This window comes from Dasypus novemcinctus, chromosome 16 (assembly GCF_030445035.2).
Source record: "Dasypus novemcinctus isolate mDasNov1 chromosome 16, mDasNov1.1.hap2, whole genome shotgun sequence".
NCBI classification, from domain to species: Eukaryota; Metazoa; Chordata; class Mammalia; order Cingulata; family Dasypodidae; genus Dasypus; species Dasypus novemcinctus.
In genome coordinates this window covers 91193347-91337525 of record NC_080688.1, presented here as the reverse complement: position 1 = coordinate 91337525, position 144179 = coordinate 91193347, and the positions used below count along the sequence as shown (strand labels likewise).

The window sequence follows — 144179 nt, the reverse complement described above, 5'->3', positions numbered from 1 at the left end:
CTTCTTTCTCACCCATCCATTATTTCCCCTCTACCTCATAGGGTGCGTCCTGGAGCACAAAACGGCCATGTGCCTCTTTCTGTCCCCAGGGCTGTTGGTGCCAGGTGACAGGTAGAGCAGGACACCTGGCTTGCTGTAGACGCTTAGCACTTCTTGAATGATGGCGGCGAGAGTGAGCTCAATAACGCGAATCTTCTTCCTGTGGCGACGCTCCCCACCGCAGCCTCCAAAGGACAGGGAGAGCAAAGTGCCAAGGGTAGCTCCCCACATCCGGAGTTCCTTCAGCTCCTCTTGACCTGCACGTGGGAGGTAAAATCACCTCCTTTTTGGTTTCCTTCTGAATAGCGTGCAGGACAGGGACGGCCAACTTACATTGCCCTAAAGCTGCAAATAGTGCCGCGAATGGCCTTTCAGGCACAATGTATTTCTTGTAGGCTCTGCTCTGTGCTTTCACTGGCTTTATCCCAAACCTTTTGGGCAATTATTTTTGGCTCGTTCAGTGACTGGTTTTAAATCAATTTCTTCTGTTCTGAAAGCTTACTGCAGGGCTTGTCCGCTTGTAGTGTTCGTAGTCTTACTGGAAAGTGTTTCCTGTCAGTAAATCTTCCTGTCCCTGACCCAGCGCTCTCCTCACGGGCACTGCGCGCAGCCGCTTTGCCTAGCTCAGGGGAGAACATCCGTTGAGGAACTTGACTCTCAGACTCCATTTCCACCGTGGGGGAAGGACCTGAGAACACTGCACGAGAATTTCCACCATATTCAATCAATCCAGGCTATTGTACGGTGTTTGGCATCCCTAAAGATCTTCTCCTGTCATCGGTGGGGAACCTGGGCAAGGCTGCTCACCTGCACAGGGCAGCCAAGGCCAGTGCCCGGCTGGTAGGCAGAGCCGGCCAGCGAGCGGGGCCCTGAGCAGGGACCGCCTGTGCATGGGGCCTCAGGCTTGTTTCGCATTTTCTCTCTAGTTCCACCTCCCTCTGTCGTCTTTCGTCTTTCGCTGTGTAGCCAATTCTCACAAACCTAATGGCTTAAAGTAGCACAAACTTCCTAAATACAGGCCTGGAGGTTAGAAACCTGAAGTGGCTCTGAGGCTAGGTTCACGGTGTGGGCAGGGCTGCTGAAGGGGAGACGCCTCTCCTCTCAGCTTCTGGAGGCCACCTGCATTCCTTGGCACATGGCCCCTTCCTCTACCTTCAGACCCATCTTCGAATCCCTCTGTCCCTCTGACTCTGCTTCCGTGCCACAGCCTGCCTCCTCCTTCCTGAGAGAACCCATCTGACTTCTCCCAGGTGTCCAGGAAATGTTCTCAACTCAGAGCCTTTCCTGGATCAATCTGTGGAGTCCTTTTTGCCATATCAGGTGACATGCTCATGGGTTCTGGGGGTCGGGATGTGGAATCTCAGGGTCTTCATCCTGTTAGCCAGCCCCTCCTGTGCTCTGAGACCCCTGGGCAAGCCCTGGGCCAGCACTGCTGGTTTTCTGTCCCTTCCACCTTTTTTCTTAATCTTGATTTCTCTGTCAATCCCTTTCCACCTCATTTTTAATGTTCTTTGCATAAGAAACCTTGCAGAACTCACCAGTGGGAAGGAGGACAACCACCAACCGAGCAGAACGTCTCTTCTGGCTTTGTCCCCAAATCCAGCCATGGCACTGACAGTGAGGAGGTGGGGAGGGGCACATGGGGCACCAGGAACTGGTTTATTTTAAGCAGGGAAATGTTCTGGAACTTAAAATAATTTTTGCCTCTGTTGACCTTGTCCTCTTTTAGATTGGGCTCTTTAATATTCCTGTGCTCTTCCCTTGAAAAATAACATTTACGTGTACTCTATGGCTGGGAAGACAGGATAAGACTGTGGTTGTTTAGGAAACGTGAGATTAAGTTAGAAAATGGAACAAAATAACACATGCTCTTGGGTAGCAGATCTCCCCAGGGGAATGTGGGGCACTCTTCTGTTTTAAGGGTGATGGTTCCAGGACTGAAGAATTTTCTTTAAAAGCAAAACTGAACAGAGTTCACAGTCTCTCTTTTTCACCTTAAAAGCTTTTGCTTCCTTAAATGACTTTGCTTAGTCACTTTATTTTTATTTTTTTAAAGATTTATTTATTTATTTAATCCCCCCCTCCCCTCCCCTGGTTGTCTGTTCTCTGTGTCTATTTGCTGCGTCTTGTTTCTTTGTCCGCTTCTGTTGTGTCAGCGGCACGGGAAGTGTGGGCGGCGCCATTCCTGGGCAGGCTGCACTTTCTTTCGCGCTGGGCGGCTCTCCTTACGGGGCGCACTCCTTGCATGTGGGGCTCCCCTATGCGGGGGACACCCCTGCGTGGCACGGCACTCCTTGCGCACATGAGCACTGTGCATGGGCCAGCTCCACACAGGTCAAGAAGGCCCGGGGTTTGAACTATGGACCTCCCATGTGGTAGACGGATGCCCTAACCACTGGGCCAAGTCCGTTTCCCTGCTTAGTCACTTTAAACACTATAAGGGGTTAGGGTTAGGGTTAGGGTTAGGGTTAGGGTTAGGTTAGGGTTAGCTGGAATTGCAGCACGTGCCATAGCTGAAAGCTGGTGTTTGACCACGCAGGGAGCAACCCAAGAAGCCAGGGCTTGGTCCTTCGCTCTCAGAGAGCATCTGAGGCTGATGTTCTGCCCAGGAGGTCTCAAAGGGCGCCCCGGGGACTGGCGGGTCCCCATCACCCGGGGGCTCAGAAGAGATGAAATTCTCAGGCCTCGCCCTGGCTTTCCAGTGCGTCTGTGCTCACTGAAGCTAGAGGACCACATCCTGGAGGGCAGTGGAAGGTCTGTCCTGACCAGCTGGCACTGCGGGCATTGAGAGGACCAAGGAACAGGTTCTCTTTCCCGCCCTCCCCTCCTGCCAGTCCCTGTAATTCCACCATTAGCAATGCGTTCCTTTTATGTAGACCTCCCCTTTTTATAACAGGGACACTCAGGCACAGCTTATCTTACGTTTCCCTTTCTGGGGCCTGCCACACAAACCTCAAGCCATCAGCCGCTCCGATTGCCAGCTGCAGGGAGAGTGCATAAATTCCAACACAAGGTGGTACATTTGAAAGGAATATACTCTACATGGTATGATTTAAATTTTGTGGAATGAGATAAAAAGGTATGAGGAAGTTGGGATTTGCCATGTCACGCACAAAAATACAAGTCGGCGGTCTGTACTGCAGTCTGCAGGGCAAGGTGTGTCCTTGTGCTGCTGACGCTCTGGGGATCCAGGGGTTGGCCATGGGTCAGGCCTGCCTCCAGCTGCACCGAAGCACCCACTGCACTTCCACAGGAGCAGAGGAAACGGCCTTGAGCCCAGCCAGACAGCTGTGCACCCAGGGGACAGGCCTTGTGGACATGGACTAGCTACCCGGAGCGGCGCTGCCTCCTTGTGCTGTTTTGCAGCTAGAGGGGTACGAGGAGTATGAAGAGTAAATGCTTTCTAACCCCACGGCCCAGGCCCTCGTGGGAAGCGGACCTGAGCGGGTACTTTCAGAGTCGCCTTGCCAGTGTTGCGTGCTCCTGTGGCACTTCCAGCCGGGGACATGGAGCGTGATGTGGGAACCACATCCACCCGCTCTCCTTGGGCGCTTCTCATGGTTGTCCATGGCAGTCCTCACTGAGAACGTGCCAGAAGGCATAACTGGGCAGGCGCTCCCCAAGACCTAGTGTGTCAGAGAGCTTTTCTTTCCCCATTTCCTTGTGGTGTTGCGGTCTGCCCCTTGCTCTCTCCCAGTGTGAGTTCCACAAACCTGTGTGTGCCCTATGAGAGGGCCAAGGTGCACCTGGCCCTGGCCAGTGTGCCAGGAGCAGGGTGCCAGGCCACTCTCCTACAGTGTCACCCGAAGGGAAGGCTGCAGACCTACTCTGCTAGGGGACTTGATGCCCAGTGCCCTGGGCTCCTGCGGTCCACAACTCGGATCCCCGGTGGCTGCCAGGCACATGCCTCCTGACCTCTCCAAGGACATGGTAACCATGCACAGACTTGTGTCCTGCCAAGCGGGAGCTCCACTGGGCAGGCCGCATGGGACCTTGCCCATCTCTGTCCCCAGTGCCCTCCACAGAGCCTGGCAGACAAGGTGCTTGGCAAACATTTCCGGTGATGTCTTGATGTCTCGGGGCTGGTCATCCCCAGTGTTAAGTTGGGACGGCACCAACTCCCAGGCTAGGGAGCGCGCCCTTGGCAAGCTGGTGGCAGTAGCTGAGCCCATGTCTCGAGGTAGCTCTAAATCTGTGCCTGTGTTTTGAGGCAGCTCTAAATCTGTGAAAGGAACTCTGAGGGTAAGAGGAGATTGGCGGGGGAGGAGGGGGTCCAGCTTACTGCGTGGAGGGCTGGCGGGTGGGAGGCACCAGGCCTAGCCCAGGAGACAGCTCACGGTGTCCAACATGAAGGATGGAGCAGGGATGGAAGGGAGAGGGTGCACCGAGGAGCTTAGAAAAGCCGCCCGAGTGGGCCAGAGCACAGGCGCCAACAGAAATCGAAGCACAGCTTCTAGGGTTCTGGCTGCTTAGAGCCAAGGTCCAGGTGCATGGCCTCTGGGTGTACTTTTTGGGGTCTTTGATCTTTCAGGGATCCGTCATGAATAATGGTTTGAGACCATATGATGGTAAAATTTCAAAGTTGATTAAACGGAGTGCTGCACCTTTCACGAGCTCCATGAGATGGGGGCCCCTTCGGTTCATGCCAGCCTATTCGCTCCTCCTCATTGAGCTTAGAGTCTTCAGGATGGACACACACAAACTCAAGAGGAAATGACAAAAGGAAACAAAAGGCTGGTCTTTGGGGCATTTGGAAATGCTAGTGACGGGGGGCGGCAGGGAGGTCCTGACATTTCCGGGGCTTTGCTCGCTTCTCCCTGCTCTGGTGAGTTTCCTGGATGTGAGGTGCACATGGGACTCTGATTAAAACCCAGGCAATGGAAGCTTGGATGTCTGGACCGTGCAGCCTCTGATCTCACACTCCACATAAAGGGGAAAGTTCAAGGCCCTCCACTCAGACATGTGGAATTTCCTTGCATTTGGGATACAGGGGTGCCTGGTCTGGGTCAGGCTGTGGCAGGAGCAGTGGCAGTGTTAGAGGCAGCAGAAGGGTCAACTGTGACCCTGGACAGGTGCTGCACCTGTCGCTGGCTGCCCTGTAAATTGGGATGTGCTGACTTGTTCACGAGTCTCTTACAGGAGAGAGCAAAAGCAAACGTAAAAGCTATGTGGAAGAACTCCAAGCTCTTTTGCAGACAGATGCTTTAGAACAACTTCAGGATAGAGAAGCAGCACCAAGCATGGAAGGGCGCCCCAGCCCTGGACGGACAGCATGACCGCCCGCTGGCCTGCTGCTGGCCCTGCTGCACCTCTGTGGGGGGAGAGCTGATAGAGCCCTGCTGCTCTGAGACACTGCCCTCCTCCAGGCTCCTGGCCTACTGGCCATTGGCCATCTTGACTGGAGTTCATCTAGCTCACAGAAAGCTTTGTGAGATGGGGTAACAGCCTCACAAAGTATAGGATAACTATGCTATAGGGTAACTACAGTAACCCTATATAGGGTAATGATATGATAGGGTAAATACCTCACGAAGTATAGGGTAACTGTTCTATAGGGAACTACAGTAACCCTATCATATGATAACTGTACTATAGGATAACTACAGTAACCCTAGTAGAGGATAACTACACTACAGGGTAACTACAGTAAACATAGTATAGGCTAACTATATTATAGTGTAACTATAGGAACCCTACTAAAGGGTAATTATACTACAGGGTAACTACAGTAACCGTAGTATAGGGTAACTGCACTATAGGGTAACTACAATAACCCTAGTATAGGATGACTATGCTATTGCTGCCCCATTCCAGTGCCCTTACAGCATAAGGCCACCTGCACCACATGAGAAGGCACAGAGGGAAGAACTTTGGGAGGACCAGGCTGAACCAGTCTTCTCACCCGACCTCTGCCAGCTCTGCCCTCTGCCCTCGGACTGGCGTGGTCTCGGCGCCTCACTATGTCCAGAGCCTGCCCATAGGGGTTGGAGAAGACTCTTTATGACACAGCTGTGCCTGCGTCCCTCCCAACCTGAGCACCGACAAGTCACCAGGTTTGTTCTCAGAGGAAGTGAGGTCTTGGAACTCAACAAGGAAAAAGGTGAAAACATTCTGTATCCGAGGGGAGATTACCCATGCACGTAAATGAGCACCACTGCCTAGTCCTGGGGCAGCTTTCACTCCAAGTCTGTGAAGCTCCCCAAATCCCCCCAATTCACTGATGCCACCTAAACAGTAAGAAGCTGACGGAAGAGTGATACACCTGAAACTATTCACTGCGTGGAACACGGTAGGATTATATGCCATTTGGACATCAGCTGGGCTAATTCTTAACATGGTTTTCATTTGTTTTGTTTTGTTTTCTAGTTTATCAAAATTATATGCACATTTCGTTTGAAAAGTCAAGTAGTTCTACGAGATTGTTACAAAAAGCAGCAACCCAGCCTCCCCACGCCCCGCCTCGCCAACACCTCTCAATTCCCCTTGGCAGAGGCAACCACTTTCACCTCTGATTATTTGGGTATTTACTTCTATGCCTCCAAGAAACATCCTCGATTGCTACTAACATTCTTGACTTTTCAGTTTTAGGTATTATCTATGTACTTGCAGTAGACAGGAGGACTTACTGCCCTTTCCTCCCAGCTCCTGCACCTCCCACCCCTGCTACCTGCATGCACCTCTTAACATCGTTCATGATAGTTGTGTTGAGGTCAGTGTTCAATGTTTACATTATTACGACTAGAGATTACGCACAGATGAGCCATGAACAGTGTATCATACAGAGTTTTGTTTTTCCTGGGCTTAATAATCATCTTCTTTGTATACTTAGATTTTATGTTTCTGCTACTTAATCAACCTCAAGCCCTTCGCATTTGTTTATGTCACCTCTCAAGACATTCAGATGCATTGGTTTCATTTCCCTGAGACCATCTCTCTGAGGTCCTTCCACCCTGTTCCTGCTTGACTGGCTGCCCTCTGGGTCATGAGAACCCCTGCCATCCTGGGATCTCCTTTCACCATCCTAACGTGACCATCTTCACCTCTCCTTGTGTTGGAGTTCTCATTTTCTGATTCCCACATCCTCCACTTTCTTGACTTGACCCCTTGTGTTGCTGGAGCACATTTTCCAGAAGCTTTCTGAGAAAGGAAACATGGGAGTTATTTTATTATTTTTTAAATTAACAACTTTATTTCAGATTCACATAAAGGTGTTAACTTATTTTAGACCTCACATGTTTGAATGTCTTTGTTCTGCTCTGCTAGATGATTGATAGTTTGGCTAGACAAATGTTTTTTCACTTCAGAATAATGAAGAGTCCACTCCATTTCCATTTTATCTTGTGTTGTGGAGTTATGAAGTTATTTCAGTTCCTGCTCATTTATCTGTCATACTTTTTTTCTTTCTGGTCATTTCTAGGATGTTTTCTTTGTTCTGAAATTTTATGATGATATGTTGGGTACTCAGTGGGTCCTTCTAGTCAGAAACTCATGCCCTTTACTTCTGGAAAATATTTTGAATAGCTTCTTTGATGATTTCCTCTCTTCCAGATACTGCTTTCTTTTCCTTTTTTGATATTTTTCTTTCAGATATTAAACTTCCTGAACTTATTCTCTAATATTTTCCTCCTCTTTCCCACATTTTCCTTTTTTACTCTATTTTCTGAAGATTTCTTCAACTGTATCTTTTAGTTCTTCCATTGCTATCATATTTTAATATCTAAGAGTTTTTTTACTATTGTTCTCTGAATGCTCCCTTTTTCAAAAAAGTCTTTTTCCTGTTTATAAGGAAAACATTTCCCCTTAACTCTCTGAGAATATTGGAGATATTCTTTCTGCAGTGTCTTCTTAAAGAGTCTCTTTTCCTTCACATCGATTGAGCCCTGTTTCCATTCAGAGGCTTCCCTCACACACCTGGTGTTCCTCGTATCTAAGCAGAGAGCACTAGGGAGCTGGTTGGGAGCTCCGAGGATCTGGGCTGCTTTTTTGGGTGTAGGATTCACTGTGGGATAATCTGGCTGAGCTCCGTGATTGAAGAACCTCTAATGCCAGTGTCTGTATTTAGGCATTTCCTCTTGAGGTGATCAGGTTGTCCAAAACTATTTTTCTATCTTGTTGTACTTTGCTAAAGGCTGCCAAGGCAATATACCAGAAATGGGTTGGCTTTTACAATGGTGATTTATTGTTTAAAAACTTACAGTTTCAAGAGCAAGTGAAATGTCCAACTCAAGGCTTCATTGGGAAATGCTTTCTCCCAGAGCCGCAGCTGTGGGTGACCAGCACATGGCGGGGCACGATGGCGGTGTCTGCTGGTCTCTGCCTTCTCCTCCAGGCTCTTCCTTCTGTGACTTTCTCCTTCAGCTTCTAGGCATTTTTCTCTGTCTCTGCAGCTCTGCCAATTCTAGTTTATAAAGGACTCCAGGAAGAGGATTAAGACTTACCCTGGGCTACGCCTTTCTGGAGGAATTTAACCAAATGGACCTTAACTGAATCTAACTGAATCAAAAGTTCACAATAGGCTCACACCTGCAGGAACTGGCCAATTTAAGAACATCATTTTCTGAGGTCCACAAAAGACTCAAACTACCACATATCTGTTGCCTGCGGGACTTAGGCTGCTAAAGTTCTGGGAGTAGCTTGAGGAAGAGAACTGAGAGCCTCCCAGTTCAGTGCCAGGAGCAGACCTACTTAATTCAGCAGATAATGCCTGAGCACCTGCTCTGTGCCAGACCCTGCTCTTGGCCCCTCCCCTCACTCTGGCTCCATGCTCCTGCTCAGCTGCGCAAGCTGCCCCAGCTCCGAGAGCCAGCTTCACCCTCTCAGAGATCCCAGCCTCAGCAGACCAGAGGTGGAGTCCAGGGTCTGCTTCTTAGACAAGCCTCTTGATTTCACAGCCCCACTTCACTCCCAGACGGGCTAAGTCAACTACTACTTGTCCATGCACTTTCCAGATTTTAAAATCAAGTTGGTATTTGATTAAATCAACTGCTTTGTAAGCATTTTAGCAGCCTCCATTTGTTGTCAATTTAATCATAAACGATCCTCACGATTAAGTAGTATTTGCAAATCTTGAAGGATTTCTGTTTGGATAAACTAAACTATAAGCTTGCCGTTCTGTGTTATTAAAAATAATAAAACAGTCTTTAAATTAGATGTACTAATTTAGCCTTACCTTTTCCCCAGTTGATACGAATTAATGAAGTCTTGCTATATTACAGTATTAAACACTTTTTAAATTTACTATAATTTGAAATGTCTCTTTCTTTAATACATTATCTATGTATCATGATGAGTATCACAAAATACAAGTTTTCTTCAACTGCATCAAATTTTTAACACAAATTATTAACCAAGTATATGCAGTAAGATGTCCAGCACAGCATTATGTAAAACGGCTGCATCTGAAAGCAACACAAATGCCCAACGTTAGGGAAATAGGAGTTAATTATGGAACACCATCACAATGAAATTTGAGAAATATATGCCGTCACTAGATGATAATTGTGTAGATTCCATGGGTTACATGGGAAACCGATTGTAGTATAAAGTTACAGTGGAAAAAAACTGCAAAATAACAGAACACTATGATGAGAACTACACAAAATGCATATAAAAAGTAAGAGCGAATCCACAAGGCCAAAACAGTTACATCATGGTGGGGAATGAGGAGTAATTTTTTCCCGTTTATTTTTCAAACACTGTAATGTGTTATAAGGTTTGCATTGTATTTTACACAAAACACATTTTATTCAAAAATTATTCATTAAAAACTGCTAGATGCTTAACTTGTTCTAAGGCATTTCCCCCTTAGGTAATTCCCTGGTGGTTTTATTTAGCCAACCCAAAATGCTAATCTGTAGACCTCCTTGGAATACTGGCTTTTGCCTGAGCGTCTGTGCTCCGTGGGAATACCCGCCCAGAGGCGGGGTCTGCCAGCACTCTCCCTGCCCCTCCAGCAGTCGCCCCGAGTTCCCACGCTGACAGCTTTCAGGCCCTGGGTTGGAATCTGGATAATTTTATGCACAGTTCCTTGGATTTAGCCCAAAATCACTCCTCCTCCACAGCCTTGCTGCTGTGTTATCTTGGACTTTCTAACAGAATACGTTTCAGCCGCACTGGAATTCATTATCTCTCCCCAATGTCGAGAAAAGCATGTGAAAGTCATAGTTGAATTGCCAGAGATCAGAGTAGGAGGGTGGAAAACAAGGGGAAAGAATTTCTTGGTGGGTGTCAGCTGCTAAATGAAATGAACAGGAGCTAAGCTTCCTTACAAGAAGCTGAGCAAATACTTCTTGAAGAGAGCTTATTTTCCTGTAAGACCAGACTTTGATACCAAACAGATCCTAAGAAATTGTGAAAATCCTCGGGCTGTGATTTACTTCCAAGGCTCAGACTCTCACAGAAAAGGAGAGTCTTGGAAGGAAATGAGTGCGTATCCTGTGCCTTGCCCGTGGGCCTCTGCTTGCACCTGGAGAGCAGAGCCTGACGAGCCCTGGTCTTGGGGACAGGCGGCGGAGACCCCCTCGAAGTGTAAGCTCCCCACGCCCCAGGACTGCTCATTCGGCCAACCCGCGTGCCACTGAGGTTGCTTTCCTGGCAGAGAAATAGTCTGTCTTCCCAAATTGCACAAATGGCATCTGCTCCAAACTTGACTTAGACTGTGACAGACACAGAATCAGTAATTATATTCTGGGGAAGATTCCCAAACTACATTTGACAAGAGAAGAGTGGATGCACCGCAGCTTTAGGAGTCACTGTCATAAAGGTGCCTCTTGGCTTTGGTGACCATTTTCCAGGCTGATGTCCTTCATCGATAGCAAGATGAAGCCATTTCGAAGGCTGTATCCTGCATGTGGGCCAGAGTAGGTAACAGGCTGAGTCCCGTCAACCCAGTCGAGGCACTATCCAGCCTCGCTGCCGTGCGGGATGGAGGAGTACAGCATCAGTGTTTCTCAGTTCATGCAATAGATGTAGAAAGTTAGGTGTAAATCCATCTGCTTCTCTAAACAGAATGGATTTTCCAGTTTATGAATCTGCAATTCCATCCACAGTTCCAAGTATCAAAGTCCTCCACATTCTCCCAGGCACAGCCACGCCACCCGTTCTGCTGCACCTCCTGACTGAACGAGTAGCACCTCCCACCTGCTCGTGCGTGGTCCCATGCTGGCCCGAGTGGCTGATGAGAGTTAAGAGTTCTCTGAGCCAGGATTTGTAAAGCCTTCCATGCCTTGTTGAATCGCCGGCAGCTGGTCTTTGGGAAGAAAGCATCACCTTGACAAAGCCTTGATTTGGACATTTTTCTCAGCCTCAAAAACATCAGCTTGTAAGCTAATAAATTCCCATTGCTGAAGCCAGTGCATTTCATGGTATCTGTTTTCAGCAGCCTCACAAACGAAAACACTGGTGAACGTTTTACTAGCCCTGCCTTGCGCCCACTTCTCTGTAATGTCCTGCTTATAAACCTGATTAATGAAGATGCTGATCAGGAGAATGAAGGACACGTAGGAAACGGGCTGATTTCACAGGCAGCTTCTCCCATGGTATCCAGGCAGCATTCTCCTGCCATCTCTTATCACAAACTACTCCCATTTTCTAGTTCCTTCTCTTGTGTGTCATTCTTCAAATAAGCAATGTGACAGCTGCAAAACTAACAGTAAAAGGAAAATATCCAGTTAACTTATAAAGCAACACTGTTTATTTTGGCTGGTGAATGAACATAAATTTAAAATGACATATACAAAAACAATTAATTTCAGGACTTCTGAGGTACTTCCAATATTTCCCCAGGTCCTGGGCACACAAAAATCAAACAAAACTAGGATCTGCCCTCAAGGAAAGCAAACTCAAGATGACAGGATAACTTGTCACGCTCCACGGGTGCAAGTGGACACCTGGGAGGAAAAAGCAGAGTGTCCGAGTCGAGTTTTAGAAATGACGCCTTGACCAAGGAAAAGCATTTGCAAACGCTCAGGCGGGAAAAGGCAAGGACGTTCTGTGTAGCTGGGGCATAGGGAATGGCAACAGGTGGAGTTAGAAAGGAGCGAGGCCTGGGGGTTACGCCAAAGAATTTGAATCATGGCCTGCGAGGTCTGGAGGTGTCTTGATGGTTCAAATCTTGGAAATGGAAATAGTAACTTTTAGAAAGAACCCGCACATTGCAGCATAAGGATGGATCAGATGAGGGGGTGGTGACTGGACTAGAGATTCGTGAACCAGTCGGAAGGTTAGTGCAGCCATTCACTAACCGAAAAAAACAGTAAGAGTCAGGACTGAGGCAGCAGAAAACAGAGGAGGGTGTGTATGTGTGTGTGTGTCTGTGTATGTATGTGTGTGTCTGTGTGTGTGTCTGTGTGTCTGTGTGCATGTGTATGAGCATGTATGTGTATGCATGCCTGTGTGCCTGTGTATGTGTGATGTGTGTGCATGTGTGTATGTGGGTACATGTGGGTGTGTGTATAAACATGTATGTATGTGTGCCTGTGTATGTGTGATGTGTATGCATGTGTATTGTGTGGGGGCTATATGTATGTGTGTATATGTTTGTGTATAAGCATGTATGTGTGCCTGTATATGTATGTGCGATGTGTATGCATGTATATATATGTGGGGGTATATGTGTGTATGTGTATAAGCATGTATGTGTATATATGTGTGCCTGTATATGTATGTGTGATGTGTATGCACGTGTGTGTATGTATATGTATGTGGGTATATGTGCGTGAGCATGTATGTATGTGTGTGCATGCATATGTGTGCGTGCGTGTGTGTGTGTGTGTATACATACTAGTTGAACATACGGGACTTGGGAACCAATGAGACGTGGGTTGAGCGCAAACAGGAATCATCTAGGAAGAACTTCTGAGTCTCTGGCAGGCAGAAGTGGGCGATGTCCCACCACAGGGGGACATGCAGGTCAGAACGCTGTTGACGGATGGCTTTTGGCACCATTGTCCTTTGCGTAGAGTTGAAACTCAAGAGGACTCAGAGAGGACTGGCCTGGAAATATGCATTTGGATATCATTTGTACTTAAGAGGTGATCCAGGCCCGGGGTGCAAACAAGGTGCCTCGGGACCTCACAGGAGGAGCACAGAACCCCAGGGACCACCGGCCTTTCGAGGGCAGGAGGGCCAGGATATGGAGAAGATCCAAGACGGAAGGGCGCCTGAAGGAGTGGTGCTCCTGGAGCCTCGGAGGAGGCTGCCGGGGACGGAGCCTGAGCGAGTGTATGGGCCGCGTCAGAGTTCTCCAGAGCAAAGGGCCCAGCAGGACAAATAGAGAGATGCATCATACAGAAGGCGCTGGCTCACCATGGGCTGGTGAGCCACACTCCATGGAGTAGGCTCAGACGGGAAGCTCTGGGACTGGGAAGTCGAGCGAGTCCATGTTCCCGGGGGAAGCTGCTGGCTGAACTGAAGGCAGAAGTCCTTTCCACTGCAGGTGGCCAGCACTCTGAGGCCATCGCCGCTGTGGACCGTGGCCACCCCAGCCGGAGGTCAGCCGAGGATGCAATCAGCCGAGGACAGACGCAAAGCCAGCGGTGAACTCCCTCCACTAACCATCAGGCCAGAGTTGGCTGGACCAAAGAGCTGGACAGCACGGACAGCCAAGCTGGCACGTGGAATTAACCATCGCCCGGGCTGAGAACCACGTCTGGATGTGGCCTTGGTTGAGGGCATTTTCCAGGGAGAGGAAGTGGGACTGTGGTGGAGAGAGGAGGACGTGCAAGAGAGAAAACAGAGGCTAGTTCCACACTGTAGCAGTTTGATGTGGTTATGAATTCCAAAAATAGATACTGGATTATGTTTGTAATCTGGTCTGTACCTGGGTGTGATTGAGTTATGATTAGGGCGTTGAGCCCCTACCTCTTGGTGGGTGGGGACTCATAGATAAAAGGCATGGCAAAGGCAGAGTTGGGGTTCCTGATGTTGGAGTTTTGATGTTGCAGTTTGATGCTGAAGACTTAAGCCGGAGCCCTGGGAAGTGAGCACACAGAGGAAAGAGAAGCCAGCCCCGGGAAGAAGGAACCTTGAAGCCAGAGAGAAGCAAGTCCCAGGAACATAGGAACCCAGGAAGCCTGAACCTTTGCAGATGTCAGCAGCCATCTTGCTCCAAATAGACTTTGGGGGAAGTAACTTATGCTTATGACCTGGTATCTGTAAGCTCTTACCCCAAATAAATACCCTTTATAAAAACCAACCAGTTTCTGGTATTTTGCCTCAACACCCCTCTGGCTGACTGATACAGACACGCTGACTGAGAAGGCCAGGGCTGTGTCCCCCACTTCCTCCACAACAGCCGGGGGTCTGGAGAAGAGCACTCTCTGGGGTCCAGAGCCCTGGGCTCAGGTCACCTTCTCGGTCAATGTCCACCAATGGCTTTGTGGCTCCCAGCCTTGGTTGCACTTTGGGGTCCCCTGGGGAGCTTTAGCACACACTGCGGCCTGGCGCCCCTAGACATTCCAGTTTCCTTGGCCTGGGTGTGGCCTGGACACCCTGGGGTGCAAAGCCCGGGCCTGGGAGAGCCCAAAGCCCGGCAAGGCTGGGACCCACACGTGGCTTGGAGAAGGCACTGGGGCACTGCTGGGACTCGGCAGGAGCAGGGAACCCCGGGGGCAGGACCCGGGCTGCGAGGCCTCCGAGAGCCCTGGCTGCGGGGCCAGCCCTCGTCCCTGTCCCGCAGGGCTTGGCCGTGGGGCAGGGCCCCCTCCTGCCCCGGGGGAGCCTTAGCTCGGCATCGCTCCTGAGAGAGGCTTGCCCCCCTCTCCCTCCTCAGGGTGGGAGCAGACACCTGCCCCTCCCTGAAGCAAAGTGGGGGGGCCCGAGAGAATCGTTGGTGCAGGCTGGGAGTATCTGCTGGGAAGGGGCCTTGCTCCCTTCCCGGGTGGGCGTCAGCGTGGGGTGGGTGAGGAGGGACCGCGGGGGACAGGCTCCAGTGCCCGAAGGCGGGGCTTCCCGCGGGGGGGGGTCTGCTGCATGCCAGGCAGGGGCACCCACACATCAGCCTCCGAGGGCGCAGCCGTGGGCAAGGGCAGGCAGGACTCCCAACTCCTTCTCCCTCTTCATCCTCCCTGACATCATAGGGGAGAGTGAGCCGGGAACCTGGACGGCGGGGCAGGGACGACTTGCCCCCCCACACACACACACACTCGCAAAGCCCCCAGCGCCACAAGTGTAGCCTGCACAGGGGGCTGTGACGGGCTGTGAGTCAAGCACAGCATTTAAGTCTAAAGTGAATAGGACTGAATCTTACCCTAAAGGAAACTTTCTAAAAACGTATAAAGTGACTGAAGAGTGATGGCAACAAGGACGCGGGCTCACCAGGGGAAAGAGGGAAGCCGGCAGGGCACAGCTGGTAGCAGGGTTGAGGGACAAGCACATGCGGGCATCAGGTATAAAGGGACAAGCGAATGCTCACCATCCGGTTCCAGAAGGAAGCGAGGGGCCAGTCGCCACCTGCTCTTGGCCACAGGTGCCGAGATGACAGTCCCACTGCAAGTCGCCTGCCCCAAGCCAAAGGGAGGCTGCCTGACTGGCTCTCAGTAGCTCACACCGCATCAACAAGGAGGACTGAGAAATGGTTTCCCACCGCTTTATTCCTCAGGACCCAAATCCTTGGTTTTATGACACCGCAGAGCAGCATTTCGTCTTTCTTCTCTGGCTTAGTCCTCCCGATGAAAAGCACCCCGCGGTGCTTAGTGTAAGGGAGGCCTCATTGGAAGCTGCTCCTGACCAGGGTGGCCCCTGTGGCCTGATGGAAGGCAGGACTGGTCTAAAGCAGGCTTCCCCATCTAGAGACCTCAGGGAAAGGAAGCGCAAGCTTGCTATTTGCCGGCACCTGAGTTTTAATCTACGACGGGCCAGTGTAATGCGTTTTGAGTTTTCATGTACTGATGTGCCGTATAGTCAACACTAGTGGGAATGCAGATCGGCTGTGCTGAGGTCTTAGTTTATGGAATCACTTGTATCTGGTTTCTTAACAAATACTGACAGTGTCCTTGAGTGTTGGCGCTTCTGTGGTTTGAAAAATCCAAGGAAGACAATCACACTATGATAACGACAATCTTCCTTTTCCTAATAACTACCGATATTGGGGCATGACTCCCTATTGGCTCATGGCCTCTGCCAACTGCTTAGTGTTTCCAGCTACGGGCTGGAAACCTTTTCTTCTTAAGGCTTTGGTAGTTTATGCAAGTCCTAAGGTTTATTTGTCCCAAAGTTTATCGAGGGTCTTGTTTACCCTGGATTCCATTTCAGGATCATTTTCTCCTGAGATTTATGATTCCATGATGAGCTCAAAACACCCTGTACAGGGTAGGCACTCATAAATATCCACTGAATGAATGAGGACATGACAGTGGGGATATGACTCCCTGCTGCTGGCACCCCTCATTGAAGAACATTCTGCTTTGTTTTCTGCTTCACCTCCGCTGCCTTGCCGCACAGTAATGTCTGCTCTTGTGTGGCTGGAGGGAAAGAAGCCAACAAGTAAGATAAAACTATTAGAGGTCATTCAAAAGGGGGGGGGGGGGCAAAAAAATAAAAATCTATGTCTTTCTTCTTTTCTTTCACGACTTATTTAGAACATTTACTGAATGCCCACGAAGCAGCAGATATTCAGTATGAATAAAGTGCCAAAGTTCCTTAAGGCCCTCCATAATTTGACCCCAACCCACCATTACAACCTTAACTCCTACAGCTTCTCTTCACAAACTCTCCCTTCCAGTCGAGCTGGTCCATTCACTACCCTCAAACCTACCTAGAGCTTTGCAACATCATGTGTTCATAAATGGCTTCCTTTTGCCTCTCCTGCTGTTACCGGATTTTGTCTAGGTTCTTGACTGCGCTGCAGAGGTGAATTTCAAGGGCACATCGGGTGAGTTAGGCTGGTAATTATTAAGGCAGGGAGGGAAGAGAAATGGGAGAAAACGACAGATCATGGGTGCCAGGTAGAGAGGAAGGGGCTGACAGGTGATAAAGTGGTCTGACTCACAGAGTACAATTCCGCATTACAGATCATAAATCCCCAGGTTTCCTTGCGTGTTGATCCACGTGGGGGGAGAAGGCAGCCAGAAGCAGGGTCCAAAGGCAAGAGAGCGCGCTCAGGTCCGGCGCCTGCTTTTTGAACTGTCAATTATTCCACCCCTTTGCTGATGGCAGGGGAGGGGTCCCAGCTGGTTGCTGTTTTGATTGATCACCCCACCATCAACCTCCCAGGACGGCCCAATGGTAAAGTTCTTAGGGGACTATCAGGGGCTTCTCCAGGCTTCTGGAGGAAATCTTGTTCTGAACGACAGAATCCTGGAGATGGGGGGAACCTTCCAGCAGCCATCTTGGGGTTATTGATGTCCACATGGACTTCTTGTCAGGTTTCAGATCCATCTATTGATTCCCTATCTTACCAGCCATCTCAAGGCTCACCTCAAGTCTCAAATTCACAGAGAAGTCTCCTCTAACCATTCCAGACAGAAAGCAGCACCCAGGAATTCACCCTTGTTCTTTAAACACCCAGAGCACTTACTGCTGTACCACTTTTGATTCCCTTCCACGTAATCATCTTAGAATGAACTGCCCAGTTCCTACAACATCTTACCTTGAGCAGGTGAAAATATTCCATTGAATCCACCTGGAGAATAGATAAGAACTGCTCAACAGAAATCTAGAGGAAACTTTATGGTATAAATGCAGGCTAAAATTAGAAACTCTGAAACCAAACTATGAGCTTGGTTGACAGTGACATTTATAAACTATCTTATTTTAGAAAAGCTGGGTGAAAGTCTTGTGACTGGGACTCTCATGACATTTGGCTGCCTGTTACTGCTGGGTGAGCTTATATAAGCTGGGGCCGACAGTCTAAACAGAACTATAGATACTCATTTGGAGAGAAGATGAGCTCTTACTCTCAGTCAGCAGTCTCATGGGATGTAGAGGGTTCCAATATTCATTAGAAAAACTAAAGAAATGCATGACTTCTCTCATTAGTCTTTGCATCAGGACTTGTGGAATTCAGAACTAGAGCTTGATGGAGAAATAAAATGCGAGAGTGATTGTCAGACTAGAATTTCTCAAAATATCAACAGAGGCACAAATATGATCTTCTCAGATGTGGTACAGATGTGGCTAAAAATTTCCAGTTAAGAAGTATGGGTAGAGATCCTGGTTTTAAGTACTTAGAGAAGAAATAGCCTTCAAAAGGGAATAAAAAGCACCCTCAAGCTGTTTCCTATTAAAGTTGTAGGCTACCACATGACTTCTTAACCCATTTTATGGCCCTTTCTTTATCCCACTTCCTCTCTCAGAGTACAAAATTCTGAATGACAGGAAAAAATAGATCTTGGTTTCTTCCTTTTAAATACTATCAAATTCCCAAGGACGTATAGGAACTCAAAGTAGCAATTCCTTCATTTCTTCACTCTATTTTTTATTATTAGCTCCTTCGCTTGCTAGTTCAAAAGACAAGGACCTATCCAGTGTTTCCTGAGGATATCTATAATCTCTTATCTGCAAGTTTTGACCACAGTATCTCAAAACTTACTAGAATTCCAACACTTTAAGTAAGTTCAATTACCATTTTCCAGATACTACTGTAAATAGAAAAAGGGTAGAAGCAGAGAGGTTGCCCAATAGGCACCTACAGGTAATGTATATCTCAAACTCCTTACAGAAAGCAAATAGGATTCTGCATTCCAGCTCACATTCCCAGTACATTGCACAATTGTCTTCCTCACTGAATATTAGTAATAAAACACAGTGACCCTGTGCAAGACCAGATCCCAAGGTCATATATACTTTTTGCTTGTTTGTTTGTTTAAGCTTTGATAAGGACAGAGTAGAAAAAATTGTAATTTTAAAGTTCCTGCAATTTCCTGCCTCTTTTTCTTTTGATTTACTGAGATTTTTATTCTTTTATCATTTTATATATTTTTATAATTTACATCTTTATAATATTGAGTCTTCCAATCTATAAAAGTGGTTAATCTCTCAATATAATTATTTTTTTTAATGATAATGTGTAATTTAGTTTTAAAAGAATGCATGAGTATAACAAAGGTGGTATTAGGTATAAGAAACACAGATACATAAAATTCACTAGCATATATATAGACAACAACAAAATATTCAAACAACAGTAAACTAAATAAAGTCAATAATTATAGGAACATATATCAAGCATAAGTTAAACTTCTTTTGGAATTTATTTTCAGTAATTTTTCTATTCTAGTCTTTTATTTTCTTTATCTTTTTTTAAAAGATACATAAATCACACAAATTGTTACATTAAAAAATATAAGAGGTTCCCATATCCCCCACTCCCCACACCCCCTACTCCTCCCACACATCAACAACCTCTTTCATCAGTGTGGCACATTCATTGCATTTGATGAGTACATTTTGGAGCACTGCTACACAGCATGGATTATAGTTTATGTTGTAGTTTACACTCTCTCCCAGTTCATTCGGTGGGTCATGGCAATTTTCCTGCCCCTTAACAGACAGGAGCTTGAATTAATCTTGGAGGCAGACTGTCTTTTTTCTTCTCGGAAACTCCCCCAATGGGGAAAGACCCTCTTCTGGGAAGGAGATTTTGAAACAGTGTGGCTCAAAGAGCCAAACTCCTTTGCTTTATAATACAAAGGTTGTAATTATTGTAATCAGAGTTATATTTCTGCAGATTTCGATTCTTTAGAGAATTTTCTTTTCCAAATATGGATTTAGACTACATGCACCAGTGGAGTTGTGCATAGTTTCTCACAGTCAGTCCTGAGAATAGATCCTTAAAACTGCAAGAAATCCATGTGGGCCTGATCTTCTCTTCACTATTCTGCTCTGGAGAAACCAATAAAGATGAAAAAAGAAGGTAAAGTAAGGTGAGGTGAGGCAAGGTGAAGTAAGGAACAAAAAGGATAGAAAAGGAAACAACTGGGCTTGGTTGTACCAGATTGTTGTTTCTTCTCTTACATTATTTAAAATGGAATACAAACAAAACAAAACAAACAAACAAAGAACAACAACAACAGAAATGTAATAACCAGACTTCAGGAGATATACTGATGTAATTTGGGCCATGTGTTCTAATATTCTGGGGGGACTATTAGGCTAGGATATCCCAATTCATTTCCCTGATGGTGGTAAGATTTCTTCCAAAGGGAGTGAATCTATCTACTGCCAGTTCCCCTGGGAAGGGGTTCCCAGCACATGACAGCTGTATCCTGCAGAAGTAGCAGGAGTGGAATGAAGACACTGAAGTGGAAGAACATGAGGTGGATGTGCTATCTAGCTGCTTACTAACATCTTTACTTAAATGACTGGCAAGTAAATCAGATCTGGTATGTACAAAAATAAACTCATCGCACACTGTCATGCCCATGTCACAACTATTCTCTGGGTTTGCTCTCTTTGTGGTAGGCACTACCATTCACCTGACTGCCCATGCCAGGCACTTGAAAGTCATCCACAACTCCCTGTTTGCCTCATAGACTCTGTATCCAATTCATTAGGATACAGTTTCTGGCCATGAGGAGGCAAGATGGTTTGTCATTTGCTCCTGCTGTAAGCCAACTGTGAAAAAGGATAAAATATACAAAACAACTACTTGGACATGAGGCCAAACAGGACTATGATTCCTGAAAAAAGGAAAATAAACAAGGTCAGCCTTACTATCATCTGATCTTGCTGTCTGGAGATAATTCCTGGACTGCAGGTAGAGAGGAGAATTTTCTGGTAATTTCACTGAGTTGAGGAGACAAAGATGAGAGACTGGGGAGGCCAAGTGGCTTCAATCTGTGAGGCAGAGTACTTGAGAGAAAGGGGCTACACAGGCGAAGAACTCCAGAAACCTGTTCAGAGGTCCACAAAGTCTTTTCCAAACAGAACTATGTGCAAACATCAAGTTAAACTCCACAAGGCTGGACAAGAAAAACTGATGAAAGAGTAATTACGGGAGCTCTAAATTGAACCATACCCAGAACTCACACAGAGCTGAAAATATTTAAGCTCCTCCCAACCATTGTGGCCATTACTTAAAAGGGGGATAAATCAGCCTTGAAATAAAGGCTACTTGACCTAAAAGAGTTTATAAATAAACCCCCAGAGAATCAAAGTCCACAAGTAGATTAACTGTCTATTAGAAAAAGTTCAGCACTCCTCAAAGGAATACAATAAAACCCAGCACTCAATAAGTATCAACTTAGAATTCTATATCCACAAAATGTCCCTTTCAAAAATGAATGCAAAACAAAGTTTTTTTTGAATTACAATAAATGTTAAAATTCTTTAGGCAGAAGGAAAATGAGAGCAGAAGGAAATTTGGATGTAAAGAAAGGAAGAAAGAGCAACAGAAATGGTAAACATGTGGGTAAATATAAGTAATTTTTTCTCAATTTAAAGCTCTTTAAAATATATAATCCAAGACAAAAATAATAACAATGTATTGTGACATTTATAACATATGTAGAAGTAAACTATATGACAATGATAGCCCAAAGGATGGGAAATGTAAATAAAACATCTACTGTTGTGAGGATGTTAATCTATTGGTGAAGGTAGACTCTAAGTTAAAAATGTGCATTGCAAACTCTGGAGCAACCACTAAAACAATAAAACAAAATAATGAGGTATGATTAATACCTCAATAGTGGAGGTAAACTGGAATCATAAAAATTAATCCAAAAGAAGGCAAGAAATGAGAAAGAAAGGAAGTAGGGATAATTCGGAAAAATATAAAACAAATAGCAAGATAGTAGATTAGGATCAAATCATACTCATAATATTAAATGTAAATGGTCTAAAGACTCCAATTAAAAGGCATAGCTTCTTAAATTGGATAAAAAAGGAAGACTCAACTGTGTGCTGCCTACAAGAAAACCAATGAAATAAAGATATAAATAGGTCAAGATAAAAAGATGGAAAAAGAAGGTATAAAGAAAACATTAATCAAAAGAAAGTTAGAGTGGCTATATTAATATTAAAATATACTTCAGAACAATGAATATTACAGGAATACAGAAGAAAATTTCATAATGTAAAGGAGTCAGTTCTTTAAGAAGACATAATAATCTTAAATGTATATTCACCTAACAACAGAGCTTCAAAATACATGAAATAAAAACAGATAGAACTGAAAGGAGAAATTTAAAAAACAACACAATTATAAAGATTTCAGCTCTGCTCTCTGAGTAATTTATAGAACACATAGAAAATCAGAAAGGATATAGAAGACTCAAACACAGCATTAACCAAATTGATTTAAGTGACATTTACAGATGACTTCACTCAACAGAAGACTACATATTTTTCATAGGTACACATGAAATATTCAAGATAGACCATACACTGAGCTATAAAATGAATCTCAGTTAATTTAAAATGAATGACCTCAGTGGAATTAAACTAGAAAGCAGTAACAAAAAGATATCTGGAAAAGCCACAAAAATTTCATAATTAATTAAGATGTTTTTAAATAGAAATTGGAAAATCTTTTGAACTGAATGAAAGTGAAAATATATGTCTAAACCTGTGGAATACAGCTGAAGTAATGTTTTGAGGGAAATTCATAGCACAAAATGTTCACGTTAGAAAAGAAAGGACTAAAATCAATGCTGTAAGCTCCCACGATAGCCAATTAAAGACTAAGTCCTGTCAGTTCTACTTCTTTAATAAATATTTTTATTTGGGTCTGCTTAATCCATCACAGCATTTACATCACATCAGTCTGCTTAATCCATCATAGTTCCCAAATCTCCTGATCTCATTGTCTTGAGTCTTGCCTATCTTCAGTCCAAAATGTTTGATTTCTTCGGTCCCTGTCTATCCAGCTGTATCTCTCACCATTGCTTTCTTCCTTGTGCTCCAGTTCTACTGAGCTCCTTTAGTTCCTTTTTTTTTTTTTTCCTTTAGTTCCTTATAGCCATGCTCTTGTCTGGTCTTCTCACACACATTTTCCTCTGCCTAGCCCATGTTATTTGCTTCCAAAGCACATTGCTAATTCCTACCCATAAAAATATCTTAATTTAAGCTTTTCTTTCTAGGAGCCTGGCTCCAGCCATATACTTCCATAATAGCTATTGCAACTCCTTTGTCGTAGCACCCAGCATCATTTATTGCTATGACTTGTTTAATTGTCCATCTTCCTTCCTAGACTGGGGAACCAGTGACTGGGTCTGTCACTTTGATCATAGTATATCCAGCCCCTAGCACCATTTTCTGGCACATAAAAGGTGCTTAATAAATACTTAACAAATGAATGAAAGCATACTTTTGTAGAAACATGACCACTAAATTTGTGGTTATAAATTGAAAAGTTCGGGATTTCTGGATTACAGTTTGCAGCCAACATTGATGGTGTCCCAGAATCCGGTTGTTCTTTCCTCTTATAAAAGACCTGAATTCTGTGAAGCATATATAGCTCAGTGGTTGAGTGCCTGCTTCACATGTGTGAGGTAAAATAAATGGTCCATGGGGTTCCTTAGGTAAGCTTATTCTTACCCTTATCGGGCCCCAGCACTTACGTAAATAGTCACCATTGAGAAACTGATCTGTTTGTGGCTTCAGTTGCTTAAAACAGTGATTTCTCAATTAAATGAGCTATCAGAATCCCTATAAGGCTACAGGCCCTTCCCATCCAGCCAACTTCCTATCATGAAAGGAACAAGGTGAGTTACATGGCAGTGTTCCAGTTATGCTCTTCTGATAGGATTATCTTAACTTTTAGCTTCTGATGGGCAAAAGGATCTAGGAAATTACCTAGTGCCTAAAAAGAGCACAAACAATAACAAAGTAACATGTCTGAGTGAAATATGCCTAATGTCATGGAATAAAAAAAGAAAACAAAAGTGGAATTGATGTTCTAAATCTAAGCACTATTTCTCATGTGTTTTCTTTTTGCATGTATAAGAGAAAAGAGCAGAGCCATCTGGCCTAAAGAGAAACCTTGCTCCATCTATTTTAAAAATAATAACACAAGTTACCTTTTTCCTGATATACAAATAATTCATGGTTGTTATGTTCATGCATTTCCTTTCAACATTTTTTGTATGTGTCCACACTGATACATGCTTTCTTTTCCAAAATTTGAAAATAGGTTTTTGCATATTACCTTTTACTACATATAATATTAACAAAAAAGTGATTTTAATGACTTTCTATTTTTTGACTAAGCTGTAACTTTTTAAAAGATTATTTTATTATTACTGAACATTTAAGCAGCTCAATAAAAAAAGTCTGTGATAGCATTTTTGCAGATAAATCTTTATGAGCATCTCTGCTCTAATCCCAGGTCAACTTCCGTTGTTATGCTGTGGATCTTCCTTTGCCTTCTCAAGGACACTGCTCCTTTAATTATCTACTTTGTCTCCTGCTACATTAATGTTTTCCTTTTTACAGATTCCCATCATTCTCCAATATCTTCCATATTTCCACCTCACCTTTCTCTCCAGCCCCCATCCCAACTCCTCTGCTTCCCTTTATAGCTGAACGTACTGAAAGGCTCAATCACGTTACATCTCTACTTCTTCATCTCACACGCACTTGCATATCTCCAGTCAGGTTTCTTCCTTACCCTTCAATTAAAACTTCTTTTTCTAAGGTCACCGTCTGTGACCACTTCAACAGGGTGTAACCATCTTCCAGCAAGAGCTTCATCTTCTGGCTTCCATAACATCAGTCCCTTATGGCTCTCCTCATTCCTCATATCCTTTGTGGGCACTTCTCCCTTAGCTTGGCCAAACAAATTCTAGGAGTGCCTTAGAGGTTTCTTACTAGACGTCTTCTCTTCTACATATTCTCTGGGTTATCTCATTCTCCCCCAGACTTTAAACACCAATGATCTAGGGTTGATGACTCCACCTTCACTGCTCCAGTCCAGGACTTTCTCCAGACTCATATAGCTAACTGCCTAGCAGATATTTCCCCCTGGACCTCTATCAGGCATCTCAAACCTAACATTGCTAAATCAAAATTTTTTCCTCCTCTCTCAAAAGTACCTCCGTCTTTTGCTTAGCCTTCCTTACCTCAGAAACCACCACTACTAGCCATCTGCTGTTTTAAGGCAAAAATGTAGAACTCAACTGCTGTCTTTTTCTAACCCTTCACATCCAACTCAACCTCAAGTTCAGTTTCTCTATCTCCAGAATATTTCTCATTGTCATGTCTCTCCGTTTCCAATACCTTTCCCCCATCTAAGCCTTCATCGTATCTTGCCTGAACGACTTTAGCAGCCTCCTAACTGTACTCCCTGTGCTCTGCCTTGTTCCTGTCTAATCCATTCTCTCACATCACCCAAGGAGCCTGTTCCTCAGCTGCCACTGGCTGTCATCTTGACGCAGTGTGCAAGGCCTGAGTGATTGGCTTCTCTGTGCCTTTTGGATCTCATCTCTTATCACACCCTCGCGGGCTCGCTACACTCTAGCCCCTTGGGCCTTCTTGCTTTTCCTCAAACACTCCAACTTTTTCAGCCCTTGAGCCTCTGCATTTGTTGTTCCTTCACTGTGGAATACTCTGCCCCTATCACCACATGGCTGCTTCCTTCTTACCATTCAGGACTCAACTCGTGTCATTTCTTCAGTTCAAAGTTGGCTTTCTCTTCATAGATCAACCCTAGAGCCCAGAGAAAATTTCACATATGCAAATCACACGCAATACGAAACAAACCCACCAACCAAAAATGTGTACAGAAATCAGCCCAAAGTCCATCTACATTAGAATGGATAAATTATGGCATATTCAGGCAATTAGATAGTATACTGAAGAGAAAATGGATGAATTACAGTGCATCAACGTGGTTGAACCTCAAGAACATAATGTTGAATGAAAGAAAACCTCACAGAAGAATACATATGACATCAAGTCAATTTATATGACATTCAGATATATTGCTTAGGGATATGCTCATAGGTGATAAAACTATAAAGAAAAGCAAAAGAATGATTAACAAAAAAAATCAAGAGAGTGGTTGCTCTGTGAGATGAGAAGGCAATGGGAGTAGGAAAAGGCCCTGGGAAGCATCTCAGGGACTGCTGCTATTCTGTTTCTTAACCTGGATGGTAGTGAAGGATCTTTGTTTCATTAGTTTCATGATTATTCTTTAAATTGTACATCTATACTTTTAAAATCTCTTGAATCTATGTTTTGTTCACAATAGAGTTTTTTAAAAAGCGCAAGATAGACTACAAAGTGACATAATTATGCTTTTCTCATAACTTGTTGTACAGAGTGTGAATTTCATTTAGTCCATGCATTTCAGGTCCATCACTACGAGTAAAGGAATGGGACTATTTGACTAAGAGTTCTTTCTGTTCTAACATTCTATGATTCAGTAAATAGCAGACAGATTTGAAAGAAACTTGAGAGGACATCTGGTCTATCTCCATACTTTCCAGCAGAGTTACTGGTTAATTAAAACCAGTCCAGGCAAAAGTAAATCAATTTTATTTGAAAACCCACCCTTTTTCTTTCCTCAGGAAGAAATTACACAGCCTTGTTATATAACCAATTTTAAATGTCATAAAATTTATCCTTCAGACTTATGCTGGTCCTCCATGCTTTGGAGCCTCTTTTCAAACAGGATGCCACTATAGTCAAGGTTGGGAAGTTTCTGAGAACTAAGTCTAAACGGAGCTGCCTGTCAAAAAAAGTCATCATCCCCAAGATACAGAAAGCAGACTACATTCTCCCCTGGGTGCAAAGGGGCAGATATGCTGTAGGTAGTATGTGTGTGCAAATGTGTGTGCTGAGTGTTCTCCTTAGCCAAATGAAATCTCTGTCAAATGGATAATACAAATGTAATATTCAGTGATCTCTGAAGGTAGAACCTGCCTACTGTGGGTTAATATTCCTAGATGGCAGGGAAACTCAAAACCATACGCTTCAATAGAAACATTGTTTGATAATGGAGAACAAGCATTCAGCTTCTCATGGTCCCCAGGATTGAACTGCACTTGAAATCAGGTTAACTACAGCTAAATTTAATCATTGTGTGACCTGATTGAGCATATGCAAACTGGAGTATTGAATATCCTACCTTATGTTATTTTTATTCTCCAATTTCATCTAGCTATTTCCTTAGGGATCACACAGCAATAGTAGGCAGCAAAGTAATGAAATGTGGTAAATCTGGTCAAAGAGAAATATGACTAAAAACGGTTTATTTCGTCTCAAGCAGCCCTGTATAAAGTAAGGTTTATTTGGAGAAAAAGGAAAGCTGGGTTTATGCTCTGGGAGACAAAAACAAAGAGCTTATTCAATTTCATAGCATCTAAAAGTTCTTTGTTTTGTAGATGAGCCATACAAGTCTAGGTCCTAACCGTGAACTGCCATTCGCTCTGGGTGCCACAGCTAGCCGGCTGGATTTCTGAGACGGCAGACCACGTGGGCAGCACAGCTCTGCCCTCCCAGGGCTCTCCCCGACAGTCCCACTGCAGGCCTGGGGAGGCCGAGGGCGGCAGGGAGCACATGAACACCAGGCAGGCTCTAGAAGCTTGGGTCACAATCCCTGCATGGGAGGCCCTTCTGCTGACGACCGAGAGAAGTTTCTCAGGAAGTTCTCGGTGCTGTAAGCTGGGAAGATTCCTGGGGCAGGCCCACAGCATTTAAGAGTGATTCCTCACACCTTGTTTCTAGGGGGCTTTTTCGAACACCCAAGTTCTCCTCGGCACCTCCCAGCCTTCACTCCCCTCTCGGAGGTTCATGCAGTGCTATGAGAAGTGCTATAAAAGGGAGTGTGTTTACATGGGAATGGTGAAGGAGAGAGAAGAGAACTGCTAATTTGAAGAAGTTTTTGAAGGAGTGTGTATATATGTGGAGACTACTGTTACCAACGAACATTATCAAGTAAACATATCTGGCCTCAGGAAGGTCACTAGACATCTCCAGTCCTGCTTTTCTTCCAAGGCAGACACTGTGCTGCTCTGCTGAGACCACAGGGCTCTGCCTTCACAGAAGGGAGCAGGAGGCTGGGGGGAGGAGGGAGCCAAAGCGCACTTACACGTCTGTGAAATAGTCTATGAAAGGGAAAGTGCAGAGGGGCAGGGATGGGGCAAATAACCCTGCTTTAGGGGTCAGGCTTCCTGGAGGAACTAGTGCCTATCAGAAAGACTACTGGGAGTTAACTAGACAAAAAAGACTTGGTGTTTCGTTATTTTCCATTCTTAACTCCTCTGGTAACAGATCCATGATGCTCACAATGTGGTAGGTATGTTAAAAATAGTTTCCTGGACTTTCTGGGGAATCTTAAATACTTACTAAAGCTTCAGTTTCTTGTCACCTATTTTTATTCTCTTACACAGGAGAGTGCCACTGATCCCAAAATAATTTGCTCAAAAAAATTCCAACATTTTTCTCATATATTTCATATTAATGTTCTCAGATGTTTATCTGGAAATTTTGCTTGTAACTCTACTCCTGGACCTCATTTCTACATTGTAGCACTGTATTCATTATCTTGCTGTGTGACAAATTAATTACAAACTCAGTGGCTTTAAAGAGTCTATGTCTTTTGATGAGGGAGTTCAATTCATGACCATTCAGTGTTATTACGGTAAAGGCATTACTTACGTCCTCCATTTTGTCCTTCAGCTCTTGTTGTCATATCATTCTATTGTCTTTCTTATCCTTTAGTTGATGCTTCCTAATAATCTTCATGTCTAAACTCTTCTCCAAATCTCTTGCCCTTGTTTTTTTCCATTTAGGCTTTAGCAACTCCTTTAGCATCTCTTGCAAATCTGGTCTTTTGGTAACACATTCTATCAGTTTTTGTTTGTCTGTGAAGACTCTGAACTCATCCTCCTGCCATAGATGCAGACCATAAAGCCACACACAGCAGCTCTGCTGGATACAGAATTCTTGGCTGGCAGTTTTTCTCTTTCCTTAAATACATCATACCACTTCCTTCTTGCCTCCATGATTTCTGATGAGAGGTCGGCACTTAATCTTACAGAGTTTTCCTTGTATGTGGAGATTTGCTTTTCTCTTGCTGCTTTCAGAATCTCTTTATCTCTGATATTTGTCATTCTGAAAAGTAGGTGCCTCGGGTAGGTCTATTTGGACTTATTTGGTTAGAGTGCGTTGTCCTTCTTGGATACTGATATTTATATCCTTCATAGGCGTGGGGAAGTTTTCAGTCATTATTTCTTCAAATATTCTCTCTGCCTCTTTTTCCAGTCTCTACTCCTTCTGGGACACCAATAATGCAAATGTTTGTGCATTTTGCATTGTCATTCAATTTCCTGACACACTGTTCCATTTTTTCCATTCTCTTCTCTTTCTGTTCTCCTGTCTTTTCAAGTTCATATATTCTCTCTTCAAAATCACTAATTCTGTCTTCACGCAAATCATATCTGCTCTTATGTGCCTCTAATGTATTTTTAATTTCTTTCATCGTGTCTTTCATTCCCATAAGCTCTGTTGCTTTACTTTGCAGGCTTTCAAATTGTTCTTTATGTACTCCCAGTGTCTTCTTAATATCCTTTATTTCTTCAGTCATATTTTCTTTAAATTCTTTGGAGTGATTTAGGAGAGTTGTGTGATTATCAATGATTGTTTTAAACCTTGTATCTTTTCAGGATATTTGGATTACTCTTTTGGCTGGGCTGTCTCTTCCTATTTCCTAATATGGCTTGTAATTTATTGCTCATGTCTAGGCACCTGAATATGCTGGTGAACTTACTCTGATAGTTAATTTCTCTCACCTAGTTTTTTTTCACAGGTCTTCTGTGATATTTGATTCAACATATTGTGTGATTTCATTTACATAAAATGTAAATATAAATCAATTTATAAAGATGAAAGATGAAAGAAAATTAGTGCTTATGTACGTCTGTGGAAAGAATGCTAAGGAGTGTGGAGTCTTTCTTTTTGGAGTAATGAAATTGTTCTAAAATTTTTGAGATGATGAATGTAAAACATTGTGATTATACTAAAAACCATTGAATATACACTTTGGACAGAATAGCCAGAAACAGGAGCTATATACAGTGGGGGAAGTATACAGAGATTGAGAGGTAATTTTCTTTTTTTTTCCTTTGTTTTTTGCTTATTATTATTATTGAAATAATGAAAATGCTATTATAATGATTGAAGTGATGAATGCACAACTATGTAGCAAATACCATTGATTGCACACTTTGGATGCTTTACTATTATGTATCAATAAAAAAACAACAAAAAAACTCCCAACAAAGAAAAGCCTAGGACTTGGTGAATTCTACCAAACTGCCCAAGAAGAATTAATATACCAATAGTTGCTCAAAATCTTCCAAAAAATGTGAAGAGAGGGTAATACCAGCTAACTCATTCTATGAGGCCACCATCACTCTAATACCAAAGTCAGATAAGGATCCCACAAGAAAAAATTAGGAACCAATATCCCTTTTGATATCCCTTAACAAAATACTATCAAGCAGAACCCAACAGCACATTAAAAGAATTATACACCATGATAAAGTGGCATTTATGGAAGGTGCAAGCTTGAGTGGTTTAACTAAAAAAATCTATTAATGCAATGCACCTCATTAAGAGAATAAAGGGAAAAAGCAATTTGATAATCTCAATTGACACAGAAATTGCATTTGACAAAATCCAGCACTCCTTCTTGATTAAAAAAAACAACAACACTCAGAAAACTATAAGAATAGAAGGAAACTTCCTCAACATGGAAAAGGGCATACATCATGGTTAAAGACTGAAATCTCTTCCCCTAAGGTCAGGAACAAGACAAGGAAGACTACTGCCACACTTAATCAACGTTTCACTGGAAGTTCTGGCCAGAACAGTTAGGCAAAAAAAAAGAGAGAGGAAGAAAGAAAGAAGGAAAGAAGGAAGGGAGGGAGGAAAGAAGAAAATCCTGAAAAACCCACAACAAAGGTACAAAATGTTTTTTAAAGCTAAAAAATGAATTCAGTAAAGTGGCAGGATAGGATCATTGTGCAAATACCAACATTGCACACTATTAATGAACAATGTAAAGAAGAAATCAAGAAAAAAATCCTTTTACAATAGCAACTAAAGAATCAAATATTTAGAAATAAATTTAACCAAGGATGTGAAGGACTTACATATAGAAAACACTAAAACATTGGTGAAAGGAATAACATAAGACCTAATAAATGGAAGGGCATACCTTTCTGGTAGATTAGAAGACTAATTAATTTTATATAACATTTTATGTAGTCTAAGTATCTTTTAAAAATAAATTTAAAAATATATTTTAAAAAAGAAAACTAATTATTGCTAAGATGTCAATTCTACCCAAATCAATTCACAGACTCAAGGAAATCCCAATCAAAATTCCAAAGGCCTTCTTTGCAGAAGTGGAAAAGCCAATCAAATTTATATGGAAGGCTAGGGGCCCCCAAATAGCTAAAACCATCTTGAAAAAGAATGAAGTTAGAGTACTCACACTTAGTTTACTTTTTGTTAGTTTTTCAAAGCAGAAAGAATACCAATACATCTCAGTTGCTGAGTTCATTACTTTGACAGTTTAATGAAACACTGCTGACTAAATCAGTATCACTGTGTTTTTAAAAAATAAATAATTCATCAATCAAGTTTTTTAAATTATTCCTAGTTTTTCCTAGTGATAGCAGATGTAAAAGAAGGATCACTTGGAGAGTGTATATCCTGCGTTCCCATAGAACCCTGTGCTTATGTCTATCACAGATAGAACTTGTTATACTATGTGTCCCTTAACCAAATGATGCGTTCCTGGAAAGAATCAGGGTAAAAAACTTACAGTATACTCTCAATTTTTTAAACACAAATATATGTATGTGCATTTGCAATGAAAAACTGAAATGAAGGCCAAAATGTGAATAACTGTTCTTTCTGGTATTTGGGGAGAGTTTTTATTTTCTTCTTTACATTTTTCTATATATTCTCTTTTTCTAATGTTTTCTTTTTTTGTTTTTTGTGTATTTTTCTGTATATTCTAAACTTTTTAAAATCAGTTTTTTTTTTCTCTCGTATAATTGGAATGTCAGTTTTAGACACTGTTTCACTGGTACTCCTACGATGTCATCAGGACCAGTTCAGTCTCTCTTTTTTGTGTTGACTCCACAACGTAAGGTTGGAGTTCAGCGGGGAGAAGCCTGCCTGTTTGCTAACAAAGGGCTTGCTTCTCACTGGCTCTGGGCTGGGTTACATTCCCACCCGAATAGAGCACTGCGGTGCCCACCCCGCCTCTCCTCCCTCCCCAGGGAGACGGCTGAGAATAGGACTCACTGAGCACGGGGCCTTGGACCTTGAGTCAGTGAGGAAGGGCTTCCGAAAGGAAATCTGAGCGATGCTGGACGGCAAAGTCACCGAATATCTGTATTTATTACTTTTACAATTTAAAAAAAATTCACCAACTTGGTGTTAGGTAAGCAGCTTGCAACACAGCAGATTTGCATTTTAGGTGATAAAGTTTTGAAGCTGATGCATATCTCATTAGCCATGAAGCTCCCTGAGTGGCAGAATGCGTGTGATGAGCAGAGACACCAGATTAAACCTCAGCTCCACTCAGCGTCTACATAACGCTGAGCAGGCCAGCATAACACTGGTGACTCAGCTTCCACACTTGTAAAATGGAAACAGCAGCATCTATCTTAAAGGACTGTTGTGAAGAAAGTATGAATTAATAATGTAAAGGACTTAGAGTACTGCCTGGCACACAGAAAGTGTTCCGCTGTTACAACCATGGTCTATTACTGTATTAGTCAGCCAAAGGAGTGCTGATGCAAAGAATCAGAAATCTCTTGGCTTTTTAAAGGGTATTTATTTGGGGTAAAAGTTTACAGTCACAAGTCCCTAAAGAGTCCAACTCAAGGTACCATAAGAGGTACTTCTGGACCCAAAGTCATTTGCCACATGTTGAAGCAAAATGGTGGGTGATGTCTGCAAGGGTTCAGCCTTCCTCCTTCCTCTTAAGGCTCCATGGTCCCAGCTTCTGGTCTCAGCTGTATCCTGGCATAAGTCTTGTCTCTCTCCCTGGGACTCCTTTCTTTCTGGGCTCAGCTGCTCTGTTCTCTTCACAAGGTCAGCTGTAGACTCTCAGGTTCATCTCTTCCCAGGGCCCCTGCCTGTCAATGAGCTGTCTCTCTTCCTCTGTTGTGTATTTTTCTGCGTGAGTGTCTGCCCACCAAGGGGACAGGGACTCAATGACCTACTGAAGTGGCCAAACCAAAGCCCTAATCTTAATCAAGTAAATTAACCTTTGAATGTAATACAAAGGATATTATGCTCAGAGAAACAGACCAGTTGACAAACATAATCAATATCTCTTGGAATTCATAAATAATATCAAACTTTCACAGTCATCTCCCAAAATGACTATATCACACCAAAGAAAGACAACCTTCCTTCCTAGCACTTTCTAGAATATCTAACAGAACCTAGTTTCTTGAAACTCCATTTATAGATGTGGGTATCACTTACATTGCATCAAATGGCAACAAAAATATTCTTTCTATTCCAAAATATGAAATTTTTCTTTATAAAACATATTTAAAACTTCAAGCAATTAAAAAATACATAAAACAGAAAGGGATAATCACCTATATTTCACCCCTTCCCCAGAGATAAGTACTTGTAACTGTGTGGCACATGTTTTCAGGCTTTTTTCTATGTCTACACAAACATGTAACATTTACAAATCAGATTATATATTCTTTCATAACTTGTAATTTTTCATTAACCATTATAGCAGTTTGGCATTGTTTATGAATTCCAAAAATGGTAATTGGATTATGTCTGTGAACTGGCTTGTCAGAGGTATCACTTTTAATTGATTAAATTATGATTAGGACTTTGGTTGGACGACATCAGTAGAGTGTTGAGTCCCCGCCCCTTGGTGGGAAGGGAACACATAGGAGAAGAACACAGAGGAGTAGAGATTGCTCCTTAGACGTGGCAGGAGCCCCGGGGAGAGGGACAGAGCTGTTAGCCTGATAGTCTACAGCTGGCCTTGAGAAGACAGCACAGCAGCTGAGGCCAGGGAGAAATGGAGCCCGGGAAGAGAGGAGCCCAGGAAGCCTGAACCCTGGCAGACATCAGCAGCCATCTTGCCTCAACACGTGGCAAGAGACTTTGGTGAGGGAAGTAACTTATGCTTTATGGCCTAGTAACTGTAAGCTTCTACCCCAAATAAACACCCTTTATACAAGCCAACCAATTTCTAGTATTTTGCATCAGCACCCCTTTGGCTGTATATAATGATTAATAGTGTGTAGGTATCCATTATATAGACATAGTACAGTTTTGATGATTGTTTGTAGTGTTATTTGCTCATCACAATAAATAGTTTATTTACTGCACTGGACATAATTTTGTCCAATAATTTCAACAGGATAAGTCCCTAATTATGGAATTACTGGATCAAAAAGCATGAAGAAATATTCCAACCCCAATGATTCTGGGCAGAAAAAGATCAGCCTTACCATACTATACTTTATAAAGCCCATGGAGTTGTGTGTCATTACTTCTGCCCTCTGCCCACACCACACATTCCTGCACAGCTTAGCAAAACCTACGTCCATTCCATAAAGCCACTAATTCTGCTTTCAAGTCACAGTTACATTTTTTGAAGCTTGGGTGCCCACCACTCTTCAGAGAACTGTCAGAATACAATCATTGGTGAATGGTGTAGCTCAGTTGGTTGAGTGCCTGTTTCCCATGTACAAGGTCCTGGGTTCAATTTCCAGTGCTCCCCCCCCCCTCAAAAAAAAGAATACAATCATTATTCCCACAGCCTCAGTTTCCTTCCTTACCATTCAAAATACAAGCCCCTCCAGGCTTCCACTCTGTAAGGTTTCATCTTTCGTTTTATTTTTCTCACATTTAGAAAGCTGAACTATAATGCACACATTAGAAAATATATTAACATTAAGCACAGTTTAATGAATAATGAATAATTATACAGTTATAATTATTGCCTGAATAACAACCACTCAGGACAAGAAACAGAACAAACACCACCACTATTCCAGAAGGGCCTCCCTATCTTCCATCCTCCTCAATCATCTCTTCCTTCTCCCAAGACGTGGCACGGTACTGAATTTTTCACAATCATTTCCTTGTTTTCCTTTATAATTTTTACACCATGTGTGCATCCCTAAACAATATGGTTTAGGATGTTTTCCTGTTTTTGAACTGCGCATGAATGAAATCATGCATGTCTCGCTTCTTCACTTAATGTATTTGTGAGAGTCATTATGGGCATTTGGATTGCTTCTTGCCTTGAGCAATATAAACAATATGGTATGAACTTTTATGTACCTTGGTGCCCATGTGAATCAGCTTCTCTAAGAACATTCCTAGGAGTGGAATTGCCAGTTTGCAGGGCAAACATATCTTCAATATTTTTAAGTAATACAGAAGTGTTTTTCAAAGCCACTGTACCAGTTTTCACTCCCATCAGTAGTGAATCCTCGAGCCAGATGAAGGAGCAGCCCCTGTCCAGGACATGGCACTCGTGGCAGAGGAGCAGAGCTGTGCAAAGCCATGCCTTGTAGTGTGCCTCATGCTCACTCACATGATAAGATGGGAGGTACTGCAAGGCACATGGCAGCTGTGGGCATGTAGTCTTACAGAGAATGGTATGAGTAGTTGGGAACAAAACAATATTCTATAGCAATGATGTCGTGTTATGGTTTTATTTGTATTTTTCTGGTTATTAATAGAGTTGAGCATCTTTTCTTAGCTTTAAGGACCACTCTGTTTTCCTCTTCTGTGAAATGCCTGTTCATGCTTTTTGTCTATTTTTGGATGAAGGAAGTTGTCTGAATTTTTCCTAGTAATTTGAAGTTCTTTATATATTCTGGATACAAGTCATTCATTGGTTATATGTGTTGCAAATAGTTTCTCCAACCTTGTATTTTCACTCTCCTTATGGCTTTCTGATATATGCAAGACATTCATCTTACGTTAAATTTATCAGTTTTTCCTTTATGGCTACTGCTTTCTGTGTTTTATTTAAGAAACCCTTTGCTATTCTGAGGTGATAAAGATATTCTCATTTATTGTAATAGTTTTATATTTTTGCACTTCATATTTAGGCCTTTTATTCACCTAGAATTGAATGTACATGAATCCAATTTTCTTCCCATAGGGACACCCAGTCATCTAGGCACCAAATGATCTGCCATTCTACCATGACATATACCAAATGTCCATATATGTATGTGTCTTCTTCTGAACTCTTTATTCTGTACCAATGGTTTGTCCATTTGTATGCCAATACAATTTTTTCTTACTTATTATAGCTTTGTATAAATCTTGCTATTTGGAGAGAAACTTCCCCCCTCTTTTTCTTCAAGAATCTTTATTCTTAACTTTTGTATTTCCATATCAATTCTAGAAAAAGCTTATCAAATTCCAAAAACAAACCTGTTGAATTTCAGATCAAAACTGCATTGAAGGGAAACGGACTTTGGCCCAATGGTTAGGGCGTCCGTCTACCATATGGGAGGTCCGCGGTTCAAACCCCGGGCCTCCTTGACCCGTGTGGAGCTGGCCGTGCGCAGTGCTGATGCACTCAAGGAGTGCCGTGCCACGCAAGGGTGTCCCCCGCGTGGGGGAGCCCCACGCGCAAGGAGTGCGCCAGTGAGGAGAGCCGCCCAGCGTGAAAAGAAAGAGCAGCCTGCCCAGGAATGGCGCCGCCCACACTTCCCGTGCCGCTGACGACAACAGAAGCGGGTGCCGCTGACGACAACAGAAGCGGACAAAGAAACAAGACGCAGCAAACAGACACCAAGAACAGACAACCAGGGGAGGGGGGGAAATTAAATAAAATAAATAAATCTTTAAAAAAAAAAAAACAAAAACAAAAACAAAAAACTGCATTGAAGGAGCAGATGTGGCTCAAGTAGCTGAGCACCCACCTCCCACATGGGAGGTCCCAGGCTTGGTTCTTGGTGCCTCCTAAAGAAAATAAACAACGAGCAGACAATGAGCAAAAACAAAAGGGGCAAACAACAAGCAAACAAATGAGGGAGCCAGCTCAGGGGAGCTGCTGTGCCTCAGCGGTTGAGCGTCAGCCTCCTGGACATGAGGTCCTGTGTTCAATCCCTGATCCCGGTACCTCAAAAAAAATTGTATTAAGTCTTAACAATATTGAGTCTTGCAAGCCCTGAACATGGCATAGCTCTCCATTTACTTTGATATCCCTTAATGCTATTCAATAAATTTTAAAATTTTCTCCCTAAGGTTTTTCCATTTTGTTTTTTAATGTTTCTGCCACACACTTAACTGCACTACCGATTTAACATTTTAAACTAAATTCACGCTTTGAGGTTGCTTGGATCACGTTGGTGATATGAATTTGGGCTGAAAGTCACTGGGGTCCCTTTTCAGGTAGGTTTTTCCCTAGTCCACTCAGCACTTTTTCAGGGATGTTTTTCCTTTTACTCTACTCAGCACCAAGACAATACACCTCCACAGTCATCTGGTGGTGGCAGGGATGCATCTTGTTATTTAAAGTTTGCCTTTAACCTAAAGGTACAGTGTCTGGAATATCAAATATTCCAAGACTGACAATGATTTTGAATTCTGTTTACCTTTCTGGTTCCTCATTTTCTCTTAGGTTTTAGATTGGTAATTATATTATTTTGGTTCTTCAATGTTTCTATGAATTTTTAAAAATGTATACAGTCTTATTGTTTTTGGTGAGTGGGATTGTCTGGATTACCTAGCCTGCCATTATAAAAAACAGGAACTGTAACAGGTGTTTCAAATTCTGATTCGGAACAAAACAAGAATTTATGAAGTTCAGAACTGAAGAGGAAAATACAAGTAGTGAAGCTCTTTTACTTATTAAAAGCCCTATTTTTATGTCAGCATGACCATATTGGTAAGAAGCAGAACTAGGAATAGATTTGAAAAGGACAACTTACTTTAAAACTCTTATTCTCAAGAAATAAAACTTTATAATGGTTTCAACAGAATGTTTATAAAATTCCTATGTGTAGAACCAGGCTTTTATTTTAAGGTAGCATAACTCATGTTCTTTAGAAATTTAAAAGATTTTATTCTAAAATTATTTTAGTGGTGAGATAAGTAGATATACAACAAAGCAAGACCCAGTTATGTTTTGCCAGATTTCTCCTTGAATATGAATGCAGATTTATATATTTTATACAAGAATATAGACTATCAACTAGAAGTAGTTCCTATTGGCTCTCTGGAAAGAAGCTTAATGGAACAAAATAAAAAATATTGTGTGCATACTATATTTAGTTTCTTTCATCTCTGAATGTAAAGGCAAAAAATTCAGGAATTTCATAATATATTGAATAGCCAGGTGATCTTTGTAGATACAATAAAACATTAAATTTTTGTGGAAACTAAGAAGAATTTCACTGGAAGAAAACATGACTATAAAAGATACATGAACTATTCTAAAAATCAATCAAGCAATCATCTTCAAAAACAAGCTAATACAGTTAAGACTGTGACTGTGAGTTTTTGTTATTATTTGGTGGCAGTAGGTTCCATAAATTTTTTAAAAATCAGAAGAAAAGCTTTAAAAAAAATCTATCCATTTGATATATTCTCACCAGGTATTGACTACTTCCTGGTTAGTTCTAAGTGTTTCATCATTGTGTTTCACACATTTTCCTCTGATCTTGCCCTCATTTCAAACTACTATTTGTTCTTTCCCTCACAGCTGCCTCTTGCTGAGTAGTCTTACATTTGCTTTCTCCACTACCTGACATCCTTGTACTTCTTTACCTTTTGAATTGTAGCAGCCATTAAGAACTCTTAAGATTAAAGTCCATTTGTTTCTGGCCTTTATAGTGGTATGTGACATTTCTGACCTCCTTAAAACTCTCTTCTTCCTTGATTTCTGACACTGTAATCTCGTTTCTGATCCTATCCTTTGAGTGTCCTTTTTCTGTATCTTTTTCTTCTTTTCCCATTCCTTAAATGTAGATATTATACTCTTACAATTGTCATTTGTGTTCTATTTTTCTCTTCTCTCTCTGCACTCTCAAACACAACTATCACTTCTATGTGGACAGTCTCATTTCCCTAAGTGGACATGTCCCTGAATAGTCTCATTTTCTGAGCTTTAATTGAGTTATCTATGGGCTATCTTTACCTGGATCTTCTGGTGATGCCACCAACCCAGATTATGACAGGCTAAACTAGTTATCATCTTGTTCCTTTTTTTCCCCACCACTCTCCCATTTTCTCTATTTTTAAAAGGCAATATTTCCTCCTTCCAATGGTTCAAACTTAAAAATATAACTTTTTCTCTGATGCTACTTCTCCAGTGTTCATCACATACAGCCAGTTTTCACTTCCAGGTGTGTTGGTGTGGTCTTATTTTCCTTCTCTGCTCCCTGGATTATATTGCTTAAACAGTCCTCAGATAATTATACTATACCTGAGTAAAACTATCCTTCACCACCGTGCCCCAGGTCAAATGAAAAGCAGACTCCTAGGGAATATGTGAATGCTCATTTTGACAGAGTGGGTTATATCATCGGGTAGAGACCCATATAATGAGAGTGAAGGTAGACCCACATCCTGGGGAGGACTGATGCCATCAAATAGAGGGAACTGTATCTCTCAAGAGAAATGGTGGCTCCCAGGGCATTAGGGCAGTTGAGCCTGTTAAGCCCTCAACACTGTTGCAAGTATCTCTCAACACAGCTCTTCAGGAAATGAAGATTGACTGTCACTGTGGGCCCTAAGGGGAGGGGGAAATAGGTATTGAATAGATGGAACCAATGTAACTGTGTGGGCAATAGAAGCGTTTCACAAGAGTACGCAAGGATGGATATAAGACATGTAAAATTACACCAAAAATACATAGGGACTGATAGGCTAAAATGTAAATCATAATGTAAAACATAACCAAAAATTTAGAAAATTGTATAGTCTAAAATATAAACCACAATGTAAACACAAATGTTACCTTGTTTGAAAGCTATTGTCTTAATATCTGTACATCAGTTTCAGTAAATATGGTATGAATATGTAAAAAGATTATTGCTGTGGAAGAGAAAAGGTTTTATGTTGGATATGTGGGAGTACTGTATATTGTATATATGAATTACTGTGATCTAAAACTCTTGTGAAGATAAGCTTAATAATTAGAAAAAAGAAAAAGATAGGATGTAGACTTTTTCCAAATTAATATGTATTCTATATCTAACCTTTAAACTCATTGCTATATTCCATTTTACTATTAAGGGAACCTGACAATATATTGGGCTTCACTTTTCAGGAAGTTTTGGATCACAGAGAGATTCAACAATGTCAGTGGAGGAATACTGGTGTGGGATGTTATTGACAGGGGACACATGGTTGGCAGGGAGTTCTACAGGGCATATATCCAGGGTACATAAAAATGTTTGGATATTTTCATAGTGGATACAATTAAAAACAACAACTGAGGGAGTGCTGAATTCCTAGCCAGGTGAGCTCTATCACAGTCCCTAAAGGAATAGCAACAATCCCCCAAGTGCAACGGCAAAGACCAAAAAAGAATGAAGGCCCAACAATGAGCCCCTGATACTAATGACTATGCTTGTGAGCCTGTGCACCTGAAATAAGAACAAGGCCTATAGCAGCAGTGTGCCTAAGAGTTACCTCCTGAGAGCCTCCTTGTTGCTCAAATGTGGCTAATCTTGAAGTCAAACTCAGCATGTAAATTTGTTGCCTTCCCCCCAGCGTGGGACATGACTCCCAGGGATGAGCCTCCCTGGCGCCGAGGGATTACTATCAAGTACCAGCTGATGATGTAACTAGAAAATGACCTTGAATGAAAGGTTCAACTCGGACCAGCAGAATATTTCTGTCTACATATAATAACAGGAGTTAAAAATGCTTTTTGACCTAAATCAAGGGGGAAATGGAAAGGACAAATGAGTTTACATGGCTATGAGTCTCTAAAAAAGAGCGAGGAGGTTATCAGAGAGGTTGCCCTTATGCACACCTGAGCAGAGTCCCAGAGACAGATAAAGTAGATACAACCCCAGGTATTGGTTCTTCTGAGGGCTACAGAGACCCACAGGTTTTATGGTCATGGCAGATGGAGTTCAGTGCCATGTCAGCTGGCCCTTCTCTGGAGTTGGTGTTTCTGTGTGATGGAGCTGGACTCAGATATGATCTATTTTCACAAGCCTTTCCTGTTACTTTACCAGAATTGTATTGGTGCTGAGGTTTAATATACACCCAGGGGATCTGAATCTCTGGACTGACCATATGATAGCCAGGCCCTGAGCCTCAACAGACTTTAGCTCCTACACTCTGGTTTATTGGACTTACCCCACTCAGCTAACATGGAGTTGAAGAATGTCAACCACCACACCATGGAGCCAACAGTGCCTACAACTGAAAGCAGGAGGATTGCATCCAGCATCCATGTGAAATCTAAGCCTCCTCTTGACATAGATGTGGAATGGACACAACCAATCCAAGGTCCACAGTATGGAGGAATAGAATATGGATTAGAGTGGACTTACTGCTATTCTATTCATGAACTATTGTGATTAGTAATCGAAGAAAATGTGGCATTGGTGTGGAGAAAGTGGCCATGGTGGCTGCTGGGTGTGGGGAATGAGAGGAAGAGATGAGATGTGGAGGCGTTTTCGGGACTTGGAGTTGTCCTGGGTGGTGTTGCAGGGACAATTACTGGACTTTCTAGGTCCTCCCATGGCCCACTGGATGGAACGTAGGAGAGCATGGGCTATGATGTGGATCACTGACCATGAGGTGCAGCAATGCTCAGAGAGGTATTCACCAAATGCAATGAATGTCTCATGATGGTACAGGAGAATGTTGCTATGCAGGGAGTAGTGGGGTGAGGGGGGTGGGGGGTATATGGGGACCTCATATTTTTTGAATGTAATATTTTTAAAAAATGAAGACAAAAATAAAAAATTAAAAAAAAAAAAAGCTGTTATCTTCAATCATCCTGGTCTCCATGAAAAGCACAAACTAGCCATACTAGAATTAGTCTTCACTGTTCACTTCCCTAAACACATTTATATCTTCATGCCTTTGCTTAAAAAAAAAAAAATTCTTCTGTTTGGTATGTCCTTCTTCCCATTCCTACTGTGCCTAGAGATGTAAGATTATAGTGGCCATGGGAGAATAAAATTTCAAAAAGATAATTAAGGAACAATATTGTTAAGGAGTAAATGAAAGTAAGGATGCAGAAGAGTCTACTGATGAGTGTTTCTCAAAAGAGCTGTCTGTACTCATTTCCATTTTTCTCCCTTTCCTTTTCTCTAAAACTCACTTCAGTTAGGCTTGCACCTCTGCCACTCAATGGAAATTGCCTGTCAGTGTCAACGAGGACCTCCCTGTTGCTAAATCCAATGGTCAATTCCTGATCCTCCTCTAACTTGAACTCCTGCTCCTCTTCATTTCATTTGATAACTTCCTCTTTCCAGTTGCTCAAGCCCAAATTCTTGGAGTCATCCATGACACCTCTTTTTCTCTCAAATCCCAATTCCAGTGAACTCTACCCTTCAAAATAAGTCCAGAATCAACCACTTCTCATGTCCTTCACTGCTACTGCAGTGCTACTAGCCACTTTCATCTTCTATTGGATTACTGACATAGCCTCTTAACTGACCTGTTTCTTCTCCTGCATTCCCTCTACCCACGTTCTATCCTCAACACAGCAACCAGAAATGATCCTGTTTTTAAAATGTAATTAGTTCACTCCTTTGGTCCAGACCTGATTTCACTCAGTGTTACAAGTGAAATGTTCTCAATATTTCCTCATCAATTGTAACAAAAGTACCACACTAATGTAAGATATTATTAGTAGGAGAAAATGTAAGAGGGGGAGGGGATGCACTATATGGGAATCCTCTATACTTTCTATAATATGTAATTTTTTGGTAATGTAAAACTTCTTTAAAAATAAAGTTTATTATATGGGGGAAAAAAAAGTGAATGTTCTTACCGTGGCCTACAAGGCCAGTATGATCAGATATTATCTCCTAATATCTCTTCTTTGGCTGATTTTACTCTTCCCACTCTGGACTCCCTGCTGTGGCACAGTTCCTCATGAGAGCGTTTCCCTGGGGAACTTGTCCTTCAGATACTTATGTGGCTAGCTCCCTCATCCCCTGAAGTCTTTTTTCAATGATGCCTACCCCAACCATCTCCCTTGCCTTGCTCTATTTTTTCCTTTTTCCAATATACTTGTCACTTTTGAATACATTATATAATTTGATGATTTGTTCTGTTTATTTTAAGGTAGTTTATATGGAGCCAATAGTAAATAGAAGTGAATAAATGGAACCACAGGGGTAAAGGAATTTGTAATTCATCTAAGTCTTCTGAAATTTCACTAAATGAAATTTAGTGAGTCATTGTGACATTTGAAACATATACCAGCTTGAAATACCATTATTATTTTTATTTAAAATAAGACTAGGTAGAATACAACAACATGAAAATTCTTAAGTATCAGTAAATAATAACCATGACATCCTTAAATATATAAAAAATACTGACCATTCTTAACCATAAATAATTACTCAATATATTATCAATTCCAATATATTCTCAGTGGAATTTTTAAAAAGAGCAAAAACTGGCAATTCAAGTAAAACTAATTACTGAAAAGCTGATATTCTTAACCTATTTGCTATAGAGAAAAAATATAAGCAAATAATTATAATATATAAATTATATATTATATAATAAATATATATAAATTATAATATATATAAATAAAAAACAAACAATAAAGCAAGCAACAAATACTGTGAATATTAAATGAGTAGTACACAAAAAGCATGTTTGCATTCCTATAAGATTCTTATCATTAATTCTGACATATTGCCATAGGTTTTTAAATCCAATGGCTTCTGTATATAAACAAACATAAAATCATTAATTTATGGTTTTAAAATTGTAATGGTTCTAAAACCATCATACAACTAATAAATAAATCCATTTGGAATGCACAGAATTAATTTGGTGGTGGAGGGGTCCGTATTGCATGAATTACCAAAATGTTACACTAAGGGGTACAATTTAATTTTCCCCAATAAGATGTGGAATTATCCCGGCTTTCAAAATTATAGTCATTAAAATTAACCAAAATCTTCATTAATTTCTCCAGTGAATTATAGTACAGCAATTTGGTCTGAAATCCCTTAACATGGACTATTAAGTATCTATCTATCTATCTATCTATCTATCTATCTATCTATCTATCTATCTATCTATCTATCTATCTATCATGTATCTACCTACCTACCTATCTACAGTAAGTCATATACATACAAACACTTTTTAAAATTTTCATTGGATACTTATAGTAAGATAAAAAATAAGCCTGCTTTACACAATATAATAGATCCTTACATAACACTAGCTTTGGCATTCAAAATGGGCTTTAAACCAAATACATTTCCCTATGGAAATGGTAAAATAATTGGAACATAGATACAACTCCTGAAAATAGAAACATTTACAGTAAAGGCATATAATAAATTAATTAAGTAGGCACAATTTCAAGAGTAAGTTTCATTTACAATTTGAAGTATGGTTCATGTTCATTTTTGCTTTTAATTGCAATGGTTTAGTAAAGAGATAAAGACCATAAATCACATTAAAGAATCAAAATCAAAGTTCAACTTAAAATTGATTCTTTGCTGGCTAGTTTTTATTAATTAAGGATGGTTTCAGTGGAATAATCAATCAAGGTTTTTCATTTCTTTTAAATATAGTACCACAATAATTATATCATATTTTTCAAATTAAATGTCTAAAATTTTTGAAAGCCAGAATAATATGGTTAAGTGAGAAGCTCCCTTTCTATTTCTTTCTTTTTAAGAGTTCCTTTATTTGTAATATGGACCAAAAGGTCATTCCTGGCACTTACCTAATTCAAGTCATATATATACCTAAGTCTCTGCCAGGAACCCCAAATAGATTTGCTAGAGGAACACTATAAGCTCTCAGAGAATGCAGGCGATGTCAGTCTTGTCCATTTCACAACCTGGTGCCTAGTATGCCACCTGGCACATGGCAAATGCTTAATGAATACTGCTAAACAAATAAATTTTCACTCCGGTATTTGTGATTAATGGCTATAGTTCTGCTGTGAAATAGGTTTTATTTTTATTCAGCACTTTCTACTCATTTGCAAGTTAATCTAAAATAAATTTAGTGAATCAATAAAGACGATTTCTCAAAAATGTAATATATGTATACACACATACTTTTTCTCTTAAAAAATACAATTCTTATCTGTTAGCAATGCATACTGAAGTACTTATGAGTGATATTATTAATATATGATGCTTCTATTTATTTTAAAATGGTACAGCAAAAGAAGCATGTCTGTGAGAAACAGATGAAATGGTGGCAAAATATTAATTGTTGAAACTGGTGATACTGAGAAGTTCTTTTTATCGTTATCTGTACTTTATGAAGTTTGAAAATTTCAATAATGAAAATTAAAATGTGAGGGCAAAATACTCTTGGCTATCGAAACTACTACATAAGAGAATAATTGGATATTTTACACAAAGATCTGTATGAGACTATTCACCAGGACATTGTTATAATAGTTAAAAATTAGGAACAATTTAAGCATTAATCAATACAGAACTAGTTAAACTAGAACAGCCACAGACAGTGAAATACCATGCAACCATCAGAAAACAATTTGAATAAAAATCAATTGTGTATTTATAAAAAAAAAGGTAAGCTACAAAGCAGCATCTAGAGTATCATTCCATTTTCACAGGAGAGCGTCTGAGAGACATCTAGAGAGGTATTCATCAAATGTTGCAAGAGATTATCTCTGGAAAGAAGAATTACAGGAATTTTTTAACTTTTTTCTTTAAATGTATTAGTATTATGCACATTTTTACAGAGGGAAGTATTAATTTTATATTCGGGGTAAACTATTTTACAGAATGATATCCTATTAAATGTTCTTATTTTAAGGTGAGGGAGTGATTTTTGTTAATTTAAAAAACTGTTAGGTCTTAAGTAATTCAAAGTGGGAAGTGATACATCTCGTTTATTACAAACGCAAGTGAAAATTTTAAGGCTTGCTAACACATTTTTTTTGCAACAATCTACTGAATACATTAAAATGTAAAACATCAACAAAACTTCATAAAACACATTATAAAATACATTCAAATCAGACTGTAAATTCTATTAGTTATAGGAAGAAACAGCATTTAGCAAGGAAAAGAAAAAAAAGTTTTCTAGTTTGTTCATAAAGAATTTGAACTGAAAGAATTCCAATAGTTCCATGCAAAAGAAGTATTTCTGTTTTTGGATATTTTAGTAACATGCTTATTCTTAGACTAGAACAAATGGCAGAATGGAATAATTTCCAAATGCATGATTTTGTAATTTCAATGCCATGGAGTATGCATTAGCAGCTAAATTGCAAGTTTAAGTTTAGCCAGCACTATAGCATTTCTAGAGTCAACCGTAATATAATGATTAACTTTTGAAACATCATTTAAGGTTTATTATGTAAGGCAAGAGTCCCCCAAAAGCAGGTATATTAGTAGCTGTCAGAATCTTCATCTTTGACAAACTGCTGCTGCTGCATCCTCTTAGCTGCAAGAATTTCCAGAACTGGCTGTGAGGGAGCAAGTGGTAGAAAGCTCTTTGGGGTCTTTATTATATAAAACAGTTGGTGTGCACAATCCTCATGGAAGGACTGTACAGAAGGAATGTGCTGCTAGCACTATTTCCTTGCTCATTTTACAGTTTCAAGGAACTTAAAAGTAGTTTCTTCTTACCAAAGTGGTTAGGGAGCCCTAAAATTGGCAATCCCAACTTGGACAATATAAAGAAAAAACACATCAAAAGACATCACCTAAATTACCTGGTAGAGATTTTCTTCTTTCATAGGCATGTTTTAAGCTTTAGGGATGAAAAGAGATTTCTTAGGTTTTGCTTTATCCAACTCATGGATCTGTAACTAGATTGAAGAATAACATTTTGTTACAATTTAACTATATATATATACTTGCAGTTGTGATGGAATAAATATTCTGTTTCTTAATCATTGTGTTTCTAGATAATCTAGGACGGACCATTTCAATGATTATTTAGGGGTTTTGGAGATCTGGCACATGATGAATATCCCCTGTAAATCCCCGACTAAAGCTTATTTTGTCTTTTTACCTGGTTCTTAGTAGAACTGTGTTGCCCATAATGAAGAATAGTATTGGAATGATGCTTCTTTGAAGTTTTTGAAGATTCTTGACATAATTTTCTTTTAGACCTGTGGGCTGTTCTGTTTAAAACCAATCTGTGGATACTGTCATCAGTTTCTTCAGTTTGATTTACTGATTTTTGCTGTAGTTCTTGGGGATCTTCTGTTTCTATATCTGATTCAAAGATGTGTAGTTGTCTTTTCAATTTTAGTGACTCTTGAGCCTTCTGTAAAGTTTGTGTTATGTAGTTGCTTGGTAACTTTTCTTTCTCATTCACTTGGAAGTTGACAGCACTTTTTATTACACCTGAATTGTTATCTGACATCTGAAATACTGAATTATCATAGAGTTTACTTTCATTAACATTTATGAGAAATGAATTTCCATTAAAAGGGTGATATTTTGTCATATTTGCACAGGATTCAACATTTTTTTCTTGAAGAGGTCTGGAACGCTTCTGATTTAAATTTCTAGCATGTCTCTGAATGTTACAATTAGATTTTTTTTTAACAACTGGACCTAAATTCAATTTGTCATCTTGGATCAACCTATTTTTAGGTGAAGACAGCCTAGATTCAGTAACAACATGCTGTTTTCTTCTCAGGTTGTCACGTTCTGAGGTATTTTTATTCATTTGTAACAATCTATTTTTGAAAATTGGTATAAATTTAGGGGTGATTTTACTTTGGGGATGAAGATTTGAGTCTTGAACTTGAGTACTTTTATTGGGCTTTGATAATTTCAAATACACTTGTGGTACCTTGTTAGACAGGGATTTCTTTCTATCTTGAGCAGATTCTGGCTGGAGATGTGGAGCTGGGAAAACGCATAACTTTGACTGGCTGGCTGAAAACTCCAATTTGTGGTCAACTACTACAGAATGTGGTAGAAGACTCTGAGCCACAGCAGGTTTTATGGAAGCAGTTTCAGTCACAGAAGGCCTGACCACTTTTTTAGTGGTCAAATTGGGTGGCTTGACTTTGTTTTCCTGAAAGGATAGGTTAGGAAAAATTTTTTTTAATGTAATACTATCCTTAATGGAAAAGAAATAAGAGGATATTAAACAAGAATATAAAATAACACTATGATATATAATATAAAACAGGTAAAGAAAACTAAAAATAAATTAACCTTCTTGAACATATATGTTTCTTATGGTTCTTATCTTTCTTTAGATAACTTTATTTTAAGATATTTAAAGATGAAGGTATATCCTAAATTCTGTGTAAATCAAAAAAGAAGCTATTGCAGCCAGCTACTTATTGTCTTCCAAACATACTCATGCTGCTCTATTGCTCAGAATGCCTTTCCCTTATCACTTATCCAAGTTTTAGCCTTCTGAGTTCTTAACAGTCACCCTTTCTGTGAATCCTCTACCAATCATCCTCTCATAAAATGATGACTGTTCTTTCAACTCCCAAAGAATTTTCTATCACTTAATATTTATTTGTCATGAATAATAGTAGAAGGTAGTGCTCTTATCTTTTAGTATGAGTGGTCTGTCTTCTTAAGTAGATGTTAGGTCCTTTCAGAGTAGGAACCATGGCTTATTTATTTTTTTATGTTTTGACATAACCATTACATTAAGTCCTCAATAGTCATTCAGCAATATTTGCTGAAATTAGTAAAACCCACAGGGTTATTGCATTAGGCTTTTAAGAATGAGTAAGATTTTGATGATAGGGAAGGGGCTGTCAGGGGCTGTGCTTTCATCATTTTCTGTATCTCCAGTACCTGGAAGCTGGTAGCAATTCAGCAAGTATTTGTCAAACTGACTTGTCAGATATATCTAAGAAAGTCAAGTACTTATAGCCTTTTAAAATACATATTAGTTAATGTCTGTAAAAGAGTGATATGTGGCAATAATTTGAGATATTGAACAAGAGAATTCTCTCCCTGCAGACAAAGGGGGCTGCAGGGATCCACCTCCCCAGGAATCAGGAGAGAGAGGAAAACAGACTAAAGCTGACTCAGCCTTTGACCCACTGATCTGGTCTGCTGTGTCCTACAAGCCCTTCCAGGCTGGAGGAACCATGCATTGTTTGCCTTGGGAGCTGGCATGGGACTAAAGAGATCTGGCCCTCCCTCCCTATTGACCAGGACCGGTTGTTGAGGATGCAAAGGACAGTGCAGGAAAAGCAAGGGGGTTGCCAGCAAAGGTTGGAGAACAACCCCTGAGAGAATGTAGCCTTCAGGCATGAACTTCTGTCACACTGATTTGGCCCGTGTTGCAGTGAACACACTCCGACCAACCCTGAACTCAGAGAGCTACTGAAGTGCATCATCTGCTGGCCAAACAAGGACATTCATGTAAGGAAATTAAAAGTAAATACAAGGAACGGATATGACTCAAGCAGGTGAGCACCCGCTTCCCACATGGGCGATCCTGGGTTCAGTCTCTGGTGCATTCTAAAAATAAAAACACAAACAACAAGCAAACAAATGAAAAAACCAACTCAGGGGAGCTGATGTGCACACACGAGGTCCCAGGTTCAATTATTCTTGGCCAGGATACCTCAAAAAAAAAAAAAGGGAATACATAAGAAAGATTTTTTCCTTTCTGTAAAGCTTTCCTCCCCCAGGCCCTTGGATGCTGGTCTGCAACCCATTACTGGGTCCAGGGCCCAGATTTGAGCAATAAACAGGGCTAATCCTAAAAACCCAGAACAGGTTGAACCAAGAATCAAAGATCAGCAGTAAGGCACAGCATCACATCACTAAAACCCTACAAGAGAGAGAGAAATCAAGCATCAGAGTAAACTTACCATCACAATCAGACGCCTAAGATATCAGCAAAAAATTATAGTCTATACTAAGAAAATGGAAGAAATGGCTCAAGGAAAGGAATATATCAAGGGCCCACATAAGATTTGAGACAACTAATCCATGAGATTCACATGAATTTCCAAAATCAAATTAATGAGTTGAAAGACAGTATGGCTAAAGAGATAAAGGATATCAGGAAGACACTGAGCAAGCACAAAGAAGAATTTGAAAACCTGAAGAAAAAAATAACGGAGCTCATGGGAAAGAAAGACACAATAGGTGAGATCAAAAACACATTAGAGGCATACAACAGCAGACTTGAAATAACAGAACAAAGAGTAAGTGATACAGAAGACAGAGCAACTGAAATCGAAGAGAGAGAAAAGAATGGAAAAAATTGAGCAGGGGCTATGAGAGCTAAATAACAGGAAACAAAATAATATACGGGTTATGGGAATTCCAGAAGGAGAAGGAAAGGGAAAAGGGGAAGAAAGAGTATTTGAGAAATTATGGTTGAAAAGTTCCCAACTCTCATGTAAGAAATGAATTTACACATCCAAGAAGCACAGTGTACCCCAATCAGAATAAATCCAAATAGACCTACTCCAAGGCACATACTATTCAGAACATCAAATGTCAAAAGATAAAGAGAAAAATCTGAGAACAACAAGGGAGAAGTAAACCATTACATAAAGGGAGCCCAGTAAGATTCAGTGTGGATGTCTCATCATAAACCATGGAGGCAAGAAGACAGTAGTATGATAAAGAGAAAGAGAAAAATTGCCAGCCGAGAATTCTTTATCTGGCAAATTTGTCCTTTGTTATGAAGGTGAGTTTAAAATATTTGCAAATCAACAGAAACTAAGAGAGTTCATAAAAAAGAATCCCACTTTGCATGAAATATTAAAGGGACCGTCAAAGCCCAAAAGAAAACAACATGAGAAAGTATGGAAGAGAGCGTAGAAGGTAAGAAGAGCAGAAAGGATACCCAAAAGAGTAAAGAGACAGGTGAAAATAAGATAAGACACATGAAAACCAAAGAAAAAAATGGTGAAAGTAAATAATGTATTTACAGTCATATCACTGAATGTGAATGGAACAAGACTCCCCAATCAAAAGATATAGGCTGACAAAATGGATATAAAAAGCATGCACCACCCATATGCTGCCTACAAGAGATTCACCTTAGACCCAGGGACACAAATCGGCTAAAAATGAAAGGTTGGAAAAAGATACTCCATGCAAACAGTAACCAAAAATGGGGTAGCTATACTAATTTCAGACAAAACAGACTCTAAATGCAGAAAAAGTTATAAGAAATAAAGAAGGCTATTATATATTAATAAAAGGGACAATCCACCAGGAAGAAATAATGATCATAAATGCACCTAACCGGGAAACGGACTTGGCCCAGTGGTTAGGGCGTCCGTCTACCACATGGGAGGTCTGCAGTCCAAACCCCGGGCCTCCTTGACCCATGTGGAGCTGGCCCACGCGCAGTGCTGATGCGCGCAAGGAGTGCCCTGCCACGCAGGGGTGTCCCCACATAGGGGAGCCCCACGCGCAAGGAGTGTGCCCGTAAGGAGAGCCGCCCAGCGCGAAAGAAAGTGCAGCCTGCCCAGGAATGGCGCCACCCACACTTCCCGTGCCCCTGACAACAACAGAAGCGGACAAAAGAAACAAGACGCAGCGAATGGACACAGAGAACAGACAACCGGGGGGGGGGGGGGGGAATTAAAATAAAAATAAATAAATCTTAAAAAAAAAAAAAAAGAATAAATGCACCTAACCAGTGCGACCCAAAATACACGAGGCAAACTGGCAAAACTGAAGGGAAAAATAGACATCTCTACGATAATAGTTGGAGACTTCAATGCACTACTCACATCATTAAACAGAACAACCAGACAGAAGGTAAAGTAAACACAGAACTTGAACAATATGATAAATGAGCTAGACCTAACAGACATATACAGAAAGTTGCATCCCAAATCAGCGGGTTATACATTCTTCTCAAGTGCTCATGGATCTTTCTCCAGGATAGACCACATGTAAGGTCACAAGCCAGGTCTCAAGTAATATAAAATGACTGAAATTATTCAAAGGACCTAATGAAACTGGAAATAACTGATAGGACAGGGGAAAATTCACAAGTGTATAGAGGCTGACCATCATACTCCTAACTACTCAGTGGGTCAAAGAAGAAATTGTAAGTGAAATCAGTAAATACATTGGGACAAATGAAAATGATAACATAACTTATCAAAACTTATGGGACATCAGAAAGGCAGTGCTGAGAGGGAAATTTATTCCCCTAAACTCCTATACTAAAAAAGAAGAAAAAGCTAAAATCAAAGATCTAACTGAACAGAAGAAACCAGAAAAAGAACAGCAAACCACTTCCAAAGCAAGCAAAAGGAAAGAATAATAAATATTAGAGCAGAAAAAAATGAAATTGAGAACAAAAACATAACAGAGAAAATAAAAAACCAAAAGCTGGTTCTTTGAGAAGATCAAGAAATTCAAGGAGAAGAGGGAAGAGATAAAAGTTATTAATAAAACTGACAAACCCTTAGCTAGACTAACAAAGAATAAAAGATCCATCCATCATAAGATAAACGGATTATGAGAAATGGTGAGTCAACAAATTAGACGACCTAGACAAAATGGATAAATTCCTAGAAATGCACAAAGAACCTACACTGATGCTACAAGAAATACAAGAACTAACAAACCAATCACATTTAAAGTGATTGCTTCACGGACAATTACGGAACACTGTAGATCCCCCCAGGGCCCACTGGATGGAACGTGGGAGAGTGTGGGCTATGATATGGACCATTGACTATGGGGTGCAGTGATGCCCAGAGATGTACTTACCAGGTGCAATGGATGTGTCATGATGATGGGAGAGAGTGTTGCTGTGGGGGGAGCGGGGAGTGGGGGCGGTGGGGTTGAATGGGACTTCATATTTTTTGAATGTAATATTTTTTTTTAAATTGAATTTAAAAAAAAATAAAGTGATTGAAGCAGTCATCAAAACTCTCTCAATAAAGAAAGGTTTAGAACCAGGTGGTTTCACAGATAAATTCCAAGTATTTCAAGAATTAACACTAATCCTTTTTTAACTCTTCCAAAAACCTGAAGAAATAATTAATAGATAGGAAACCTACCCAACACATTTTATGAAGCCAACATCACCCTAATACCAAAAGCTAGATAAAGACACTACAAGAAAAGAAAGTTACAGACCAATCTCTCCAATGAACATAAATGCAAAAATTCTAAATGAATAATTTCAAATAGAATCCAATAGCATATCAAAAGAATTATACACCATGACCAAGTGGGATTTATTCCTGGTATGCAAGGGTTCTTCAACACAAGAAAATCAATTAATACAACATATCACATTAACAGATTGAAGGGAAGAAACTACATGAGCATCTCCATCAATGCACAAAAGGAATTTGACAAGATCCAGCATCCTTTCTTGATAAAAATACTTTGAAAGATAGAAATAGAAGGAAAATTCCTTGATATGATAAAAGGGATAATTGAAAAACCAACAGCCAACATTGTACTCAATGCGGAAAGGTTAAAAGCTATCCCTCTAAGACTGTGAACAAGACAAGGATATCTACTGTCACCATTGTTATGCAATATTGTGCTAGAAGTTCTACCCCAGAGCAATTAGACAAGAAAATAAAATTTAAAAATAAAAGGCATCTAAATAGGAAAAGAGGAAGTAAAATTCTCACTATTTGTGGATGACATGATCCTATATTTAGAAAATTCTGAAATGTCTATGACAAAGCTACTTGAGCTAATGAGTTCAGCAAAGTGACGACAGAACATCAACACACAAAAATCAGTTAATGTTTCTGTACACTAGTACTGAACAATCTGAGGAGGAAATAAAAAAAAAATTCCATTTACAAAAGCAACAAAAAGACTCAAATACCTAGGAATTAATTTAACCAAAGAAGTAAAGGATGTATATTCAGAAAACTACAAAACATTGCTAAAAGAAATCAATAAAGACCTAAACAAATGGAAAGATACTCTGTTCATGGATTGGAGACTAAAAATTGTGAAGCTGTGAATTCTACCCAAACTGATTTATAGATTCAATCCAATACCAATCAAAATTCCAACAGCCTACTGTACAGATAAGAAAGGCAATGCTCACATTTATTTAGTGGGGATAGTGCACCTGAATAGCCAAAAGCATTCTAAAAAAGAAGAGTGATATGGGAGGACTTTCACTGCCTGACCTTGATATGTTATAAAGCTACAGTGGTCAAAACAGCATGTTATAGGCATAAAGATAGACACATCAATCAGTGGAATTGAATTGAGAGTCCAGAAATAAACACTCACTTCTATGGCCAACTGGTTTTTGACAAAGCTACCAAGTCCATGTTAATGGGACAAAATGGTCTCTTCAATAAATGGTGCAGGGAGAACTGGATATCCATAACCAAAAGAATGAAAGCAGATCCCTATATCACTCCCTATACAAGAATCAACTCAAGACAGATCAAAGACCTAAATATAAATTCCATAAAACTACTAGAAGAAAATGTAAGGAAACATCTTCAAATCTTGTGGTAGGTGGTAATTTCTTGGATCTTACACCCAAAGTATGAGCAACAAAAGAAAAATAGATAAATGGGACCGCCTCAAACTTAAAAGATTTTTGCACTTCACAGGACTTTGTCAAAAGGGCAAAAAGAAGGAAGCAGATGTGGCTCAACTGATAGAGTATCTGCCTACCATACAGGAGGTCAGAGTTCGAACCCAGGGCCTCCTGGCTTGTGTGGTGTGCTGGCCCACGCGGAGTGCTGTTGTGCACAAGGAGTGCCATGCCATGCCATGCAGGGGTGTCCCCCATGTAGGGGAGCCCCACGCACAAGGAGTGCGGCCTGCAAGGAGAGTCGCCCCGCATGAAAAGTGCAGGCTGCCCAGGAGTGGCACCGCACACACAGAGAGCTGACGAAGCAAGATGACACAACAAAAAAGAGACACAGATTCCCGTGCTGCCTGACAAGAATGCAAGCAGGCACAGAAGAAAACACAGCAAAAGGACACAGAAAGCAGACAAAGGGGGGTAGGGAGGGGGCAGGAAGGGGAGAGAAATAAATAAAAATAAATCTTAAAAAGAAAAGGGTGAAAAGGCAGCCAACTCAATGGGAGAAAATACTGGGAAATCACATATCTGATAAAGGTGTAATATCCATGATATATAAAGAGATGCTACAACTCAACAATAAAAACATTAAAAAATGAACAAAAGACTTGAATAGACATTTGTCCAAAAAAGAAATACAAATGGCAAGAACACATGAAAAATGTTCAACATCACTAGCAATTAGGGAAATGCAAATCAAAGTTACAATGTGATATCATTTCATACCTCTTAGAATGGTCACTATTAAAAAGACAGAAAAATACAAGTGTTGAAGAGGATGTGGAAAAACAGGAACACTTATTCACTGTTGGTGGGAATGTAGGAATGTAGAATGGTACAGTCATAGTAGAGGACTGTTTGGCAGTTCCTAAGGAAGTTGAATACAGATTTTCCATGTGACCTGGAAATACCACTACTGGGAATATACCTAGAAGAACTAAGAGCAGTAACATGAACGGATATCTGTACACCAATGTTCATAAAGGTGTTATTCACAATTGCCAAAAGATGCAGACAACCCAGGTATCCATCAACTGATGAATGGAAACAAACTGTGGTGTATACACATGATGAAATATTATGTAGCTGTACATTGAAATGAAGTCATGAATCCATGGATGAACATGGAGGATATTACGTTGAGTGAAGCAAGCTAGATAGTAGTAAAGGATACATACTATATGATTATGCTGTTATGAACTAAATATATTGTGTAATCTCATGGAGTTAATAATTTGACTAAGGATCACTAGAAAACAGAATGAAATTAGAGAATGGAAATCTGAGGGTTAACTTCTGCAAATTTATAAAAAGGACGTGTGTTAATCTTTGGAAATGAATAGAAAAGGTGAAAGCACAACATAATGTTTATTACTAGCAAGCTATTATATGAGTATGACAGTGATTGATAGGGAAAGTCTAAGATTTTGTATATTACTAAAATGAAGGCTAAAAATGTAACATGGAACTGTATAGCATAGTAAAAGCTTATGTGAAATATGAATATGTATAATATTGCATATATAAGACTGTTTTTCTTCAGAACTAAACAAATGTATGTTAATGTTACAAGGTGTTAATATCAAATAAACATTAAACTGAGTGAAAGAAACCAGACACAAAATACTACATATTGTATGATTCATTTATATAAAAAGTAAATATAAATCAATTTATAAAGATGAAATTAGATTAGTGGTTATATAGGGCTGAGGAAGGATATAGGATTGAGAAGTGACTGCTAAGGGGTGTGTAGTTGTTCTTTTTGGAGTCATGAAATTGTTCTAAAATTTTTTGTGGTGATGAATGCACAACATTGTGATTATACTATAAGCCACTGATTACACACTTTGAATATATTGTATGGTGTGAGAATATATCACAATAGAATTGCTTTGAAAAAAGGAAATATACTAAGTGAAAGAAACTAAACAAAAGGTATTACATATTGATTCCATCTATACAAAATATACATAGATGAAGAAAAAGAAAAAAGAATAAAACAAAAAATATACATACAAATAAATTAGAGAGACAGAAATAGAATAGCAGCTCTATATGGAGAGGAAACAGAGAGAGACTGAGAGGTGATTATTAAGGGGTAGAGCTTATTTTGTTTTTCTATTATTGGAATGAAAATACTCTAATAATGATTGAAGTGATGAATGCACAACTATGTGATTATACCAAATACCACTGATTGTACATTTTAGATGGATTGTATGCTTTATTAATATATATCTATAAAAATGACTAAGGAAAAGAAATGAATGACTCCCTATAACCCTCCATCGCCCCACTCTGTGTAATGGATATGGTAGATTGGTGGTTATAGTGGGTTGAATTGTGTCCTCCAGAAAATTTGTTCAAGTCCTAAACTGTGGTATGTGTAAATACGACCTTATTTGGAAATAGGGTCTTTGCAGATATAATTAAGTTAAGGATCTGAAAATGAGATCACATTGGATTTAGGATGGGCCTAAATTCAATGACTGGTGCCCTTCATTATAAAAGAAAGGAGAGGGAGATGTGAAACAGAGGGGAGAAGGCCATGTGAAGATGGAGGTAGAGAATGGAGTTGTGCTGCCACAAGCCAAGGAACACTAGGAGCCATTGGAAGACAGACAAGGCAAGGAATGAGTCTCCCTTAGACAGTTCAGAAATGGCGTGACCCTATCAACATCTTGATGTTGAACTTAGGGCCTACAGAACTATGAAAGAACACATTGCTATGGTTTTAAGATACCAAGTGTGTGTTAGTTTTTTTGCAGCAGCCCTAGGGAACTAATACAGTGTTCAATATCCATTTCTCTCTCATCCCAGTGTTCTTCCTGTACTTGAGCCCAGAAGTCTAAAATAGACATTTTCCAGATACCTTTGCAGCTAGAGTTCAGGATGTAACTTAAGACCAGTCAAAAAGATGCACTCATATGACATTTGAAAGGAGGAAGTAAAGTAAACCCACATTTCTGTTGTTTTTGCAGAAAAGTTTAAATATTAATGTCCGGGGTTTTAGTAACAGGCCAATTGTCCACCTACTAGCCTCACAGGTGTCCAGAATCAGAGCTTAGGCCATCCATTCCCTCAATGTGGAGCATACTAAGCACAACATTCCCAATGTACTTCACTACCCAGCTCCTACACCCTCACCTTAGTGAGTTTTCCCCTCTATATGCTATCATGGGAAGAAAGACAATTCTTAAATTTGACTGAAATTCTACCTTAAAGAAACGTTCTGTCAAAAGTGACAAAGTCACCTTGAAGTGGCCAGGTTGAATTTTTCCATTTGATGAAAAAAAGGTTTCATAAACTGTAGTAACTTTTAAACAATATACCTACTACTTGAGATACCGAGAGAAAAACCATAGGCATATATTGACCTAAGAATAAATTACTTGTATGTTGACAAAACTTTTCTAGATTCTGTATTGAAATGTGTTTATAGTCACACCCTGCCTTTAGCCTCTGTCTCTCCAAAACGTACATACGATGAAAATAATTTCCAGGAGCTTGCTGTGCCCCGTAGTTGTTGATGTATTATTTATATATTCTTTCAATTTTTCAAATACAATAAATAGCCCAAAGGGGGGAAACCTCTGGTTTATATTCAAAATTTATAAAAAGATACAAAAAGGACCTATGTAAGCAGATGAGATCATAAATAATTCACAGGTATTACATATGCTTAAGTGGTTAACAAAACCAAAGCTTTGTGAAGTCATAACCTAACAAATAACATATGCTTCACAACATCATCATTATTGTAATGATAATGACATCTAAATAGATGTCACTGGCATATGTAGGTTGACTTACTTTCTAGACTTTTACATACAATTTATATACATGTCTACACTAACATAAAATTATAGAGGAAAACAAAAAGCTTTTATTTATGTTTAGATATGAATGGATAGCTAATGGTGGCCTGGAATTAATGATTAAATAAACCTCAAATGAAACCAAAATGATTGATCAAATGTGTTTTATCTATTAAAATTTGGTTCTGTGCATTATAACACCTGAGAGTTTTTCTTGCTTAAAAGTTGAACCAGAATTCAATTAAGCCTAGATATAGTCACAGGTTTACAGGAAATACAGGATATAGAATATGCTTACTTGAAATGATATGAGGGAAGCAGACTTGGCCCAGTGGATAGGGCATCCGTCTACCAAATGGGAGGTACATGTTTCAAACCCCAGGCCTCCTTGACCCATGTGGAGCTGGCCCACGCGCAGCGCTGATGCGCGCAAGGAGTGCCATGCCACGCAGGGGTGCCCCCACATAGGGGAGCCCCACGTGCAAGGAGTGTGCCCTGTAAGGAGAGCAGCTCAGCGCAACAAAAGTGCAGACTGCCCAGGAATGGCACCACACACACAGAGAGCTGACACAACAAGATGACACAACAAAAAGAAACACAGATTCCTGTGCTGCTGACAACAAACAGAAGCAGACAAAAGAAGCACACGCAGCAAATGGACACAGAGAACAGACAACTGGGGCGGGGGGGAAGGGGAGAGAAATTTTTTAAAAAATGAAATGATATGGTAACACAAAGGAACAATTGGTCAAATTAAGAATATGGAGGCGGTGGACTTGGCCCAGTGGTTAGGGCATCCGTCTACCACATGGGAGGTCCGTGGTTCAAACCCTGGGCCTCCTTGACCCGTGTAGAGCTGGCCCACGCACAGTGCTGATGCGCGCAAGGAGAGCCGTGCCACGTAGGGGTGTCCCCCGCGTAAGGGGAGCCCCACGCGCAAGGAGTGTGCCCAGTAAGGAGAGCCGCCCAGTGCAAAAAGAAAGTGCAGCCTGCCCAGGAATGGTGCCACACACACGGAGAGCTGACACAACAAGATGACGCAACAAAAAGAGACACAGATTCCCATGCCGCTGACAACAGAAGCGGACAAAGAAGATGCAGCAAATAGACACAGAAAACAGACAACCAGGGTGAGGGGGGGCGGAAGGGGAGAGAAATAAATAAAAAATAAAAGAATATGGAACATTCTCCAGGGCAAATGATCCAGTTTTATCAGCAAATAACTGGCATAAGTAAAAGGAGCGTATGGGGAAGGGGAGAAATGTTATAGGAGAGACCTAAGGCACCTAACAAAATGAAATTATGCGGACCTTGTTTTTATTCTGATTTAAACAAAACTCATAAAAATATATCTTTGAGATAAACAAGGAAATTGGAATATGAGCTGGTATTAGATAATATTACGGAAGTATTGTGAATTCTGTTAGGTGAACACTGAAATGTTTACAGATGAAATAACATTATATCTGGAATTTGTTTTAAAATATTGTTTATCCTCCACCCAAAAGTATGTGTCAATGGAGCTGGATGATAGGAACCTGAAAGTCCATTATACTAATCTCTCCATCAGGTAACTTTGGAAATTTCCATAAGTTAAAAACAACAACAACAACAACAAAAACACACCTAGGCAACACATTCCTGCTGCATATTTAATTCTAAAAAATCTTATCCAGTAGTATGCTCTATCTATTTTTTACTTTTTAAATTTATACTTTTTAATACTGCATTAATCTTCAAACAACATGTGGTCTAGTAATAATAGTAACTAACATTTATTTAGAGCTAAGTACAAGGAACCATTCTATAAAGATTCAATGCGGAACAGCAGAATATACCTGTCTACATATAATAACATGACTTCGGGAAGCTGTTTGACCTAATGTAAGGGGGAAATGGAAAGGAGAAATGAGATTATAAGGCTGTGAGTCTCTAAAAAAGAGTCTGGAGGTTGTCAGAAGGAATACCCCTATGTACAACTGAACAGAGTCTAAGAGACAGATAAGGTAGATACAACCCCAGGTATTGGTTCTTTTGAGGGATAAAGAGACCCACGGGTTCCATGGTCATGGCAGAAGGGGTTCACTGCCATGACAGATAGCCCTTCTTTGGAGCTGGTGTTTCTGCATGATGGAATTGGACTCAGAGGGGATCTCTTTTCACAAGACTTGCATGCTACTTTATTGGAATTGTAGTCGGTGCTGGGTTTAAGATATATGTAGGGGATTTGAATCTCTGGACTGATAATATGACACCCAGGCCCAGAGCCTCAACAGACTTCAGCTCCTACACTTTGATTTATAGGACTTACTCCACTCAGCTAACATGGAGTTGAAGAAGGTCAACCACCACAACATGGAGCCTAGAGTGTCTACAACTGGAAGCGGGAGGAGTGCATCCAGTACCCATATGGAATCTAAGCCCTCACTTGACATAGATGTGCAATGGACACAACCAATCCAATGTCCACAGAGAAAATGTGGAATGGGTGTGGGAACGGTAGCCATGGTGGCTGCTGGGTGTGGGGAACGGGAGGAAGAGATGAGATGTGGAGGCGTTTTCGGGGCGTGGAGTTGTCCTGGATAGTGCTTCACGGACAATTACGGGACATTATAGATCCCCCCAGGGCCCACTGGATGGAACGTGAGAGAGTCTGGGCTATGATGTGGACCATTGACTATGGGGTGCAGTGATGCTCAGAGATGAACTTACCAGGTGCAATGGATGTGTCATGATGATGGGAGAGAGTGTTGCTGTGGAGGGAGTGGGGGGCAGGGGCGGTGGGGTTGAATGGGACCTCATATTTTTCATAATGTAATTTAAAAAATAATAATAAATTAAAAAAAAAAAAAGGAACCATTCTAATTTAATTTTAATCCTAAAAAACCTTAAGAACTACATGCTGAGAAGGATGTGGAAGTGCGCCATCTAGACCTCCCTTCACAGAAGGATTTGCTGCCCTCGTTGCTGGAAGTGCTACCAGTAAATAGGCTTCAGGTGCCAGTCCCTTTAGGGATTGCCTCCATGACAGAGTGCCACCTTGCCCAAGGACTTGCCTTTCTCAGGGCTGCCCAAATCCAATAACTGATCAAAGACGGGTACGAAGGCCTGGCTATTTTGGCCAATGCAGAACAATTATGATGGGCCATTTTAGCCTGAGAGCTCCTCATAAGGTTGGCCAATATAATTGGTCGATGCTTCGCCACCTGACTTCTCTCCTTACCTAATCTTGCTTCTTTTTCCCCATTCTATAGGTTGATTCCAAGGGCAGTACCTAATAAAGCTCCCTTACCCTAGACTCCATTTCACAGTCAGTCTCATAGAGAACCCAATCTGTGACAAATAAAATTAATACTAACACCAAGCAAAAGCAGGTTCTTTTCTCCCAATGTCTTTAAAGCCAGTTCCTGAGATACTAGGGTTTCAAAGAAAGAGTTTTATTGGTTTCACAAGGGATGGAGCACAGTGGCCTTCTGGCCCAAAACTGTCTCCCTGATCTTCTGAAATTCTATTATTTTATAACATTGGGGTGCTAATGAACAACTGGTGTGGAGCTGAACATAGGTTCCTTCCTTCATAGACATTAAGAGGTTGAATAGGACTGATGGGGGTAGGGTAGCGAACCAGGGTCAGTCACAAGGATTTGGAATAGGGGTATAGAGAACAAAGGTCAATTTTAAGGTCTTTTATATGGATATTAAATACTGGTGGGTGGAATGTTTACCATCCCAATAGTAAACATATACAAGGGTGAGTTCAATCTAGAATTACTATCACAATAGTAAGCATACACAAAGGTAAGGTTACGTCTAGAGTAACCATAAATAGGGGTGGGACCACTCTAGCCAGCTTCATGTTATTTTGCTATTTTATAATATAAAAGCTTCTATATAATGACAGAGTCATCATAATTGTTAATTCTTAACCCTGGGTTACTACCATCACCTGCCACTTTACAAATGAGCAAACCGAGGAAGAGGGAGATCAAATAACTTGCTCAAGATTACATGTATTAAAAGTGGGCTCAAATCTAGGCAGCCTGTTTCCAGAGCCTGAGTTCTTAACCACAAATCTAATTGTTTCCAGTTATGGGTCTAAGAATCTAAATGTGTAGGTTTGAATTCTAATCCTGCAATGTATTTAACTGTATGGTTTTGTTTAAATTATTTGAACACTCTGAGCTTTAGGCTCCTCTTCTGCAAAATAGAGGAAACATTTTTTTTTTTATCCCAAGAGTCTGTTTTGATGATTAAATGAGATAGTACACATAAAAGCAACTGGAACACAAAAGGCACTCATTAACATACTCATTAGCAGGATAAATTCTTATTGTGAAGGTTCCAATAGTCAGGAACAATACAAAAGCCAGAATTTCCAATTAATTGTTATTTTATATTTACAACACAAATACAAGTATTTCTAATATAGCCATTGGCTGGGAAATATTAAATACTCAATAAATATATGCAATAAAAATGCACAATGTAATGCTACATCTTCTTCCAAATCCCTCAGAGTTAGACTCTGCCAACAACTAAACTTTAAAAAATGTTGTCTGGGCACCATGTTATGATTCATTATAATAATGATGTCCAGTAGTATTTGTCCACCCACACTCCATTCTTAAGGAAACGGCATTACCATAGCCCCTGATGTCTAGGTTGCCAAGTTTCTGTACAATCCTTTCCCTACCTCCCCCAACCACTTGTATAAGGCATTGGCCCTGACTCAAGGATACCAAATTCATGTGCTAGCTAGTGGCAAATGTGGCCTGGCCTGTAAAAATGAACTGGGCTTATAAGATGTTGGCTATGATTGATGATTATAAAGAGAATGAAACAATTAGCATGGCAGCAAAAGCTAAAAGACTGTCATGAAGTAGAGTTTGGGCTATAACAAGCTAATGTCATTGTGAAAGCTGAAAGCATTGGAGCAGGAGAAACTACAAGGAAAGAGGGCATGAGTAGGTCAAGAAAGGAGATTGAAAATATGGTACAGCAATGCAGGAAGAGAGAGACTAAACAGTCCATCTGAATGCCATCTACAGTTATCTTGGTTCCTGATGGTTTTCCAAATACAGGTCCAGTATAAGTGCATCTCTATAGAGCAAAACAAAACAAAACAAAACACTCTTTATTACTGCTGTAAAGTGAAAGGCTCCCTTTTCCAAGAAAGCAAACAAGTTTATCTGTTAGTCAATGCATAAAAGCTTATATATAGGAAAAAAAAATCTATAAATCTTAATGGGATATAGAAGCTTTTTCTAGAATGACTCATGGAGTATGATGATAAAGCAACTTTAGTCTCCCACTATTCCTTTAAAATTTATTTAGTCAAAGGAGTTCTTTTTCTGCCTCTGGCTGAAAACTGAGGTAGTCCCAGGATTCTTCTTATCAATTTTAGGTTAAAAAAAAAAATTCTACCTGCACTTTAAGTCACAAGTATAGTCTTAACTAGTTAATTGTCCAGTCATGCATAAAAATAAAAAAGTTCAATTTACCAGGATAATTAACAATTCTAATTCCAATTTACATTTATCTAATATTCTGGTCTTAGAATACATAAAGTAGAAACTGAAAGTAGGAGAAATAGATAACTTTACAATCACATTAGATTAGAACACACTTCTCTCAGCAACTGATAGATGACATGTACTTAAGCCAGAAATACATAAGAAAAAGGTGACTGAAAAATTCTCATATGTTTGGAAATTAAGAAACACATTTCTGAATAACTCATGGACCAAATGAGAAATCATAATGAATATTTGAAAATATTTTTAGCGAAATGATAAACAGAACATTTAAAAATATCATTCATAACATTCAAATATCTAGGAATAAATCAAATAGAAGAGGCCTAAGACTTCTCTAGATATAAAATTATAAAATATTATTGAGAAAAATTAAAGAGGATATATTAAATGAGGAGATAAAAATACCATATTCATGGATTGTAAGACTCAATTCCAGGCTCCATGTGTGTATGTGTGTGTGTATATAACTTGACAAGTTAAAACTAAATGTGTATGGAAATGCAAGCTTCAAGAGTAGCCAATATACTTTACCAGAGGTCAAAACACTTCTAAAATTTAATATTACAACACTATTTATAATAAATATAAAGTTTAAAATTATTTAGAAGAATTCAGAAACTGTGATATTAGTGCAAGGGTAAACAAAAAGACTGGAAGAAAACAATAGGGAGTCCAGGAACACTACCACACATATAAAGACACTTGATTTATGACAAAGGTGATAAGTATTGGGGAAAGCATGGTATTTTCAATAAATATTGCTTGGATAATTGGATATACATATTAAAAAAGAAATTTGACTCCCCATGCCACAACATACCAAAATAAATTCCAAGGGGATTATAGGCCTAAATATAAAGAGAAAAACAATAAATCTTTTATAAGATGGTAGTACCTTCTAGGGTACAGAAATATTTTTTAAACAGGATGCACAAAGTACCAACCATAAAGTAAAAGCCTGATAATTTTGATTAGCAGAGTAAGATTGGTGGATGGTATGTCTTGGAGAAGACAGAACAAGAACTTTCTTACCTGTAAATAAGGTTTAGTCAGTTCTTGAGTGTAGTAGCATGGTTTATTTGTCATCCTGATGGAAAACCCACATATATGAGGGAGTTTGGATTTCAAAACTGAAAGGAAACTTTTCAACACACCTTCCAAATCTACCCTTGGAAAGAACTGTATGGGCTGGCTTCTGATGCAACTGAGAGGGTATCTGAACAATGTTAAAGAACAATATAAAATATATTTCATATACCGGAGACAGCAAATTTTTCAAGTAAGTATTAAAATAGCAACTTTTAAAAAGGTACACAAAAGTAAATCCCAGCTCTTTTTAATACTGCTTATTCTATATTATCGAGAGCTAAAAAGCACGTTTTCTCACAGGGATCTTAATTCCTCCTATTTTAACACACTTACAATCAAGACAACTCATTGTATCCCTATGCCTTTCTAAATGAACTGGCAACTTAAGATGTTCCAAAAAAAACCAATTTATAAAGAAAGCACTAATAAGTTTATAGACTATCATAAAAATATAAGTTTATGGTAAACAAGTTACATTTCTAAAAGTAGAAAAAAATTTGGCACAGAGAAATAACATACATAGATTGCATTCAAGCTCCAAAAGAAATAATTTGAGAAAAGCTATTACTTTTCCAATGAAAAATATTCTGAAGACTTGAAATAAGGTCTTGTCAACTAATGAAAGGGAACAACTAGTAATATGTCAATCTCAACTTCACTATTATGATTTAGGATACGAAATGTAAATACAGAAAGAAAAAACCATGGCTCTTCCTTCTTCTATTTTAAATTCCAGTTTGTCAGAACATAAAAACTGAGAGAAAAGAATGATTAAATCATTACTAATACTTAAGAGTTTCACCTTAGCATTTGTGTGGCTTTTTTTTGAGTGGTTAGATTTTTAAAAATAAAGTATGAGTTTCTTAAATCACACAGTAAGTGAAACAAAATTTTCTAAATTTTGCCTGTAAAATTAAATAATCTTCCAAAAAGAAAAATATTTGCCAAGTCCTTTAATTCAGCACTCTAAATAATATGCAAAATGCCACTGGAGGGAGTGCTTGGCTAAGGAGAACCCTATGATTGTTTTCTCACTTTCTACTAGGAAACATGTAAACGTTCTATCTACTCTAAAGTTTCTTTTGCTGTCTAAATTGTTGAAATAATGTTTATGGGAAAAAAATAATCCCTACTAAGCTAATCCACAAATAAAAATGTGGAATACTCCTGAGCAAAATAAAAAACACTCATGCAGATATAAAAAAAGTAGAGGGAAAGTAGTTTTAGATTTAGAGACGGTTGAAAATGTTAAAATCAAGGATTGGAGACAAGACTAGACAGTAAGTGTGGGCAGGGGGGGGTCTGTTTTAACTGGTTGTGTAAAGGATACGTGAAGACCCTTTCTCCTATCATTCTGAAGTAGATGCTGCAGTATATTTTAGTAGTTCCACAATCCTCTGGAAGTTTATAGCCATACTGAAAATTAAGCACATAGTTTAAATCATCTTAAGAGAAACCTTAAATCTATATCAAACTACATGAAACAAATCAAATAACTTCTAATGTAATATGTATTTCTATTTCTTACCAGGTCATCCCAGTGCATCTGGAAATCTTCATATGAATGAAAAGGACAGTCAGAAGGTATGTTATGAAGAATATTTATAATCTGTCCCATTTTCATACTATGAAAATAAGAGTTAATAAAAATATGAGCCATGCTTGAATACAGTTTGGTAAGTTTATGTGATTGAGAAATGGTGCTCATAAAGATTTAGCAACTATCCCACTATCTATACATAAGTAATAAACTAATCATTGTGTCCAGTTTCAAACACAAATTTATTAAGTTGAATAATTGGAATTGTTAGGGAAAACTAAATTGAATTGGTGTAAACATGTGCCAATTATAAACACAAAATAATAACTAAAAAAATATTGTGACACAAAGTTATCCCTGGTAATTGTTAGATTTTAGGTAAGCCTGGTGAGAAATGAATGAACCAGTTAAATCTATGTTCCCTAACTACCTCTTTCCTGCTTCAATAATTAAATTATTACGTGAATGCTGCTAATTAGTTAGCTATTTTCCCTAAGCAGGTTAAAATTGCATCCCAAAAGTCATATTTATATTAATAACAAATCTTTTTTCCCCTGAAAATAGTACAAACTTAAAACATAGTTCATCTTAAATTATCATGATTCATTAATTATTAAACACAAGTTTATAAGGTTTTTTGTTACTTATATAGTTGCCATTTCATAATGAGAAATCTAGAAATTTTTACTTTTGTAAAACAAATAAATCTAATAAATCGAATCTACTATTTAAATGCGTAATAAATTAGTAATTTAATAAAGGAAATCAATGACTTCTGTAAGTATGACGATATTGTTTCGATATTTTTTTGGTCTTCTTTAAGTTATAATTTGATTCAGCAATTTGTCTAATTGCATATGTTCATCAATGTTAGGGAAGTAAAATAGGAGGAAGCTGCAGTATTTTGACCCCACCCTAGATACCTCAAATTGAAATCTTACCTTGGTAAAACATAGCACCAGTTGCTTAAAATGGAATGTGTCTCAATGACAGCATTCTTGTTAGTATCAAATTCCTTTATAATTCTCTCAGAAATATCAAATTCTCTTAGCTTTATGTGGAGAAGTAAGATTTTTAATGCATCAAAATAATTTAGCAAGGAAAAAGAAACAAAAAATACTTAGGTGTTGTACATACACACAGAGTCAGTTAAAGCAATTTCAAAGCTTAAGTAACACTGTATCACTAATAACCACATTACATGATGTGATCAATTTTCAGCTCATCCTATTTTTCCTCTATAAATTATTCAAGTACTTCAAGCTTTCTCTTATCCCCCAAACCAACACTCCTATTTTATACTTATTTCAACTGTTTTTCAGTTTCTTTGATTATGTTCATTTATAGGAAGTAGAGTCCCTTCCAAAGGGATTTTGTGAGAATATTTTGTAAGAATAGCGTCTTAATCCAAATCTATTTTTTTTTTTTTGAGTGAAGGATGAGTAAAGGGTTATATTTCTACCTCATCTTTTGGAGGGGAGGAGGAAAGAGCCAATGTTCCCATTCTTCTTTCATAGCCCTTTCCACCTCCTGGAACTCTTTCTTCTCTGTTCCTCATGTACCCTCCCTTTAGGGCGTTTAGGCTTAGGGGTGGCTGAGAACAGTTTGCCATTTACAGTTTGCTCACCCTGGGAAGTCTTGCTGGAAGGAATTTTCTAACAGTAAATCAAAGATACAAAAAGACTTCAAGCAAGGTAAAAAATTAAATAATAATGGGAAAGGACACCAGATTAAGATCAGGGAGGATGGTTCATTAACCCTCACCCCTTTTTTTAAACCTATCACCATAGCATCTTTTGGGACTCAATGCTCTAACCTCACAGCCTATTACTTTTCAAGGAATTCCAGCATCAGCTAAACTGACAACTTTTTATTGCCTGGAGAAGTCATAAGCATTTTAACTATTCATCTACTTAAAACATTGCCTCCCCACCCCTCTGATTTATATGTGCCCCACCAATAAGAGATTTGCAGGCCTAAATATGGACCTCTCTCAATGTCCAGTGACAGCTGCTTCTCTGAATCCCTAGAGCATTCACTACGACTAATGGTAATGGGAGGAGGGCTGTGCAGGGAAGAATAGAAAAATACAAATGCACTAAGAGGAAGGTAACATGTGTGGAAGATGTTGCAAGGACACTCAAAGTGAATGATATATACTGCCCTGAGCACAAGAGATAAATCTTGTGCTGTGACATACTGCCCTTAAGATGTAAACTGCCTAAGCTGTGATAATAAAGGGAGGTTAGAGTGATAACTACGAACATCAGAAAAGACTGTCAGGAAGTAGAAAGAATAGACAATTTCAGTAAAAATAGAACCAAAAGTTTAATTCAGAGGAGGTAGGCATCAGTTTCAAATGTTAGCAGCTTATGGGTTTTCACATAAACCTACTTAAATAGTTTGACTTTATATCCTTCTGGGTATTTTCTACACGGTTCAAAACTCAAGCCAACTACTACAAGTATCTCCATGGTTCTAACAGTTATTGTCTATATTGGTTTTTCTCAACACAGATTATTCTAAAAAATGGCAAGCTACCTAACTGCCTACCAGACACCCCAAGAGACTGTAAAGCCCTAGAACCAAGATGTATATATTTACTTAACAAACATTTATAAAGTATCCTTAGATAAACAAAGCCATTATGATAGGCTGGAATTCAAGAAATATTACTTCTACCTCATAATGTCAATCAAAATTATTTAGGCTTTATTTTCTCCAGGTAAGGTTGAGTTAGAGGAGATATTTAAATTGGGGTCTTTTATTTTAGAAAGAGAACTCTTGTTGACATTGCAGGGGAAGAATTAAAGAATAAGGTCAATAGGAAATTATTTCATTAGTCCAGCAAGAGAAGGGAGTTTTCATTAGAGCAATGGAAATGGGGAGGAGAGAGTAGATTTGAGACTGAGGCAGACTGTAAAGACTAACAGTATAGGAAGTGAGAAAAAGGAAGAGCCATAGATGACTACAAAACTTTGGTAACTCATTGGCTCTTGATGCCTGCAACCCAAAGGGTAGTCACAAAGCTAAACCCTTGATAAAAGGAAAATTCAATCCAATTATCTGAGTCCCTATGGAGATACAAAGATGAATATGGCAGGACTTAAGACTCTTAAAGAGATTACAATTTAGAGGAACACAGATATGAAACAGATTCTTACGGTAGCCAGATTGTGAAAAATGTCATTTCAAAAATGTTTAAGTAAAAGTAAGTCAGAGAAACTGATCATTGTAATTTATGAAATCAATTTAATTTAATGAGCATTTATTGAATATATAATGTTGAGTAGAGTTGAGGAGAGGAAATCACCTTCCTCATCTCTAATGTTTCCTTCCATGTCAGGCGAGTTCTAACACCTATTCCTGGTTTCTCTCTGCCCCCTCATTTGGGGGCAGACAGGATGATTTATCTGGCTAGAAAAATTGGATGAATTAACAGGCATGCTTGGCTCAACTACTTCCTCCTCCTCTTGGAAGCTGGCTTTCTGGCAAAGAGTAGTATTCTGCTGTTTCTCTAATTTCCCAAGGAAGGGCTGTGGTTTCCCACTACTGCCATTCATGGGGTGGGAGAGGTGTTAAATATTCCTAGGTCTAGGGTTCAGATAAGCCACAGTCTCCAGTAGCTGTCTCTCCTTTTTGTAATAAATATTGTGACCATATATCCCAATTCATGCATCCATATAACTAGCATCCCATCAGGTTAGTAATCCCTTTCAATCTCAAGTGTACCACTGTGGCCAATAAACTACATTCCCATCCTAGTAATAAAGGTGGTGTTTTCATCTCCATATGACTTACTACTCTTTACCAATCCTTAAACTGGCTCAAAACTCAAGTGTGGAAAATAAAAGTACTGTCTGCAGAAAACTCAAAGAGGATAAGACACAGTATCAGTCCTTAAGGAGCTTTTTCTAAAGCATATTGGTAGTATAAAAATGAATATATTTCTAAAAATACAAATAAGTAACTGAAAATGGTTCAAAATAGTATGAGGGTTTAAAACAGGGTAGGAGATTACACTGGGTTTGGGAACTTTAGGACGGTTCCTCATTAGCCCAGGATATTTATACCATGCTATCCATTACAGTTATTTATATACAGGTCAGCTTCCTTCCTAGCTTATATAATTCTTCAGGGCAGGAAAGATCTTATTCATCTTTTACCTGTTCATTGCCTCAACATGCCAGGTATCAAAAAAATTAGTTAGAGAGAAATAAATTAATGGAGGAGATAGTATTTGAGCTAATCTTTAAAGGATGAGTAGGATGACAGAGCAATACAGAGGGGGCATTCCAAGCTCAGGAAGTCATTGGTCCTTTGCCTAAGCCAGGGTTCTCAATCTCAGCACTCCTGACACTTCCGGCTGGATAATTCTTTGTTGGGGAGGCTGTCCTGTGCACTGCAGGAAGCAAATCCTTGGCCCCTCCCACTAGATGCCAGTAGCAAACTCCTTCAGTCCCAGTTATGACAACCAAAAATGTCTTCAGACATTGCTAAATACATCATGGGGAGCAAAATCACTCTTCCTCCTCCCCGTTGTACACCCCATTGAGAACCACTGGGCTAGGAGAAGGAAAATAACATTTACTGAGTGACCTTTAACGTTTAAGTCCCTATGCTAGGTGCTTCGGGAATTAGCAAAATAAAAGACATATCTTTCTATTACAAAGGCAGAAAGTGTTACGTGTAAAAAAGTAGATGCAAAAAGTGATATCAGAATGTTGATGAGGGGGAGGTTACATGTAGTATGAGCTGACACAGTTCATTTAATATTTGGAGGCAAAAGCAGCAGCAAGAGGTGGGTGCTGGAGCAGGGCAGGTTTGTGAAGAGTCTTGACTGCCACCTAAAAATATTTTTGAGCAAGGGAATAATAAGGTCTATGTAAAATCGAAATAATGATGTTTTCTTTGGGTAAACAAAATTTGAACAATATAAATATAGCAAGCATTTCATAATATAGGTTCTGATAATAAAACAACCTTCCCATCCCAACATTTTTGTTAAAAATTCAAACCTAATAGCATGCAAGAAATAATCATAAAAATATAGAAAATGTAGAAAAGCAAGGTGTAGAAATCAAATAGTACCTCAGGTGGTGGTAGTCTAATTGTGCAAGCCTCTACACTCAGACAAACTTGGGTTTCTGTTACATTGATATCTAATACTGGAAAGAAAATATTAAATGTGAATTATCTGGAATTATTATTCTATCCTATAAATTAAGTATTTTAGTAACAAAATTAATTTGAGTCAGAAACTAAGGAAAGAGAATATTTTTTCACACATGGCACAATTAAAATAATCACCATATAATATTTGACAGTGTGTAGCTGAGATACATAAAAGAAAAAAGCATGAACCCACACCAATATGTATTTATGGTGGTGGGGCCAAAATAAAAAAAGTGAGACATCACACAGGTAAGAAGAAAAAGCCAAGAAACAAGTCTGCCATGCAGTATATGTCAAATTCGGGGACTGTCCTCGTCACAAATCCAGAGAGTTATCCCAACATGCTTTTGACTAGAGTAGTCCTTTAAATAACAAACGCCCTCAAATATACTGACAGATATTTTCCAGATCTCCTTGAATCCTGGGCCTTCTCCTTTGCTTTTTCATAATTAAAAGTACTTCTAACAAGTTACAATAGTGGTTACCTTGTGGGGGATGGTGGCATCTGGAAGAAAGAATGAGTGGTATTCCAGGGTACTGGTAATATTATGTTTCTTGATCTAAGAACTGGTTATAATAATGTTTAGTTTGTGAAAATTCAATGAGCCATACACTAACAATTAGTGTGTTTTTTGGTAGTATATTACACTTCAATAAAAGTGAAAAAAAAAAATCTAAGACGGAAGTGACTATGAAGAATTTTGCTTTCCTAAACAGTATCTTTAAAATATGACACCTGTAGTCTCATGATAGCCACTGGAAATGAAACTAAATTTACTTTTTATTTTTTTATCTTTTTTAAAGATTTATTCATTTATTTATTTTTCTCCCCTTCCCCCCACCTCCCACCCCGGTTGTCTGTTCTCTGTGTCTATTTGCTGTGTCTTCTTCTTTGTCTATTTCTGTTGTCAGCGGCACTGGGAATCTGTTTTTCTTTTTGCTGCGTCATCTTGTGTCAGCTCTCCGTGTGTGCGGCACCATTCCTGGGCAGGCTGCACTTTCTTTTGCGCTCTCCTTACAGGGCACACTCCTTGTGTGTGGGGCTCCCCTATATGGGGAACACCCTGGTGTGGCACGCGCACTCCTTGCGCGCATCAGGACTGCACATGGGCCAGTTCCACATGGGTCAAGGAGGCCTGGGGTTTGAACTGCAAACCTCCCACGTGGTAGACGGATGCCCTAACCACTGGGCCAAGTCCGCCGCCTGAAACTAAATTTAATCCAGAGCTTTCATCCAGAGCTACAGCACAGTGATGGCCACTGTACATCTTAAATATAAAATTAATGCAAGGAAGGAAAATAGGTTTCATCCAGAAAACCAACTCACATCAAACAACTGTGGATTATAAGATCCTGACAATTCAGGATCTTAAGACTAGGCTTGAATGGTGGGGAAAACTACCATGATTAATTAATTATGTCTACTATGGGTTCAGGATTTCCACATACCTGCTATCTGGAACTACTATTTGGGAAAATGCCTTCAATGCATCCATACATATCATTTAAAAGTAAGACTAGACCCTATCATAAACTGTACACTGTTTTGGACCATCTGTATCCCTTTAGACAATTATTTTTCAAAGGGTAAAAGAATCGTGTTCTCATAAAAATGAAGCTTTATCAACAACGGTACTGAAGAATTGTTTAAATGATTCTGGAAACTATAAAAATGCCTACAGAATTTAACTCCTTTATAGTCTTAATTTTTAGGAAGAGAGAATCAAAGTATAGGTTCTTTTTCCCAATTAAGATGAGTGAAGTTTTGCTCAGAGAGGTGTAATATATATTTTGAACCACAAGTGATTTCCCAGATGGAAATTCTAATGATGATATATTTGATTAAATTCTGATATGACCTAACCATCAAGGATATAACAATCCAAACATCTATAACATTGTTTTATAACAACTGTTAATTATATTAATACTTTTTATTTATTTTCATATAAGTTTTTACTTACCAACAGCATTTTGCTTTCCCATCTGAGAAAGAAAGTCGCTTCCTTTAAAAATTCATAGGATATACCATGTTATTATAACTTATAAACCATGCTTGACAAATGTAACTATGTAATTATCAAAACTTAAGAAAAATGCTTTAAAATGAAGTAGTCATCAAAGGAATATCTGATGATAGCTCCAGGAAGAATATAATCAGCCAAAAATATCTATTCAGTTAGAAGGGCAGAAATAGTTCCACCCTCAAATATTTATCTCCTACTATAAAATACTTAGACAATGGTCAGATCTCAACTGAATGAGAATATGACTAAGATAGAACTTACAATGGCTTTTTCTCCTTTATGGATTTAAGAAGGTATAGATTAACATGATAGGCTTATATGCTAGTATGTGGGGAGGGGAGTTATTATTCATAATTAGTATTAATGTGAATACATCGATAAGGAAAAGAAAAACATTAATGATAGAACATAGGGAAATTATGGGTCAGAAATTAAAATCAGGTCAGAAAAAGAATATATTTTCTCATTCATTTTCAAAATTATGCTCATCAGATATAAGTTTAGTTAAGCTTCCAAAATGAATAAAGGGGACTACAGCAACTACCCTGTAGTTTCCTAACTGTACCACCTGAGGAGTTAACTTCAGTATTCCTCTGGTGACACTTAGTAGCCTCTGAAGGATATTTAAGTGTCTCCACCACCACAGAGCTCATGGTAGTTTGGGGACCAAGAAACCTAGACTAGCAGCTGCTTACACAGTAATCTTCTGGTCACAGAACCCTGGGAAACCATCAGGTTCTGGCAATGTGACAAACTAGAAATTCTGAGGACCACCCCACACACACTGGAAACACCTAGATCCTGATTAAGAACAACTACATGCTTTTTAATCCATTGCTGGCTTTGCCCTCCAAGGGCAAAAACCAAACCAAACCAAACAAAAAACAGTAAACAAATAAAAACCCAAAAACTCAGGCTAACTTTGGGGCACATGTCAATAAGGTGACAGAATCTGGAGACAGATGTGTCTACAGTAGTAAAGTAGGGAAACTATATCTGAAGATATTTGCAGCACATATAATCTACAAGAAATTATTTTCTGGTATATATAAAGAACCTCAATAAATCAAAAGCAAACAGAAAAAGACAATCCAATGGAAAAATGGAGAAACATATGGACAGGTAGGAAAACAAAATGAATAGAGAAAACACAAATTATTCATAAACAGCAGAAAAGATGAGTAATCAGGGAAATACAAATTAACAGTATAATTAAATGTTCTTGACAAAACTGGCAAAAATGAAGACTTTCGATATCAAGTGTTGGTAAGGCTATGGAGCTATAAAAACTTTCACACACTGCTAAAGAGTGGTATAACTTTCTAAAGTAATTCGATATTATCTTGTAAAGTTAAACACATGCATTACCTACAACTTGGCAAGTACAATGCCAAGAATAAATACTAAAACAGCATTTCTGAAATCAATTTAATGGGTCATGTCCATATTTTTTTAGTGAAATAGTTAAATAGGATAGGCTATAATAGAATGGAACAAAATGGTATAGAGAGTGAAACCTATCCCCCCACCCTACTCCCTTCACAGACCAGCACCACCCAACCCAACAGCGCTACTGACATGCTCATCCACCGCACAGCTACCTCCTTCCATAATCATAGATTTTGCCCATATGGGCACTGGCTCACAACCCTCTACTCCCTTTCTGTCTCCTGTAAACCTATTAAATTATGTGGGAAAGAGTTTAAACTATAATGTAAACTATAATCCACAGTTAAAGGCAATGCTCAACTAAGTGTTCATCAATTGTAACAAATGTACCACACTAATGAAGGATGTTGTTAACATGGGAAAGTGTGGGAGGGGGAGAAAGGGAATTCCCTACACTTTTTATGCAACATTTATGTAATCTAAGTATCTTTTTTTAAAAAAATTTTAAGTAGATTTTAAAAAATGGTAGAGAACAGAAGAGAACAACTCAGATAAATTGACAGATAAATTGGAATATCTTTTAAGTAGTGAAGGCAAATATTGTTCCTGGGAATTTTTATTTCATTTATATGTGTGCACACATATGTGCAGGAAGTGCTTATTCTAGGTTAGTGGTGAATTCTGTTTCACACTGAAAGCCACTGCTTAGGAACTCTTGCACATGTAAACCATACATATGGCCAAAAATGAACACAAAACTAATTACTTTGTATCACTAATAAATACACATGCACATAAACACACTCATGTACATGTATTGCCAATAACAGGAGAGTGCATAAATATATAACATTATATTTGCACAATGGAATATTACACAGCAGCAAGAATGAATTATCTATAGAAAACTCATCACAGATGAATTCTAGAAGTATAGTTGAAAGAAAAAACCAACTCACAGAAGATTACATATAGTTTGACATTCATTTAAAAAGATAAAAAAATGAGCAAAACTAAAATACTATATTTAAGGGTACATACACATAAGATTAAACTATTTGTTAAAAAATCAATGGATAAACATAAAATTCAGGATAGCCTTGAAGTTCAATAATATTGGCAAATTGTATTCTTTATATTATAATGCTTCAAAACTTATATTCAGAAGTATAAAAAATATTATATAATTAAAAGTATAAAATAGTATATAATTAAATTTTAATAAGAAACATCAGCAGGTCTCTGGACAAAATCCTAAAATAAGATGACGTTTATATTGTTGGGAACTTGTTTAAAAATGCTTGGTTGTAGTTATACTTAAAGAACTATACCATTAAAATGATACATCTTGAAATTAAAACAACAACAACAGATAAACATCATAGAATTAATTTAGTTCAGAAAGCCTCATGATTGAAAGAGATAAAGTTACCTTGCACCAAGAGATGGCCAGTTTTGTTCCAGGCTGGAGCAAGTCTAGCTGTGAGTGAATATGAAAGGCAGTTTTGAAGAATTACAGGAATTACTCTTTGTGGAGTCTCAGCCTAAATATATTTAAGAGAAAAATATGGGAAATTTAAAGCAAATAGTATGTCCTTATCAACTCATAAAATGTCTACATATTCAGATCACCACATTTGGAATGTTAATTATAGTCATAGTTATAGCTAATCTATCTGGTTCTACAGTTAAAGAAGTGTGAAAAGATATTCACTTTGAATCCATGGCTACTCCATGCTCTAATGGTCAAATTCTACCTGTCTGCCCTGGCCCAATAAGGCTAAACCTATGGAGTTCCTGTACCAAGAACCTTAAACTTTGCTTTGTATTCTGCTCCATATAGAGGGAACTAGACCAGAACTATCTTCTAATATTTTTCACGATTGTTCACTCTATTTCAACATCAGAAAATATTTAAATACTTACATGGGAACAGAGCACACATGCAACTAGTAGAATAGTTCTACTTACACAGAATTAATTTTTTAAAAATCAGGACTTTTGCTTCTGACCAATTAGAAGCAATAGGGGCCAGATTAACCCCTTTGCCTGAAATGACTAAAAAAATTTGGAAAGATTATATGAAACAATGGTTCATAAGACACTGGACATCAGGCAATGAAGAAGAGTGATCCCTGAAATACAGGAAACAAAAAACATGAGCCCATGCCTACCCCAGCCTGCTTAGGCTGCAGTGCAGCGAGGGGAGATTCAGGAAGAACCTGATGCTCTCCCTGAGTTGAAGAGAAGAGCTGCGAGTCAAGGGAGTCAAGGAAGCTAGAATTTTCAGGACAGAGTACTGGAAATGAGGGAGCTGCACAGAGAACAAGACTGAAGATGAGCAGAGAGTCCCCTTCGAGTATTCAGCTGAATACTGACTGGTATACACATGTGAAGAAATTACCTAAGGCTGGGAAAGAACCACCTGAAAGGACTGGAAGGAACACTCCTCAGAACTCACACAGGGCAGAGAATAGTCCCTGTTCCACCGGCCAGAGTGGAAAAAACAAAACACAAAACTCTTAATTCATTGGGTAGAATATTCAGAAGGGTTTTTGCCTTAGTATTTGGGCAAAAATGAACCCTAGACTAAATCCTATTCTGGTTCTGCCTAACAAAGTTTAAAAGCAGGATCCAAAGGGATCAAATTGTTTCCAAGTAACTTAGTCACATGTGGGAACAAAGTTTACAAAAGAATTTAGTACCCAACAAATAAAATTCACAATGTCTGGAAAAGGATACAAAATTACCAGGCATGCAATAAAGCAGAAAGATAGAATGTATAATGAGGAGAAAAATCAATCAAATCTCAGAAGGATACAGATGTTCAAATTAGCACACAAGGGCATTAAACACAGTTATTATAACTACATTCCATAAATTCTGTAAGTTGAGACAATGAAGATATAAAATGAAATTAAATTTCTAGAGATGAAAACTAGAATGTGAGAGATGAAAAATACACCAGATTAAGATTAGCAGCAGATCAGACATTGTAGAAGAAAAGATTAATGAACTTGGGGAAGATAGCCATAGAAACTATTCAAATAAAACACAGAAAAGAGAACTAAAAAAGAAGAAAACGTACTTGCTTTGGCAGCACATATACTAAAACTGGAACGATATAGAGAAGATTAGCATGGCCCCTGTGCAAGGATGACATGCAAATTCATGAAGCATTCCATAATTAAAAAGAAAAAATAAGAAAAGGGAGCAGATGCAGCTCAAGTAGTTGAGGGCCTGCTTCTCATTATAAGGTCCCAGGTTCAATCCCTAGTACCTCCTAAAAAACAAAACAAACTAAAAGAAGAAAGGAGGAGGAGGAGAAGGAGGAGGAAGAAGAGGTCAAGAACTGTGAAAGATCTGAGACTTTACTCGAAAGCCTGACAGTTTCACGGATTCTGGGACCCCTGAGTCACAAAGGCCTCAATTAGTCACAGAACATCAAACAGCCCGAGATTCATGTTGGAATCTGTTTCCTTTGACCCCTAGTTCCATGAGAGTGACATGGAGCAGATCCAGATGGATGCTGCCTGTGCAGTGGTTTGCCTTATAACCACAGAACCCCAAAATTAGGAAACCCAAATCATTTATAATGGGCTGCAAGTAAGTCTGACAAATCTTTTCCCCAGAGGGAGCCATTATCTTTTTTTATACTGGACAGAAAACAAACTTGCCCTCTTCTCTGGAGGGAGATAAAGGCTGTTCACTACAGGAAACATCCTTGAAAAAGTGGTCCAAAAGAAAAGGTGGTCACTGCTTCTGTTCAGAAGACAGACAGAAAATTGAGAGATCTATGGAGACTTGTCCCCCCAATATTATTCACTCCTCATTTCTACACTGTTTGGTTCTAGTGAATTTTTCCCAGGAAACATACAATTTGTCCTAAGTTCTCTAGAAACAATAGAATTAAATCAGAAATAAATAACAGAAAGATCCCTGAAAAATCCCCAAATATTTGGAAACTCTGTAACACCACTTCTAACTAACCCAAAGATAAAAAAAGAAACAAAATGGGAGTTAGAAAGTATTTTGAGTTGAATGAAAATCATAACACATATCAGAATTTGTAGGATGCCACTAAAGCAGTACTTAGGGAGAAATTTAAACCACTATATGTCTTTTTATTAGACAATTTCTCAAATCAAGGACCTCAGCTTTCATCTTAAGAAACTAGAAAAAGAGGAGCAAACTAAACTCAAAGTAAGCAGAAGAAAGGAAATAATAGACATCATAATGAAAATTAACAGCTCTATATCTAATAAAGAACTTGAAATTTTAGTTATAAGCCTTCCCACAAGGAAACCCCAGCCCCAGATGGCTTTATGGTGAATTCTACCAAACATTTAAGGAAGAAAAAATAAAAATTCTATGTTTTGTGAGTTCACAACTTCTGTAATAAAAATACATTTAAAAAAATTCAGTACATGCTCTTCCAAAAACTTGAAGACAGGAATCTTTCTACTACAATATAAGATTACTGAGGGCAGGAACTTTATCTGGTTCACAACTTTATCTCCAACACAAAGTAAAGCACTAAGTATATAACTGGTCTTCAATAAATAATCTGTTGGCTATGATTACTATTATATAAAAAGTATGCATATAAAGAATAATAGAGCATAATCATAAAGGATTAATGGGAAAGGAAGGTAAATGAAGCTGAAAGGTCATAAATAACAAAGTATTCAGGGACTGTAAGACTGGCGAGGGGTACAAAACAAATGTACTTAGTAGGAAAGAGGAACTGGGAAAAGTAGAAAAAGATTAAGACTATAAACAGAAAGATTTTAAATATTTTGGAGTCAGGACACCTTGCAGTGATGAAGCCAAAGGTGTAAATTAAAAGGCTGGAAGAAAATACAGCAAAAAGTAAGTGTATAATTTTATTAGTGTATAATATTTCTTTTTTTCTTATTGCCTTATTTTTGTATAATTTTAATGTACATATAAAATGATGGTATTTTTATAAATATTCTTTTATCAAATCAATCCTGAAATATTCTTATGCTCAGAAAATAACAATCTTGATCTTAGAATTCACCTTAAAAATCACATTGTATCTACTTACTCTTTAATTGTGCATATATACACAATTGTGCATGTATTGTGCATATATAGTTTAGAAAGAGGACAATACAATTTTGTACTATGCATAAATACATTAATAAGACTTAAAATTCTTTAGTAGCAGGCCAGTAAGATAGCTAAGGGTAGGATCATACTATCTGATTCTGCTGGGTAATTTAATGAAAGATGACAGAAAACTACAATTAGCTTTAGACTAGTAACTTGTTCTTCAGAACTTTTTCCACCACTGTTGCTGCATCCCTTCCCCCAGCCTTTGTTATCTCCTTCCTCCAGCCGCTGCTGTCCTTCCCGCCAGTCCCGCCCACGTTGCCAAGATATAATCTGCCTTCTTCCCTGGCTACTGCCTACCTCATAGCCGCCTGCACAACTCCGCCTATCCACTACCGCCCCGTAGTTAACCCGCCCCAGCTCCTGCCCCTCCCTCTACCCAACCCTATATAACCAAGTGTATTTCCGCAATAAAGCAGACTTGTTCCTGCGCTCAGGCTGTCTCCGTGGTTTTTACCGCACGTCCCCCACGCCTGGAGAACCTAGGCCTACGCGCTGGCCTAGGGGCTTCCCGCCGAGCCGTGGAAGGCTGCCCGGACCTCGTGGGCCGCTAATCACTGCCAGCGAGCCCACACTTGGGGGCTCGTCCGGGATCCTTTCCTTCCACCGCCTTACGGCCCCTGTTGTCTGCTGTTGCTGCTATCTACTGGCGACCATTTCAGCTCTCCAGGTAGGGACCCCGTCGCCGTCTTTTCTTCTCCCACTATGGGCACCTCCCTCTCTTCACACCATACCCCTCAGGTTCGGCTTTTAGCCGCCCTGCTTGATACCAATGGGGTTCGCGTTTCCCTGAAACAGCTCCAAAAATATTGGGACTTACTACTCCCCTTCAATCCGTGGCTCGCCACCTGCCAGCTCTGGAGCCCGGACACGTACTCACGGCTAATAGATCGAGTTACCTCTGCCATAGAGCATGAAAGGCGGTCTTTTCCGCCCGGCCTGCTGCCTACTCTTGTGGCCGTTCGTGCCTGCCTCCTTGGTGCACCATCCGAAGTCATCCGGGACAAATCGATCAAACAACCCAATGATTATGAGCCCGATGATCTTAGAGACACGAATTCTCTGTCTGACCAGCTCGCCGCAGCTCTCGAGTGCGAGCCTCCCCGCTCGCGCTCCCCGCCGCCTACAGAAACCGTTTCTGTGGCTCCTCAGAATAGCGGACCTCCTCCTCCTTCCTCCACCCCTGCCCAAGATGGCGTGCTTCCTGCTTCTTCCTCACCCGGATTAGAGCCCGCCGGCGGGAACAAAGGCGCTTCCTCTCGCCTTTACCCGCCCCTTCCTGTCTCGTCATCCCCCGGGCCGGCTCCCGGAAATGATGTAACTTCGCCGCCATCTTGGCCGGCCCCCGGAAATGATGTAGCTTCGCCGCCATCTTGGCCGGCCCCCGGAAATGATGTAGCTTCGCCGCCATCTTGGCCGGCCCCCGGAAATGATGTAGCTTCGCCGCCATCTTGGCCGGCCCCCGGAAATGATGTAACTCCGCCGCCATCTTGGCCGGCCCCCAGAAGTGACGTAACTTCGCCTCCATCTTGGCCGGCTCCCGGAAATGACGTGGCTTCACCGCCATCTTGTCCGACGCTCAAAAGGGTCCCGCCACCAGCTTGTTGCCGCCTTGACGCTGCTAAGCTGCCACTCCCTCACTTGTTTCCCGCTACCGCTCATCCCTCGCCACCACCATATAACGGCGACTCCGGAAGAGCGCACCCTTCCGCCCCTCAGCTTTACCCGCTCAACCCGCTGCCTACGCCACAGCGCCCTCAGACCTGGCTTCCCTTTACGGCCGAAGAGATCAAGACACTGCGAAAGGCTGTGAAAGAAGATGGTATAGGTAGCCCATATGTCCAACAATTGTTAGAAGAACTGGGAGTTCAACTTGCGCTCCCCTATGACTGGATTTCCTTAGCCCGCGCCATCCTTCCGCCCGGTCAGTTTCTTGAATGGCGTGCCTATTATCAGCATGCTGTTGAGCAGCAAGTAGCAGAGAATGCCCGCATCGGTGTCAGAGATCCACCGGACGCCTACACCGGAATCAACGGCTTTGCTAATCCTCAGTCTTATGTCAATATAGATCCAGGGTTTTGGCAACGAGCAAAGAACCTTGTCCAGCGGTCATTTTCGCTAGTCTCCTCCAAGCAATCTACCAAATTTGCGCAAATGCTTCAAGACCCACAAGAGACCTTTCCTGCGTTTGTCGCACGCGTTCTAGAAGCCTGTCAGCGGAAAATCACCAATGAAGACGCCCAATTTATGTTAGCAAAAGAGCTTATTCTCAACGGATGCCTCGCACCCTTCCGGACTGTCATCCTCCCTCTTCGCGACAAGCAGATACACGAGTGGGTCTTAGCCTGCCGAGATATTGACCCTCAAACTAAAGCGCTTACTACTGCCTTCGCCTCCGCCATGGCTGTGTCCTCTGCCTCTGCTTCTGCCTGCTTTCGATGCGGTCAACCTGGTCATTTCATCCGCGAGTGCCCTCAACAAGCGGCTCCCCGCCCTGCCGAGGCACTGCGCCGACCGAGAGGCCCCCCCACACCATGCCCGCGCTGTGGAAAAGGGTACCATTGGGCTCACGATTGCCGTTCCTCGCAACAGCCTTTAAACTTCCAACGGGGCAGGCCTCAGCCCCTCTCCCAAGAGGCCTTCAAGAGAGCTCCAAAGCCCTAATGTGGACAATGCCTATCACACGTCACCAGAAACCTTCCCTCGAGCTCAAAATCAACGGGCAGTGGCTTGAAGGGCTCTTAGACTCTGGTGCTGAAATCTCTTGTATTCCCTTTGAAATCACTGCCTTCAACCACTGGCCCCTCGAAACCGGCCCTCAAGTCATTGGCGCCACGGGAGCTGCTACCTCCTGGAAGACATCACAGCCTTTGCATTGGAACGATCGAGAAGGTCACGAAGGCCAAATTCGTCCACTCGTCCTTTCTTCAGTTCAAACCATCCTGTGGGGACGAGATGTCCTCAGCCAGCTAAAAGCTCGAATCACCACAGAAGCCTTCTCAGCCGCGCTGCCCCCCCCCTTCTAGGGGCCACTGCTCCTGTCTCAAGACCTGACCCTATCCCTCTGGAATGGGACACAGAGGAGCCCATCTGGGTCGAGCAGTGGCCCTTGCCCGTGCACAAGTTACAGGCTCTCTCTGCCCTCGTCGAGGAACAACTACAAGCGGGGCACATTGAGCCGTCCACCAGTCCCTACAACTCACCAATCTTTGTCATTAACAAAAAAAACACTAGCAAGTTCCGCCTTCTCCACGACCTTCGAGAAATCAACAAGCACATCAAGCCGATGGGGTCACCCCAGCCAGGCTGCCCCCATCCTACTGCAGTCCCCCAGCATTTTCATGCGGCGACCATCGACATCAAGGACTGTTTTTTCTCCATTCCTCTTCACCCGCGGGACTGCCCACGATTTGCATTTACAGTCCCACGCACTAACAACCAGGGCGCAGCACGCCGATTCCAGTGGAGAGTGCTACCACAAGGTATGCGGAATAGCCCCACCATGTGCCAGCTTTATGTCAACTGTGCCCTCGAGCCGCTGCGCTCTCATTTCCAGCGTGAAGAAACATACATCATCCATTATATGGACGATCTTCTCTTAGCAGCGAGTTCTAGCACCCTTCTCAATGACCTGCTTTCTGCAGTGATGACCAACCTCTCGAGTCTCGGGCTTACCGTACAGTCAGACAAAATAAACCTCAAACCTCCTTTTCAATTCTTGGGCTTTCATTTCCATCACTTCATACAACCGTCAAGCCCTCAGCTGCACATCTCTCCCACTATGACACTGACTGAACTTCAGCAACTTTGTGGGCAAATCAATTGGCTTCGATCAGCTCTTCCCATCACGACAGCACAAATGCAGCCTCTCTTCGAGCTTCTGCAAACCAAAGATAGCCCACCTGCTGCAGTCCGGCAAAAGATCACCATCACCCGCGCTGCACAAGAAGCCGTCCAACAAGTCAGTGATGCGCTTCAGCAATGCCGCCTCGAGCGATTCTCTCCAGATCTTCCAATCTTTGCCCTGGTTCTACTGACACCGGTCACCCCGACAGGTCTCTTGTGGCAAGATGGTCCTCTTCTTTTTCTGCACACGTCAAAGAGCAAACTCCCAAAAATCTGCCCTTTCCTAAGGGCCTGGATTGCGTTGGCCACTGACTTAGTCCTCCTTTCCATACAAACGTATGGTATCCCACCACACACTATTGTTTGGCCTCTTGATGCCAAAGAAGTTTCTTCCCTTATTATGAACAATACCCAGATGCAGAGCTTAGTAGAGCTATTTCGCGGCTCCTTTGATAATCACTACCCTCATCACCGTTTGCTGCAAGGGGTGTCTCAGTTAGCATTCTCTAACCCGTTCCGCCCGTTGCCTGCGCGGAACCCCATTCCATCAGCCATCACTGCCTTCACAGACGCCTCAAAAACAGCGTTTGCAGCCGTTATCTACACTCCTGGAAAACCTGAGCCCCAGCACTTAGTATTCGCCAATGACTTTTCTGTTCAAGTAGGCGAGCTCCTAGCGGTCGCAGCGGTCCTCAATCTCCACCCAAGCCAGCCTCTCAATATCTTTACAGACAGCCTATACACACTACAAGTTTGTCGCAGCCTGCCACTTGCCACCTTTTTGCCAGGCGATTCAAACATTGACCGAGCGCTTGCCTTCATGCAGCGCTTACTTGAAACGAGACAGCAGCCCTGGTTCATCACACATTTGCGAAGTCATTCCAACCTTCCGGGGCCCCTTGCCCACGGCAACAACCTTGCCGATGCGGCGGTGTCAAGCTTTAGAGTATTTCCTTTAGCCTGCAAAGATTATGTTGTGGATGAAAATCTGCTTGGAGACCCCATCAACCACGCTAAGTTGCTGCACTCGCAGTTTCATTACTCAGCGCGGACAATTCGCAAGCTCTATCCAGAATTACCCGCTGAAACCTGCAAGCACCTAGTGCGCTCGTGCCGCGTGTGCGCCCCTCTCCTCCCTCTGGGGCCCCTGCAACCCCGAGGTGTCAACCCTCGCGGCCTCCGACCTAACTCGCGGTGGCAACTAGATGTCACTCATGTCAGCGCCTTCGGCCGCTTCAAGTATCTTCACGTAGCCATTGACACCTTTTCCCATCTGTGCTACGCGGTGCCCCTCGCAGGGGAGAGTGCCAAACATTGCATCAAGGCTCTTCGCCAAGCCATTCTGTTCATGGGAGTCCCGTGGGACCTCAAAACAGATAACGGGCCAGCATACCGCAGTGCTTCCTTTGCCAACTTTGTGCAAATGTATCACATCACACATCACTTCGGCATTCCGTATAACCCACAAGGACAAGGAATTGTCGAACGCACTCATCAACAGCTCAAGCTACTCATTCAAAAAGAGAAAGCCTCTTCCCCCCACAAAGCTCCAGCAGATGTTGTAACAGCTTGTCTCATCCATCACAATCTCCTAACTTTTGATAGTCAAGGACTCTCTCCCACGCATAAGCATTGGGGACCTATGTGGCCGCCTTCTCAAACTCCTGTGGTCTACTGGAAAGACCCAGCTTCCAATCGCTGGCAAGAAGAACCTGCCCCTCTGCTAGCACAAGGAAGAGGGTTAGCCTGTATTTTCCCAGAAACAGAACGACAGCCTCTTTGGGTCCCAGGAAGGTACATCCGGCCTGCAACACAGCAGCTTGACCTAGATGATATCCCGCGCCCACTAGCGCCAGACCCCGAAGACATCCCACGTCCTTTGATACCAGAACACAATGCTAATGGCAATGATTGAGACATCGGCCAAGCCCCCTCCTAAAAATGTTTCTATTCCAATAAGTGCTCTCTCTAAGTTTCTTTCTGCTGATTGCCCCTCCTCTATGGGGGCTCTTTTTTCCTTTTTGTCATTCCAGATCTTTCCAAAGACCCAACTCTGCACAAGAGAAGCCTCTGCTACCTCCGCAACCCGCCGCTGACAAGTGCCTGACCTTCACCAAAACGTGCCTTATAACCTATCAATAAAGGGAACTCACCGTGCAAATGCTCCTCAAGCTCCCCTCCCACCCACTCTTACTTTGCTTTTTTCTTGCAATTTTCATTTTTCTAACAATCTTTTCAGCTGTCTGTCTCGCAGCCACAGCCCCAACAGACTGGAACCTTCGTCAACGTCTTCTCCTCGCTATTGCCTGGTTGCTTCTAATTGCTATCCTCATCTCTCTTGTAGTCCTTCTCCCATGACCACTATGCGCCCCCAAGTACATTCATCTGAGCCTACTACCCCAACACCGTCGCCCATGGGGACCACACCAGCTCTCTCTCGCCGCGAACGACGTCGACAACGCTTCTTTGCCCGCGGCCTAAGCCAACTTTCTCTTGAAGATGATGACCCCATCGAACGCCAAATTCTTCAACTCCTCAGACAAGCCCGCTCTATCCAGACCCCCGCCTCCTGCCCCTCCACCCTCCCCCGTCTCATTCATCTCCTTATCCTCATGCTGTCTCTAGCCTCCTCTGCTACCGCCAACCTGAATCACCAGCCCTTCAATTGGACCCTCAGCCTCTGGCAGTTTGAAAAACTTCTCACCTTCAACGTGACTGCTGGAGCCCCCTCCTTCACGTTGCACGTTTGCCGGCTAGCTGGATATGATCACACAGATACTAAAATCTCAAGCTCTGTTATAAATACATTTAACATGGGATACATCAGTAATAAGTTGCCACCCCGACCCAAGTGCTCAGGCACCCCTAGCAGTGGCCTTACTGGCCCCTACGGGAAAACTCTTTCCGGTTACTATATATGCCCCCCTTCAGTGAGAGGCGGTCATGATCCGACACATTACTACTGCCCATCCTGGGGCTGTGAAACCATAGCCTATGGCCTGTCTACAACCCCAAAAGATAAAGACCCATATCTCACCCTCAAGTATGGAAATCGATGGGACCGCGTCACACTTTCTGTCAAAGACCCTAATTCAGATCAGTGGTTCACAGGCCGCACTTGGGGGATCCGTCTGTATATGACCGAGTATGACCCTGGTGCCTTTTTTATTATAATGAAAAGACCTGTCTCCGCCCCACTCTCTGCTATTGGTCCCAACCACATCCTTAACCCTCCTCCCCCACCCACTGTTCACCTTCTTCCGTCCTCATCTACTCCCCTCAAAATCTCTTCCACCTCGACCGCCTTCGTTCCTTCTACTAGGCCCACTTCCCCCCCTGCTTCAGATTTACAATCACATCCTCTCATCTCCTCTAGTCCCTACTTCAAACTCCTAAACGCCTCCTATTTCTCTCTCAACGCCTCCCACCCCAACCTCACTCGCTCTTGCTGGTTGTGTCTTTCCCCCAGCCTCCCCCTCTATGATCCACTTGCTATTCCTTCACCACTCTTTACTTCCTCCACCGACGATTCCCCCTCTTCCTGCAATTGGAATCAATCTACTCATGTCCCACTCACTTTTACGCACATCTCTTCCAAAGGTTTATGCATTCACCCCCGTTCTTCTCGCACTCCCAGCCTTACAGCCTGTGCCAACTATACCTCCCCAAATATCTCTACCAAATACTTAATTCCTCTAAACACTACCCTATGGCTTTGCTCTTCCACCGGACTTACTCCATGCTTATCTGTTGCTACACTTAACAAGACCAAAGAAACATGTGCTCTTATCCTCCTCACACCTCGAGTCATTTATCACACTCCTCTACATTTCTTTGAAGCCTTTGATCACACGCAAGAAGCTATTTACCTCCACAAACGCGAACCTATTACTGCTGTACTCACTGTCACTTCCCTCCTAGCTGCAGCTGGAGCTGCCACTGGTGTTGCAGCTCTAGCCACACAAGCATCTGCCCTCCAAAACCTCAGACAAGCAGTAGACTCTGATATCATCTACCTCCGTGATGCAGTCAAATACCTTAAAGACTCTCTTAATTCTCTCTCTGAAGTTGTCCTGCAAAACCGCCGAGGCCTTGACCTCCTCCTCCTTAAAGAAGGTGGCCTATGTGCTGCTCTAGGAGAAGAATGCTGCGTTTATGCTAACTATACCGGCTTAGTAGACTCTAGCTTAAAAGAACTTGAAAAAGGTCTCAACCAACGCCGACTTGAACGAGCCCAAACTGCTGGTTCCTGGGGCTTCCTGCAGCCCCTCCTCCCCTATCTCCTCCCGTTACTAACCCCAGTTCTGCTCATTGTCCTGGGCCTCACCGTCGGTCCCTGGGCCATTCGACGAGTCATCCGCCTTGCCAAAGATCATGCTGACAGTGTATTCTCCTCATTTGTCCAAATTCATTACCAACGTCTCATTGCTTCTGATTCCATTCCTCAATCTCGACCATGTCCTCGCCCCCCTTCCCACCGTACTTCCTGCCTGTAAGCTGCTTACTGTAGAACTCCCTGACCGTAGCCGCCGGCACGGGTTTGTTTCCCTCGGCGTAAAGGGCTTGGGTGCACCCCCCGCCCCCCTTTATTGCTATACGTCAGAGAAATTTTGCAGTTAAGTTAGCCACAGTGCTATCCACCCCAAAAAAGCAACATCAGGTTAGATATTTCATTTAGCACTAGCACGTACCGACTCTAAGGGCTATACATGCATCCTGATCAAATGCTATGTCATTTGCCCTTAGCCAGTCAATTCTGCCCCCTCACCCCTCGTCCTCCCCAGAGATACTGTTTTCATCTACTCTCCCTTAAAAAACAGAAGGAGCAATTGTTGCTGCATCCCTTCCCCCAGCCTTTGTTATCTCCTTCCTCCAGCCGTTGCTGTCCTTCCCGCCAGTCCCGCCCACCTTGCCAATATATAATCTGCCTTCTTCCCTGGCTACTGCCTACCTCATAGCCGCCTGCACAACTCCGCCTATCCACTACCGCCCCGTAGTTAACCCGCCCCAGCTCCTGCCCCTCCCTCTACCCAACCCTATATAACCAAGTGTATTTCCGCAATAAAGCAGACTTGTTCCTGCGCTCAGGCTGTCTCCGTGGTTTTTACCGCGCGTCCCCCACGCCTGGAGAACCTAGGCCTACGCGCTGACCTAGGGGCTTCCCGCCGAGCCGTGGAAGGCTGCCCGGACCTCGTGGGCTGCTAATCACTGCCAGCGAGCCCACACACCACTAAACCATGAGATATATTCTACAATTAAAGTTAGAAATCTGGGGGAATTCCTGGAACCTAGGTTCTAGTTCCAGGTGAATCATACACTGAAAATTTGGTTCTCATAGTTCATAAATGGCCTATTCATGGTAATCAGATCCTGAAATGACTGAAGACTCCTCTCAGCAAAAAGACTGAACCTGACTACTTCCATTCCATTGCCATTAAAGAATACTATTTTCCCACATATTCTGAGTGATGGCTAAAACCATTTTCAGGTCATTCAAAGATTTCTCAGGGAACCGAAAAGAACCTCAAGGAATTATTAAGCCCTTATCATCATCCTGGAAACTAAAGAAGATATCTCATCTTGAAGATGACCAGAAACTTTACTAACCTGAACACCACTAGATTTAGGAACAGAGGGCAGCAGTGATGCCTGAAAGGCTGCTAAGGATGACCAGTGACAGAGTGTCTCAGAGTTCCATTCCCAGGAACAAAGTGAGCTCTGCCAAGGCTTCCTGACTTGCCTGAGACGTGGAGATGTGCTCAACTCCATGTATTCATTTTCTCTTTGTTAAGATCCAGAAGCTCATCACCACATAGAATACAATCTAATGTTTTATTCCTCCACTTATTGGCTATGGGGTTGTGATAATAATTTCACTCTCTGGGTTTCATTTACTATACCTGTAATATTGGGGAGAGTCACTTCTTTGAATATGTATATAATAAATGCAATTATGCCATACAAACTGCCTGTAAGAGAGCATGCAACAAGTCAGGCCTTTTCCCTTCTTTCTAAACTATATATGCACAAAATAACTGTTTGGAAAAAGTATTTTTAACTCTTTCACATGAAAAGCAATACCTTAAGAGAAAGATATACCAATTTTTAACTGATGACCCAAAAAAGCTGAACTCAAAATCAATGAAAAGAGCATCTGGAATTAATATCCTTCTTAAAACTTACCTTAGCACCATATTTTTCAATATAGGCATTAAGTTTTCCAGCTTTATAAAAGGGTATCTATAACAAAAATGCACATAAACAAAAAGGACTTAAATATATTCTGAAATAATGTAATACAGAAAGAATTTAAACATTAAACAACAGAGAACACAGAATCAGTCCATCATCCTAACAGATTGGAGACACAAGAGATGATAATTTTCTCCTTGAAATTGAATCCAAGGGAACATTTTCGAGGTGAGGAAAGCCTTTCTAAGACTGACATGAACTTAGAAGCCACATAAAGGAAAAGTAAAAAAAAAAAAATTCATATAATAAACATTTAACACTTTACTTAGTATACAAGTAATTCTTAAACATGAGTAAGAAAAATTGACATAAATGGGAGAGCAAGATATAAGAAAGAGACTATAGATAACAGTAATATTATGACAATGTTCTTTCATCATTTGCAACAAATGTGTCACAACAGTATTAAGGTGTTGATGGTAGGGCTATATATATGGGAATCCTGTATGTATGCATGATTGTTTTGTTAATGCACAACTTCTTAAATAAAAAAATTAAAAAGAGGAAGTTCAAAGGCCCAAGTGCCACCCCAACTCACTAATTAAAGAAATAAAAATACAAGAAGATTATTTTTAATCTAACAAATTGGCAATATTATGCAATATTCATAAGGGTATGGAAAAATAGGATCTCACATACACATTGTTAAAATGTAACCTAGTACAGTCTTTTCAGAAGGCAATATCCAGATAATTTAAAATGTGTCTTAATTGTCCTTCTCAGAATTTACTCCTTAGAAACCACAAGATGATTACAAAAAGACATAATTTCAATGATGCTTTCTAAAGCACTGTTTGTAACTGCAAAAATCTAGAAACTCAGAAATATATTAGAAAAATATTATTAAAATAAATTATTATAAACCCATATAATGAAATATTTTGCAGCCTTAAAAATGAAGTTTCTATGTACTGACATAGAAAGATATCTAGGAGCTAAAGGAGAAGATAGAAGGCAAGTTTCAAAATAGTATGCATATTTACCCCATTATCTCCTTTACATATTTTTGTAATTTTTACAAGCGAGTACTGCTTTTGGGAGAAAAAAAAGCAAAACATGTTTTTAAAAAATGTAGATGGTTACTTTGCTCTTCTTACTCTTCTTGCTAAAATTAGGATATGTGAATTGACTAGAACTCTAAAACAATGCCCTCATTATGCCATATAGATTTTTAGGTAGAAAAGGATACAATAAGAGAGGTATTAGTGTCCACTTTATTGACCAACAGTTTGCCTTTCTTAAATATTATATTAAGGGTAAGAATATAAAAGATACAAATAAACAAAAATTTTAAAAAAAGAATATAAAAGATGGACATATAACAAAGACCTAGAATAAAAATAAAACAACTGAAAGCTTTGAATGGCTTATCAGCATTGTTATTAAATGTTGATTTCACTGGGTTCTGAGGAATTAAAATCTCAGGATAACAGGATTTTCAGAAAGATTTCTGACAAAAACATCAAGAAAATATGATTTTTAGAAATATTTTTGGCACTTCTTAATTGTTACCAGTTATATACAGCATTGGAAAATGTTTCTTATTCTAATTATATTACGTGTAAAACTTTTTTAAAAAATAAACTCTCTAAATTAAAAAAAAAATTATCTCTTTAAAAAGTTAGAGATTTGTTAAAATGAGGAAGTTCTTCCTTTATATTAGGCATAATTCTGAATAAAATATGAGAAAAGGTATTAATCTGGTGCTATCTTAAAAATGATACTATAATATGTTTTATTCACTAATACTCTATCTCAGAACTTAGGACAAAAAATCTAAACATTAAATGAGAACCATGAAAATGGATTTTAAACATCAGGCATATCAATTAAAGTCTGTTAAAGGTTCAAACTACAGTACAATGTGATTCATCCTCATAAACCATCTTCAATTTGAGCTATAATCAATATCTGAATTATTGCTTATCAATATTGCTCTCAGTAATTAGTCATAGTATTCCATAAAGTATTAAAGATAATACTAACCGCCATTACCACCCAAATTTGGTTTAATAGTCCAGGCACAGGAGATATAAGAATATCTTGGTGCAGAAGCAGCAATTGCCTACAGAGATGAAATATAATAATTTTAAAGTGAATTTGCTTGCCGAGTGTTTTTATTTTTCTGGTCATTTAAAAAATTGCTTAGCTCAATCAAAACTGTAAATTTCTTCTAAGCAAGGATTATGTTAAAGATTTATGCATCTGTTCCCTACTTAGCATGGTACCTTGAGCATTGCAGGCATGCTACCAGCATTTGCATTAAAAGAATTATGAAGTTTCTGCATATTGATGACATTAATATGAGAACTCATTCCCATGCCTGAGTTTAACAACCTCTCTAATCTGTGAACCTAATTTCCTCTTTAAAACTCTATTTTCATCCTAAGTAACGACTTGAAGAAGTTTAAAAACTGAGAAATCCATTTCTTCTTTTCTTTCCTGTTTTTTCCATCCTCTCTAAGTGGTGAGCAGGGAGTACTGGAGACAAAGATCTAACAATTCACCTATCAGTAAAGTTATCAACTACTTCAAATTAGAACTACTGACTAGATTCTTTTTCTTCAAAAAAGAAATTCTTCACAAGCCAGAATGAAGTGGGTAGTAGTTTTATTTCAGTTTACAACAGCCAAATGAACTGACAACAAAAATCCTCGCTATTCAAGTTATCAATAATTTTGTTTCAAAGATCAAGAAAAAGGTAGGGAAAGCAAAATAGAATACAGATGGAAATACAAAAAATTTCTACTAATTATCATAGAATCATAAATCAAAACTACCTTAAGTGTGTGGAAGGGAATTATCTCAGAAAACAAGATGCATTCCCCTCATCTACTCCATTGTCTGGTCCTGGAGACCCTGAATTTGTTGGATCCCAAGTTCAGCAAGTACTGGCTTTTACAAGGCCTGCCTTTGTCTGACACAGCCAGCTCCACTATCTCTGTTCCAGCCTCTGTCAGTCACTGAGAGGGTTAGTCAAGGCAGCCCCAATCTCATCTTCTTGGTCCCAAGCTGCATTCTCCAATCTAGACTGTTATTAATAAAGCTTGTGTGTTTTTTTTTGTTTGTTTGTTTACTAGCATATCTTTATTTCAAATCAGTACAGAAGAGCAAAGTAAAAAAAAAAGATTAAAAGTAAAAAAAAAAGATTAAAAGCAAAAAACACAGTAGGGTACAGAGAAGATGGAAAGAAAGCAGGAAGAAAAGGAAGGAAGGATAGGAAGGAGGGTGGAAGGGAGGAAGAGAGAGAGGGAGAATAAAGCAAGATGAAGAAGACACCAGATGATGAAGACCAGACAGAAATGATGATTATGAACTAGCTGAATTCATTATTAAAAAGAAAAGGAGTTTTGTTTTTGTAGGAACACCACATTTCAGTGAAACAAAGAGAAAAAAGCTTGTGTTTTGATATCTCTCCCTACCTCACCTTCTCAAAAATTAATGTTGAGATAACATTTTTCAACTATCAAATCAGTCAAGGCTTTTTTCTCCCTTGTAATTGAGAATATCCAATGATCATTTGAAATGAGAATACCTGGAACTGTACTAGAGTACCAGTAGGAAACTAAAGATACAATCCTAGACAGCAATTTAGTAACAAGATTCATTTATTTGACCTAGTGATTCCACTTCCGGGAATATATTAAGAAAAAAATCTAAATACAGAAAAGACTATATACCTACATAGACATTTGTTCCATTATTATTTACAATAGTGAAAATTTAGAAATAAACCAGATATTCAACAAATTTGAAATGATTAGGGAAATTATGCTACATACAAATGAAATACAGTATAGACATTAAAAAGGGTATTTATAAATAATTTTTATTAACAGGTAAATGTGAAGTCTTAAAAATGAGGTATACAAAACTGTAAACATGGCAAGACCTCTATTTACATATATGTCTATTATTAAAATATGACAGGAAGAGGACTGTGGGATGATGGCAATGGATTAGACAGACATCTTTAGGAAAGGCTCAGCTCTCTCCCAAAAGCAACAGAGAAAAAGCCAAAAGCTACCTGCTTTGGGGGTCAGCAGACCAGGACAGTGCTTCACAACACCCAAGAGGGTAAGGGGCAGAGAGGTGAAGAACCCAAAACAACGAACCGTGAGTTACTAAACCTCCCCTCTCCAGGGAAGAGCTCCCCTCCACCACCTCCAAGATATTAACCTGGGGTAAAACCCCTAGTTCACTGTAGCTGAATGAGGGGGAACAGACATCTTCCACCCTGTCAGCTGTTACAAAGGAAAAGGAAGGTGGTTCGAGGGGCTTTTCTTCAGTAAATTCAGGCAGCAGAGCATGCTTTAAATCTTGGCTTAGTCCTGACCAAAACAAAGGAAAACCAAAAGAGAAACACCTGGTGGAAAGGGGCACCAACGAGTGCCATCTGCTGGTCAGCTGGGAAATCACAGACAAAAACTACACTTTGTCTTTCTGTTCTCTAACTTCTGGGAGATAATTTGCACCCTGTTAGTGAGTCCCAGGCATGATTCTGATAACTTAAACTGGGCAATTTTAAAGACTTAGGATAAGTTGAACCAAATATCAAAAGAGAGCTGTGAAAAATTAATAATAGGTAAGAGAGAGAAATTGGCTATCAGAGTACATTCACCAACATATTCAGATGCCTAGACATCAGCAAAAATTATAATCCATAAAAGGAAACAGGAAGAGACGGCCCAACCAAAGGAACAAATCAAATATCCTGAAGAGATACAGGATTCAAGGCAATTAATCAATGATAATCATACAAATCTCCTTAATCAATTTAAAGAATTAAAAGAAAATATCACTAAAGAAATAAAGGTTATTAAGGAGACATGGGGAAGTGGATGTGGCTCAAGTGATAGAGCTTCCGCCACCATATGGGAGGACCCAGATTCAATTCCTGAGGCCTTCTGGTGAAAAAGAAGAAGAGAAAGCATTCCTGCACAGCGAAGCAGTACCCCCACAAGTGCCTGTGTGGTGAGCCAGTGCCAATGCAAGTGAGTCATGCAGCAAGATCATGATGCATCAAAAGAGAGATAAGGGGAGAGTCAAGGTGAAGCACAGCAGAAACCAAGAACTGAGGTAGCCCAATTGACGGGGAACCTCTCTCCCCATCAGAGGTCTCCAGGATCAAATCCCACTGAATCCTAGAGGAGAGAAAATGAGAAGAGAAGGCAACACAGACAGCAAAAAAACAGCAGGGTGGGAGGAGGGGAAGGGGGGAAAATAAATAAATAAATCTTAAAAAAAAAAAAAAGACATAGGTGAGCAAAGGTAACAATTTGAAAGCCTTCACAGAAAAGTAACAAAGCTTATATTAATTAAAGACAAGATGGATGAGATGAAAAATCCATTAGAGGCACATAAGAGCAGATTTGAATTGCTTTAAGATAGAACATCTGAACGGGAAAAGACAAGAGAAGGGAATAGAAAAAGTCGAACAGGGTCTCATGGAATTACATGAGAACACAAAACACAAAAACAGACATATTTTTAGTGTCACAGAAGAAGAAGAAAATGGAAAAGGGACAGAAAAAATATTTGAGGAAATAATGACTGAAAACTTCCCTACCCTTATGAAAGACATAAATATCAATATCCAAGAAGGACAATGCACCCCAAACAGAATAAATCCAAATAGACCTACCCCTAGACACCTATCATTCAGAATGACAAATATCAGAGACAAAGAGAAGATGCTGAAAGCAGAAAGAGAAAAGCAAAGCTCCACATACAAGAGAAACTCAATAAGAACTCAATAAGATTAAGTGCTGACCTCTCATGAGAAACCATGGAGGAGAGAAGAAAGTGGTAAGATGTATTTAAGATAATGAAAAACTGCCAGCCAAGAATTCTGTATCTGAGAAAGCTGTCCTTCAAAAATGACGGGGAGTTCAAAGTCTTCACAGACAGACAAAAACTGATAGAATATGTTACCAAAAGACCAGAATTACAAGAGATACTAAAGGTACTGCTGAAGCCTGAAAGGAATAAACAAGGGCAAGAGACTTGGAGAAGAGTGTAGAAAAGAAGAATATTAGAAAGGGTAAATTAAAGGGTAAAATGATAGACAATAGCATGATATGACAACAGAAAGCCAAAGGTCAAAATGGATGAAATAAGTAATGCCTTTACTGTATAACATTGAATGTAATGGATTGAGCTCCCCAATCAAAAGACAAAGACCAACACGGATAAAAAAATATGAGCCATGTATGCTGTCTACAAAAGACTCCAACACAGACATAAGGGCACAACCAGGTTAAAAGTGAAAGGTTGGAAAAAGATATTTCACACAAATACTAACCAAAAAAGAGCTGGAATAATATTAATATTGGACAAATGAGATTTTAAGTGAAAAACTATTATAAGGGATAAAGGACTTTATATATTAATAAAAGGGGCAATTCACCAAGAAGAAATAACTATACTAAATATTTATGCACCTAACCTCAATGCCCCAAGATACATAAGGCACATACTGGCAAAGGTGAAGGGAGATATAGATGTCTCTACAGTAATAGTTGGAGAACTTCAATACACCACTCTCAGTATTGGATAAAACATCTAGAGAGAAGATAAATAAAAAAACACAGAGCTTGAATAATAGGGTAAATGAATGAACTAGACCTAACAGACATACATAGAACACTGTACCCCAAAACATATATACATTCTTTGCAAGTGCTCATGGATCCTTCTGCAATATAGACCATATGTTGGGTCACAAGCCAAGTCTCAATAAACTTAAAAAATTGAAATTACATAAAACTTTCTCTCATCATAATGGAATGAAGCTAGAAATCAATAATGGACAGAAAAGGAAAAATTAATAAATATATGGAGATTAAACAAAACATTCTTAAATAATCTGTGGGTCAAAGAAGAAATTGCAAGAGATTCAGCAAATATCTTGGGATGAATGAAAATGAGAGCACAACATATCAAAACCTATGGGACAGCACAAAGGTTGCCCTGAGAGGGAAATTTATAGCCCTCAATACTTTCATTAAAAAAGAAGAAAGAGCTAAAATTGAAGACCAAACTGCATACCTGGAGGAACTAAAAAAAGAACAGCAAACTAATCCCAAGGCAAGCCAAAGGAAAGAAATAGTCAAGATCAGAGCAGAAAAAAATGAAATCAAGGACAAAAAAACAATAGAGAGAATCAACAAAACCAAAAATTGGTTATTTAAGAAGATCAACAAAAATGACAAACACTTAGCTAGACAGACAAAGAAAAAAAGAGAGAAGACACAAATAAAATCAGAAATGAGCGGGAGGACATTACCCCTCACCCGACAAAAATAAGAGAGATCATAAGAGGATACTATGAACAACTGTATGCCAAAAAACTAGACAATGTAGATGAGAAGGACAAGTCCCTAGAGACACATGTCTCTACACTGACCCTAGAATAGAAAACTTCAACAAGCCAATCACAAGTGAAGAGGTTGAAACAGTCATTAAAAAACTCCCAAAGATGAAAAGCCCAGGACCAGATGGCTTCACAGGTGAATTCTACCAATTATTCAAAGACAACCTAATACCGATCTTGCTCAAGCTCTTCTAAAAAATTGAACAGGAAAGAAGGCTACCAAACTCATTCTATGAAATCAATATCACCCTAATGCAAAAACCAGAAAAAGATACTATGAAAAAAGAAAATTACACACCAATATTTTTATGAATATAGATGTATCCTCAAAAAAAAAAAAAAAAACAAATAAACAAACACACACTTGTAAACTGGATCCAAAAGCACACTAAAAGAATTACATACCACAATCAAGTAGGTTTTATTCCTGGTATGCAAGGGTGGTTCAACACAAGAAAATCAATTAGTGTAATAAACCACAATGATAAATTAAAGAAGAAAAATACATGATCTTCTCAATTGATGCAGAAAAGGCATTTGCTAAACTACAGCACCCTTTCTTGATAAAACACTCCAAAAATTGGAATAGAAAGAAGGTAAGAAGCACATATGTAAAACCCTAGAGCTAGCACAGTACTCAATGGTGAAAGACTGAAAGCTTTCCTGCTGAGATTAGGAACAAGACAAGGATGCTCACTCTCACGATTACTATTCAATATTGTGAAAGAAATTCTAGTTAGAGCAATTAGGCTAGACAAATAAAAGGCACCCAAATAGAAAAGGAAAAGTAAAGTCTTTCACTATTCACTAATGACATGATCCTATATTTAGGAAATCCTTAAAAATCCACAACAAAGCTACTAGAATTAATAGACAAGTTCAGCAACATGGTGGGATATGATATTAATATGTAAAAATCAACAGTGTTTCTACACAGTACTGATGTGCAATCTGAGGAGGAAATCAGAAAAAATTCCAGTTATAATAGTGACTAAAGTAAACAAATATTTAGGAATAAACTTACCAAGGACATAAAGGACCTGTATTCAGAAAACAATAAAACATTGCTAAAAGAAACCAAAGAAGACAAATAAATGGAAGGACATTCCGTGTTAATGGATTGGAAGACTAAATATCGTTAAGATTTCTATTCTACGCAAACTGATATACACATTCAACGCAATCCCAACAAAACTTTTATGCAGAAATTGAAAAGCCATTAATCAAATTTATTTGGAAAGATAATGGGCCCCGAACGGCCAAAAATGTCTTTAAAAAGAATGAAGTTGGGGGACTCTCACTTCCTGACTTAAAAGCATATTACTTAGCTATAGTGGTAAAAACCACAGGTACTGGCCTAAGGACAGACTGGCCAACGGAACTGAAATGAGAACTCAAAAATTAACCCTCACAGATACAGTCACGTGACTTTTAACAAGGCTGTCAAGCCACCCAGCTGGGCCAGAACAGTCTATTTAAACAAACAGTTCTGGGAGAACTGGATAGCCATATCCAAAAGAAAGAAGATACCTATCTCATACCTTATACAAAAATTAACTCAACATGGATCAAGGACCTAAATATAAAAACAACAACCTTAAAACTTCTAGAAGAAAATGTAGGAAAACATCTTCGAGATCTTGTGGTAGGTGGTAGTTTCTTAAATCTTACCAAAGCACGTACAACAAAAGAAAAAAAATAGGTAAGTGGGACCTCCTCAAAATTCGACACTTTTGCACTTCAAAGGACTTTATCAAAAGGGTGAAAAGGGAGCCGACTCAATGGAAGAAAATACTTGGCAATCACATATCTGATAACTGTTTAATATCCATGATATATAAAATCATACAACTCAACAATAAAAAGACAAACTATCCAATTAAAAAATGAGCAAAAGGTTTGAAAACAAGTCCAAAAAAGAAATAAAAATGACAAAGAAACACATGAAAAAATGTTCAACATCACTAGTGATTAGGGAAATGCAAATCAAGAGTGTAATGAGATATCTTTTCACACCTATTAGACTGGCCACTATTAAAAAGTTGGAAAACTGTAAATGTTGGAGAGGATGTGGAGAGACAGGAATGCTTATTCACTGTTGGTGGAAATGTAGAATGGTATAGCCACTGTGGAGGACGGTTTGGCAGTTCCTAAGGGAGGTAAACATAGACTTGCCTTGGGACCCGGCAATACCATAGCTAGGTATATACCCAGAAGAACTGAGAGCAGCAACACAAATAGACATCTGAACACCCATGTTCATAGTGGCATTATTCACAATAATCAAAAGTTGGGAGACAACACAGATGTCCATCAACCAATTAATGGATAAAGAAACTGTGGTGTATACACATGATGGAATATTATGCAGCAGTAAGAAGAAATGAAGATGTGAAACATGACAACATGGATGAACCTGTAGGACATTATATTGAGTGACGCAAGCCAAACACAAAAAGACAAATACTGTAAGATTGCCCTTTTATGAACTAAATATATTATGTGAAATATATGTGAAGTATGAATATCGGTAAAATTGCATATATAAGACGGTTTTTCTTTGAAGGTGAACAAATGCAGGTTAATACTATAAAGTGTTAATATCAGACAAAAAAATCATACCAAGTGTGATGGTTAGGTTAATGTGTCAACTCAGCTAGGTAATTATGCCCAGCTGTTTCGTCAAGAAAGCATTGGTCTAATTGTAATACCAGGATATTTATGGACTTTAGTCACCAGTGATTTTACTGCGCAAATAGCTGATTACATCTACATCAATCAAGGAGATTGCCATCAGCAATGAGTGATGCCTCATCCAATCAGTTGAGTGCCTTAAAAGGGGAAGTGATTTTGGCATTCAGAGAAAATTTCCCAGCTCATCTTTGGAAAGCTAATGTTTCCCAGAAGCTCATCAAGTACCTTCACTGGACTTTCATCAGAACCCCTGGTTTGCAGCCTGCCTGCGGAACCTGGACTTGTGCATCTCCACAGTCACGTGAGAGCCTCTTATAAAATGGTGTATTATTGACAGATATCTCCTATTGATTCTGTTTCCCTAAAGAACCCTGACTAATAAACTAAGTGAAGAAGACCAGACACAGAGTACTATATATTGTATTATTCCATTTATATGTAAAGTAAATATAAGTCAATTTATAAAGACTAAATTAAAATAATGGTTATGTCAGACTGAAGAGAAATGCTAAGGGGTGTGGAATCTTTCTTTTTGGAGTAATGAAATTGTTCTAAAATTTTTGAGATGATGAATATAAAACATTGTGATTATATTAAAAGTCATTGATTATATACTTTGCATAGATCATATGGTATGTGAATATATCTCAAGAAAACTGCTTAATAAATAAATAATTGTGCAAGATAGTCAGAAATAGCAGCTATGTACGACAGGAGAAATAATTTGAGAGGTGATGAATTTTCTTGTCTCTTTTGTTTATTATTATTGAAATAATGAAAAGGCTCTAATAATGATTGAAGTGATGAATGCACAACTATGTGATTATACAAAATACCACTGAATTTACACTTTGGATGAACTGTATGCTTTAGTAATATGTATGAAAATTGATTTGTTTAAAGAAATAGAAAAAAATGACAGGAAACTGGTCAAAATGATAGAAATGTTTTCCTTTGGGTTTGTGCATTATGAATAACTTTTCTTATTTATATATTCTGAATTTTGCATAATGATCATGTACTGTTTTTATGACCTTGGAAAAATAATAAGTGCAATTTTAAAGGACAGTTAAGATGTCTGTACCACAAGGGAAATGCTTTGGATGTTAACAGATTAAAATGGGACACAAAATTCATATGCTTACTGGAATGTAAAAATAGAGAAATATATTAAAATACCACGTTACTACGTTAGAATGGTGATGTTATGAGTCTTTATTTTTCTCTGCTCTCTAAATTTTCCACAAGTTTTTTTGACTAACGTTTTTGTGTGTGCCAATATTTCTAAGTATCTATTAAAGAAAAGAATTAAAAATATGAGAAAACATACATATAGGGATGTTTCTTCTAAAATTATTTAAAATGGAATTATTCCATATTGCCTAGAGTCCCATTTGTAGAGAGAGGACAAGGCCAGCAGGACCACATAAGATCATAGCAACGTGTTTACTGCGTAGTGCTTGATGAAAAACAGCATATAACATAGTAAAGACAGTAGGAATACAGCTGTGTAAAAAAAAAAAAAGGATAGCTGAAAAGAACATTAAAGTATAGACTTCAAACTCTAAGATTATTTGCATTTTGAAGGGGAAACCATAAATGATTTTTCCTTTTTTTCTAGTACTCAAATTTACTGTTATGTGAATAATACTTTTTAAATGAAAACAAACACGTCAATGTATAAAAAGAAAAAAATGTTGCCTCTCTAGTATTGGAAATATTTCTTAACCAATAATTTCATCAATTTTGCTACTTACAATTCTAAGCCTATTTTCTAATGAAGACAAAGAGTAAATAAGTAAGAGATTAAAAGAAGCAAGTGCAAACATATCTCTGCTTCTCGGGCTTTTCATAGCTCTTAAATTGAGCCCTTAAACTGCACATGGCAAAATATTTAAAAGCAAAAATAATACTAATGATTCATGTTAGCAATAATACATAAATTATGGATGAGTGTAAAAATCAAGATAACTGATGGAAATTTTTCAGTTACATAAATATCACCCTGGTATTTTAACTGAAGCACTTGCTGGGGAAAATGTAGCCTCTTGACTGCACAGGAGGTATAATATGTGCATAATCAAAGACCAGATACCAATAAAAATAACTGTCCACCCACCACATGCTATTGCAATCACTCCGCATTATGGTTTTCCTCATACTATAAAAAAGACTAAATATAGGAGAATCCAAGGCAAAAATGTATCAAAAATAGGGCTCTCTTATCTGATAATATTTCACAATTTGTCAGGACAAAATATCTTTATACTTCTTTGTCCCGAGAATCAGCCTTGAAATGCTCACCTGTCAGCATGTAAATTAACATTTGAATAGTCAATATTTATTATTGGCATTAATTTTCTTAAACAATAGCTTATTCATCTCACCTGAGACAAAGTGTATTTCTTTACCTGATGTGTGTAACCCCTAAATGAAGTTCTTTTTGAAAAGCTTGTAGACACTAAACAGAAGTGTAAATATCTACCTTTCTTTTTTTAAAATACAATAAACTTTATTTTTAAGGAGTTTTAGATTACAGAAAAATTACTTTGAAATGTAAGGGATTCCCGTATACCCCGCCCACCCTCCCCCATCTTCCCCTATTAATAACACCTTACAATTGTGTGGTAATTGATAACAATTGATGAATATTAAAACATTGCTACTAACCAAAGTCTATAGTTTACATTGTGGTTTATACCTAATTCCAAAGCCCTAAAAATGCCCTATGTTCCACCTATTCTTCCCTCCCCCTCCCCTTAGAATCTCTGGTAACCACTATATCAATGTTACATATTCTTCCATTACTGCAATATTAACAAGTTTACTTTGTCCATGGTTGTAGTCTCCCCTTATGTTTGTTCATTCCTTAAGGATTTTGGTATGACAATGCTCGCTCTGCCTCACATTGAGAGGGGGCTTAGATCTTATGCGGCAGATGGAACTGTTTTGCTTGCGGTTGTAGATACTCTGTTTTTGGGGGAATGGGGTTGTTCATCATCATCATTTTGATAGTTGTCGTGAATAAGTCCAATGAACTGGAGGAGGTGTTGGCCACAACTCTTCTGAGATTCACAGCTCAATCAGCATATGAACAGACTGAAGATTTAACTCTCTGAGACATATATTTAGTGGGTATAGTACTAATTATAGGTTCAAATAAAAGGGAGAGAATAATAATGTGTAGGGAAATTATAAATGGGTCTAACTCTGTCATATTGGGGAAATAGGTTGCCATATATTCTAAGGTAAAGCCCACTGACAGGCTGCTGATTTCAAGGCTGCCTATTGTCTGGATGGCTCTAGAGCCCTCAGGAGCACCCCTATTTAAGGCTTGTTTACAGTTGCAGTTAGTGAGATATGCCTGAAACATGCATAAGTGTAACCTCTGGAATGACCTTGTGACTAATTCTGAAATCTCTTAGCTGTAAAATCTCTTTTGTATTTGATGTTTTCTCCTTTTGGTCAAGGTCTTTTTCCAAATGCATTGCTGGTTGGTGTTTGGCATTAATCCCTTGGTGCCAGGGAGGCTCATCCCCAGGAATCATGTTCCATGCTGCAGGGAAGGTAGTGCATTTATTTGCTGTGTTTGAGAGAGGCCACTAGAGTAACAAGGAGGTTTTCACGAGGAAACTCAGACAATAATTATTAGGCTAAGTTTCAGTTTTACAAATTATATGCATTAATATTGAGGGCTTGACACACTGGTCTATTTTCTTTTTTTAGGCACTGCCTATGTACTTGAAATATGTTGCCTTTCTTTTTGAAAATGCAGCAGGACTCCCCAGGATGGGAATTTAATATTTTGTTGTTTATTGTATGGGTCTCCACCCACTGAGATAAGATTTTTTAAGGCTGAGAAAAAAAGATCATAAAGGACTAGAAATACAAAGAAAACTAAAAAATGCTATAATGACAATGGATTTTATCATGTCCAGCCTCAGGCCTTTATGTGACTTAGAAAGTAAGTATAGATAAGACCCTAGAAATAGAAACTTACTGCTTATCATTCTATCATCCATGGTGTCATTCCTTTCAGACTTATGTTTCCTACCTACTTACTATTTCCAAAGGGGGGAGTCACAGTTAATTCCTGAACAGGAATTAAATCATACCTTACCAGGAAAGATACAGGCTATGGGATGGGGTTTTGCACTAGGGTGGAGAATATACAATAGAGAGAGGAAAGATTCATCAAGTAAGAGGAAAATGGAGGACATCCCAATGTCTTTATTATTGATCCTTAGCAATCTTGTTTGTATTCTTCTCCAAGAAATTCAGTTACAGATATAATCTTGATAGGTATTCTAAGTGTCTAACAGTTTCTTAAACAATTTAAGGGACTAATACATGGTGGGTCCTCAGAAATCATGGCATTATACTTTCAACCAAGCTATTTTTTTAGACCATCTTGGACCAGATATTATAACATAGTTCTTGGAGAAATGCTCTTCAGTGTCTTATACCAACCTGAAATTTAAGAAATCATACAGATCTAAAATGTTTATAGTATCTCCTAAAGTACCCCATAAACACTGAGTAGTCAACAAGTATCTATTAATTAGTATCCCTAAGTTTTGGGGTACCGGATTTAATTCATCAAAGTCTGTAGAAATTTTAAATAAAAAATTAAACTTACAAATATAGAAACTCAACTCAGATATTGGCATTTCAAGCATTTTAAATGGTCCATTATACCTAGTCAGAACAAAATTGAAATCCTTTATACATTCACAGAGGAATATTTTTCTTTAAATGAGATGATTTTAAAATAGCTCTTAAAAATTTAAAAATTGTCTTATTATATGTTTTTTTTTACCTGCACATCTTCATTTGTGCACTCCTAATCTCAGTCTCTGCCACATCATTACTCAATATTATCCTGACAGCACAAAGTTTGTGTAAATCTGGAAGAGCGATGAAGAACAGTGACTGCTGCCTAGAATCATTCATATTTTTCAGTTGACTGTCAAGTGTCTCAGCAACCAGTCCTTTAAAAGCAAATAATAAAAAGATAGCAAGTTGTCTTACAAGTAGGGTTTCAATACAAACCCATCACATAATATCTGATGCTGTGTTGGAACAAAATAAAAACACATTAGCAAATCTCAAGTTAAATATCATTAACACTTTACCTTCAAGGTTTTCTAATGATAATCTAGAATTTTAAACCAGCAGTTTCTATATCACAGAGTACTTTGAGTACAAATAATGCACAAAGCAGCTACTGTTTATTAAATGTCTATCCTGCTCTAAGTATAAGATTCATTTCCACTACACTGTGTTTATTTAATAAATCCTTCTAAAGTTTCAGGTTTTCTGTAGTTTCATCTTGTCTTCAGGAAACAAAATTTCTACTATGCCAATATATGTATTTTTTAAATGAAAATATATTGCAACATCCTCTGCTGTTTCAGATTATCTCTATAAAGCACTTGAAGTTTGAAAATTATTCTTCATTTTACGTGAAAGAAAATGTTTACTAAAGCCACTAAATTGTAATCTTTCCTTTTCCACTAAATTATCTGGCTTTAAAACACCTATTTGGGGGCATATTTTGCAGTTTGAAGTGTATATTATGTAACACAGGGGAAAAAAGGAAGCTAAAGTAAAGCTACCTACTTAAGATCAAGTTCTCTTATGCATATAAATATATTAGAGGAAGGTAACTCACACTCTAGTACCTTACAATTTTTAACATTGACATAATTTTCTCTCTTTAAGAGAAAAGTAATCACATATTAGCTCAGGAATCTGGAGTGTGACCAGTCTTAATTCTGGTTAGAGTAACTAAATGCCTTAGTCATATCGTTTCAGGAATGCTGGCAATGCCCTTTTGGCTCTCATACACCTTAGTCAAATCACAGTGCTGGAAATTTTCATCATTAGAGAACCACTTGGTTCCTTAAAAAAGAGAAGTACTCTTGGAATAATTAACATAAAAAATTTTCACACAAGACATTGAGTTAATCAAGATGGTTTCTGATATCATTAAAAATAAAAATATTCCTTCTCTTGCCTAAATATATGCGATCATGAAAAAGGAAAAAAAAGAAATAGAAAATTCAAGGCAAACACAAATTGCTTCGGAAATTTGCCTAAAATGTATTTGATTGGAATTTTTTAGTAGAGAGGATCAATAATGAATTAGATAGACTAAAATGTAAAGTATTAATTATGACTTGGGTCCAGGACAGTTACACATGTTTTGGAGAAAATAGGCCAAAGACTTGGGTGAAAACTTGCAATTCGTTACTGTCATTTCTAAAACATGCCTCACACTAAAATTGCTTTCTGTCGCACCATTCCTTTAAATATCTTATAGCAGAAATTCCAGTGACCAGGAAAGTCCCATGGGTAAGCATTCCCTTCTTTTGTCAATCTTCAAAGAGTCACTGGTAAGAAAACAATCTTACCAGTGATCTGTTCTGTTCAGGAATAGGCAAGAATTTATTTACTGTTATTAAAAATTACCTTTTTTTAAAAAGTTTGTATTTATAATTAGCACAGCTTGAAAAGTTAGTTTTCTTTCTCTAGATTCTACAAGAATAAGAAATACATTGTAAAGCTCAAAACCTGTACCAAAGCTTTATTTATATACACAAATAAGTTGTTAACATATTGTTTAGAAAGGAACTCCAGTACAATTCAGTCTTATTCGTCATTACAAGCAGGGCAGGTGGTAACAGGAACAAATCACTAAGAGTTGGGAAGCGGATGTAGTTTAAGAGATTGGGTTCTCATCTATCATGTAGGGGGAAGGAGCGGGGGTGGTCCTAGGATGGGTACCCTTGCCTCTTAAAGAGAAAACTAGAAGAGAAGAAAACCAGACACAGAAGAATGCCCAGTGAATGGACACAGAGCAGGCAGCAAGAACAGGCAGCAAGCGCAGGCAGCAAGGGGGTGGGGTGGGGGTTTAAATAAAAATAAATCTTTAGGAAAAACCAAACCTCTAAGCGTCGACATCTGAGGGTGGGAGGGATTCGTCATTGCGAAGTCAGTGAGCTCGGGTCTATGGCACCTCCAAAGGGTCTGGACCTCCCTGAGCTTCTACCCCGAGTTAGGCCCTCGGATTTGGGGCTGGCTCCACGCAGGGCCCCCCGTAGGCCCTCAGGCAAGTCAGCTCACCCTTCTGGGCCGCACTTTTCCTGGTCCAGTGAGGAAACCGGATGGAAAATTCTCCAAGGTCATTAAAAGGTAACTTGCTTAAGTTGCTGATAAAATAAAACGCCCTAAATATTCGAATCAAGTTGTCACATTTTTTCCTGCCCTCAAATATAGAACTAGCTCAATTTGAAAAGCACCTAGGCGAGTCAAACACACGCATTCTCGCCACATCCCTACTCACCTGCTGAATTCCTCGCGCAAGCCGGGCCGGACGTTCCAGGCACGGCGATGGGGATGCCCCCTCGTGTCCCTTCACTGCGAAAACCACCTCCTAAGAGTGGAAGTGTATCTGCGCAATTATTTCTGAACCGGTCAAAGCGACGCCCCCAAAAGCTTCACCCTCCTGAGGCGTAAATGCACACGCCTTCTCCCGTATGGGGAGGAGAGGGCAGCGTGGGCAGCGGCGCCGGCGGATACTCTCTCGTCTTGCCCTGGGCTTCCCTATAGCTGGACGCCGCCTGGCATCCCGCTCCTCAGCAGCTCTTCAAGGCCTTCCTTCCCGCCCTGGGCGACGCTCCCGGCCCGCCCTGCGCGCCTGCGCCCCTCGCGGCCTTCCTTCCCGCCCTGGGCGACGCTCCCGGCACGCCCTGCGCGCCTGCGCCCCTCGCGGCCTTCCTTCCCGCCCTGGGCGACGCTCCCGGCCCGCCCTGCGCGCCTGCGCCCCTCGCGGCCTTCCTTCCCGCCCTGGGCGACGCTCCCGGCCCGCCCTGCGCGCCTGCGCCCCTCGCGGCCTTCCTTCCCGCCCTGGGCGACGCTCCCGGCCCGCCCTGCGCGCTTGCGCCGCTCGCGGCCTTCCTTCCCGCCCTGGGCGACGCTCCCGGCCCGCCCTGCGCGCCTGCGCCCCTCGCGGCCTTCCTTCCCGCCCTGGGCGACGCTCCCGGCACGCCCCACACCCTTCACAGCCTTCCTTCCCGCCCTGGCGGACGGTCCCGCCGGGCCTGCTCCTTCCGGCCAGTGGAAAACGCTCCAGGCACGAGGCCCAGCTTCTTCCCGCAACGCCACCAGCGCTGTCGGGCGGCTACCGCGATTTTCTGAGTCTAGAGCTGGGAAGGAACGAAGCCGGGCCAGATAAGCACGGCCGCCTGTGAGCCTGTACACCTGTGGGGTGCCTGGCCTCAAAAACAACACGTTTACCTCGCAGGTACACCTATCTTCCCTTTTCCTCGACTGGAAGTCTTTTAGTGGCGCGGAATCGCCCATGACCTGCCCATCTTAAGGTGCATTTGACATGTTTTTTCAAGCGCCTATTATGTGCCTGGGCAAACAACATCCCCTGCCCTCGTGGCGCTCACATTGATTCTGATGTAGGTGGTAAGAAGCTCAAACGCAAATTTGAGATTCACGCTGAGCAAGTGCTCAGGACTTGAGGACGTGCTTCTTTAAATGTGCTGTGAGCGTGGTCTCTGGAGCCAAACTACCTGGATTTGGCTCTTGGCCCTGCCAGTTACTAGCTGGTTGAGTGTAGGTAGAACACTTAATCTCCTTGTGCTGCAGTTCATGACCTTAAAACAGGGAATACTTCTTAGAGTGTTAGTATATATAGCCCTTTATACAATAAAGGAGTTAATGCAGGTTAAGTGCTTTACACAGGGTCTGATGTAACAGAAATACTAAGTGTCAGTTATTGATCTTAAATCTGTGAAGAAGCAGTATAGGCTCTGGAGGCATATATTGCCTAGTTTCAAGTAACAGTTATACTCACTGTATGTTTGGGCAGGTTATTTTTCTTCTCTAAGCTACAACATGATAATCTACGACATGAGAACAATAATAGTCCCTAGCTCAGAGTGTTCTTGTTAGGATTAAATGAGATGATGTACATTAAGTATTTGGAAAGACTGGCACATAATAAACACTCAATGAATGTTGGCTTTTTTTTTTTTAACCATCTTTACTCTTGTCCTATTTTACTACCCTTCGTTCCCTTTGATTTCTCTCTATATACTTAAATTTTATCATACTATATGAACTTATATATGCCAACTCAAAGCAGGGTAAAAATAAGTGAATTAGTTAGAATGAAAACAAAGGAATGAGAACATTTTTTAAAACTTGATGTTGGCTTAGGAAAGAATAAGATATCTGCTTCCCAAAATAAGAGAAATGGGAGCTATACAAAAGCATTAAAATCTGCTTTCTCCAAAGCTTTAGAAATTGGAGAATCAAGATACATTTAGCCAATGTAACCTCAGTATTATACCCTGACTAATTGAAGAGTGGGGTGGTATTGTAGAATTTGAGAGAGGTTCGATTATTTGCGTATAGAAAGGCCAGGACTCAGGAATGATTTTGAGAAGGAAAAATGATTTATTGACGGCCTGCCAGACTCAGGAGCTTTCTGTTGCAAACCTGAGCCCTGACCAAGAATCGTGAGTTCCTTTTATACAGAGAGGAAGGGTCAAATTGTTCTTTGTTTCAGTGCTCAGTAGGCTTGAATTAGCATATATTGTCTACATCCTAGGTAAGCTTTTAGCATGGACCTTATATATTCTAGGTAAGCTTTTAGCACATTTGGTTTGCATTTTTCCTGAATAATTAAAGTTTATAGAGTTTGCATTGATAAACTGTTTCCTGGGACTGGAGTCATTGCCATGGTAACCAAAGGCAGGACTGCAGCCTCTTACCATCCCACACCCACAAGTCAGGACAGACAGCTTAGGTTAAGATTATCTCCGAAGAGACAAAGAGCCTCCCACCCATAGCCCACATCAGTATAGTTCATTACCAAACATCCTTCACTGTTGGTGGGCTTAGTATATACAAAAACTCTAAAAGAATATACTTAGCAGTCATTTATTTCAGATTATGTTTTCCATTGGGGTACACAGGGACTGAAACTCCAGAAATGACTGCACTTCCCTATTCAATTCAGTAATATAAGTATCCTCAACAAGTAGGATCCTGCCATTTCAGCTCTTGAGGATGTCCAATTGACCCACTCCTCTCCTAGTCATGAGGTGCCCAGCTCCCTCTCCTTTGGGCCCTTCATCCTTGTATTTAACTCCTCCTCACTACCACCCCCCCCCCACCTCTTTCGTTAGTCTCACAACACTTATTTCCATCAGGTTACATTCTGCAGGAGTCTGGAGGATAGTTTATTTTATGCAGCAGGCATTGACAAGACAAACTATGTAGATAGGTGTTCTCTTAATTTACTGGGTATATTTTTGCTGAGAAAAATGCCTTATGTATTTTTATTCCCCTTGATTTACATATCTCATTATTCAAAATACATTTATTGAGCACTAACTAGAGCACTATTCTCAGTATTGAGTATATAGCCATGAAGCTTGAGGTTTACTAGTGTCACAGACAACCTGCCTTTGAAGAGATAACTGAGGCTTGAATTAGAGTGAGAGCATGTTAGGAAATTGGAAATTGAATCATGTCCCTCTAAAAGACATGTTCAAGCCTTAATCTGTGTTCTCATGGGTATGACCCCATTTGTAAATAGGCTCTTTGAAGATCATATTTGGATGAACCCAAATTGAATCAGGGTGGGCCTTAATTAATATGATTGGAGTCTTCACCAAACAGGAAATTTGGACAGAGAAAACTATAAGGGGAGACCATGGAGATAGCTCTCCACATGATAGAAGCTGAAATGTAAGGAACTTTAAGGACTGTGGCAAGAAAATACCAGAATGGTGCAGAGTCCAGGAGAAAGCATGGCCTATAGAGACCTTGATTTTTGGACTTCCAGCCTCAAAAACTGTGAGACAAATACCTGTTGCTGAAGCCAACCAATGTGTGGTATTTGTCACAGCAGCCCTGTCAAGGTAAGACAGAGCAGTGGAAGAGATGAGAAGTAACTGAATTCTGGATATATTTAGAAGGAAGCACTGACAGATTTGTTGATAGATTGGATTTGGATGTGAGAAAGAGAAGAGACAATGATAAGTTTGAGGCCTGAGCAATTTGTGGGAACATCTGTAGGACACATGACCTTCAAAAAATAAATTGTAATGGGGAGAAAGTATGGTACCCATAGATCAAAGGAGATTCAAGAGCTGTATTAGCCAACTGAAATGTATAGATCTTATTTAGATCCTGGTTTGAATAAACAAACTATAAAAATTATGTTTTGGGGGAGGAGCTGTAGCTCAGTTGTTGAGCAACTGCTTCCCATGTACAAGTTCCTAGGTCCAATCCTTAGTACCTCCTAAAAAAAAATTATGTATGAAACAATCAGAAAATTGAATACTGGCTGTATATGATTATTCTAAATAATTAGTATTAATTTTCTAGGTGTGAATATTACTGTGGTAATGTAACAGTCCTTATAGACATATACACTGAAATATTTATGGATGAAATGATGTGTCTGGAATTTACTTTAAATGATCTGGAGTGGGAGAAGAGGGTAACAATTAGGAGGAAACAAAGTTGGCCATGTGTTGATAATTGTTGAATATGAGTGTATGTTTGTGTATGTTTGAACTTTTCAAAAATAAAAAGTTTTTAAAAAACTTGTTTTTCAAATGCAATATACTGTGAAGATACAGGCCTCAAATTGGAAGACAATATTTACAACACAGACAATCCATAAATGATTAGTTTTCAGATTACACAGAGAACTCTTACAAATCAGAGTATGACAATTAGTCCCAAAGGAAAAAAGCTGCAATAAATATATATAGGCATTTTGTAAAAAAAGGAAAAAGAATGACCTCTAAGCATATGAAAAGATGCTGAACTTCATTAGTTATCAAATAATTCTAAATTAAGGCTACAGTGAGATACCATAGCATTGACAAAATACCAAGAGTAGGTAAGAATGCAGAATAGGATCTCATATACTCAGCTGGAATGTAGGAATGTAAATTGGAAAATAATTTGTCATTATCATCTGAATTTGAATATTCACATACCCTTAGACTCAGCAATTCCTTATGCCTTATATACCCCTCCCCTAAAGAAACTCTTGCATATGTGCACCAGGAAATATGTTTGTAGCAGCATTGTTGAATACAACTATAAAATACAAACAAATACCCAAATGTTATTGATAGGAGAACAGATAAATTGAATTATATCTACACAATGGAATATTATATAGCTAGAACAATTATGAACCATAGCTATATGCAACAACATGGTTGACTCTTCAGATTAAATAGATCAAATCACAGCTTGATGGTTTTTCAGAAAGTGGGCATCCTTGTATATTCACCACCCAGATTCAAAAATAGAGTATTACCTGCATCCCTGGAGTCTTCTTCACGCCTTGTCCAAGCTACTTATCCATTTCCTCAAATTCACCACCATGTTGACTTCTAATACCATAGATTAATTGTGCTTGCTTTTAAAATTTATATTAATGGAATCGTATAGCATAAGCTTTTTTATGTCAAGCTTCTTCTTTTTTTAAAGATTTATTTCCCCCCCTTCCTCTCCCCCTCCCCCCACCCTGCTGGTTCTGCTGTCTGTATCCATTCCCTACGTGATCTTCTGTATCTATTTCTCTTTTGATCTTCTCTTTTTTTCTCCTCTAGGATTCACTGGGATTCCATCCTGGGGACCTCTGGTGTGGAGAGAGGTTCCCTATTAGCAGCACCACCTCAGTTCCTGGTCTCTGCTGGGCTTCACCTTGACTCTCCCCTTCATCTTTCTTTTATTGCAGCATCATCTTACTTGCAGGCATGCTTTTTCTTCTTTTTTTTCATCAGGAGGCCCCAGGATAAAACCTGGGTCCTCCCATATGGTAGGTGGAAACCTTATCACTTGAGCCACATCCGCTTCCCAAGCTTCTTTTTTATGTTTGTGAGATTCATTCATATTGTTGAGGGTGGCAGTAATATTCATTTTCATTACTGAATTCCTGGAGGAATTTATGGTTCAGTGAGAGAGACATACAGATAATGTAGTAAGTGTGTGATAGAAATATGGTCAAGGAATTAAGGAAACACTGAGAGGCACCTATTGGGAAGGAGAGGGTGTGCTTAGCATGAACTTCCTCCAGAGGTGACTCCTAAGCTTGGTCTTAAAAGATTCTGAGTCCTTGGCCAGGATTAAAAATATTGGGAGAAGGCAGTAAGGAGAGTACTCCTGGCAGAGGAGAGGGCTTGAGCAAGGGTATAGATGTAAGGGAAGTATGCTGTGTGGAGAACTAAAGATAATTTACTATTGTTAGGCTATCAAGTTGAGGAAGAAATGACAATAAAGTTAGATAGATAGATGCCAGATTTTGAATGATTTTGCATGCTGTGGTGAAGAATTTTAACTTTATTTACTGAGAAATACTGAAAAGTTTTAGGCAACTAGTGATATGAAATTTTAATTAGATCTAGCCCTCTGTGAAGGATGGATTTGAGTTCAAGACCAAAGAACAGAAGAACCTGTTAGGAATTTACTGTAAGACGTGTAAGTAAGTTATCATGAAAGGAAGATCTGCGCAATGATTCCAGAAATATTTAGGAGATAAAATCTCTAGTACTTGGTGATGGATCTGATTTCAGGGATGACCTAGATGACTTTCAAATTTCTGGCTTGGGTGATCTAATGATGGTGACAATTTTCCATAGAACTACCTAGAACCCTGGAGCCTTTACAAAGTTAAATAGGACACTTGGAGTTTTCCTTATCTATACCATTTTACTCTTGTTCTATTTACTTGTACTGGAGACAAAAAGAAGTGTTTAAAAAGTTAATATTGCAGCCTTGTATTGCAATGAAACATTTACTATCCTTGTTTGCCTGCTCCTACTTAAAAATGGGCATACAAAGAAAATTAGCCTAAAAATGTATTTATTATATGTATAGTAGGATGTCCCTACATGTAATTAACTTGTAATTGTCTGAAGCTGTTGCTGAATATTGGACTAGCTCAGCAAATAATTTAAGACATTTGTTTTAGCTTTGTAATCAGATTTTATCTGTTCCTTTCTGCTCCTCACTTCGGCATCTGTAATCCAATTGATAAGCTCTCAACAGACATGGTATATTAAAAATAAACATGGGGTAAAAACATCTTTTTCATAAATGCTTTATTTAAAAATGAATATAATTCTTAAAATTTTGGTAATTACTACTGGTAAATGGAGAATTGTTTACATATCAAATAAATATATGAGTAATAGAAACATACTTGTAAGGGAAAAGTTAACCTTTGCAAATATGATAATTGAAAGTCATGGATGTTGTACAATCTATTTGTGTAGATATTTGAATTGGGGTCTAGTTTTAGAGAAGTGACATTTGTTAGGGATCCAGCTCACTATGGTTCTGATAACTGTTTGCCCATTGGCAGGAAGGAGCTGCTCACATGCATCCTGTGCATGAGTGGTAAATGGAATTAGAAAAGAAATTAAAACTGTAATAATGTTTGCTTATTTTTGTCTTATGGTGGGAGAGAAGGCTAAGTGCTTTATACAGTATATTTTTGCCTGAGGAAATTTCAGAGCAGAGCTGGTTTTCTAAATGTTTTAAAAAATTTCTTTGCTGTAGAGAAGTCAACTAGAAGGTTGTAAATATTTGTTCCTTTTATTTCTCAGGTTTGTTTGTCTTTAAATTTGCCAAGATTTACTTTACCTTGGTGCACCTGTCAAAGATTATGCTTATTATGTTTTGGAATAAGGAAATCTTGTTGAATAATAATGATAGCACTAGCTAAAATTTATTGATTGCCTTCTATGTATTAGATCCCATGCTAAACATTTTATTAGCAATTGACTTAGACCAGTTAACTGACTAGCTCATAGTCATGCATCTAAGAAGTCACAAATCCAGGGTTAGGATCCAGATGTCTGGTTCCAAAGTTTTGCCTTTATCCACTGCTTGGTTTGGAACTGGGACTGAAATCTGAAGCAGTCTTGACATTGAATCATAGAGGTAGGCATGCACCTGAGACTGATTTCTCTGCTAGATGTCATGGAGAGATTCAGCAGCTCTGAAAACTGTTGGGGGAAAAAAATCACCTGGTTTACTATTTTTAATAAAACCTAGGAAGTTCGTGGCACTGAATATATATAATAGAAGAGAAAGAAAAAGTACAAACCAATAGTCTAAACTCCCACCGTACGAAGCTTGAAAAGAGGGGAAAATAAACTCAATGCAAGAAGAATGAAAGAGATAAAACATAAAAACACAAATCAATGAGATCAAAAAGAAGAAAAACAATAGAGAAAACAATGAAACAAAAAAACAGTTCATTGAGAAGATGAATAAAATTAACAAACCTCTAGCAAGGTTGACAAAAAAGAAGCCATAAATTATTAATATCAGGAGTTATATAAGGAATATCACTACAGACCCTACAGACAAAAGAATAGTAAGAGAATACTATGAACACCTCTGCACATATAAATTTGACAACTTAGTTAGACTGGACCAATTCCTTGAAAAGGACAAACTACCGTGACTTACCCAATATGAAACAGATAATTTGAATAGACCTGTAACCATTAAGGGAATGGAATTCATAGTTCAAAACTGCCAGAAGATGAAAATTCCAGACACAGATGGTTTCACTGGAGAATTATGCCAAACCTATAAAGAAGAATTAATACCAATTCTACACAATCTCTTCCAGAATACAGAAAATGAGGGAATACTTTCCAACTCATTTAATGAAGCCAGTATTACCCAAAATAAGACAAAGACTGTACACCAATATCTCCCATGACTTCAGATGCAAAAATTCTTAACCAAATATTAGAAAATAGAATTTGGCAATATATAAAAAGAATTATACACCATAAACAAGTGGGGTTTATTCCAAGGATGCAAGAGTGGTTCAATACTTGAAAATTAATTATGTATTCCACCATATGAACAGGGTAAAAACATTACATAATTATATCAATTGATGCAGAAAAAACATTTGATAAGATTCAATACCCATTTGTGATTTTTTTAAAAACTCCCAGAAAATTATGTATAGAGGAGAATTTGAGCATCTTAATATAGAGAATTTATAAAAAATAGATAGCTAAAACCATAATGGGGAAGCATACATGGCACAACTGAGAGAGCGTCAGCTACCATATGAAGGGTCCAGGGTTCGATCCCCAGGGCCTCCTGGTCTGTGTGGTAAGGTGGCCCATGCACAGTGCTGCTGCATACAAGGATACCGTGCCATGCAGGGGCGCCCCCGCATAGGGGTGCCCCATGTGCAAGGAGTGTGCCCCACAAGGAGAGCTGCCCAATGTGAAAAAGCGCGGGCCACCTGGGAGTGGCGCCACACACACAAAGAGGTGACACAGCAAGATGACACAACAAAAAAGAGACGCCATTTCTTAGTGCCATTGGATAATGCAAGTGGACACAGAAGAACACACAGTGAATGGACACACAGAGCAGACAACGGGGGGGGAGGGGGGGAAGGGGAGAGAAATAAAATAAATCTTTAAAAAGTAAATAAATAAAACCATAATGGTGAAAGACTAAATGATTTTCTTCTATGATTGGGAATAAGGCAAGGATGTATATGCTTACCATTGCTATTCAGCATAGCAATGGAAGTTTTAGCCAGGGCAGTAAGACAAGAATAGGGAATAAAAGACATACAGATCAAGAAAGAAGAAAGAAGACTGTCATTTGCAGATAACATAGGTCTACATGGAAAATCTCAAGAAACTTACAAAATCTGAATTTGGCAATGTTCCAGGATCTAATATAAAGATACAAAAATAATTGTATTTCTATGTACTAGAACAAACATGTGGAAACTGAAATAAAAATACATTACCATTTAAAATCACTCAAAAATATAATACTTAGGTGTAAACCTAACAAAACATGCACAGAACTTCTATGCTGAAAACTAAAAACTGCTAATGAAATAAAATCAAAGGAGATCTAAAGATATAGAGAAATTCTTTGTTCACAGATTGGAAGAGTAAAAATAGTAAAGATGCTCATTCTCCCTAACTTGATATACATATTTAACACAATACCTATAAAAAGTCCAGCAATATATTTATAGATACAACAAGATTATTCTAACATTTAAATGGAAAGGCAAAAGGAACCAGAATAGTTAAAACAAACCTGAAAAAAAAAAAAGAATAAAATGAGAAAGAATTACTCTATTCGATTTCAGGACTTATGTAGCTACAGTAATCAAGAGTGGTACTAATGGAAGGATAGAGACATAGATCAATGGATCAGCATAGAGAACTCAAATATAGCCTCATTGTGGTGGTTTGGAACTGTATATACCCCAGAAAATCATGTTGTTAAATCTAATCCATTCCTGTGGGTATAAACCTATGTAAGTAGTACCTTTTAATAAGGTTACTTCAGTTAAGCCATGGTGCAGGGTGGATCTTAATCCTTCTACTGGAGTCCTTTATAAATGGAATGAAGTGGGTAGAGGGGCTCATCTGTCATGGAAGCAAGAAGCTGAAAGCAATGATACCTGGAAGAGAAGGGAAAGACCAGCCAATGCCACCATGTGCCTTGCCAGGTAGCAACAGAGTCAAGAATAGTTGACAGCCAGTCTTTGGGAAGAAAGCATTGCCTTGACAGTGCCTTGATTTGGACGTTTTTCTCAGTCTCAAAACTGTAATCTAATTTAGTGTAATTAAGATAATGTTAATATAAAGCTAATGCTTTTTATAATATCTGCTTTGAGCATCCTAGCAAACTAAATCACTCATAAAAGTAGAGTCAACTATTTTTAGTTGGGCCAGTAAAAAGAATTTATTGGGAAATGAGGGAAAAACAGCTTGCTGAGAAATGGGAGAGAAGAATGGAAATACACACTGAGATTTGGTATGGACTCCTAGGCAGAGAGAGTGAGCTCTGCGTTGTGTGGTTGCCTTTTAAACTATTAATTATTCCTCCCCCTTGCTAATGCTAAGGGAAGGGGTCCCAGATGTTACTGGCTATGCCCCCCACCCCCATGGTGGGGGCCAATGGTGAAGACTGTTTGGAATATCCAGGACCAAGGGGAGGTCCTCGAAAGAGAAACTGGGACCTCAAGGTTAAACTCAAGATCTCAATGGGGTCTTGCAGCCATGTTGTCTTTTGGCAATAGCAAACTAAATCACTCATACAGTATAGCCAACTAATTTTTGACAATGAGACAAAAGCAATCCAGTAAAGGAAAATATTCTTTTCAACAAATGGTGCTTAAGCAATTGGATATCCATCAGCAAGAAAATGAACCTCAACTTGTCTTGGAACTTATATAAAAATTAATTCAAAATGGATCCCAGATTTAAGTGCTAAACATTTAGAAGATAACATGAGCAAATTTTTGGGACATAGGGCTTGTTCCTGAATTCTTAGACATGACACTTGTAGCAGTTTGATATGGTTATGAATTCCAAAAATAGATATTGAATTATGTTTGTAATCTGGTCTGTACCTGGGCATGATTGAGTTATGATTAGGGCTTTGGGCCACATCATTAAGGCATTGAGGCCCTACGCCTTGGTGGGTGGGGACTCACAGATAAAAGGCATGGCAAAGGACAGAGTTGAAGGTTTTTCTGATGTTGGAGTTTGATGCTGAAGCCTTAAGCTGGAGCCCCAGGAAGTAAGCATGCAGAGGAAAGAGAAGCAAGCCCTGGGAAGAGGGGACCTGAGCCAGAAGAACACAGAGGAATAGAGATGGCTCCTTAGACACGGCAGAGCCATTCAATTGATAGATTACAACTAACCTTGTGGAGAGAGGCAAAGTATAGAGAGCCTCAGAGTCTACAACTGACCTTGTGGAGAAAACAGAGAGGCTGAGCCCAGAGGAATCCAGGAAGCCTGAACCTTCACAGACGTCAGCAGCCATCTTGCTCCAACATGTGAAAATAGACTTTGGTGAGGGAAGTAACTTATGCTTTATGACCTGGTATCTGTAAGTTTGTATCCCAAATAAATACCTTTTATGAAACCAACCAATTTCTGGTATTTTGCATTAGCACCCCTTTGGCTGCCAAATACAATACTAAAAACATGGTCTAAGGGAAAAATTGACTGAATTTATCTAAATAAAAACAAGCTCTTACTCTCTGAAAGACTGCTATGATGAAGAAAAACAAGCTACAGACTGGGAGAAAATATTTGCAAATCACATATCTACCAATGGTCTCCTATTAGCATATAAAAAACTCTCAAAGCTCAATATTAAAAAAAATTCAATTAAAAAATGGCAAAAGACATGAAACACTTCAGTGAAGAGGATATATTGATGGCAAATAAGCACATAAAAAGATGCTCCAAATTAACACCACAATGAGATATCACTCTGTATCTACTAGACTATCTAAAATTAAAAAAATAGTAACAATACCAAAAGGTGATGAGGCTGTGGAGAAACTGGATTTCTTATACGTTGCTGGTAGAAATATAAAATGCTAACACTCTTGAAGATTGGCACTTCTAAAAAATCTAAACCAAACGCAGGACCTTCCATGTGGGAGGTGGGCACCCAACTGCTTTAAGCCACATCTGCTCCCTGTTCATTTTTGGGTTTTTTTTTGCCCACTGTCTGCTTGTTGTTTGTCTTCTTTAGGAGGCACCAGGAACCGAACCTGGGACCTCCCATGTAGGAGGCTCCCAACTGCCTGAGCCTTATCTGCTCCCCTGTTTATAGGTTTTATGTGAGTATAAGGTTTCCTGGGTTTGGTTCCCAGTGCCTCCTAAAGAAAAAATGAGCAGTGAGCTAAACCAATGAGCAAACAGACAAAGGTGCCATCTCGGGGGAACAACAACAAAAAATCCTATACACAATTGTTAATAGCAGTTTTATTGTAATATCTGAAAATGAAAAACTTCCAAAATGTTCCTCAATTGATGAATGATTAAAAAACTGTGGTATATCCGTACCATGCAATAAAACTCAGCAATTAAAGGGAAGAGACTATTAATACACACAAGAACCTGGATGGATGTCAAGGGCATTACACCAAGTGAAAAAAGTGGATCTCAAAAGGCTACATCCTGTATGATTCCCTTTACATAACATCCTCAAAATGACAGAATTGCAGATTTGGAGAACGGGTTAAGGAAGGTGGAGGGAGGGGTAGGTATGACTATAAGGGATGGCAGCAGGGGGATCTTTGCAGTGAGGGAGTAGTTCTGCCTCCTGATTGTGGTGCTGTTTACACAAATCTGCATATGATTAAATGACTTAGAACTAGGAACACACATTATACCAATGTCAAATTCCTAGTTTTGATATTGTACTATGGTCACGTAAGATGGACCATTGGGTACAGCAGGGTGAAGGGTACACAGGACCTCTAATATCTTTTTAACTTCCTGTGACTCTACAATTATTTCAAAATAAAATGCTAAGAAAAAGTATAATGAAACTTTCTTAGAAATTACTTCAACATTATATTTCGTTGGTTGATGTGTAATCAAATATTTATATATGAACCACAACTGATTGCTATTATAGTACAAATAATTTACCTTCTTTTCTTTTTAAGACTACTTAGTCCTTAGAAATATTTCTGAACAACAGTGTTACATTTGCAAATTTTGCTTAAAATGAAAATCAGAGAAAGAAAAAAATAAATATTTGAAATGCTTCAAAAGATGTTTTTTTCTAAATGATTATGCATTTTCGTGGAGGAGAAAAGCAGGGAGGAAAGGAAACTAGCATTCATGAAGCACCTGCTATGTATGAGAACTATGCAAAGTCTCCTGGGAAGAGGCTCTATATGTGTATCATGTTGTGTGGTACTTCTTTTTTTAAGATTTATTTTATTTATTTATTTATATCTCCCCACCCCCTCGCTGTTTGCACTTGCTGTGTGCTGTTTTTTTTTTAGGAGGCACTGGGAAATGAACCCAGGACCTCCGATGTGATAGGAGGCACTGAATCGCTTGACCCACCTCTGTTCCCTGCTTTGCTTTGTCTCTCATTATGTTTTTTCTTCTTGTGTCTCTTTTTTTAAAAATTATTTTAAAGATTTATGTATTTTTTAAAATTTCTCTCCCCTCCCCACCCCAGTTTTCTGCTCTCTGTGTCCATTCACTGTGTGTTCTTCTGTGACCGCTCCTATCCTTATCAGCGGTACTGGGAATCTGTGTTTCTTTTTGTTGTGTCATCTTGTTGCATCATCTTGTTGTGTCAGCTCTCTGTGTGTGAGGCACCATTCTTGGACAGACTGCACTTTCTTTCGCTCTGGGCGGCTCTCCTTACAGGGTGCACTCCTTGCACATGGGCTTCCCTACACAGGGGACACCCCTGTGTGGCACGGCACTCCTTGCATGCATCAGCACTGTGCATGGGCCAGCTCCACACAGGTCAAGGAGGCCCGGGGTTTGAACTTTGGACCTCCCATGTAGTAGGCAGACGCCCTATCCATTGGGCCAAGTCTGCTTCCCTTGTGTCTCTTTTTTTAAACTTTATTTTGTACATTTAGTAATTGAAAATATAAACAAGAACTAAAAAGAAAACAGTTGAATAAAAACATACATTTCTCAATTAAATGTACTGGATACCTATAAATTTTTTTAAAATCATACACTATGTTTCACAAATATTTGGTTCACAGCAATTAAGTTATACAGTATTTGTCCTTTTGTGTCTGGCTCGCTTCACTCAACGTAACATCCTCCAGGTTCATCCAAGTTGTCATATGCTTTATGACTTCAGTTTTTCTTACAGCTGCATAATATTCCATTGTATAAATAGACCACAGTTTGTTTATCCGTTCACAGGTTGAAGGATACCTGGGTTCTTTCCTAACTTTTGGCAATCATGAATAATGTTGCTATGAACATCAGTGTGCAGTTGTCTGTCTGTGTCACTGCTCTCAATTCTACTGGGTATAAACCCAGTAGTGGTATTGAAGGGTCATGTGATAACTCCATATTCAACTTCTTTAGGAACTGCCAAACAATCCTACACAGCGGCTGTACCATTCTGCATCCCCACCAACAGCAAATAAGTATTCTTATCTTTCCACATCCTCTCCAACACTTGTAGTTCTCTGTCTTTTTAATAGTGGCCATTCCGATAGATGTGAAATGATATCTCATTGTAGTTTTGATTTCCATTTCCCTAATCATTAGTGATGCTGAGCATTTCTTCATGTTTTTTTTGCCATTTGTATTTCTTCTTTGGACAAATATCTATTCAAGTCTTTTGCCCGTTTTTTAATCGGGTCGTTTGTCTTTTTATTGTTGAGTTGTAACATCTGTTTATATATCCCAGATATTAAACCCTTATCAGATATGTGATTTCCAAATATTTTCTCCCATTGAGCTGGCTACCTTTTCACCCTTTTGACAAAGTCCTTTCAGGTGCAAAAGTGTTTAATTTTGAGGAGGTCTCCTTTATCTATTTTTTTGTTGTTGTTGCACGTGCGTTGGGTGTAAGGTCCAAGAAACCACCACCAACTACAAGGTGTTGAAGATGTTTCCCTACATTTTCTTCTAGTAGTTTTATGGTCCTAGTTTTTATATTTAGATCTTTGATCCATTTTGAGTTGGTTATTGTATAGGGAGTGATATAGGGGTCCTCTTTCATTCTTTTGGTTATAATTATCCAGTTGTCCCAGCACCATTTGTTGAAGAGCCTGTTTTGTCCCGTTAACATTAACTTGGTAGGTTTGTCAAAAACCAGCCTTTTTGTTGCTATTGAAAATGGAATTTTTTCTCCACTTCACTCCTCAGATTGTTCAGTACTAGTGTACAAAAACATTATTGATTTTTTGTGTATTGATCTTATATCCTGCCACTTTGCTGAACTCATTTATTAGCACAAGTAGCTTTTTCATGGATACTTTGGGATTTTCTAAGTACAGGATCATGTATCTCCAAACAGTGAGAGTTTTACTTTCTCTTTTCCTATTTGGAAGCCTTTAAGTTTTTTTTCTTGTCTAATTGCCCTAGGTAGAAATTCTAGTACAATATCAAATAACAGTAGTGACAATGTGCATCCTTGTCTTGTTCCAGATTTTAGAGGGAAAGCTTTCAGTCTTTCCCCATTGAGTATGATGTTGGCTATGGGTTTTCATATATACCTTTTTTCATATTGAGGAATTTCCCTTCTATTCCTATCTTTTGAAGTGTTCTTATCGAAAAGAATGCTGAATTTTGTCAAATGCCTTTTCTGCATCAATTGAGATTATCATGTGTTTTTTTTTCCTTCAGTTTGTTAATGTATGTTATGTTGATTGATTTTCTTATGTTGAACCAGCCTTACATACCAGGAATAGATCCCACTTGATTGTGATGTATAAGTCTTTTGATATGCTGTTGAATTTGATTTGGAAGTATTTTATTGAGAGTTTTTGCATCTATGTTCATTAGAGAGATAGTTCTGTAATTCTCTTTTCTTGTAGACTCTTTATCTGGTTTGGTATTAGGGTGATGTTGGCTTCATAAAATGTGCTGGGTAATTTTCCCTCCTCTTCACTTTTCTGGAAGAGTTTAAATAGGATTGGTCCTAATTCTTTTCGAAATGCTTGGTAGAATCCACCTGTGAAGCCATCTGGTCCTGGACTTTTCTTTGCTGGGAGATTTTTGAAGACAGATTCAATCTCCTTAAATGTGATTGGTGGGAAGCAGACATGGCTCAACTGATAGAGTATCCATCTACCATATGGATGGTCAAGGGTTTGATGCCCAGGGCCTCCTGACCCATGTGGTAAGCTGGCCCATGTGCAGTGCTGCTGTGCGCAAGGAGTGCCATGGCATGCAGGGGTGCCCCTGCATAGGGGAGCCCCAAAAGCAAGGAGTGTGCCCTGCAAGGAGAGCCACCCTGCATGAAGAAAAGCGCAGCCCACCCAGGAGTGGCACCACACACACGGAGAGCTGACACAGCAAGATGATGCAGCAAAAAAAGAGATGCAGTTTCCCAGTGCCACCGAGAATGCAAGTGGACACAAAAGAACACACAGTGAATGGACACAGAGAGCAGACAACGGGGGTAGGGGGAAAGAGGAGAGAAATAAATAAAATCTTTTTTAAAAATGTGATTGGTTTGTTAAGTTCTTATATATCTTGTAGTGACAGCGTAGGTTCTTTGTGTATTTCTAGGAATTTGTCCATTTCATCTAGGTAGTCTAGTTTGTTGGCATACAGTTTCTCATAATATCTTCTTATGATTCTTTTTATTTCTGTAGGTTGAGTTGTAACTTCCCTTTCATTTCTGATTGTATTTATTTGCATCGTTTCCTTTTTTTCTTTTTGATCTAGCTAGGGGTTTGTCAATTTTATTCTTCTCAAAGAACCAGGTTTTTGTTTTTTTTAATTTTCTCTATTTTTTTTTGTTCTCAATTTCATTTATTTCTGCTCTACTCTTCATTATGTCTTTCTTTCTGCTTGCTTTGGGATTGGTTTGCTGTGCTTTTTCTAGTTTCTCTAGTTGTTCAATTAAACCTTTGAATTTAGCTCTTCTCTTTTAATATAGGCATTTAGGGTTATAAATTTCCCTCTCAAGACTGCCTTCACTGTATCCCGTAAGTTTCGTTATGTTGAGTTCTCATTGTCATTTGTCTCAATATATTTACTGATTTCATTTGTAATTTCTTCTTTGACCCACTGATAACTTAGAAGTCTGTTATTCAGCCTCCACACATTTGTGAATTTACTTTTTTCCTTTCTATTATTGATTTCCAGTTTCATTCCATTATGATCTGAGAAGGTGCTTTGTATAATTTCAATCTTTTATATTTATTGAGAGTTGTATTGTGCCCTAACATGTAGTCTATCCTGGAGAAAGATCCATGAGCACTTGACAAGAATGTATAACCTGCTGAGTTTGGATGCAGTGTTCTGTATATGTCTGTTAGGTTTAACCCATTTATCATATTGTTCAAGTTGTCTGTTTCTTTGTTGATCTTTTGTCTAGTTGTTCTATCTAATGATGTGAGTGGAGTGTTGAAGTCTCCAATGATTATTGTAGAGATGTCTGTTTCTCCCTTTAGTTTTCCCAGAGTTTGTCTCATGTATTTTCGGGCACTCTGGTTAGGTTCACAGATATTTGTGAGTATTATAACTTCTTGGTGGGTTTGTCCCTTTTGTTAATATATAATGGCCTTCTGTGTCTCTTATAACTTTTTTGCATTTAAAGTCTGTTTTGTCTGATATTAGTATAGCTATCCCTGCTTTTTTCTGGTTACTGTTTGCATGGATTATCTTTTTCCAACCTTTCACTTTCAGCCAGTTATGCGGTCACCCCTCGGGCTGAAGTGTGGTTTGCTGGCCTGGCGGGGGAGCAGCCGTGGCAGGCCAAGCCGCTGCCCCCATAATAGGGTGGCTGGTCGGACTCACCGCCACCCCTGAAGGGAGCTCGGCATGGGCGCAGAGTGCCCTCGGGTCTCCCCTTCTCGGCAGCCATGCTTCCGCGGCCGCCCCTCCTCCCGGATGGCGCCACACGATGCCTGTGGGGCGGCACCCTTCTTCTTCTTTCTCCCTGCGCAGGCACAGGGCGGAAAATTCCAGTCTGCCCTTTTTCCCTTCCCCAACAGCAGCAACAGCCAGGCGTGGGCGGAAAAATCCAGTCTGCCCTTTTCCCTCCCCCCCGACAGCAGCAACAGCCAGGCGTGGGCGGGAAACTCAAGTCTGCCCTCTACCCCAGCAACAGCAGCCACCAATCACTAAACCCTGCCACTTCCCCCAGCAACAGCAACAGCCAATCCCTAATCACCGTCCCTCCCCCATCCAGTACCGCCCACTGACCTTTCTCCGGCAACCAATCAGAACAGGGCGTGGCTTCGACCAATCAGCCTTCCCCAGCCCCTATAAAACTGTTGCCTCTCCCTCAATAAAGTGGACCTGCGTGTTTACCTCGTCTACGCGGTAGTTCTTCTGCCGTGCGCCCTCCAGTCCTGAGAGCCCCCGACAAGGGCCTGGCCTCCCTTGTCCCCAGTTCATCGCCTGCTTCTCCAGGCGACCCCTTCGTCGCCTGCTTCTCCTGGCGACCCCGTCAGCCGAACCGCGCAACCCCTGTGAGACCGACCCCTCGTCTGCTGCCGGACCGACCCCTCGTCCCAAGTGGGACCGACCCCTCGTCCCAAGCGGGACCGACCCCTCGTCCAAAGCTGGACCGACCCTTCGTCCGCAGCCAGACCCCACCTCTACCGACCAAGCAAGCCACCGCAACTTTCAGCCAGTTTGTATCCCTGGGTCTAAGGTGAGGTTCTTGTAAGCAGCACATGATGGCAAATGTTTTTTTTATCCATTCTGTCAGCCTGTATCTTTTGATGGGGAGTTTAATCCATTCACATTCAATGATATTACTGTAAATGCAATATTTACTTCCTCCATTTTATTCTTTGGTTTTCATATGTCATATCTGGTTTTTGTCTGTCTTTTCACTCTTTCAGTTATCGTTTCTGCTACTCTTTCTTCTATAGTCTCCTCAAAGCCTGTCTCTCCTGTCCTTTTCTTTCAGATTCTAAGGCTTCCTTTAATATTTCCTGCAAAGGTGGATTCTTTTTTGCAAAATCTTTTAGTTTCTGTTTGTGAATATTTTATACTCACCTTTATAATTGAAGGACAATTTTGCTGAAGAAAGAATTCTTGGCTGACAGTTTTTCCCTTTTAGTATCCTAATTGTATCATACCACTGTTTTCTCACCTCCATGCTTTCTGAAGAGAAATCTGCACTAAGTCTTACTGGATGTCCCTTGTATGTGATGGCTTGCTTTCCCTTGCTGCCCTGAGAATTTTCTATCTTTGACATTTGACTTCTGAGTAGTATGAGTCTTGGAGTAGGTCTATTCAGGTTTACTCTGATTGGGGTACAGTGCACTTCTTGGACATGTAAGTTCATTTCTTTCATGAGAGTTGGGAAATTTTCAGCTATGATTTTCTCAAATACTCTTTCTGTCTCCTTTCCTTTCTCTTCTCCTTCTGGAACTCCCAAGACACACCTATTGTTGTGTTTCTTGTTGTCATTCAACTCTCTGACCCCTGCTAAGTTTTTTCCATTCTTTTCTCTCTCTTCTTTTTTTTTCTTCAATTTTAGTCTTCTGTATCACTTATTCTTCTATTGCTGAGGAATAAAAAGCATAACCTTGCAAAAATATCCAAAAAGTCACTCCTGCCCCTGCTTCTGTGGATCAGCCTGTGAGGGCATGGCCTTGCAGGAGAATATCAAATAACTCCTGCCCCTGTTTTGGTAAATCAGCCTGTGAAAACATGGCCTAGTAGAAAGATATCAAATGAGTGACTTCCCCTCCACTTCTGTAAATCAGCCTGCAACCTTGCAGCTGCATTCTGCCTCTGTAACCCCCCCCCCACTTGCAAAATTTCAGCTAGCAACACGTTAACCAATGAACAAAAGTTATGCTGATCCCACCTGAAATCCTATATAAACCTATGAAAACTGAAAAACAGGGCTCAGAATTTGAGATCGACTCTCCTCTGGGCCCTCACATAACAAAACTGTTCATCCATCTCTCTCTGGAGTGCAGGTTGTAAGTTTCTAGAGTTCAGTACTTCTGGCTTTGCCGCAACATTTGGTTCCCTGACTGGGAAACCCAACCGAGCTGGCCCCTGAGCTTCTGGTTTGGGACTGGCAGGCACAGCTGGCAGAGATCTCCACACAAACAAGGCAGCACCACCTGTCCCCTTGACGGGGCCTTCTTCAGGGAAAGGATCCCTGTGAGCTGCATCCTCCACCACAGCCTGACTCAGTGGAGAGGTGACTTGAACAACATCAGGAGACATCAGAAAGGTAAAGCCCCAGGGTTCTGAGTCCCAGTCAGGCCTATGTCCAGATGGAAGGGGGAGACTGATCACCTCCCAAAATCTCGAGATTTGAAATTCCAGGATAGGGCCGTCCCTTGGGTGGGGCTGTGTAACCTCTGAGTGATTGAGTGAATGAATGGGGACTATAGAGGCTTGCCTCTGCTGATCCAGTTTGTGGCTCCACGGCCTGCACTACAGAGTCCAAGTGGACCCCAACCTGCATTCTGTGGCTATGTCATATGGCATAATGGCTAATCCAGACTCTACACCGAGGTCTTAGCTAAGATGAGCCTAAGTTCTCACAAGAGACATGGACGGGCAGGCACCTGAGTGACCTCATGAGGGGCCCCCCCTCCTTTGTTTGTCCTGTGACACCGGTTCAGGTATGAGATGATCACAATCCAAACATACAATCTTAGAGTGTATGTTAAAAAACTTTGAGAAAGGTTTTTCCAGGGATTATGGTGTCTATATGTCCCCCAAAACTCTCCGGACCTTGTGTGAGTTGGGATGGCCCACATTTGGTGTAGACTGGTCCTCAGAAGGAACCCTCGATGTAACCAAGGTTCATGCAGTTTGGCGTGTAGTCACTGGGACCCCCGGCCACCCTGATCAGTTTCCCTTCATCGATTCTTGGTTAGAAATTGCCCAAACCCTGACCCTTTAGGCTCAATTCTATGTTGAAAGGAAGGGTCAAAGCAGGGTCCTAGTAGCTCAGATGGTCAGACCTCGAAAGCCTATTATTTTAGAACGACCTCCGGAGGAAGACATTTTATCCCCGCCATATGTTCCAGTTGTTCCAAGGCATCTCCCTGCCCTGGAGCCTCCACAAGCAGTTCTCCCAGAGACTCCTCCACCTTCAGTTTCCCTGGGCCCTTCAGCCTCCCCCGAGGGGGGATCCTGAGACCCCTTTGGCAAGAAGACTTCCATCCACACAGCCTGCACTTCAGATGTCCCTCCCTGAAACACAGGCCCAGCCCAGATTGGTGCAGATGGGACTGTCCAACCTGGGAGGCCAATCCTGTTTTATCAGCCTTTCACAACTACAGATCTTTTAAACTGGAAGCACCATACCCCTTCATATTCAGAAAAGCCTCAGGCTCTGATCCACTTCATGGAGTCCATTTTCCAAACCCACCACCCCACTTGGGATGATTGTTGCCAACTCCTCCTAACCCTGTTCAATATGGAGGAGAGACACCAGATCCTCACGGAGACCAGAAAGTGGTTGTGAGGACAGGCCCCTGCAGGGTTCTTGGAGCCAGAAGAATGGGCCCAAGACACGGCACTGGAAGCCCAACCGGCCTGGGACTTTAATACAGATCGGGGCAGGCTGCCCTTCAGCAGATCGAGACGCCCTCCTCAGAGGGTACAGGAAGGAGCAAGGCAGCCCACAGACAGGTCCAAAATGGCCTCCATCACTCAAAAGCCTGAAGAACCTCTGGAAAGTTTTTATAAGCAACTTTACAAAGCCTTCAAGATTTACATCCCCTTTTACCCAGAAGCCCCAGAAAGCCAGAGAATGGTCAACATAATATAGCCTGTGCATAAATTCAGAGTTATCTAATTCTGTATCTAAGTGTGCCTAGTCTCTAGAAATCCAATTAAGTGATATAGGCCCTATAGGCTTTGAACGTTCAGAAAGGATATAGACTTAATGTGTATTCAAAGTTGCATCCAGATGGAATGTGGGCGAGATATTAATTCAAGCTTACCTGGCATGTGGGGGATATGTTAATTCAAAACCTATCTGGTACTCAGATAAACACTTGACTAACAAAGCACCATCTGTCTCCCCACCTTTATATCGTCTGTATAAAAGGGACCCAAAACTCTATTTGGGGCTCGGGTTTTGAACAGAAAGCTCTTGAGTCCGGCCGGCCATAAATAAATTACTTGAGTCCGGCCTTCCCAAAATGATTACGAGTCCTAGCCTTTTCATATGCAAATAATTGAACTTCTCTTGATGTCTACAACATCTGGGGGCTCATCTGGGATTTGCAAATGAAGGCCAGAGAAGGTAGCATTTTGCTACCCCTTCCGGATTCCTGAGGAAGCCAGGAGGACTTAGGTGAACCCCAATCTGGGCGCCCCTGGATTACATTTAATCCAGAAAAGATGTGGGCTCTGCTGGAATCTTCCTGATGAAAATCAAGGGCAATGGAAGATCTGGAAAAAAATTCTGGGAACAAAAAACTCCAAACATGGAAAAGGTAAGACTCCCTGGAGAGCATAATGTCAGGGAAAAACCCTAGCTTTAATTGCTAGGAAGGGGAACTTGATCACCTCCCAGGAGAGACCCCATTACCTCCAGAAATTTGAGGGGAAGCCATCTCCTCCAGGTCAGGAAGAAAGAAAGAAAAAAAAGGAAAAATCCTGGTGTTTGAGTTTGTCTAACTGCATGTTAGTACCTGGTTCTGGTCTTTTCTCCACTGAAGGTAGTGAAGGCTTGATTATAATAAGAAAAGATGTTTATACGTTTGAGTCCTAATGTCCTGGAAATTGGTCTGGATTTTGAAAAACTTGGTTACAGGAAAATGAATCAGCTTTCTAGTGAACCTTGGTCTGGGTGTAAAGTTAAACAGTGAAAAGGTCTAGCTAGAATCTTTTGTTATGGTGCTGAAATGCAAATGCATTTGCTTTATAGACAGCAAACATAAGTAGGAGATCCTGTTCAGATGTTAATGTTTAGTGTTCTCTCTTTCTAAAGATTGTAATGGCTTGTAGGGGCAGCTGTGCCAAAGAAAATATATATAGAACTTGTAAGTCAGATTAATAAATTCTGTGCTGCTTCTGTGTCAGCTCAATGCTAGTGTTAGAATTGTGTAATTATGTAAAGTGGTAAAATCTGGTTAAGCTGGAACCCTCCCTTGCCATTGGTAAAGGAGTGAATTGATTGTAGTTTATAAAGCAAAACCGTGGCATGAATGTGTGTGCACATGCTCTGCTGTCTTGCCTCTTTGGGTCCGCCCCATTTGCCAGAACTCAGGTATTGTCTGTGTCAGTGTCCACACCATGCACCCAAGTTTATTGGAGCTGGCCCAGTCAGGGTGGCTGATGGAGCCAGTGACTTGAATCTTAGCCCTGCCAGGGTGGGGTTCCCCGGGAAAGGTGCCAAATTCAAAAGTTCTTTCAAGCCATTTAAGTAGCCTGGAACTTGCTACCATCACCTTATCTCCCCTCCTCCCTTTAGGAGGATGCATAACAAAAATGGAGAGCTGGAAGGGGGAGGGGCTTGCCCCTTTTCCTGTAAATACACACCTTCTATTTGTAAGCCACATTCCTATCAAATAACCACTGATCTACCTGGAAGGGGGGAGGTAAGGGAGATTGCTTTCTTTGTAAGTCTATGTAGAAATGCTTTGAAATGTTTAAAGCTGTAAACTGGTAAAAACCTTGGTCTAAAGGAAAGAGGCTATTTCTTGAAAGCAATAAACCTCTGATCACTTGATAGCCCTTCTAGTGGTTTGGCTGGGAGCAGTCAGCAGTAAGGGTCATGAGATACTACAGGGAAAAAAAAAAAACAGATCTGAAAACCCAGAGACCTCATGTCATGTCTCTAAAAATTGAAAAAAAATAATAAACCTCAGCTTCTCAATTTAAACTCAATTGTTCCTATAAAAGGTGTAAATAGTAATCGAAATGAGATCTCATGTGCTGTCAGTTGGTCAGGGAGTTCCTTAAAATGCTAAGATATGGAATTTGGTTTAAATCTGTACTTAACTTTGTATTTACTTTTAAAATCTGTGTTTGGCTTCTGTCAGTTTGCTTGTGCCTAAAAAAATCATGGTAAAAGGTAACTTAAAATGAATCTTTAAATGCCAATGCTATCTTGCTGATGAATTAAATGCATTTTTGTTCAGTTACTAGGGAAAAAACAGGAAAGCATCACAGGGTTGTTACTAATAAGGTTCTTGTAACTTAATAAAGGTACCCAATTCATCTTAAAGTAAAACATACTAAGAACTGTAACTAAGAATTAAAATCATTGTATAATTACCTTTATATGTATACATATATATATATATAAATTTATGACTAAAGCTATTACAACAGAGTAAATGTGCTCTAGATTTTGATTATTGTAATGGTGATATTGAATTGATTTGCCTCTGTTTGTGGCTACTTCGGGTTTATTTAGTGCTTTATTGTGATAGTGGTGGTTATTATTTAAACTTATCCTATTGCTATTTTATAACTAATTTCACCCCTGGTCTTCAACTACTGTGATGGTAGCTTATGGTTCCTCCCCTTAGCAATTCAACTTAATAATTAACTTTAAAAACTTATAGTTATATTAGAAAAAAAGGGGTTTATGCATATCACTTTCATGCCATTCTAAATATTTTTAGTCTTCTAATTTCCTCTTTACCTTTTTAAAGGAAAAGCTGTCTTTTTCCTTGACCTTTAAAATAATATAAATTAATTCTGATTGGCAATTTCCACCAGAAATCAGAAATAACTGTTGCAAGGTTTTCCAGGAATAAGCAATATTCTTCCTAGGGTACGCCTTACTAAACAACTCCCCCATTGTTCAGGCTGTCTCAAAGGAAAAAAATGAATGAAAGCTACCCGGTTTCTTTCCACTTTAAACAAAAGCCCAAATGCTTGCTAGGTTCCCTCCAAACAGCAATGTAACTAAGAAAGTCAGTGAGGAAACTATATTTTGAATTAACCAGCAAAGAAAAAGTTCTTAAAAAACTAAATGGTGTTTCTGTATCAAACTATTCATGTCTACCTATTTGCTAAAGTTAAATATGCTTAACTTATATATATTATATAAATAATATTTATTTCTAAACCCCAAATTAAATTAAATGGTACAAAAAGTCCTGTAAAATCTAAATACAGAACTGTTAAAAAGCTATAAAATCTTATTAAATTATAATTAAAACAGGTTAAATAATTACTTTATATTCCAAAGCCTAAAAGTTAGTGTGTTTTTGAAATTTTTCAGTTTTAGAATTATCAAAAGGTTTTAAGCCCTGTAAAAAAAGAAAACAACATTCTTTGTTTAATCAATAACAATTTCAACTTGTTTAGCTTAAGTATTATCTCTTAGGTTTATAAAATACCAGGTTAATGAGTTAACATTGTATCTGTTAGGTTTATAAAATACTAGGTTACTAAGTTAACATTGTATGTGTTGAATCTTTAAAATAATGGGAACTGTAAGTTCATGTTTAATTAAATTAAATTAAGTGTAAAAGTGCTCTCTCTCAAATGCATGAGGTAGATTCCATTGGTTGCCAATTGTAATCTGGAGTAAATTTGCCAGTCCATAATTGTGGTCAATTGTAAAATGTTTGTTAAAAAAAAAAAAATTCTTCCAAATTGAAGCATTTAAATGGTTCTACTTCTAGAAGCAATTGTTAACTAAAAACATGGATGGAGCTGGACTCAGATGTGATCTTTGTTCACAAGCCTCTCCTGTTACTTTTACTGGAACTGTAGTTGGTGCTGGGGTTTAATATATACCCAGGGGACCTGAATCTCTGGACTGACCTTGTGCTAGCCAGGCCCTGAGCCTCAACAGACTTCAGCTCCTACACTCTGATTTATTGGACTTACCCCACTCAGCTAACATGGAGTTGAAGAAGGTCAACCACCACACCATGGAGCCAAGAATGCCTACAACTGAAAGGAGGAGGATTGCATCCAGCATCCATGTGGAATCTAAGCCCCCTCTTGATATAGATGTGGAGTGGGCACAACCATTCCAAGGTCCACAGGATGGAGGAATAGAGTATGGATTAGAGTGGACTTACTGATAATCTATTCATGAACTATTGTGATTAGTAATCAAAGAAAATGTGGCATTGGTGTGGAGAAAGTGGCCATGGTGGCTGCTGGGAATAAGGAATGGGAGGAAGAGATGAGATGTGGAGGCATTTTCGGGACTTGGGGTTGTCCTGGGTGATGCAGCAGGGACAGTTACTGGACATTGTATGTCCTCCCATGGTCCACTGGGTGGAACGTGGGAGAGTGTGGGCTATGATGTGGACCATTGAGCAAGAGGTGCAGCGGTGCTTAGAGATGTATTCACCAAATGCAATGAATGTCTCATGATGATGGAGGAGATTGTTGTTATGGGGGGAGGAGTGGGGTGAGGGGGTTGGAGGGTATATGGGGACCTAATTTTTTTTAATGTAATATTAAAAAAATAAAGACAAAAAAAAAAAAACCTGGATTGGTATTGATGGCATAGAATAACTTCATGATAATAAAACCTGTCTGAGGGTCACCGCAAGGTACTTATTTAAGTAAATGGTAATGAAAACTTACCTTAATTCTATGGGGAATCTTCTGTTTTCATTTTAACAATGAAAAACAGTTTTTTCCTTCTACTACTAGGGTAAAATGCCTGCTAATATCTTCATGGTAAAAGGGTAAAAAATAAACAAAGTCATTTGATGTGTTGCATTAAAAATGTTTAAAAATATATATAAAATCAAGGGATAAACTTTAACATCATCAAACTCTCTTGTACATTCAAACCAGGCCTTGAATACATTACAGGTTGCCTCTCCATGTGAATTATTGGCTAGGCTGGTCACTACCCCTCAAATAGAAATATTTGCTACCTCACACCTCTCGTTGTGCTCCTGAAGTTGACAGAACCTACTTTGCAGTTTCAAGCTCCTGCAGCAGCCAATGATGGCTCAGCACAGCCAAGTGTATAGTGGATATTGCCTCCAGCCTGGCACTGTTCCATAGTGCCAGAGAGCACTATCCGCCAGGCCAGTGAAATACTGGAACCTACCTTCTTGGCTTCTCTCTAGGATTGACGATGCTGCAACTTGCTCACCGTGTGAAGAGCATGCAAAGTGAGCCATGATTACCAGGATATTATAAGTAAAACTTAAACACAATTGGCATTATGGCCTGCTCCAATGGAGAGGTAACAAAGTATTACAAACTTGAAACTTAGGACTATTAATTGCAACTCAGAATCCTTATGCATTAAGTAATACATTAATTAATATTAAGTGCTATACTTTTATCCTGTTCTAAACATATGCCTAATAATTATAATATTATCTTTTCTATTCTGGATCAGGTACAAAAGTAAATTAGACATGTTAAATTCCTGGTAACTTCATTTTCTAAATAGTTAATAAACATGTCTATAAAATAAGGTGGCAGTCTTAGCTGAAAACAATGGGGCCACCAGTGGCTTACAGGTAGCTGGCTAATTGGTGCCAGGCTCAGCCACCCTACTACTCTACTTCACCATATAGCAAAATGAGGCTTGCTTGCTAGTGATGGGTCACCTACTGAACAGTCAAAATTACCAGAAATTATTCAATTAAAACCAAAATATAAAAAAAACTTTATTCTGTAGTTCTGATCACTCCCACAGCTAAAACTAAGGGAATTTCCAACTTGGTGCACTAATCCTAAATGAAACCAGCTGCCCAAAAGGTGCCAGTTCACCAGAAGCAAGTGACGAAGCACATGAGTGCCAATCATTAAACAGCCTGGAATGCATCTTCAAAACAAAGCTAAGTGCCTAATACTGTTATCTATTACAATTTCTCTTCGAAAGAAAATAATTAAATATATATATACTGTTCCAACTTTTAAAAGGGTGCCATCGTTACAGGTACCTAAGCTTGTCTACCTCTGTAGTCCAGTGTCCTCTTTTAAAAAACAGGTATTCCAAAATTTTAATTAAGTTTGTTTCTTTCAAAATGGGGACCTCACATTTTTTTAATGTAACATTTTAAAGAAAATAAAGAAGAAAAAAAACATCTTATTAACCATATGAAAACTTCATCCAGCTTCATACAGAATGCCAGATCCATCTTCCTCCAGTCAAAATAAAATAAAGTTTTTACACCTTGTTAGGTAAGGACTACAACCCATGACCAGCAGGAAGTAGTTGCAGAAAAGAGATCATCTCCCTTTAGCACCCCTTTAAGACTAAAGGTGTAAACTCTCTAAGGGTAAAATAAAATTAATAGATGGATCTGGAGCTTATCCACGTAAGCACCAATAACCCCAGGATGACTGCTGGGTGGCCCCACCCCCAGGATTCTGCTGTCCAGGATGAGAACTTCTTCTGAACACAGGATAAACCCTGGATGTTATCCAGGAACTTTGTCTTTGGGCCCTCACTGGGAAATTGATAAGTGAGAATCAATCAAAACAACAAATAGCCACCTACCTCATAACTCCTCTACATCTGTTGAAAACCTAACATGTACAGGGGGAGTTCGTGGAAAATTCAATCTCTCAAACTGCTGCCTTGAGCTAGACAGCACTGGGAAGGTTATTCATGAAATCACAAGCAAAAAGGTAAAAATTGCTCATGTTCCAGTGTAGACCTGGAATGGTTGGAATTTAAGTAATCCCTTTGGAAGTTGGCAGTCAATAGCAAACAATTCCAAGCTTCTACTGGGGATACTTGCCTTCCTCGTAGGAGGGTGCACCATACTTCCTTGCCTCCTCCCTTTCGTCATAAACAGAATGTGGACCCTAATAACTGGTATAGTAAAAACGCAAACAGCTGCCCATCTCATGACTTTATACACATACCAGTCAGTCCAGAGAGACTCTGAGAATAGTGATGCTGAAGCTTAATAAAGCTGGGCCTCAAAGGGGGGATATAATATAGCTTGTGCATAAATTCAAAATTATCTAATTCTGTATCCAAGTGTGCCTAGTCTCTAGAAATCCATTTAAGTGATATAGGCCCTATAGGCTTTGAATGTTCAGAAAGGATATAGACAGAATGTGTTTTCAAAGTTGCATCCAGACAGAATGTGGGCAAGATGTTAATTCAAGCTTACCTGGAATGTTGGGGATATGTTAATTCAAAACCTATCTAATACTCAGACAAACACTTGACTAACAAAGAAAAGTCATTTTCTTTCATAAAAGCACCACTTGACTCCCCACCTTTATATCATCTGTATAAAAGGGACCCAAAACTCTAGTTGGGGCTCAGGTTTTGAACAGAAAGCTCTTGAGTTGGCCGGCCATAAATAAATTACTTTTTCCTTCCCAAAAAAGTCCTGGCCTTTTATATGCAAATAACTGAACCTCTCTCGCTGTCTACAACAAACGCAGCTTTAGTTGTCCAGGTGGCACTGGACATCAAACAAAAACTTACAAAACTGCTGAGGGGAAAACAAAAAGCAAATGAAACAGCAAGTCTCCCTGTAAGCAGTAGCCTTAAAAATCCAGACCCAACCAATCAAGAAAGGTCACCCAAAAAAGGGGGAGCACTTCACCCTGAAACTCCCTGCTGCTGCCAGTACTGCCTGGGGCCACCTGGTTTATTTGTCTGGATTTAAAGGACTCAATTAACTTGGACTCAGCTCCCACAGAGCTTTAAAAAAACAATCAAGAAACAGAAAACCTCCCCCACCTTTTTTCCTAAATCCTGCCACTTTCCTGCCAAATGAAAGAGGAACTCCTGGGTGCAACTGAACAAAAGTGACAAAAAGGTGTGTACCAGCTGCCCCAGCCTCTAGGACAGGCCACTTCCTTGCCCGATAAACCCTGTTCACAAATGGCAGTGGTTTTGTCAGAAATGAGAAGAGGCTTACTAAGTACACTGTCGCCTGAGCTAAGTAAGTAGTGAAGGCGGCTCCCCTACCTAGGGGGTGGTCTGCACAGCAAGCAGAACTCTGGGCACTGACTCAAACCCTACAATTGGCCACTGGGCAAATAGTAAACATTTGCAGTAACTCTGAATATGCATTCACTGCTGTAAACATCCATGGAGCAATTTATAAGAAAAAGGGACTCCTAACTGCAGTAAAAAAAAAATCCTTCAACTACTGAAAGTGGTCTGGAGACCAGGCAGGGTCACCTTCATGTGTCAAAAAAAAAAAAAAAAGAATGCAGTTGCTGGGGAAAATGCACTGGTCTATGGGGCGGCTAGACAGGCAACCAAGGGGGCTCTCAAGCTGCAGCCCCACCACTGGTGCCTCACCTGTCCCATTTAAAACAATGCATTAAAAGGCTGAATTATACCTGGGGAAAGCAGGAGTGGGCAAGGAAGGGGAGGGACACCAGACCCCACAGGGGGGCTGGCTACTCCCAGATGGCTGGGTCTTCATCCCAGAGGGGGCTGCCTACACCCTTGTTCAACAGTGCCACCAGCTCAACCACTTGGGAAAAAAAAAAAAAAAAAACAACTTCTTTAAAGGCCCTGCTCAGAAAATATTGCTACATTGCCCAGATGGCCTCACTCTGCACCACTAGTGGCAGCCGGTGCCAAACCTGCACTGAGAGCAGCCCCTCCCAGGATCCCCAGGCCCCAGCTGGCATCCAACACATGGGCATCCAACACACGGAAACTGGCCTCCCATGGGTGGATCTGCTCCCGTTAGCCCTCCTTAGAGTCAGATGCACCCCCAGGCCCTCAGGCTATTTGCGTTTTGAAATTCTGTTTGGATACCACCCCAAATTATTCAGACCTTCAAGGGAAATCTCAGACTCCTAGGAGAGATTAGTCAGGATTCCACCCTCCAACAGTTTGGAAAAACCCTAGCCCAAATACACAAAACTATCCTGTCTCGGGATCTCATCCCATTAGGAAACCTAATTTGGGTAAAAAAAAAAAAAAAACCTGTGGCATTGGTGTGGAAAAAGTGGCCATGGTGGCTGCTGGGTGCAGGGAATGGGAGGAAGAGATGAGATGTGGAGGCATTTTCGGGACTTGGAGTTGTCCTGGGTGGTGCTGCAGGGACAATTGCCGGACATTGTATGTCCTCCCATGGCCCACTGGATGGAACGTGGGAGAGTGTGGGCTATGGTGTGGACCACAGGCCATGGGGTGCAGCGATGCCCAGAGATGTACTCACCAGATGCAATGGATGTGTCATGATGATGGGGGAGAGTGTTACTGTGGGGGGAGTGGTGGGGTGGGGGTGGTGGGGTGAATGGGGACCTCATTTTTTTTAATGTAATATTTTTTAAAAAATGAATAAATTGAGTAGAATTTGGAAACAAAACAAAACAAAACCCTGAATAATAATAACAAAAAGTAACGTTATAACAGGAAAACTTGTTGGCAACCAGCCTCCCCTGCCAACTTGTTTCTAAAAGACTATTTCTAGTATTGCATGCCACTAGGTATTTAAAATTTAAAAAGGTTATATTTGCATATAACCAAATGAATCATTATTTTGACAAGTTTATTTAGTGTTAATGGTAATTGTATGTTGTAAGAGGTTTCCTTGGACACAGTTTCCAAAATCATTTTGGTAACTTATGTATGTAGGGTGTATAGAATGTGTTTTTATTATTATGGAAACAAAATAATTTTGTCCTAAAATAAAATGATTGGTTATTAAGAAAGAGTAAAATGTGGAACAAAACCTGAATAAATACAGAAAGAGTAGGGAAGCAGACTTGGCCCAATGGATAGGGCGTCTGCCTACCACATGGGAGGTCCACAGTTCAAACCCCAGGCCTCCTTGACCCATGTGGAGCTGGCCCAAGCACAGTGTTGATGCGTGCAAGGAGTGCCATGCCACACAGGGGTGTCCCCCGCATAGAGGAGCCCCATGTGCAAGGAGTGCGCCCCGTAAGGAGGGCTGCCCAGCATGAAAGAAAGTGCAGCCTGCCCAAGAATGGTGTCTCACACACGGAGAGCTGACACAAGATGACGCAACAAAAAGAGACACAGATTCCTGGTGCTGCTGATAAGGACAGAAGCGGTCACAGAAGAACACACAGCGAATGGACACAGAGAGCAGACAACTGGGGGGAGGGGGAGAGAAATAAATAAGAAATAAATATTTTTTAAAAAGTACAGAAGTATACTTACCAAATGCAATGGATATGTCATGATGATGGGAGAGAGTGTTGCTGTGGGGGGAGTGGTGGGGTGGCGGCGGTGGGGTTGAATGGGACCTCATATTTTTTTAATGTAATATTTTTAAAAAATAAATTAAAAAATTTTTAAAAAGTACAGAAGGTTTGTGAAAAAGGAATTTTTTATGGTTAAAGTTAAGTAAGATTTGATGGGTCTATAAAATTTTAAAAGCTTTAGTATCAAATAGTATACTGATGCAAAGTTGAAATTTTGTTCTTTCTCTGTTAGTGTGACAGAGTTTCTCAAGTTATTAGTCTGTTTTAATAAAAGTACATAAAAAGTTTCTTTCCTGAATAATCAGTATACAAAAAAGTCTGTTTTATCAAAATAGCTTCTTATACTTTAACTTCATCATTTCCTTGGTTTTCTAAAAAAAAATAAGTCTCATCTCTTTTTAAGGAACATAATGTTCGAACCTGCTTTCTCAAAATCAGATGCTGAAAAATAACTTTTTACTTCAAACTATTGCAAAAATTTGTTTTTACCTTGAAAAAGTAATGTAATAAAACAGTTAAGTTCCTTTAATATGTTATAAGTTGAATGGACAGTGTTTAAAAGTGTTATAAAATTAAAAGGACTATTTAACCCTCTATTAATTAAAGTTGTATTAGTAAAAAGTTCATATGAATACTTAAAGAGTATATAAAATTCCCAGAAATCTACCAATGTTTCAGCAAAAAATTAGACAAAAGTACAATGTTGTTAATCATGGTTGTAATTATTTAATAATATGTGTGACAAAAGCTAAAAAAGATCCCCTCCAACTTAGCTGGATGGGCCTACCTGTTATCCTTGTAACCCCCACTGCTTTCAAAGTTTCAGGTATTGGCCCTTGGATTCATCATACTAAACTTAAGAGGGCACACTCCAACAAGAAACAAAACAACTGGGCAATTCACCCTGTACCTGTCTGTTCATTAAAAACCTGTATTGCCTGGAACCACCAAGAATCGCTATCACCTGACTAGATGGGCTCCTGTTCCCTTTGGTTCTTACTCCTCTTTGGACTGCTCAGCTTGCTGTTTAGAACGGGACTGGCAGCTACATCTCCCAGAGACTGGAGTGCAGCTGAAAAGATACTAATCTCAATAGTGTACTTATGTCTTATAGAATGCTTTACTACCTTAAGTTGTTTTTCCACTTAGCATGAATGACCCCCTATAAAAAATGTTATAGGGGCATCAGAGGGGGGATTGTTGAGGAATAAAAAGCATAACTTGCAAAAGTACCTAACAAGTCACTCCTGCCCCCACTTCTGTGGATCGGCCTGTGAGGGCATGGCCTTGCAGGAGAATATCAAATAACTCCTGCCCCCTGTTTCGGTAAATCAGCCTGTGAAAACATGGCTTAGTAGGTAGATATCAAATGAGTGACTTCCCCCCCACTTCTGTAAATCAGCCTGCAACCTTGCAGCTGCATTCTGCCTCTGTAACCCCCCTGCTTGCAAAATTTCACCTAGCAACATGTTAACCAATGAACAAAAAGCTATGCTGATCCCACCTGAAATCCTATATAAACCTATGAAAACTGAAAAACGGGGCTCAGAATTTGGAGATTGACTCTCCTCTGGGTCCATGCATAATAAAACTGTTCATCCACCTCTCTTTGGAGTGCCAGTTGTATGTTTCTAGAGTTCAGTACTCCTGGCTTTGCTGCAACACTGTCATTTCTAGTTTGCTGTTGTATGCCTCAAATGTGTTTTTTTTTTAAAGATTTATTTATTTCTCCCCTCTCCTCCCATCCCGTCTGCTCTCTGTGTCCATTTGCTGTGTGTTCTGGGTCTGCTTATATTCTCATTAGGCGACTCTGGGAACTGATCCTGGGACCTTCGGGAGTAGGAGAGAGGTGATTGTTTTCGTGCCACCTCAGCTCCCTGATCTGCTGTGTCTCTTATTATTATTATTATGTCTCCTCTTTGTCTCTTTTTGTTGTGTCATCTTGCAGCACTAGCTCTTTGCATGGGCCAGCACTCCTGCATGGGGCAGTACTCTGGATAGGCCAGCACTCTGTGTGGGCCAGTTCGCCATATGGGCCAGCTTGCTTTCACCAGGAGGCCCTGGGCATCGAACCCTGGGCCTCCTATGGGTAGAGAGGAGCCCAATTGCTTGAGCCACATTCTCTTCCCTCAAATGTGGTTTTGATCTCACCTATTGTGTCTTTCATTCCCATGAACTCTGTTACTTTTCTGTTTAGGATTTCAAATTCTTTGTGCTCACTCAATGTCTTCTTTTTTTTTTTTTTTAGAAAAAGATTTATTTATTTATTTCTTCCCCCCAGCCTGTTCCCCCCATTGTCTGTTCTCTGTGTCCATTCATTATGTGTTCCTCTTTGTCTGCTTGTATTCTCATTAGGTGGCTCCCAGAACCTATCCTGGGACCTTCCGGAGTAGGAGAGAGGCGATTGCTCTCTTGCGCCACTTTGACTCCCTGTTCTGCTACATCTTATTTTCTCTCCTCTGTGCCTCTTGTTGCATCATCTTGCTGCACCAGCTCTCAGCGTCTGCCAGCACTCCTGTGTAGGGCCACTTTCCCATACTGGGCGGCATTCCCATGCAGGGGACATTCCTGCCTGGGGCGGCATTCCAGTGTGGGCCAGCATGCCACATGGGCCAGCTCGCCACATGGGCCAGCTTACCCTCACCAGGAGGCCCTGGGCATTGAACCCTGGACCTCCTATATGGTAGATGGAAGCCTCCTGGTTGAGCCACATCCATTTCCCTTAAAGTCTTCTTGATGTCATTCATCTCTTCCACCATATTGTCTTTCAACTCATTAATTTGATTTTGGAAATTTGTGTACTGCTTGCTTAGTTCTCTCAAAATCTGTTTCTCTCCTGGGGCTTTGATATATTCCATTTCTTGGGTCATGTCTTCTAGTTTCTTAGTATGGCTTGTAATTTTTTGCTGATTTCTAGACATCTGATTAAGACTTAGTTTAATCAGATGTTTGATATCTTTCTCTTTTGTAGGAATTTAGTGGCAGGAGGCTATGTGTTACCACTGTTCTTTGTTTCTGGGCTCTGCCGGAATTGTTAGAGTTGTCCTACTACTTGCCCAAAACTGGGCACTGGACCTAGTAATTGGTTGTAGAGTCACTTCCTAGGGCTTTGGGAAGGGAGAATATATATGGACGCTGGAAAAGCCTCTTACTTATTTTAAATTTTCTTGCATGTATTTCCTTGGTCTGCCAGCAGATGGTGATCTTTGGCAGCTCTCCATTCAATGCCTGATAGGAGCATATTTGTTGCAACACAAATGGGGATCTATGTGCTGTAGCTTTCTGTCTAGAGGCTATGAACCTTGTAATTCAAACTTTCTCTGAGACAGTTCTCCAGCCTTCTCTAGCAGTCCCCTCCCTTTTCCTGGGTTGGAAATATTTCCACTCCCCTCTGAGTCCTCAACAATCAGTCTCTGTTAATAGAGGAGGAGATTGGGAGGGTTGCATATCTTTAGCCCCTTGCTCGGTCCCAAGGCAAACAATGGCACTAGTCCACCGGGCCTGGAAGGGCTCCTGGGACACAGTAGACCAAATTTGTGAGTCAAAAGCTGAGTCAGCCTTAGGCTGTGTCCTCTCTTCCCCTTTTCTTAGGGCATCCTCAACAAATAGTCCCAGCTAGAAGAGAGGGAGGTTGTGAGGGTCTGATTTCTCCAGTCCTTCCCCAGCTCCCAGGGAAAACCAACATGTGGCCCCACCTGGCCTGGAAGAGCTCATGGGACACAACGGACCAAACCTGTGGGTCAGAAGCTGAGTTGGCCTTAGGCTGTGTTCCTCTCTCCTTTTTCCTAGGGTGGTGGATCCCTGGAGTCCCCCTTGTCTGTAGTCTCCTCTCCCCTCTGGGCGATATCCAGTCCTTACCTGGTGTCCTAAACCCTAAAAGAGCTTATCTAGGCTTTTTCAGCCTGTCCTCTAGCTATTTTTCTGGAGAAGAGAGCCCCCTGTCTTTCTAGTCAACCATCTTCCCAGAAATCTCTCCTCTTTGTGGTTCCTTTTGCAATTAATTAACGTTGCTGAAAAGGGCCTTAATAACGTATCACATTACTTTTTAATAGCTGTAATTTTTC

General features: G+C 40.0%; 1 protein-coding gene and 1 non-coding gene across 2 annotated transcripts; one reads left to right on the top strand and one right to left on the bottom strand.

Annotated features, from left to right (window-relative positions):
* Positions 1 to 45634: 45634 nt before the first annotated feature.
* On the bottom strand, positions 45635 to 105469 carry C16H18orf63 (chromosome 16 C18orf63 homolog). Its single transcript, XM_058277894.2, has 13 exons — positions 105336 to 105469; positions 92434 to 92512; positions 90379 to 90435; positions 76643 to 76754; positions 73759 to 73800; positions 71711 to 71787; positions 67561 to 67670; positions 66608 to 66704; positions 66410 to 66495; positions 65023 to 65206; positions 47143 to 48162; positions 46841 to 46936; positions 45635 to 45790 (listed from the first exon to the last, which is right to left on the bottom strand). Exons 1-12 carry the CDS (start codon positions 105467 to 105469, stop codon positions 46874 to 46876), a joined length of 2061 nt encoding a protein of 686 aa, XP_058133877.1. The 3' UTR covers positions 45635 to 45790; positions 46841 to 46873.
* Positions 78295 to 78401, top strand: LOC131273733 (U6 spliceosomal RNA). The gene has a single exon (XR_009181009.1). It is a non-coding gene; the product is annotated as a U6 spliceosomal RNA (small nuclear RNA).
* Positions 105470 to 144179: the final 38710 nt, after the last annotated feature.

Excerpts from the sequence above, each read along its gene's own strand:
- C16H18orf63 (XM_058277894.2), bottom strand. The coding sequence starts at position 105,469 with ATGAATGATTCTAGGCAGCAGTCACTGTTCTTCATCGCTCTTCCAGAT. Across the intron at positions 90,436-92,433 it reads AAATTTGGGTGGTAATGGCG|ATACCCTTTTATAAAGCTGG; the intron begins GTTAGTATTATC and ends TTTTTGTTATAG. Across the intron at positions 67,671-71,710 it reads TTAGACTACCACCACCTGAG|CTAAGAGAATTTGATATTTC; the intron begins GTACTATTTGAT and ends CTCCACATAAAG.